At 31.5% G+C, this 140,325-nt stretch overlaps 7 protein-coding genes and 1 non-coding gene across 9 annotated transcripts; 4 read left to right on the top strand and 4 right to left on the bottom strand.

Moving 5' to 3' along the window:
- Window positions 1–3,551: 3,551 nt before the first annotated feature.
- LOC129909603 (uncharacterized) lies at window positions 3,552–12,238 on the bottom strand. The gene is made up of 3 exons (XM_055986677.1): window positions 12,216–12,238; window positions 4,617–5,145; window positions 3,552–4,561 (listed from the first exon to the last, which is right to left on the bottom strand). Exons 1-3 carry the CDS (start codon window positions 12,236–12,238, stop codon window positions 3,554–3,556), a joined length of 1,560 nt encoding a protein of 519 aa, XP_055842652.1. The 3' UTR covers window positions 3,552–3,553.
- Window positions 12,239–21,317: 9,079 nt separating this feature from the next.
- Window positions 21,318–23,358, bottom strand: LOC129912471 (uncharacterized). The gene is made up of 3 exons (XM_055990730.1): window positions 23,024–23,358; window positions 22,433–22,961; window positions 21,318–22,377 (listed from the first exon to the last, which is right to left on the bottom strand). The coding sequence occupies exons 1-3, from the start codon at window positions 23,338–23,340 to the stop codon at window positions 21,367–21,369; spliced, it is 1,857 nt and encodes a 618-aa protein (XP_055846705.1). The 5' UTR covers window positions 23,341–23,358; the 3' UTR covers window positions 21,318–21,366.
- Window positions 23,359–28,885: 5,527 nt separating this feature from the next.
- LOC129909602 (uncharacterized) lies at window positions 28,886–39,487 on the top strand. The gene is made up of 9 exons (XM_055986676.1): window positions 28,886–29,202; window positions 29,577–29,790; window positions 29,848–30,358; window positions 34,340–34,631; window positions 34,694–35,222; window positions 35,282–36,177; window positions 37,574–37,834; window positions 37,888–38,422; window positions 38,480–39,487. The coding sequence occupies exons 1-9, from the start codon at window positions 28,886–28,888 to the stop codon at window positions 39,485–39,487; spliced, it is 4,563 nt and encodes a 1,520-aa protein (XP_055842651.1).
- Window positions 39,488–52,943: 13,456 nt separating this feature from the next.
- On the bottom strand, window positions 52,944–124,170 carry LOC129909601 (uncharacterized). Its single transcript, XM_055986675.1, has 4 exons — window positions 124,010–124,170; window positions 54,597–54,873; window positions 54,001–54,532; window positions 52,944–53,945 (listed from the first exon to the last, which is right to left on the bottom strand). Exons 1-4 carry the CDS (start codon window positions 124,050–124,052, stop codon window positions 52,944–52,946), a joined length of 1,854 nt encoding a protein of 617 aa, XP_055842650.1. The 5' UTR covers window positions 124,053–124,170.
- On the top strand, window positions 56,438–58,615 carry LOC129912472 (uncharacterized). Of its 2 annotated transcripts, XM_055990732.1 has the most exons (4): window positions 56,438–56,546; window positions 56,624–56,926; window positions 56,986–57,514; window positions 57,578–58,615. In XM_055990732.1, the coding sequence occupies exons 2-4, from the start codon at window positions 56,661–56,663 to the stop codon at window positions 58,571–58,573; spliced, it is 1,791 nt and encodes a 596-aa protein (XP_055846707.1). In that variant the 5' UTR covers window positions 56,438–56,546; window positions 56,624–56,660; the 3' UTR covers window positions 58,574–58,615. The 2 variants fall into 2 exon arrangements, with proteins under 2 accessions (XP_055846707.1, XP_055846706.1); XM_055990731.1 differs by having other exon boundaries at window positions 56,455–56,926.
- On the top strand, window positions 76,031–111,544 carry LOC129912470 (protein sevenless). The gene is made up of 13 exons (XM_055990729.1): window positions 76,031–77,053; window positions 90,706–90,759; window positions 101,555–101,614; window positions 101,718–102,056; window positions 102,314–102,559; window positions 102,622–102,941; window positions 103,003–103,141; window positions 103,198–107,566; window positions 109,876–110,168; window positions 110,232–110,857; window positions 110,919–111,046; window positions 111,104–111,163; window positions 111,228–111,544. Exons 1-13 carry the CDS (start codon window positions 76,724–76,726, stop codon window positions 111,428–111,430), a joined length of 7,167 nt encoding a protein of 2,388 aa, XP_055846704.1. The 5' UTR covers window positions 76,031–76,723; the 3' UTR covers window positions 111,431–111,544.
- On the top strand, window positions 90,343–90,415 carry Trnar-ucg (transfer RNA arginine (anticodon UCG)). The gene has a single exon. It is a non-coding gene; the product is annotated as a tRNA-Arg (tRNA).
- A 32-nt stretch (window positions 124,171–124,202) lies between the features above and the next one.
- On the bottom strand, window positions 124,203–134,934 carry LOC129912473 (smad nuclear interacting protein 1). Its single transcript, XM_055990733.1, has 2 exons — window positions 133,617–134,934; window positions 124,203–125,043 (listed from the first exon to the last, which is right to left on the bottom strand). Exons 1-2 carry the CDS (start codon window positions 134,561–134,563, stop codon window positions 124,371–124,373), a joined length of 1,620 nt encoding a protein of 539 aa, XP_055846708.1. The 5' UTR covers window positions 134,564–134,934; the 3' UTR covers window positions 124,203–124,370.
- Between the last annotated feature and the right edge of the window lie 5,391 nt (window positions 134,935–140,325).

The raw sequence follows: 140,325 nt of genomic DNA, 5'->3' as shown, positions 1-140,325 counted from the left end.
TCAAAGATGCCTACAAGAGAAGTAAGAATTTTTTAAAGTCAACCATGTCGAATTTCCAGGCTGAGATTACGGTACTTCCCACACTGGTGGCTGTTCGGGGGGCAACAGATCTGGTGTTTTGAGGTTTTTCGCAAGTTTCTTGATTTAACATTGTGTAGCTTGTAGTTAGTCTATTGTTATGTGTGATATACCAAATGAAAAATTGTATCAGGATGCTCATAAAAGTTTAATAAATCTATCTGCTCTTGGTAAAAAGTTATAACCTGTTGAATTCTAAAATTTAACCTTTATCTCAAAATTGTGTTTACGAAAATTATTGAAACTTCGCACACATAGTCGTGGTTATGGTCTATCATTACTCCATATACTTTATTCCTGTATCTATTAAAGAAAAAAAGATAAAAATAAAAAACGATGAAAATTGGTTAAAAACGGTCGAAAAACGTGTTTTTTTAAAAACTTGTTTCTTCCGTTATTTAGTCAAAACTTTTATGTATGCATAAGACCAAAACCTACATGTCCTATATGTTTGAGATTTTTTGAACGCTCCAAAAAAAGCTAAAAATCAAAAATTACCCAAAAATACCCAAAAAAAAAACAAGGTGTTTTTCAAAAATTCATATTTCGAAACACAGAGTGTTGGAAAAAAATCCGTATCAGACGCCTAATTTTTTTCCCCAAATCTTTCACCTGGCACCTTTAGAATTGTCAAAACAAATTTTCCCTACCAAAAATCATCATTTTGTCATAGCCCCAACACGTGTTTAACGTTCAAAGAAAACGTTATAGATTAGTTTCAAAATTTTTAGAATTTTTTCTTAAATGCAATTATTCTTAAATTAATCTCATCTATCTATAGCAAAAAAAATCAATTCTCTATGACTTCGCGTTTAGATTTTAGCCCAAATTTCATCTTTCCGTTTTACCCCTGTTTACCCTATTAAATGACGGAATTTTTAAAAATCCTTCATATGGATTAAGCCTTAGGTTATTATCTTTCAAATAAGCTATAGAAGATTTTTGTAGGTATCTCTAATAGTTTATTTTTAATTTTTAGTTGAAATTTTTTGCCGCACTGCGAAAGTGTGAAAATGCGTTATAAAATTTCGTCATTTTTTTGTGGTGGCTGCCATGGTTCATCGATTTATAAGACGTTATCACATCAAAAAAAATTGTGTTGACTTAACACTTAAGTCTTCAAAAATAAACTTGGTCCAAAGGTGTTAAGTCAAGAAAAATCTTTGTTTACATTGATAACAAAGTTTAATTTATAAAAGAAAATTGGAAATATCAATGTGATTAATTACCAAATGTGAGAATTCTTTTTGAAACAATATAATACTGTAGAAAAATAGCTTTTCATTTTCTGTCTTTTTCTTGACTTAACGCCTTAGGATCAGTTTTTGTAGTTAAAAGTTAAAAATTAATGCAAAAACAAAGAAGTTAAGTCAACTTACGACTTTTTTAATGTTGAGATTTGGAAATACAGAATTTCGAAAAGCAAAATAATGGATTTGCAGAATTTGTAAAACAAAATTTTGAAATACAGAATAACGACCCGTTCCCGTTAGAAATCCATTCTAATTTAAAATAATTTTTCAAATAAAGATTTTTTTGAGACTCGGTATTCATGAAAGTAGTGCTACAATTCATTTACAGTTGAATTTTGAGAAAATTATGATGGCGGATTAGCTGTGGATCAAGTTTGATTTAAGCATGACTTTTTTTTACATAAATGAACCTTGAACCAGTGCTAAACTGCACCTTTAACACCGATTTCAGAAGATAAAAGTTGCTGAACCACGGATTAAATATTTGTAAAACTGGCCCTAAGCCTCCAATTAGTACTTCAATAAATTTTAATCCTCATGGAGATTATTTCATAAGGATTCATTTTTCAAGCAGAAATGTTTTTTAAGCCATGGAGTTTTAAAACCTCATAAGCTTTTATTTCACAAATGGTCTTTTTCCAAAATATGACGTACCTACTTTTTTACAGTGAAGTCCTCGTGCTTCATTAAAACTTTTGATATCATAAGATCTCATCATAAAAGAATTCTTTTTTAATCAAAAAATCATGAAGTTCTAATACTTAATGAAGACTTAAGCAGCACAAATCTCTCCCAACAGTCACAACTTATAAGAGTCATAGAAACTCTCAAAGTTGTTATCTCCTATCGAGCAGGTAACAATTCACAAAAACTCAACAAAGAATAAATGCTTTTTGTGACTCTGAAAATTTGAGACTGTGGGGGAGAATCGTGGTATAAATTTTATAAGCCTCAGCCTCTTAGAGCTATTTATATGCAAATATTTGACCTTTTCACTTCGTGAACTCATAAAAAATGTTGAAGTTTTTACTTCGTGATGTCCTCATTTTTGATTCGTATTTTTATTTCATAAAGTCTAATCTTTCAAGAGGTCTATTTTTTTTTTTTTTCAAAAAGATGGAATTTGTACTTCCTGAGGTCCTAATTTCTTATAAAGATTTTTAATATCACAAGGTCTAATCTTTAAAGAGGTCTTTTTTTTTAAGTTTGAATTTTTAGTTCGTAGGGTCATACTTTTTCGTGAAGATTTTAAATTTTATAAGGTCTCATCTTTCAAAAGGTCATTTTTATTTAGAAAAATTGGAATTTTTACTTTGCGAAGTCTTAATTTTATATGAAAATTTTTAATGTCATAAGGTCGCTTCAAGAGATCGTTTGTATTCAAAAAGTTGGAATTTTTAGTTCGTGAGATCCTAATTTCATCATTTAGATTTTAAATTTCACTAGGTCTCACCTTTCAAAAGATCGTTTTTATTAACAAAGATGTAATTTTTAGTTCGTAAAGTCCTAATTTTCCATGAAGTTTTTTTAATTTTGTAGGGTCTCATCTCTTAAGAGTATTTTTTTCATTAAAAATTTGGAATTTTTAGTTTGGGAAATCTTCCATGAAAATATTAAATTTCATTAGATCTCATCTTCCAAGAGGCTTTTTTTCAAAAATTTGGAAAATTAATCGTGAAATCTTAATTTTTAAATTTAAAATTTTTAATTTCATTAAGGTCTCTCTTTTTAAAAGATCGTTTTTATTGGAAATGTTGGAATTTTTTTGTTCGTGGAATCCTCATGACGTCGTTTTTCAACAAAAATCTAGAATTTTTACTTCGTTAAGTCCGCCTTTTTCATGAGCATTTTTAAATTTTATAAGGTCTCATTTTTCCAGACGTCTTTTTACCAGAAAAACTTCGAATTTTTACTACGTGACAACCTCTTATTTCGTAAGGTCTCATCTTTTGAGAAAATTTTTTTCTTCAAAATGTTGAAATTTTTTACTTCGTGAGGTCCTAATTTTTCAATTTCATTAAGTCTCATCATTAAATAGTTCATTTTTATTCAAAAAGTTTGAATTTTCAGTTCGAAAATCCTAATTTTTCATGGAGATTTTTAATTTCATAAGGTCTCATCTTTCAAGAGGTCGTTTTCCTTAAAAACAATAAACTTTTTACAAAAAAAAAAAATGCCTTTTTTTAATTTAAAACCATTAATGTATTTTTGAAACTCCTTTTCTACCCAATCCATTCAAAAATACTTTGCAACCTTTTATAACGCATCGAAATCTTTTCCAAACAAAAAACAGTAATTGCTAAAATTTTCATGCATAAATAAATATCATACATCGCTCTCAAACGTTTTATGCCTAATGCTTGTTTTGATGGTTCTCTCTTAGCTATTTGTCTCAAAGCAGCTTCTGATGTTAAATTATATTTCAGCTTATTTGTTATTCCTGCAAATGCAAATGCTCGCAATTTCTTATTAAATGTTGCCAAATAAATTGAATTCTTTGGAAAGAACATTACAAAATGATACATTATTATTACTTCATTGTTAATTAACAATCCATTAGGTTTCCAATTACTTTTTTCCATGTAATCAATGAAGCTTTCTCGTAGAATTGCAGAGGCATATCTTCCTTCGATAGTTTCTAATATTTTGATTCTCTCCAAATATCCACCCACTGGAACGGTTATTGTTAGATTTTTTGGGTAGGCATTGAGATCACTTATTTCTGGAGAAATAAGGATCTTATAATTCCATTCAACAATTTCTTTATATCCCGATGGAATTCTGACAAATCCATCTCTCCTAATTGCATCGTATAAAGATCCTTGATACGCACTGCGGATAACTAAGGTTAGAAGAAGCAAAAGTAATAGAGTGTATCGAGCAAAGTTTCGACTTGGTGATGGTGTTTGATTCATGGAATAGCCAAGAAGTATTGCAAAAAAATTTAGTGTTGGATTGTTATCATCTCCCAAAATATATTGACGAATTTCAATCTTCAATAATCGAAGGATTAGAAGGAATACAAGTCCGATGATAAGAAATCCTGCAAGCAACATCCAAAGTTGATGGCTAAAAGGCTTGGCTAAACGATCCAAAGGGCTTAGTTCGCGGGTACGAACCACATAGACAAATGGAGAAGAATGATAAACATGCGATTGAGAAAAAAGCCATCGACCAGGATCAGAACCACTAAATCCTCCAATTGCAATATCTGCTTTTCCATTTTTTATCTAGAAAGAAAAAATATTTCAAAAAAGGCCGATACTTATTTTGGCCTTAAATTACCTCTAAAAATGATCCGTAACAAGTTGTATTCTCAATATAACTTCTGCTTTCTGGAAATGGCAGTAACTCCAATTTAAAATTCAAGGTTGACGAAAGCTCTCTTATTAACAATCCTTCAACTCCGGAAAGATTTTCCCATGATCCAACAGGCTGGGGATTAGTTTTATCTCCGACAAGATCTAAAAATGGTCCTAATTTTCTACCCGAAACAATAAGTGGACATCCGAAGAAATTATTTAGTTTTTCCGGAAATATTGTTTTCAGATTTTCCAATTTTTTGTTGAGTTTAAGATAGAGAATAGGTTGTACTGTGCGACAAGCATGCTTCGAGTATAGAATGTAAGTGTATAAACAAACGCCATCTGTTGGGTGTTTAACGATGATAACAACATCGATAACGTGGAATTGATAGCAGAGTGTAAATATTTGTTTGATGCTTTCGTCAAAGTTAAAGATGTATTTTGTTAAGAAAATGAGGAAGTAAAAGTGACGCTCGTGAAAGGTTTTTGGAAATTGGGCGTAGATTATTCTGGAAATATAAGAAACTTTGAACTTTAAGAATGTATGAAAATTACAAATTTTTTGGTTTTCGGTTATTACATTTTTGTTTTTCTCATGTAATATCATTTCCAAAAACGAGTCAATTTGCACAGAGGGTTTATTGAAATTAAGCGTTTTTCTAATACATAAGTGATAAAACCGCAACAATTTGAATAGACAATTGAAATTAATATTTACATCTGACCCTAGTTATGCATCATTTGTATTTGAATCACAACAAAAACATTACTGTTAAAAAAGAACCAAGTTCTCCTATGTTGAAGTTATGCTAGCACAAAAAGTACTGAAATGTAAAAGTGTACCAAGTTCTAAAGCTTGGCTTTAAATTTGTATAAATAAAATGTTGATTGTTCTCTTGACAATTTTTCTTTAAATTACCGATTTTTAAAGCTACAGTTACGGTTTTTGCGATTTTTAAAGCCCTATATCTCAGAAACTACTCATCGTAAGAGGCTGAAATTTTGCGAGGTGTTTGGTTTTGACCAGCTCAACAAATCTATCCACATTTATCTATCCACATTTATCTATCCACATTTATCTATCGACATCTATCTATCCACATTTATCTATCGACATTTATCTATCCACATTTATCTATCGACATTTATCTATCCACATTTATCTATCGACATTTATCTGTCAACATTTATCTATCCACATTTATCTATCGACATTTATCTATCCACATTTATCTATCGACATTTATCTATCGACATTTATCTATCCACATTTATCTATCGACATTTATCTATCGACATTTATCTATCCACATTTATCTATCCACATTTATCTATCGACATTTATCTATCCACATTTATCTATCGACATTTATCTATCGACATTTATCTATCGACATTTATCTATCCACATTTATCTGTCGACATTTATCTATCCACATTTATCTATCCACATTTATCTATCCACATCTATCTATCCACATTTATCTATCTAGAGACATTTATCTATCGACATTTATCTATCGACATTTATCTGTCGACATTTATCTATCGACATTTATCTATCGACATTTATCTATCGACATTTATCTATCCACATTTATCTATCGACATTTATCTATCGACATTTATCTATCGACATTTATCTATCCACATATTACTATCCACATTTATCTATCCACATTTATCTATCGACATTTATCTATCCACATTTATCTATCGACATTTATCTGTCGACATTTATCTGTCGACATTTATCTTGAGACATTTGTCTAGAGACATTTATCTATCGACATTTATCTTTCCACATTTATCTATCGACATTTATCTATCCACATTTATCTATCCACATTTATCTATCGATATTTATCTATCGACATTTATCTATCCACATTTATCTATCGACATTTATCTATCGACATTTATCTATCCACATTTATCTATCCACATTTATCTATCGACATTTATCTATCCACATTTATCTATCGACATTTATCTATCGACATTTATCTATCCACATTTATCTATCGACATTTATCTATCGACATTTATCTATCGACATTTATCTATCCACATATTACTATCCACATTTATCTATCCACATTTATCTATCGACATTTATCTATCCACATTTATCTATCGACATTTATCTGTCGACATTTATCTGTCGACATTTATCTTGAGACATTTGTCTAGAGACATTTATCTATCGACATTTATCTTTCCACATTTATCTATCGACATTTATCTATCCACATTTATCTATCCACATTTATCTATCGACATTTATCTATCCACATTTATCTATCCACATTTATCTATCGACATTTATCTATCAACATTTATCTATCCACATTTATCTATCGACATTTATCTATCCACATTTATCGATCCACATTTATCTATCGACTTTTATCTATCGACATTTACCTATCGACATTTATCTATCCACATTTATCTATCCACATTTATCTATCGACTTTTATCTATCGACATTTATCTATCAACATTTATCTATCGAGATTTATCTTGAGACATTTATCTAGACATTTATCTATCGACATTTATCTATCGACATTTATCTATCCACATTTATCTATCGACATTTATCTATCCACATTTATCTATCGACATTTATCTATCGACATTTATCTGTCGACATTTATCTGTCGACATTTATCTTGAGACATTTATCTATCGACATTTATCTATCCACATTTATCTATCCACATTTATCTATCCACATTTATCTATCCACATTTATCTATCTAGAGACATTTATCTAGAGACATTTATCTAGAGACATTTATCTAGAGATATTTATCTATCCACATTTATCTATCCACATTTATCTATCGACATTTATCGACATTTATCTATCCACATTTATCTGTCGACATTTATCTGTCGACATTTATCTGTCGACATTTGTCTAGAGACATTTTATAGAGACACATTTATCTATCCACATTTATCGATCCACATTTATCTATCCACATTTATCTATCCACATTTATCTATCCACATTTAACTATCGACTTTTATCTATCGACATTTATCTATCAACATTTATCTTTCGAGATTTATCTTGAGACATTTATCTATCGACATTTATCTATCGACATTTATCTATCGACATTTATCTATCGACATTTATCTATCGACATTTATCTATCCACATTTATCTATCCACATTTATCTGTCCACATTTATCTATCCACATTTATCTGTCCACATTTATCGATCCACATTTATCTGTCCACATTTATCTATCCACATTTATCTATCTAGAGACATTTATCTAGAGACATTTATCTAGAGACATTTATCTATCCACATTTTTCTATCCAAATTTATATATCGACATTTATCTATCCACATTTATCTATCCACATTTATCTATCCACATTTATCTATCGACATTTATCGACATTTATCTATCCACATTTATCTGTCGACATTTATCTGTCGACATTTATCTGTCGACATTTGTCTAGAGACATTTATCTATCGACATTTATCTATTCACATTTATCTATCCACATTTATCGATCCACATTTATCTATCCACATTTATCTATCCACATTTATCTATCGACTTTTATCTATCGACATTTATCTATCAACATTTATCTTTCGAGATTTATATTGAGACATTTATCTATTCACATTTATCTATCCACATTTATCTATCCACATTTTTCTATCCAAATTTATATATCGACATTTATCTATCCACATTTATCTATCCACATTTATCTATCCACATTTATCTATCCACATTTATCTATCGACATTTATCGACATTTATCTATCCACATTTATCTGTCGACATTTATCTGTCGACATTTATCTGTCGACATTTGTCTAGAGACATTTATCTATCGACATTTATCTATTCACATTTATCTATCCACATTTATCGATCCACATTTATCTATCCACATTTATCTATCCACATTTATCTATCGACTTTTATCTATCCACATTTATCTATCGACATTTATCTATCCACATTTATCTATCCACATTTATCTATCCACATTTATCTGTCCACATTTATCTATCCACATTTATCTGTCCACATTTATCTATCCACATTTATCTATCCACATTTATCTATCTAGAGACATTTATCTAGAGACATTTATCTAGAGACATTTATCTATCCACATTTATCTATCCACATTTATCTGTCGACATTTATCTATCCACATTTATCTATCCACATTTATCTATCCACATTTATCTATCGACTTTTATCTATTGACATTTATCTATCCACATTTATCTATCCACATTTATCTATCCACATATTACTATCCACATTTATCTATCCACATTTATCTATCTAGAGACATTTATCTATCCACATTTATCTATCCACATTTATCTATCCACATTTATCTATCCACATTTATCTATCTAGAGACATTTATCTAGAGACATTTATCTAGAGATATTTATCTATCCACACTTATCTATCCACATTTATCTATCGACATTTATCGACATTTATCTATCGACATTTATCTGTCGACATTTATCTGTCGACATTTATCTGTCGACATTTGTCTAGAGACATTTATCTATCGACATTTATCTATTCACATTTATCTATCCACATTTATCTATCCACATTTATCTATCGACTTTTATCTATCGACATTTATCTATCCACATTTATCTATCCACATTTATCTATCCACATTTATCTATCCACATTTATCTATCTAGAGACATTTATCTAGAGACATTTATCTAGAGACATTTATCTATCCACATTTATCTATCCACATTTATCTATCCACATTTATCTATCTAGAGACATTTATCTAGAGACATTTATCTAGAGATATTTATCTATCCACACTTATCTATCCACATTTATCTATCGACATTTATCGACATTTATCTATCGACTTTTATCTATCGACATTTATCTGTCGACATTTATCTGTCGACATTTGTCTAGAGACATTTATCTATCGACATTTATCTATTCACATTTATCTATCCACATTTATCTATCCACATTTATCTATCGACTTTTATCTATCGACATTTATCTATCCACATTTATCTATCCACATATTACTATCCACATTTATCTATCCACATTTATCTATCTAGAGACATTTATCTAGAGACATTTATCTAGAGACATTTATCTATCCACATTTATCTATCCACATTTATCTATCCACATTTATCTATCCACATTTATCTATCTAGAGACATTTATCTAGAGACATTTATCTAGAGATATTTATCTATCCACACTTATCTATCCACATTTATCTATCGACATTTATCGACATTTATCTATCGACTTTTATCTATCGACATTTATCTATCAACATTTATCTATCGAGATTTATCTTGAGACATTTATCTAGACATTTATCTAGACATTTATCTATCGACATTTATCTATCAACATTTATCTATCCACATTTATCTATCCACATTTATCTAACCACATTTATCTATCCACATTTATCTATCTAGAGACATTTATCTAAAGACATTTATCTAGAGACATTTATCTAGAGACATTTATCTAGGGATATTTATCTATCCACATTTATCTATCCACATTTATCTATCGACATTTATCGACATTTATCTTGAGACATTTATCTATCGACATTTATCTGTCGACATTTATCTATCGACATTTATCTATCCACATTTATCTATCCACATTTATCTATCCACATTTATCTATCGACATTTATCTATCGACATTCTACCAAATTTCAAGGTTCTACGATAATCAGAAGTGCTCTATAATATTTTATGAAAATTCAGCGGAAATGGGCGGATGCCATGCCCCCTGAATTGAAAATCTCAAGTTTTCGATTTTTTCCTTTGTATACCCCATAAGTCCTATTAGGGCTGTAAAAGTAACGACAAAATGAGTACCCGCATGTATACGTTACTTTTGATACTAGTACCCGCATCAATAATATCGTTACTCGTTACTTTCGTATGTTTCGCATATTTCGTATGTTTCGCATGTTTCGTTACTTTCGTTACTTTCGCATGCTCCGTGTGTTTCGTACATTTCGTATATTTCAAGTATTTGATACGTTTCGTATGTTTGGTATTTTAAGTATGTTTCGTTCATTGGTATATGGGTGTAAAAATTTTTTTTTTTGAAAAAAAAAACCAATAACAATTTCTATAGTCTAAGCTACATTTTAAGGTCATAAACATTAAAATTAGTTGCGGCATTCTCATGTAATAAGAGTTTAAAGGTAGCTATATTGAATTTTTTTCGTTTTTTTTTTTATCAAACGTGGAAACTTTTTTGATTTTTTTCCAAATTTTTAGACAAAACTTTGGTAATTTTTTGTTTATATTCTTTCAGTAATCTTATCACAATTCTTAAGAGACCTTTATTTCAAAAGTGCAACGCTCAGATCTCGAAATATTAACACTTTAATACAAACATGTCGAACAATTTTTCATTTATTTTTTCTATTGAGAGTGATTTTCATACCTAGTTTTCTCTGCTTCTTTTTGTGTTGAAAATTTTGCACAGAAAATTAACTAATTTTTTGAAAAACCAAAAAATGTTTGTACATTCTTAAGCTAATATCAATACCATTAACACCAAGGCCATAAACAGATTGGTTGCGTCGTGGATATACATATTTCTGCCAAATAGAGAAAATACAAAAACGTCTCTTTTGATATTTCTGTATAAATTATCGATAACACAATGATTATTGAACCTTGGCAGTACTGTTTTAATCGAGACAAAAGTTAACTCCAGATAATTATCTGCAGTTAGCATTCTGACTATGGTTACGATACCGACACGAGATGCGAAATGCGACAAATTGAGTGTATCACTTCATTTCGTATCTCTTACATCGGATTTAGTATTGAAACTGGAATCGCGTCGTTACTCGTATGTTTCGTATCTCGTACGTTTCGTATGTTTCGTTACTTCAGTACCCAGTAACGAAACATACGAGTAACGATACTGTTTAGAAAGTAACGTTTCGTTACTCGTTACTGAAGTGAATACCCGCATTTTAGTAACGAATACATACGATTTGCTACAGCTCTAGTCCTATCACCGTGTAAAATTTCAAGTTTCTACGATATCGGGAAGTTTTCCATAATTTTGATGATCTGTCAGTGAGTCAGTGAATCAGTGAGTCAGTGAGTCAGTTACGGTTTTTGCGATTTTTAAAGCCCTATATCTCAGAAACTACTCATCGTAGGAGGCTGAAATTGTGCGAGGTGTTTGGTTTTGACCAGTTCAACAAATGTAGCGAGTTTGAAATTTCTAGCATCTTTGGTGTGGAAGTTAGAGGGGGTCGAAAATGGCCTGAGTTGTTTCCTGTAAATAAGGGTGTAGTGCCAAAGTTGCTAGAGAACTTGGCTGGGCACTACCGTGCCCCTTGATTTCCATCTTCTCTTTAGTGTCGATCTTTTTCATTTTGCTGTATATCTTCTATTTATTAACAATTTTTCTGAAGACTCATACTTTTTTCTTTTTTAAAGGTACTTAACATCCTTTAAAACGGGATTTAATAAAACTTCTTTATTAACTCTAACTTACCTTTCGAAATGTCTCTTATACATTTTTCTATACCAATATATTTGATTGCCTCATCTTAAGTGTCCTTTACTTAGCGACCTCTCCTCCTTGGTACACCAAGGAATTGCGAAGTCTATACGAAATCCTAGGAATAGATTACGAAAAAACAACTTGTAACAAACTACTGCGTTAGTAGGTCTGCAATCTGCATGAAGCTACAGACTTAAATTTTTAGTCGATTAGTTTTTAACTTTTGTGTGTGTTTTTGGAAATTGTGCGGAGGGGTTTTTGTATTTAATTTTTAGGACCAAAAATAATGGTATCTGGCTTTTACCAATAATTTTAGAATAATATAATTTTCTCAAAAACAAAAATTTTTTTTTGTTTTCGTGACATTTTTTGAGGTTACCTCAAAAACCTGACGTGATGGGGCAAAACGGACTTCGGATTCGGTTTCAGTGATCCAAAAACTATATGAAAAACTTAGTCGCTTACCTACCAAAAATACCTTTTACATAATTAACAAAACTTTCTTGCATTTTATTATATTTTTGCATCTGAAGTAAAAAAAAAAAAATTAGGTAAGAAAAATCGACTCGAAAACGTTTCCAAAACATATTCTTTGATGTGATTTTTGGGGCCCTACTAATAATAAAATTGAAAGCTCACTTTAATATTAAACTTAATTCTACATAAATTCACGACACCAATAATTACACTGTGATAGTTCAAAAAACCGACAGAGGGCTCTTATGTCTACTAAAGATAATTCGAGTATGCTGAACACGATGGCGTTCTTAGTTTTTCTGGATTAGGTCAAATAAGAAAGATTTTTGCGTTTGAAATTTTGTTTGCACATGCCAAAACTGAGGGTATAAAACACCATATATTTTCCAATTTTTGATTTTTATCGATAAAAAAATGATGGAAAATCTATTTTTTTGGAAGTATTATTCGTAAAAGAAGTTATTTGAAAAAAAATCTGTCGAATAACTATTTAAATCATTATTTTTTGGCAAAAAAATGTCGATTTTTCTTCAATTTTTCTTACATTTTTTAAATATAAAGGTACAAATGTATGCAAAAACTCAACATTTTTTTGTACACATCTTGTATGTGTTAGTACTCTGGAATATTATACATATGTAGATGTAGATATTTAATTAAAAAATCAGGCATGGTATCAATATTTTTATTTAATTTTTGTTTAAGTTCAAAAAATCATTTTTCTTTCAATTTGTTTTAAAATTAAAACATATTTACTATTACTTCCATCTGCATTATATGAGCTTACATACACAACACATAATATATTTGTCACAGTCCCCGTTTAACTGAAGAAAATATTTAAAGATCAGAAACGTGTTTCAGATAAGCGGGTTTTTCTCTTAAGAGGGTTTCTCTTAAGCGGGTTTTTATGCTACTTGAGCCCATGGGCGTTTTGCCCATACATCCCCTACATATGTATTGCATTTAAACTTTTTGTAATTTTTTTATTTTATAAACTTAAAAATTAAAAAAAAAAAGAGTGTGTGTACACATGTACACGCGACTGAAGTTATACTTCTCATTCAGTATATGTAAATGAATTTCATTTGATATTTTTAATTTCTATTATGAAGTAATTAATCCACACTTAGTTTTTTTACATTTTTATCAAGTGAACAATAAATTAATTCTTTCATCCTCCTTGAGTCCATGTACTTTTCAATTTATTCTGTGAAATTAACTCATGTTGTGCGGTTCAGACCGTACGGTATATGGTTAACGAAAGTAAATGAATTGCGCATAAAATGTACAATATGGTAATTTTATGAGAATTGTGTGTGCTTCAGCACTAGTAGTAGCAATATGGAACTGGCAGGGTTGCTACAAAGCTCAAAAGTTAGCTGAGCTCAGTTCACAGCCCAGCTCAAATTTTGAGCTAGCTCACTTTTGAGCTATGTGCCATAGCTCAGCTCATTTGAGCTGAGCTGAAAGTGAGCTGAGCTGATGGTTGAGCTGAGCTGTTGGGTAAGCTGAGCTGTCGGTGAGCTGAGCTGTTGGGTGAGCTAAGGTAAAGTGAGCTGAGCTGAGCTGTGATGGGTAAGGGGATAAATTGATTTTTATTTGGAAAGTATAATGAAATATGAAGATATTTTAAACTTTTATAAAACACCATAGCTTAAGATGTTTGGTTCTAGTTATTAATGGAATTATTTTAACACATGGATATTTTTATAAATAAAACAGATAATTTTTCGTGATCTTTTTTCTTGGTTTTTTAATAGTAAATGTATTTCTATTTTTTTAGTAAAATATTTCTTTTTTTATCATGAAAAAAAATTGCGGTACAATCCGGTTTTTCGACTTTTTTCAAAATTCAGTTTGAAAGGTCGGGTACATTTTTTTTTTTCGAAAAATCCCCGAATCTTTGAACGCTCCTGGAAGCTAAACCGTTTGAGAGCAATTTTTGGGAGTGATGCCAAATGATAGCTTGTGTCATGGGCCTACGCTTTGCACATTATCAGATTTTTAAAAAATCGCCTTCCATGTTAAACCACCACATCATGCCTTTTTTTTTCAGAATCGTGCCTATTTTTTTTTTTTACTTTTAAGTTCTCCCGGATTGAGAACGCGTGCACCTACAGGGATGGGAGTTGTACCCAAATGTAGGTTAGAGTCCCCGCTACCTTTTGGCATCAAAAATTTTATCTCATTTTCTTCAAAATTCCGCGATATAGGCGTTGGAAGTTGGGGGCTCGAAAAAACTTCTGGGAGCTGAACGCTTATATTCTCAGCTACCCAATAGTCACAATATCACAATGTTGGTGGATTACGAACAAAAATGAGTGATATTCTTCTCTTCTCATCTTCACAACAATTTGACATTTTCGCTTTAACTGAAACCTGGCTCTCTGAGAACCATTTCAACTCAGAAATGTTTGACAATCAGTTGTTTAATGTTTATAGAAATGATCGCTGCTATCATACAACTGGACTGTCTCGTGGAGGTGGTGTATTGATTGCAGTTCGATCATCTGTGTTAAGCATGCAAATAGAGTTGCCGTCTTCTTCAAATTCTTCAATCAACATTGATCAATTAATTATTCGTTTAGATGTTGATAATTTTCATGTAGTTTTTCTTATTATTAGTTATATACCACCGAAAAGTTCATTTGATGTTTACAAAACTCATATTGATAACTGTTTATTTATTTTAAATAATTTAAAAGAAAATCAACATATTATAATCTTAGGCGATTTTAATTTACCGTTTTTAAATTGGGTTTTTGATAACGATGACAAATGCTTAATTCCTTACAACGTTAGCAGTGACTGTGAGAGTGTGGTTGTTGATACTCTAACTGAATTCGGACTAAAGCAGATCAATTGTTTTCAAAATCATCTTAATCGGTATCTTGATTTAGTATTTACTGATAATGAATTAGGTGTGTGTATCGACAGTCCCACTCCACCCCCATTGCCTAACACTGATAATCATGTAGTACTTTGTATGAGCTTTGAATTCTTTGATTATATAAAGCAAGCATCGGATATTGGCCATATACTAAACTATGACAAATGTAATTTTAATAATGTTTCTAATTTCTTGAATAGGGTGAATTGGTTTTCTATTTTTGATAATATTGATATTGAGGAAACTTTTACAATATTAACGAATTTAATAAATGAGGCAATTGATTTGAATACCCCAAAAACTCAAAAGAAATCTCAATCCAAGCCTTGCTGGTTTAATAAAAAGCTAGTTAATCTAAATAATCGGAAAAACAAAGCTTTTAAACTCTACCGTGATTCCAGGGATAATAATGCTTTATATATGAATTACCTCCGAATTAACCGCGAATTTAATTTTCTTAATAAATTCCTTTATAAAAATTATTTATTAAGTATGGAAAGTAAATTAAAAAAAAATAGTAAATCATTTTGGAAATTTATTAATAATAAAAAAAGTTCCACTGGAATTCCAAATTCAGTCCGATATATGGGACAAACTTCTAGTGACCTGTCTAGTATCTGTAATTTCTTTGCTGACTTCTTTCGTTCTGTCTTTAAACCAACATGCCAGCAAACAAGACCCCTGTTTATGTGTTCTTCCGATTCTTTCAATGTTAGTCAACTATATGTAGAGAAAAATGATATACTCAATGAACTATTAAAATTAAAAGATGAAAAGCAATCGGGATTTGATGGTATTGCACCAATAATTATAAAAAATTGTGCTTTAGCTTTGACAACCCCTCTCGAAATTATCTTTAATCGCTCTCTCCATGAAGGTTACTTCTTAAAACAATGGAAAAGCTCTTACGTCTACCCAATCTTTAAATCTGGATCAAAAAATGAAGTCGTTAATTATCGTCCTATCTGTAAGTTATCTGTTATCCCAAAAGTATTTGAAAAAATTGTTTACAATAAGCTTATTTTTTCATTGAAAGAAATAATCTCGCCTCTGCAACATGGTTTCGTTGGTGGAAGATCTACCTCCACTAATCTCGCGATTTTTAGTAATTATGTATTGAGTGTTCTTGAACAGGGATATCAATGTGATGTCATATACACTGATTTCTCAAAAGCCTTTGACAGGGTCGATCACTCAATATTAATTGCTAAACTTCATAAGTTAGGCTTTCGCTCTAACTTACTAAATTGGTTCGATTCATATCTTACTGGTAGAGTTCAATACGTTCGTATTAACAACGTCACCTCGAACCCAATTGTTGTAACTTCCGGTGTTCCCCAAGGGAGTCACTTAGGACCCCTTCTCTTTCTCTTATTTATAAATGATATTCCAAATGTTTTGAGTAATAGTCTTTGTTTAATGTACGCAGACGACCTTAAGCTGTTCTTACGTGTTAAATCTATAGCGGATTGTATAAAACTTCAAAACGATCTTAATAATTTAGTTGCTTGGTGTACCAATAACGATCTACATTTGAACGTTTCTAAATGTCATAGTATGATGTTTTACCGTGGTATGTCTCCAATATTGTTTTCCTACGAAATAAATAGATTTGCTCTGTCCAAGGTTTCAGAAAAAAAAGATTTGGGTGTGATCTTTGATTTAAAACTCACGTTTTGTAACCATATCGACTACATCATTTCTAGGGCCAGTTCAATGCTCGGTTTTATTTCAAGGAATGCTAAAGACTTCTCAGATCCTTTTACTTTAAGATCTCTATATTTTTGTTATGTACGATCAATATTAGAATACTGCTCTCCTATATGGAATCCTTTGTATGCTGCTCATGCTATTAGAATTGAAAGAATACAGAAACGCTTCACTAGAACAGCAATCCGGATTTTACGATGGAATGTCGACATGCCATCATATAAAACGAGGTGTCTGTTATTAGGCATTCAATCCTTGGAAACACGCCGTAAATATTTTGATGTCATGTTTGTAAGCGATTTAATTAATTATAAAATCAATTGCCCTGATTTACTTTCGTTAGTGGGTTTTCACGTTCCAAATCGTACCTTACGAAATAATCGTTTATTTTATGTTCCTTTTCATAGGGTTAACTATGGAACCAATGAACCCTTAACTCGCTGTTTAAGACAAGCTAACTCTTTATGTAATGTCATTGATTTTAATTTATATATGAGTAGAGATTGTTTTAAAAAAAGGTTGTTACTAAGTCTCAATTTCGGTGGTTAGTATTTATGTATTTATTTTGTTATATTTTTACCTATATTGTCTCTGCTTGATGAATAATAAATAAATAAATAAATAAATAAAAAAATAGTGGTATAATCCGGTTTTTCGATTTTTTTCAAAATTCCGAGAAAATCGTGTTTGAAAGTAAGGGTAAAATTTTTTTTCGAAAAATCCCCGAATCTTTGAACGCTACTGGAAGCTAAACCGTTTGAGAGCAATTTTTGGGAGTGATGCCAAATGATAGCTTGTGTCATGGGCCTACGCTTTGCACATTGTCAGATTTTTAAAAAATCGCCTTCCATGTTAAACCGCCACATCATGCCTATTTTTTCAGAATCGTGCCTATTTTTTTTTTTACTTTTAAGTTCTCCCGGTTTGAGAACGCGTGGACCTACATGGATGAGAGTTGTACCCAAATGTAGGTTAGAGTCCCTGCTACCTTTTGGCATCAAAAATTTTATTTTCATTTTCTTCAAAATTCCGAGATATAGGCGTTGGAAGTTGGGGGCGCGAAAAAACTTCTGGGAGTTGAACGCTTTGATCTAGAGACAGGGAAGTGGTGCCATATGAAAGCTTATATTCTCAGCTACCCAATAGTTGTGTAATCTGGTTTTTCGATTTTTTCAAAAACCCGAGAAAATCGCCTTTGAAAGTTGGGGTAAAATTTTTTTTCGAAAAATCCCCGAATCTTTGAACGCTCCTAGAAGCTAAACAGCTTGAGAGCAATTTTTGGGAGTGGTGCCAAATGATAGCTTGTGTCATGGGCCTACGCTTTGCACATTGTCAGATTTTTAAAAAATCGCCTTCCATGTTAAACCGCCACATCATGCCTATTTTTTCAGAATCGTGCCTATTTTTTTTTTTACTTTTAAGTTCTCCCGGTTTGAGAACGCGTGGACCTACATGGATGAGAGTTGTACCCAAATGTAGGTTAGAGTCCCTGCTACCTTTTGGCATCAAAAATTTTTTTTTCATTTTCTTCAAAACTCCGCGATATAGGCGTTCGAACGCTTTGATCTAGAAACAGGGGAGTGGTGCCATATGAAAGCTTATATTCTCAGCTACCCGATAGTGGTATAATCCGGTTCTTCGATTTTTTTCAAAAACCCGAGAAAATCGCCTTTGAAAGTTGGGGTAAAATTTTTTTTCGAAAAATCCCCGAATCTTTGAACGCTCCTAAAAGCTAAACCGCTTGAGAGCAATTTTTGGGAGTGATGCCAAATGATAGCTTGTGTCATGGGCCTACGCTTTGCACATTGTCAGATTTTTAAAAAATCGCCTTCCATGTTAAACCGCCACATCATGCCTATTTTTTCAGAATCGTGCCTATTTTTTTTTTACTTTTAAGTTCTCCCGGTTTGAGAACGCGTGGACCTACAGGGATGGGAGTTGTACCCAAATGTAGGTTAGAGTCCCTGCTACCTTTTGGCATCAAAAATTTTTTTTTCATTTTCTTCAAAATTCCGAGATATAGGCGTTGGAAGTTGGGGGCGCTCACTTTCAGCTCAGCTCACTTTCAGCTCAGCTCAAATGAGCTGAGCTATGGTACCTACCTCAAAAGTGAGCTAGCTCAAATTTGAGCTGTGCTGTGAGCTGAGCTGAAATGTGAGCTTTTTGCAACCCTGGCAGCTTGCCACATGCAACTTACCACACGCAACTTGCCACATGCAGCCTGCCACATGCAACTTGCCACATGCAACTTGCCACACGCAACTTGCCACATACAACTTGCCACATGCAACTTGCCACATGCAACTTGCCACATACAACTTGCCACATGCAACTTGCCACATGAAACATGTAACTTGCAACGTGTTGTGTGTTTTATGTTTGCCGTACTGCGGCGTACTGCATTTTTAAATACTAAAGTATTGACTACTCTAAAGGTGAAACGACAGCCCTGCTACCCAGGGTGATCGCGTCATAATCCCTTTGACATTCTTGTCAAAAAGTAAATTTTCATACTCACCCTCCCATAAGAAGTATAACTTCAAAAAACAGTGTTTTACTGCTACTTTTTCACTCTTAAGCTTAACCAATATTGTAGATAGGTAGGAACTGCCTATTCGTATTTGTAAACAAAGCCATATTCTATCCTGAAATACAACATCAAATCGTTGCCACCGAGTGCTGCATTTAAATTTAAGTAATACGAAAAATATTAGAAAAATTGAAGAAAAATCGACGTTTTTTTGCCATAAAATAATGATTTAAAATGTCATTCGGCAGATTTTTTTTTTCAAATAACTTCTTTTACGAATAATACTCGCGAAAAAATAGATTTTCCATCATTTTTCATCGAAAAAAAATCAAAAATTGGAAAATATATGGTGTTTTATACCCTCAGTTTTGGCATGTGCAAACAAAATTTCAAACGCAAAAATCTTTCTTATTTGACCTAATCCAGAAAAACTAAGAACGCCATCGTGTTCAGCATACTCGAATTATCTTTAGTAGATATGAGAGCCCTCTGTCGGAAAAAAAAAGTTCAATTTTCGAACACAGTGTTATTATTTATTAGCCAGTTTAAGGGCTAAATTGGTTTTTGGTATGGCGAAATAGGTATTATGTAGAACTCAGATAAATATTAACGTCAGCTTTAAATTTTTTTTTATTGGTAGGGCCCATTGAGTTTAACGAGCTGAAATCTAGATAAACATTTAAAAAAAAAAAATTGTATCCTTACCTGAAAGCATCAACTGAATCTACAATAAAAATATAATATTCCCATGGTTGTATGTTTTCAGTATGAATTTGTGAATAAATTCCAATAGCTTCTTTTGTATTTCGTACGATATTTTCCAATAGATCTAAATTTTTATTTTTTGAATCTGGATCAGTACTTTTTTCCACTACAACTAAAGTTGATGTTGCATTTTTTATAAACTTTTGAATAATATGTAAAGTAAGTTCAGATAGTTCAAGATTTTCATTATCAACAACAGATGTTGGCCAATATGTTTTCGTTGTTGCTAATGGCCAAGAAATTAAATATAACAAAATAGTTCTTCTAACATTTACCATTGTAATCCAGCAGTAAACTAAGAAAGGTTTTTATATTAAAAAAAAAAAAAAAAACTCTTCGAAACACAACAAATAAGTTCTTCAAATTAATTAATAAAGATTTTATTGATGATTGAATGTGTTTTTAATTAAATTAGAAGGTGCTCATCTATAAATAATTTCTATAATAATGACAACAGGAGATAGCTTTACTTTCAATTAAGTAAATTGTTTCAATTTAATTGAAACATGTTAAAATAACTGCTTCAATTTTAGCTCTTGACTTTTTCTTTAGCTCACTTAATGGTGGAGTTCTGGATGTTTTACATGTTAAATGGCCACTAATTTTTTGAGCAACTCATCAGCTAAAAATAATCATGAATTTTTCCGTATCCTTTTAAATTTATTTCAATACTTTTTTAAGCTGAAATAAATTTTTTTAGAAAAAACCTTACTTTTCAGTTAAATAATAAAATATCTTTAATTCATGAAACTTAGTACCATAAAAATTCAAGCAAATATTCTTATTAATCTTCTATCATAAACTGAAAGGATCTCCAAACAAAATATTACCAACGAAATTCCTAGCAATATTCCACAAATAGCATACAAAGCATATAACCGCTTATTACGCAGCGGAATCATCTCTCGTTGTTGTTGTTCTATATATTTGAAAATTAATGGATCCCACCTTGTAAACTCAGCACCCAATTTAGCCATTAATCCTACAGCAAATAACCTCTTTATCTTTCTATTGATAATCGACTGATAAATTGAATGCTTTGGCAAAAGCATAACAAATTGATAATTGTTAATAACTTCGGGTACAACTACAATTTCAGTTCCGTTTCTCAAATTATTTTGCAAATAATAAACTAAGACGTCTTCTAAAGCAACAGTTGCAAATCTGCCTTCCATTTCTTCCAACATCTTAAGCCTTGTCTCGTAGCCAATAGTTTCAATTTTAATAATTCGATCATTTGGAAAAGCCCACCAAAAATGCTGTGAAAACTCTGGAGGAACTAAAATTGTATAATTCCATTTATAAAGGTCTTGATATCCTAATGGAGTCCAAACGAATTTATCCATACGAAATGCGTCATACATTGATCCTTGATAAGCATTGCGCAAGACAAGAGTGAGAAGAAGGAATTGTAAGAAGATGTATCTGGCGAAATTGCGACGAGGTGTTTGACGAATTGGATAGCCTAGAAAAATAGCAATAAAATTTGTAACTGGATTTTGATCCTGTTCTCCAAAGACAAATTGATGAACTTTTTGTTTGACTAATTTCAAGACTGATAGAAAGAGTATAATGAGGATGAAAAAACTCGCCACAAGAATCCAAACATCAGTGGAAAATGGTTTGCCAAGACGACCCAGTGAATCAATCATATTTTTGCCTCGAACTGCAAACAAATACGAAGATCTATGATATGAGCCAGTTGGAGAAAAAAGCCATCTTTCATTATTTGAATCAACAAATCCACCAACTGCAATATCTGCTTCACCTCTTTCCAACTGCAAAAGAATTTATTTTTTTTAACAACCGGTTTATTTTGAGTAACAAAATTACCATTTGCAAACATCCATAAGATTGGTTGTCTTTAACATAGCTTCGTTCATTTCGAAACGGTTGCAAGTCAATCGTAAAGTTCAATGTTTCGGCTAGAGACTTTAACAAATGTCCTTCAATACCAGAAATATTTTCCCAATCTCCTATCGCCTTTGGATGACTTGTATTGCCAACAAATGTGAAATATGGAGGATAACTACGGGCTGCAACCTTAAATGGACATCCGTGAAAATTTGTCAGTTTCCTTGGAAAAATAGGTCCTAAATTGTCAAAGCCTTCATTGAAATTGTACAAAAGTATTGGTACACAACGACGACACATTTCTTCAGAGAACAAATAATAAGTGAACATATGGACACCTTTTGTTGGGTGAGCTGTTAAAATGTTTGCATCGATGACGTCAAAGTTATAGCAAATTACAAAAATTTCTTCCATGGCTTTGTAAAAGTCTGATTTTTGATTTGTTAAAATTATTAAGAAACGAAAGTGTCGTTCATAGGGAGTGTCCTTGAATAGTATAAAGAGATCCCTAAAACAAAGAAAAAACAGAATTAAACCACGGAATACTAAACATCTCCACTACTTTCTCACTTAAAAGCCTCTAGAGAATCCACAATGAACACGAAGTACTCCAAAGGCTGACCAGAGTAGCCGTTCAGGTAAAATTCAATAGCAGTTTTTCCTTGAAGATTTTGAAGAATAAAATTCAATAGATCAGTATTTGTGTCTGCTGTTTCAGGCGTTTTACTATGTTCAGATAATAAAATAGTTGATGTCAAGTTGCTAATGTGTTCTCGAATTATATAAAGTGCTACCTCCGATAAGGATTTATTATCTAAACCAAGAGGCGAACTCCGAGTTATAATAACGATACACCACACAACGAGTAGACAATTTGCCTTAGCCATTACAAGTTAACTGAAGAACTTAATACCTTATTTCCAATTGAGAACCTTTTTCTTAATTGATTAGGTTACTGTTAGTTTTCATTGACAATATTTTACGATGAGCTTATTATCATAATCGATAAATTTTGACATGACATGAGTCTTTTTAACGAATTGTATAGTCATCGGTTTTGTTTAATTTTATTAGTCTTTAAATTTCTGTCAGTTATAATTACTATAATTATATCCAACTTTACTTTCCCTTGATAGGACAGAAGGACTTTTCCAGCAGACTTTTCTTAATTGAAGCTATGTACATCACATTCTTCAAAAATTCTGAATCAGAATACAGAAAACTTGCTTGCAAATGAAAAAGAATTTTTATATATTTGCATTTTAATTTGCAATTTTTTTATGGGTTAATATATTACCGTAGGTAAGGTTATTTTTATTTCAGCCAGGGTTGCAAAAATATCAATTAAAAAAAAATGCAATTGAAATTTAAAAAAAAAAATATTAATTGCAATTCTTCGTTAAAAATTATTTCATTTTCAATGCATTTGCTCTCCATTACAAATTAAAAAAATAATATTTATGCAAATAAAAAAAAAATTTGCATTAAAAATAAAATTTTTATTGCAAATAAAAATATTTTGCATTGAAAAAAAAAAAAAAAAATTTGTTGCAACTAAAAATATTTTGCATTAAAAAAAATTTGAAAAAAAAATTGAAAATAAAATTTTGCATTGAAAAAAAAAATTATTGCAAATAAAAAATTTTCTGGAGTGAAAAAAAAATTCAATGCAAAGTGTGTGCATTAAATATTTTTTTAAAATATTCGTCGATTTTCCTACAATTTTGAATATTTGACCATACATTAGGTTCAATGTTATAGTTGAAATAGCTAATATATGGTAAAATAGTCAAAATTGTAAGAAATTCGACGAATATTAAAAAAAAAATATTTAATGCACATTTGCAATAAATTTTCAATGCAAAATATTTTTATTTGCAATAAAAATTTTATTTTCAATGCAAATTTTTTTTCATTTGCAATACAATTTTTTTTAATGCAAAATATTTTTAGTTGCAATAAATATTTTTTTTTTCAATGGAAATTTTTTTTAATTGGATAAATATTATTTTTACTTGCTCTATAGGGCAAGTATTGGTTTCGTGTCAAAAAAATAATTCGAGGTTTTAATCAAAACTAACATTACGATAATGGAGAAGTCTGAAAAAGTGGTTTTCGTCATGACGTCCGTCGGTCTGTGCGTCGGTGCGTCTGTGCGTCGTCAAAAAAAGGTGTACAAGAAGCTGCAGCCTAAACAGGTGGACGAATTTTCTTGAAATTTGGTACAGATGATTATTTCATAATTTCCAAGGTTGGTTTTTTTTTTTGTTTTTTAATATCTCGCCTAGAACGTATACCTTCCATACAAACTTTTCGAGGTATTGCAATTTTCTCGAAAACGGCTCTAACGATTTTGATTAAATTTGACACAAGTAATGCTGTACGTATATCTTATATAACTGCGTTTTTAGTTTTTCTCAAAAAATACGGATAGTGGAAATATGACAATTTCTTTTTTTTAATCGCTAATGTCGGCTCTTCCCGTGTATCGTTAATGAAAAAAAAACTGCGTTTTTAGTTTTTCACAAAAATTTCCTAGAACGGTATGGCGTTGCCGTTTTCTGCCAAATTGATGCATTTTTTAGTTAATGTCGTATATTTCATCAAAGGCTAAGCCAATTTTATTCAAAATTTGCAGACAGATATTTCTTGTCATTTAGAAGTGTAAAATGTAAAAAAAATCTAAAATGTTTTGAAAAAAAAAGTTTAAATGGAATTTTTTTACTTTTATTTTTTTTTTTTTCAAAATTTAACGAAAATCTTTAATTTCCAATAGTTATCTAAGATATAGTTACTTTGAACTACAAGAGCAAGTACGTGCGGCCCCAGTCGTGCATTTTATTTTAATTTGTAATGGAGCGCAAATGCATTATAAATAAAATAATTTTTAACGAAGAAAAATAAGAAAAATAATAAAAAAAAATTGAATTAAAATCATTTTTTACAATCAGCAATATTTCAGCAATATTTGGTTAAAAACTTCTTTAACTGAGATAAACGTTTTTCTTTTATTTTTGTCAATTTTTTACTTGCGATATAAATTAGGTACTGAAGGGCGTAAAAAAAATATCCAAGATTCAACTTGAGATAACATTCAGTGAGTCACGCAATTCTGTCTCTCAGTCTGTCGTATATTCCTTGAGCTACAACTTTTAATACTGGAGCTGTTTCTATTTTTGATTTCAATGAAAATTCTTATAAAGAAGCGTTGAAGTAATTGTGATGTTAAAATTTTAAGAAATTTTCAAAAAATACATTTTTTGATTTGTAAAACATATTCAAAATATTTGTTTTTAAAACGGGTTGATGGTCTTTTTCGAAATTTCGGTTTTTTTTTTTTAATGTTAATGTTAAAAAAAATTTGTAAGGTTTTAAAAATTTTTTTTTTGGGTTGAGGTCAAAATTCTGCCGGGGTCAAAATTCTGCTTTTCGAAATTCTCCTTTCAAAAAATCGTTTTTTTTTTTCAAAGTCTGCTTTCTATAATTATTCTGTTTTACAAAATTCTGCCAAAAATTAAAACAGGGTTTGGAAAATGTTAAAAAGCGCGCGCTTTTAAACATTTTTAGACCCTTTTTTAATTTTTGGCAGAATTGTATCAATTAATTAAGATTTATCAATGTTACATTAAATCTTATGGTTTTTAAGTAATTAAAGTGTAAATTTTAATAAATAGGCCAAAATTGTAAACAATGATAAAAAAAAATTTCGAATTCAAGCTTTTTTCTTTTTTTGCATTTTACGAGAACATGAGCTACTACGTCAAAATAGACTTGGGATTCGGTTTCAGCGACCCAAAAACTATATGAAAAACTTAGTCGCAACCCCAGATAAGAACTTTTGTTTTTTTTTGGTTTTGACATTTTTTTGAGGATATCTCAGAAACCTGACGTGATAGGGCGAAATTGACTTCGAATCTGGATTCAGCGATCCAAAAACTATATGATTAACATATTCGCACACCCAGATCAGAGAAAAATTTTTTTGTTTTCGTTACATTTTATGAGGTTATCTCGAAAACCTGACGTGATGGAGCAAAACAGACTTCGGATTCGGTTTTAGCGACCCAAAAACTGTATGAAAAACTTAGTCGCAACCCCAGGTCAGAACTTTTATATTTTTTTGTGTGGCTGTGTTATCGGCCCTGGTCTAGTTAAACAGCAAGCAGTTTAGAAAATACCAACCTAAAACAACATGAATCAGGTGTATTTTGGTATAGTAAACGCATGTGCTATGAAAAAAGCAGAATTAACAGAATTTTTTTTTTAATAAAAATACTGGCAGAATTTTGAAAGACAGAATAGAAAAAAAAGCAGAATTTTGAAAAAAACAGAATTTTCTTGAAAAAAGCAAAATTTTGTAAATCAGAATTTTGAAGTCAGAATATTGACCCGCTCCCTTTTTTTTCATACAAAAAAAAAAAAAAATGGCAAATAAGGTCGTATTTTAAAAATAATTTTTATTTTGTCATTTATTGTAGCTTGAATTAATATCAAAGAAAAAACTTGAATTAATATCAAAGAAAAAAAAATAATACGTTATAAATAAAAAATAAATAAATAATTATAATTGCATAAGTTGATAAAAAAATGCCGTCAAAATTTAGTTCGAAGATTTTATTACGTTATTGTTAGTTAGTTTGTCAGTTACAAGTGCAGCTAATAAAGGCGTAATAAAAAATATCTTACTGGAGATAACATTCAATGGGTCACGCAATTCTATCTTTCAGTCTATCGTATATTCCTTGAGCTACAGCCTACACTACTGGAGCACTTTTCTCCAAATGATATTAATAGTTTTTGGATGTTCTGTAGAGGTAAAATTGAATTTTTTTCTGGCCCCAAACTAACGATATCTGCCAGGCCTATAACAAAAAGTGAAAACTTAATTTTTTTTTCCCGAAATGGCTCTTAATATTTTGATTCAAATTTTTGTGTATGCATAATAGTCAAATTTTGAAATAAAAAAAAAATTACTTTTTGCACCGTTTTTAATAACGATACCTGCCATAGAACGACTTTTTTTATTTATGAATTTCACTCAAACGACACAGCCGATTTCAACCCAAAATTTTTATACAGAAATGTTAATAATGGTTAGGTTTATTAAAAAATATTTAAGTAGTTACAATCTTACAAAATTTTCAAAAAACTTATTTTTCAATAAAAAAAAATATTTAATTTTTTTTTGAAATATCAATTTTTTGAAAACGGGTTGATAAATTTTATTGAAATTTATATGTGAATAATATTTGCTTCAAAATGGCGTACCAACTCTTTTTTTTGAAAATGTTAGAACATTTTTTTATATAAAAATTTATTTAAAAAAAAAAACGATTTTTCATTTCATTTTTTTTTTTTTTGTTCTAAAAATTCCTTTTTATACAAGAATTCAAATGGCATACTTGTTCGATAAAAAGCTTAAACATTAGAGTTACTTTTACAACAAGAGCAAGTACGTGCTCTTGTGAAACTTTGTTTTTATGTGAAAACGCATACCAAATTTTTATTTTGAAAAAAAAAAAAATAAATTGAGCAAAAAACTATTCTTTTAAAAAAGACTCCAACAATGTGTAAATTATATTATAATTATATTAATATCTCAGCTATTTTTAAATTTTTTTTTAACATTTCTTTTACGAATTTTTAAAAAGCTTAAATATTCCAAGCAACTTTTAACATAAAAGAAATTGTTTTTAATTTTTTTTTCCAAAAATATCTAGGTACTAAACTAAAATTTGTATTTCTTCAAAAAAGCAACAACGATTTCGTTTAAATTAACTGTCCTTAGTGAATCAAGGCAAATAATAATTATTTATTTTATAAGTTCAAAACAGTGCCATCTATTTCAAATTTTTGAGAACAAAAACGTTAATAATTAGCCTTCTTAATATCAATCAAAGCTTCCACATTTTTAATTCAATACAATTACAAAACCTATAGACAAACAAAAAAGTTAAAAATTAATAACTTGACTTGACAAAACACTTCCCAGTTTCAGATTTTATAGTTTAAATACTTAAAAAGAGACATCGTCTCATATCCTTTTTTAGGTATTTAAATATATTCTTTTATTAGAATGACCTTAAATACTATTTAGCTTACTGAAAATAACCCAAATGTATTTTTGAAAGGATAAGCTAAATTATTTATGACTCATTGTGCAATATAGCAAAGTAATTTAAGTAATTGAAATCCTTAGCAAAATAGCAAACCAGATGATATAATTGTGTTATAAGACTTCGGAATTGTCAACATTATTTGTTGATTATGAAAATAAGTTCATCCTACCTACTTTAAGTGAAAACTATTCAAACATGACGAGTATCTCGTTGTAATAAGCAAATGTTTTATCACAAAGAAATAGACACCTTATTGGGTATTAAGTGTTAAACTTGTAACTTACACGGTGTAAGGTTCTTTAGTTAACTTCTAATGGCTAAGGTGAATTGTCTTTTCGTTCTATGGATTTTGGTCTCAATAACACAAAGTGCGGCTTCAATGTTAAATAATAATGCCATAGCCCAGGTGGTTCTTTATATTATCCGAGAACATCTAAGCAATTTGACATCAACTATTGCGTTAGCCGAACATAGTAAAACACCTGAAACAGAAAACACAAATACCCATTTATTGGACTTCATACTTCAGAATCTTAAAGGAAAAACTGCAGTTCAGTTTTCCCCACCTGATTACTATAGTCAACCGTTAAAGTACTACGTCTTCATTGTGGACTCTCCAGATGCATTTAGGTAAGAAAATACTGAACGTGTACTGTACAGTATTTTGATAGTTCTTTTCATAGGGAACTCTATCAATTTTTTAAGAACACTACCTTCGAGCGACACTTTCGTTTTCTGATAATTTTAACAAACCCAAAATCAGATTTTTACAACGTGATGGAAGAAATATTCAAACTATGCTATAACTTTGACGTAATCGATGTTAATATAATAATTGATCATCCAACCGAAAAAAGTGTCCAAATGTTCACCTACTATCTATTTTGGGAGTCCAATTGTCATGGTTTTCGTCCAAGGCTTTTGTACAATTTCAATGAAGGCTTTGACAAGCTTGAAAAAGTTTTCCCGAAGAAGCTCAAAAACTTTCACAATTGTCCAATTAGGATTGCAGCTCGTTCTTATCCTCCATATTTCGTGTTTGCTGGAAACACAAGTCATCCTGAGCCGAAGGGAGACTGGGAAAACATATCCGGTTTGGAAGGATATTTGTTGAAAATTCTAGCCTTAACAATGAACTTCACAATTGATTTGTTACCTTTCTCAGAACAACGAAGTTATGCTTTTAGAGCGAATCAAACATATGGATGTTTTAAACAGGTTATTTTATAACTTTCCGTATGATTGATTTAAAAATAAAACTTTTTGATTTTGCAGTTGCATGATCTTGAAGCCGATATTGCTGTTGGGGCCTTTTGGAGTTCAAATGGTCTCCGACATATTTTTTCGCCAACTGTTGGATATCATTCGTCTACGTTTATATTTGTTGCTCGGGGAAAAAGTGTATTAAGTTCATTGGGTCGTCTTGCCAAGCCTTTTACAATTCAATTGTGGATTCTTGTGCTGGGGTTTCTTTTACTTATCATGTTCTTAGCATCAGTTTTAAAAATGCTAAGGCTAAAAGTTTATCAATTTATCTTCGGAAAAGAAAATCACAATCCAGTGACGAATATGTTGGCAGTTTTTCTAGGACAAGGAGTTAGCCAAACACCACGTCGCAATTTCGCCAGATATATTTTATTTCAAATGCTTCTTCTTAGTCTCGTCTTGAGGAGTGCTTATGAAGGATCTCTATATGACGCTTTTCGAAAGGATAATTTTGATCGGACTCCCTCAGGAATTGATGATCTTATTAAATTGAACTACACGCTTTTACTTACTCCAGAGGGTTCTAAAGTATATAAAGATAAACACTATCCGAAAGAGCTGACAAATATGGTTGAAACAAGGAACTATGAGAACAGACTTAATATGTTGGAAAGATCGGAAAAAAGATATACAACACTAGTTTTACAAGATGGCTTCATTTTTTATTTACTGAAAAATTTAAGAAACCCCGGAACTGAGCTACTTGCTGTGCCAAAGGTTTTTAACAATTTTCATTTAGTTATGTTTATGCCAAAAAATTCGATTTATTTATCAGTTTTCAATAAAAAACTAAAGGAACTTTCTGCTGCAGGAATATTAGCAAAATTAAGCGATGAAGCTACAAGCTACACTGCTTACAAAAAATTAACTAAAGCATATTTAATGCTAGAAAAGTTAAGGGTGCCACTGCACAATACACGGCTATCGGCTTTATATTGTATTTGTGGTATATTGATTGGACTTTCTTTAGTGGTGTTTTGTTTAGAATTGCTGTCAGTTAATAATAGAATGTTACAGAAAATATTTGATTGACAAAAATTCATAAAATATTAGAAAAAAAAAATTAAATTAAAATATTTACTATTTTAACTTTAACTTTACTCAGGCACCAAAAAATAACTCCAAATAAAATTTCAATTAAAATCTTCGCATTGGGTTGGTTATTAAAAATGCAAAGAACATATTTTTAATAAATTGATGGTACAAAAATCACCAATCAATATAATCATTGATTTTTTGTGACTTATCGTGGATTTTTTATGCACCCTTTCGCCTAAAATATTCTTATAGACTTCATAGATTCTTGGCTTCTGTAGTAAATGAAACGAGATTGATCTCAGATGTCATAAAACCTTTCTCACACATGCGTAATCTAAACCTTAAAAAATCAACACTCTTCCACCTAAATTTTTCTTATAGACTTTTTATCCTTCTAAATTATTGCAATAATTTAGAAGTAATTTATTAAGTGAAAATTATATTGATTCTGCCATGCTTCATGTGTCCATATTGTTTCTATTCAATTAAAAGAAATTTACACATGCCGGCCGTGCAATTCAGAGCGCACGAAAGTTGAACGAAACTCGCATATATGTAATGTATGTATGTTAGGGTTTTTTTATAATTTTTTTTTAACTTTGACCTCGAATATCTTTAGAATTGTTAGATTAATGAAACAAGTTAACAAAACCTTTTTTGTGGAGCAATCAATTTCCAACGGGAATATGTCTTGCGCGTTTGATTATTATAATTTTTCAATTTGTTGCAAAATTAAGAACAAAAAACTAATTTTGAAAGATTTTCTCGATTTTTGGACCTCAAATATCTATTCAACCAACGGTTAGATAAACGAAAAAAGTGTACAGGGCCTTTTTTGTAGAGCGTTCAATTTCCTACAAGAATATGAAAAGAAATTTGCTAAAAAGTCAATTAATAAAAAAATTATTTTTTTTTAGTAGAAGCTTGATGTAAAAATGGAAAATTGCAAAGCGGAGGACCTTCCCATTAATAAAAAGAGCTCATATTTGGTGTGTATATTCTAGAGGTATCTAGCAATCGATTTTCGAGACTCTTCAGAGGGGTTCTTGGAATTAATTTTTTTGGAAACAAAATAACGGTACCTGTCATATATCGATTTTAGTAAAGTTGAATTTGCTCGAAAATGGCTCCAACCATTTTGTTAAAAAAAAACTCTAGTGTTGTGTAAGTTTTAAGACAAGGTATTTTTTTTTTTGAAAATCATTAAATCTTATTTACTCCGAAATTACTTATTCGATTTCAACGAAACTTTTTTTAAAAAAGCACTTATATAATTTTTATATAAGCCAAAAGTTATTTTGAAGAAAAAATTAATTTTTTGATTTAAAAAAAAAATGTTGAAAATTTTTTTCAATAATCAAATTTTCGAAAACGGGTTATTGAATTTTTTTTTGAAATATTGGTTGATTAGTGATATTTACAAAATGGCATACCAATTTTATTTTAAAACTTTTTTTCCAAAATATCATTTATAAAAAATTATTTTTGTTTAAAAACGGCTCTAACTATTTTGAATACTTTTTTTTTTCTAAAAATGTGTACGTCTTAATAAAACAAATGAAATTGGATACTTTTTTTGGGCAATTCAATTTCAGATGCTGTTTTATTATTTTGATTTTTATGTTTTTTTTTTCTTTTATTTTTTTGTTTTTATATACATACATGTTTTTATAATAATATTTACTAAATTTCTATATGAAAAGTTCTAAAAATTTTAGCAACTTCAATCCTAAGAGCAAGTTCGTGCTACCCAGTCGTGCATTTTATTTAATTTTAGGTTGATAGTGAAAATTTAACTTTGACATATTTAAATAATTTTAAATTTCAGTTTATTATGATATTTCTTTTTTTTTTTTATGATTTGAGTAGAAAGTGAATATTCTTTATAAATGTAATAATGGTGATGTTATTTTCCCTATTACCTAGAATCTTTAGGACCGTTTCATTTTTTTCTGACTTACTTACCTACTTGTAAACCATTCAAACCGATTTCAATGAAATTGTATAATATGCAAATGCGTTAAGCATCCTCAAAACCAGTAATAAGTACATTTTTCAAAAACTTTAGGCACACATTGTTTTATTTTTTTTTTTTTTGAAAAACCTGTTTTTTTACCGAATGGGAATTCCCATCTAAATTTTCAAAAGAAAGAAAGAAAGAATAAGTAACCCGGTTGATCATATTATTTTTTTTTTAATTCAGCTATGAGTTAAAATCTTTTCAGAAAATCTGCTTAAAAAAAAAATAATTGCTATTCACAATAAATTCTGCTCTTTTTATTTAATTTTTCTTCTACAAAACTTTTTAAAAGTATACAAAAATTAATCCTGTCTCTTCAGAGCTCTTCCACCTTACTCCAATCGAGTCCTTTTAAAGCAATACAAAATGTTAAAAAGTGATGGTTTTTTTCTTAGAAAAGTGATGCAGAAAACATAGAGATTTTGGTTTAAAGATCAATTTGCATACTCTTTTTCATAAACCAATTGCTCTAGCGAGCAAAAAAATTTGACTACTGTGCTTTGGCTATTAAAACAGCAACCTAAATGTTTTTTTTTCTGCTGATTACAACAATTTGTAGCAGAAATTTTTACGGTGGAATTTCGACTTCTGGGATATGGGTAATGTCATGATATTTTTTAATAAAATTTTTGACATTTTAGAAATTCAGACTAGTGCAATTAGCAATGGTAGAAAATGTTAAGTATAACTGAAAACAAACCGCCATAACTTTCATTTTTTTTTTCTGAGTCATATGTAGGTACTAACTAGTAATAATAACACTGGTTAACAAAATTAAACTTTTTTTTTTGTTGCCGGAACAAAAAAATACTTTTCTGAAGGTTTTCAGTGTGCTGAACTCGAATCCGTAGTCAGAAAAAATTAATCAGCTCCCGTTTTTGAAATAATTACCGTTAGAAAATGCAGTGCTTCGGGCCTTATTCTTTTATAGAACGTAAATTGTTTGAGCATATTTAGTAACGGTTTTTATAAGAACTATTTTCCACCTTTTTAAATCTGTTTAAATCTTTCCGATATCTTTTTTACTTTACCTTCAGAAAAGTATATTTTTGTTTCGGCAACAGAACCCTTGTTAACCAGTGTAATGCAAGACTCCTCTTAGAAGAGGTTTGCTTTCTTTCCTTATTAATTCCCTTACCTAAACAAAGGCTATTAATAGCTTCAATGGTATTTACAAATTAAAGGAAAGTAATTATAATAATTGAAATTGACAAAAATTTAAAGCCTAAGCAAATTAAATGAAATCGATGATAACATTCGTTAAAAAGATGCCTGTCATATGTCAACTTTTATCGATTATGATAATAAGCATATCTAGTTCCGTAATTGAAGAACTGTCTATTAGCTAATCAATTAAGAAAAATTTCTCCAGTTCTTTAAATTTGTTACGTAGCGTTTTTTTCTTCAGTTAACTTGTAATGGCTAACGTGAATTGTCCACTAGTTTTGTTATTTATCGTCCTTATAGCCCAGAGTTCGGTTTTAAGTTTGGATAATAAATCATTATCGGAAGTGGCACTCTATATAATCCGTGAACGTCTAAGCAATTTGACATCAACTATTGTATTGGCTGAGAAAAGTAAAACTTCTGAAACTGCAGACACAAATACTCGTCTGCTGAACTTCATTCTTCAGAACCTTCAAGGAAAAACTTCTGTTCAATTTTACCTAGGCGGCTATTCAAATCAACCTTTGGAATACTACGTCTTCATTATAGACTCTCTAGAGGCATTCAAGTGAGAAAGTTTTCAACATGTATGGCATTCACTGATCTTACTATGTTTTTTTTTTTTCGCAGGGATCTCTATCAATTATTTGCGGACACTCCCTATGAACGACACTTTCGTTTCTTAATAATACTAACAAATCCAAAATCAGATTTTTACACTGTGATGGAAGAAATTTTTATACTTTGCTATAATTTTGACGTCATTGATGCAAACATCTTAACAGCTCACCCAACAAAAGGTGTCCATATGTTCACTTATTATTTGTTCTCTGAAGAAATGTGTCGTCGTTGTGTACCAATACTTATGTACAATTTCAATGAAGGCTTTGAGAATTTCGGAACTATTTTTCCAAGAAAGCTCACAAATTTTCACGGATGTCCATTTAAGGTTGCAGCCCGTAGTTATCCTCCATATTTCACATTTGTTGGGAACACAAGTCATCCAGAATCGATAGGAGATTGGGAAAATATGTCTGGTATTGAAGGAACTTTGTTAAAGTTTCTAGCCGAAACATTAAACTTTACGATTGATTTGCAACCGTTTCAATATGAACGGAGCTATGTTAAAGACAACCAATCTTATGGTTGTTTGCAAGAGGTAATTTTATAACTCAAAATAACTTGAATCCATTTTGAATGAAACTAATGCTTTTGCAGTTGGAAAAAGGCGTAGCAGATATTGCTGTTGGCGGTTTTATTGATTCAAATGATGAAAGATGGCTTTTTTCTCCAACCTACTCATATCATACATCATCGCTTTTGTTTGTGGTTCGAGGAAAATACATGATCAACTCACTTCGTCGTCTTGCCAAACCATTTTCCACTGAAGTTTGGTGTCTTGTATCAAGTTTTTTCGTCCTTACCATACTCTTTCTGATAGTTTTGAAAATGGTCAAACGAAACGTTCATAAATTTGTCTTTGGAGAACAGGATCAAAATCCAGTGACAAATTTTATTGCAATTTTCCTTGGCTATCCAATACGTCAAACACCTCGTCGCAATTTCGCCAGATATATTTTCTTACAATTCCTTCTTCTCACTCTTGTCTTGCGCAATGCTTATCAAGGATCTTTGTACGACGCTTTTCGTAAGGATAGATTTGCTCAAGCTCCATCAGGATTTAGAGATCTTCTTAAATGGAATTACACACTTTTACTTCCTCCAGGGGCCTCGCAGCTTTTTTATTTGGATTTTCCAAATGACCGAATTATTGTCGTTGAAAGTACTTCGTACGATTCAAAGCTTAAAATTTTGGAAGAATTAGAAGGCAAATTTGCAACAGTCGGTATGGCAGACACTTTGCTTTATTATTTCCAAACAAGCTTGAGAAACGGAACTGAGATTACAGTTATACCTGAAAACATTAACAATTATCAATTTGTTATGTTTTTACCGAAACATTCGATTTATTTGTCGGGTTTTAATAAAAAAATAAAAGAGTTAGCTGCTATTGGAATGATGGCAAAATTGGGTACTCAGTTTACAAGTTGGGATCCATTATTGGGTAAATATTTAATGCAACAACGAGACAAGGTTCCTCTTCGTAATAAGCGGTTAATCGCTTTGTACGCTATTTGCGGTATATTGATAGGTATTTCGATGTTCATATTTTGTTTGGAAATGCTTTCAGTTTATGACAGAAGATTGCATAGAATATTTCGTTGAATTATGTAAGGATTTTGTATTATATAACGCAAAAGTAATGATTTCTTAAAAAATATTTTCAGAACAAGAAATATAATTCAATAAATAATTTGAAAACAAAGACTGAATTATAATTTTAATTATTTATTAACATATTTATGACTTTAAAAGGAAAGCAATACGACCTGCAAAAAGCTTTTAAATCAATCTTTAACTTTGCTCGAACGGTCACAGTATAACTTCTTAAAACAAAACACACGCAATCTATTTCAAAACTACTTCCAAATCAATCCTAAAACAACATCAGCACAACCTCCGAAGGTCCGGTAAAAATCGGATCAGAACTCAATTCTTTATCGACTTCATTGGATCCCTTTTAAATATTTTTGTTATAACTAGATGTGAATTATATTTTTATAGAAACAGCATAGCTATTGTCTACTTTTTTAATGCCACCGCGCCCGTTGTCGCCTCTGCCTTAGATGTCGCTACGATGTCAACTTAAAGAATCTGAATGTGTGAAGATCTGAAATATTTCTATAGTTTGTGAAAACGTAAAAGCCACCGGAACACCGAACCTGACCTAACCTTACCTAACCTAACCTAACCTAACCTAACCTAAGCTAACCTAACCTAACCTAACCTAACCTAACCTAACCTAACCTAACCTAACCTAACCTAACCTAACCTAACCTAACCTAACCTAACCTAACCTAACCTAACCTAACCTAACCTAACCTAACCTAACCTAACCTAACCTAACCTAACCTAACCTAACCTAACCTAACCTAACCTAACCTAACCTAACCTAACCTAACCTAACCTAACCTAACCTAACCTAACCTAACCTAACCTAACCTAACCTAACCTAACCTAACCTAACCTAACCTAACCTAACCTAACCTAACCTAACCTAACCTAATCTAACCTAACCTAACCTAACCTAACCTAACCTAACCCTATTTTTTTAGTTTCAGTAACTCAAAGGCCGACTTTCCGACTTTCCGACTAATACTTCCAACTTGAAAAGTAATTAATGTAATGGAAATCCTAAGCAAAAGATTTAATTTGGTTATAATACTACCAATACCATGTCAACATTTGTTGATTTTATAAAAATAAGCTCATCATACGTTAAGTGAAAACTATTCAAACAAACGAGTAAGCTTATTTATTATTGTATGGATAATGATACCTTATTGGGTATTAACTGTTAAACGTGTAAAGTTCTTCAGAGTTAACTTAACTAATGGCTAAGGTGAAGTTCTTAGTTCTTCTATGGATTTTTGCCTCAATAAAACAAAGTGCTGCTTCAATGTCAAATAATAATGCCATAGCCGAGGTGGTTCTTTATATTATCCGAGAACATCTAAGCAATTTGACATCAACTATTGCATTGGCCGAACATAGTAAAACACCTGAAACAGAAAACACAAATACTCATTTATTGGACTTCATACTTCAGAATCTTAAAGGAAAAACTGCAGTTCAGTTTTCCCCACCTGATTACTATAGTCAACCGTTAAAGTACTACGTCTTCATTGTGGACTCTCCAGATGCATTTAGGTAAGAAAATACTGAACGTGTACTGTACAGTATTTTGATAGTTCTTTTCATAGGGAACTCTATCAATTTTTTAAGAACACTACCTTCGAGCGACACTTTCGTTTTCTGATAATTTTAACAAACCCAAAATCAGATTTTTACAAAGTGATGGAAGAAATATTCAAACTATGCTATAACTTTGACGTAATCGATGTTAACATAATAATTGATCATCCAACCGAAAAAAGTGTCCAAATGTTCACCTACTACCTATTTTGGGAGTCCAATTGTCATGGTTTTCGTCCAAGGCTTTTGTACAATTTCAATGAAGGCTTTGACAAGCTTGAAAAAGTTTTCCCAAAGAAGCTGAAAAACTTTCACAAATGTCCAATTAGGATTGCAGCTCGTTCTTATCCTCCATATTTCGTGTTTGCTGGAAACACAAGTCATCCTGAGCCGAAGGGAGACTGGGAAAACATATCCGGTTTGGAAGGATATTTGTTGAAAATTCTAGCCTTAACAATGAACTTCACAATTGATTTGTTACCTTTCTCAGAACAACGAAGTTATGCTTTTAGAGCGAATCAAACATATGGATGTTTTAAACAGGTTATTTTATAACTTTCCGCATGATTGATTTAAAAATAAAACTTTTTGATTTTTCAGTTGCATGATCTTGAAGCCGATATTGCTGTTGGGGCCTTTTGGAGTTCAAATGGTCTCCGACATATTTTTTCGCCAACTGTTGGATATCATTCGTCTACGTTTATATTTGTTGCTCGGGGAAAAAGTGTATTAAGTTCATTGGGTCGTCTTGCCAAGCCTTTTACAATTCAATTGTGGATTCTTGTGCTGGGGTTTCTTTTACTTATCATGTTCTTAGCATCAGTTTTAAAAATGCTAAGGCTAAAAGTTTATCAATTTATCTTCGGAAAAGAAAATCACAATCCAGTGACGAATTTGTTGGCAGTTTTTCTTGGATATGCAGTTAATCGAATACCACGTAGAAATTTCGCCAGATACATTTTGTTTCAATTACTTCTTCTTACCCTCATCTTGAGGAGTGCTTATCAAGGATTTCTATATGATGCTTTTCGTAAGGATAAATTTGATCGGACTCCTTCAGGAATTGATGATCTCATTAAATTGAACTACACGCTTTTACTTACGCCAGAGGGTTCTAAAGTGTATAAACACTATCCCAAAGAGCTTATAAATATCCAAACAAAAGAATATAAAAATTTACTTAAAATGTTGGAAAGATCGGAAAAAAGATATACAACATTAGTTTTACAAGATAGATTCTTTTATCATTTAAAGAAAAACGTTAGAAACCGCCAATCTGAACTTCTTGTTGTGCCAGAAATTTTTAACAATTTTCATTTAGTTATGGTTATGCGAAAACATTCGATTTACTTGTCAGCTTTTAATAAAAAGTTGAAAGATTTTGCTGCAGCAGGAATATTATCACAATTAAGCATTCGAGCTACAAAAAGTGAAAAAGAAATAATTAAAACATTTTTAATGAGAGAAAGTGCGAAGGTGCCACTGCATAATGCACGGTTATCGGCTTTATATAGTATTTGTGGTTTATTGATTGGTGTTTCTTTGGTGGTGTTTTGTTTAGAAATACTATCAGTTTATAATAGAATGTTACAGAAAATATTTGATTGATATTATATTCTTATTAAAAAAAATTAAGATTCATTGATATAATACACTTATTTTAAATAAAATAAATTTGTTTTTTTTTACTTTTGCTTTATTCAGGCACTAAAATTACCTTCAAAGTAAATTTCATCTTAACATCTTTGTATAACCCTTTTTCATCTAATTTCCAATATACCTAATTCCAATAAGAAAGGTACCTACTTGCCTATACTTTTCTGTACAACAAGTTGTTCCGAGATATTGGATCGTATGGAAAAAACATTTTCTTGAGATACCAGAAGATCGATTTCAAGAAAATGTTCTATAAAGTTAGAAAAGAGCTAAAGCTTTTTCTTTTGCATACGACCCCTTGAGATTACGACCCGCAAATCCGAAAAATATGCAAGATGATTTCAGTTTCACACTCCATGTTGATTGAGTTCCTCTTCCTTTTACTTGCATGTGCCACCTTTTACCACGTCGTCGCTTCGTCTTCTACTGCACTGTCACCTGGGTTGCTGCACCTTTACTTGTTTGGCTAGGTTAATTTCCTTGAACAACCCGTTTTTATCTTCTTCTCCAAATTACCATCAATTCAAACGGGGTCCGAAGGATTTTTCTTCAAAGTCCATGCTTGTATAAAAATAAAATGCACTGGGGCTGGGTTGCACTTACTTGCTCTTAGAATTCAAAGTACTCAAATTTTTAAAACTCTTATACAAATTTCATATTTTTATTTGAAAATAAAAAAAAAAAAACAAAAACAAAAAAATAAAATTCTTTCTTCGACTGAAATAAAAAACTCTTAAGATGAAATTGAGCTGCAAAAAAATATGCAGATGCATTTTCAAAAAAAAAATCAAAAAAATTAACTTTTTATAAATAATTTTTTGAAAAAAAGTTTTAAGATAAAGTCGGTTTGCCATTTTGTAGAACTGCGATAGTTTTAAGAACTTTTTTTTTTGTATCAGAGCAGAGACACATCGATTCAGGTTAATTCGTGTGTGTATGAATTCAGTGGTAGCAATCGAGATATTTCGAAAATAAATTCTTGGGTCAAAATACAAATAATTTCCAATAATTTTCGTCGTTTTTAACAGTTTTTAGTTTAGATGGAAGCTATTTCTGTATGTTCCTGTATTATTATGTTGCGGTCGCTTGCGAATTACGAAGCATTTTTTAAACAAAAATTACACTTTTTCATGTTTATTTTTTGCTTTTTTTGTATTTTTTTCCTTTCAAAGCCCTTCAAATGGATGTAATCTAAGTTTAACATTGATTCAACACTTAAAATTTAGGTACAAATTTCAGTGCAATAAAAATTAAAAACTTAAAAAAAAAAAATAATATTGACACAGCATCTTATTCCAAATATGAATAATATACTGCAAACCTCAAACAGTTCAATTGTGAAAATCAGAATACTAAGCGACGGAAATGTATAGGTATTCGAATTAACAATAACACAGGTCGACAAAAATAAAAATATTTTTTGTGCTTGGGTTTAATTTGCACTTTTTTGGTTCATGGTAAACCAAAACAATAAAACATCACCCTTTCCCCTCCTAAAATTTGCTTTTGTAGTGTTGGGAACAAAAATACAATTTTCATACCCTGTGAGCCTAACTCGAGTCTAATGAGCTATAGTGCAAGAATTGTACAAAAAAAACTGTTAAGGTATAAAATGTAGATAATTTAAAGCTCTACATTTTTGCCAAAGCTCTTTGTTCGACTTAAATTATAAGAGAAAAGTTATGATGAATACAAGGGTTTTTTGCTCCGAAACTTTAAAAAAAATAAACCAGAGTCACACAATACAAATTTTTTTGATCTTGTTGCTCTGAAATAAAAGTAAGAAATTGAGTTTTTATGAAATTCGGAACTGTTAATTAATTTGCAAAAAAATGGCGTATGAAATAAAAAATATTTTTATTAGTTAATTGTTTCTTATTGTTAGGCAATGTTTTAGTGAAAGAATTGTAAAAAACAAAAACGTTATGAAAATTAAAAAATTTTAAATTATTTAATTTTTTTTATTATTACTGAAACACCCTTTATCCAGTATAATCTTTTTTTTATTCCTTGGTAGTTTTCTTTTTTAATTTTTCAAATTACTTAGTTCTGTTTTTCTCTTAGTCTAAATTTTGGATTTGAACACCCTGTATTTCTGTTATAACTATTTTTAAATGAATTCACTAGCCTATTGTTTTTTAAACACCCTGTGAAATAAAAAAAAAAGTTCTTAAATTTATAACATAGCTAACCAAATCCTAAGAAATTATTCAATTTTGACGGTAGGTCATCTTTTTTTTTGTTGAATAGTCACTCAGAAAAATCAAAAAAAATATATTATTACATAATTGGGGTGCCAAATTTTAGTGATTCTTGATAGATAAAATAAATCAAGCTTTGCAATGAATATTGTCTCTTAACGGAATAACGCGGAATAACTAAAGTTTTGCTCTAACAAAGGTACAAAAATCAAAAAAAAAAAAACACATTTTTTTAACTTCAATCACCAAAACAAAAATATGAAACACCCTGTGAAATAAAAAATTACTTACATAATTATACCTTGATATTAAGGAAATATAAAAATATATATGGGCAGCCCCATATAGTGTGGTGATATAAGATGAGCATATTTGTTTTGTTCAAAGTCTTTGATTTTTGTTTATTCTCATGCGGTTGAAGTTGAGAGTTTTAGAGCAAAAATTCAGTTTTTAATAAGTAATAAAAAAGGTGTTCTTTTGTTTATTTGTTTAAACTCAAAATTATTTGAGAAAAAAAATTAAATACCTATTTCTCGCATAGATAAAAGTATGTTAATTACTATTCTTCTGAAAAAAAAAATTTATTATACTTAAAAATTGAATGAGAAAATAATGAATTTTTTGAAACGCACCTTAAAGTTTTTTCTCAAAATCTTCTGTTAAGGCAAATATTTAGCAAGTCTAAAAATGGAGAAAGCATGATAAGCAATTACTCTATAAGCCCATATAAACACTTTTGCTAAATGTTTGCCTAAAATTTTTTTAATGAAATTTTGAACATCAAAAAAACGGTTTTTTTTTTTTAAAGAAAGTGCTTTTTTGATTTTATTAAAATAAATTACAAAAATCATTCTTTTTTGACAATCATGCACTGATTATAAACAATGTTTTTTTTTTTTCTTTTTAAAAGTTGTTTTTTTTTTATTTTATTATAAGAACTTTCGTGAAACAGGGCGATTTGTTATATAAAGTTAGTGCTTTTGTTTTTTACGCTTTTTTTTATTAAAATATTTTTTAATTTAATTTATTATTAATTTTTTTCGAATTAGAATTAATGCGACTATAAGGTGTTTTTAAAAAAAGTCCCACGTCACTAAGCAAATTTGAAAAAAAAAAAATAACTTGAACATCAAATTTGACAATTTTTTTCAAAGTTTTGACTTTGAAATTTTATTTCACAAAAAGTATTCGCGAAAACTACTTAAATCGAAAAGCATTTGAAAGAATACAAAAAAGCTATTGCACAGTATTCTATGTCTTTTTCTTGATTTTATTTTTTTTTTTTTTATTTAGATTTAAATTTTCAGAAAATTGCCCCTCCCACCGGAACGAGGTGTGATACAGCCCCCTTCCCATACAATTTTTTTCCTAGGTTTAACTGAAGAACTATTTCTTAAAATAAAGTTCACTTTTTAAACAAAAAAAAACATAATTCAAAATTATAGGTTTTTTCAAATGTATTAATATTTTGTCCCCTTACTTAATTTCCTGGAGAAAAATAAAAATTTCAATGGAAAAAAGTTCATAAAATTCAAGAAGTCTGTTAACTTTAGTTACAAAACCAAATAAAGTGACAAAAAATGTCTTATTATTAGTAGAAGTAATTAATATCACAAATCAACCTTTTCTGCCCCACTGTGCGCCGCCGTCCTGCTTATATGGTAAGGTGGTCAACTTCCATGGAATTACCCCTGAGTCCAATAAAGATCAAAAATAAACAAATTTCTTTTAACTTATTTATTTTTATTTAAAATCAGTATTAAATATATGAATTTCCATCAATCAAATATTTTCTGTAACATTCTTTTATAAACTGATAGCAATTCCAAACAAAAAACAACTAAAGAAACTCCAATCAATATACCACAAATACCATACAAAGCCGTTAGCCGTGCATTGCGCAGTGGCAACTTCTCTTTTTCTCGCATTAAATATATTCTATTTAATTCTCTTTTAGTGCTTGTAGTTAATTTTCTAAATTTTGCAAATATTCCTGCAGCAGCCAATTCTTTTAGTTTTTTATTGAAAACTGACAAATAAATCGAATGTTTTCACATAAACATAACTATAGGAAAATTAATTAAAACTTCTGGCACAACAAGAAGTTCAGTTCCGTGGTTTCTTATGTTTTTTCTGTAAATAATAATACAAGCCATCTTGTAAAATTAATGTTGTATATCTATTTTCTGATCTTTCCAACATATGAATTCTTTTCTCTTAATTTTTTGTTTTAACTATAATTATAAGGTCTTTCGGATAAATTTTCTTTTTATATACTTCATAACCCTCTGGGGTAAGTAAAAGCGTGTAGTTCAATTTTATGAGATCATTAATTCCTGAAGGAGTCCGATCAAATTTATCATTACGAAAAGCATCATAAAGAGATCCTTCATAAGCACTCCTCAAGACGAGACTAAGAAGAAGCATTTGAAATAAAATATATCTGGCGAAATTGCGACGTGGTATTCGATTAACTGCATATCCAAGAAAAACTGCCAACAAATTCGTCACTGGATTGTGATTCTCTTTTCCGAAGATAAATTGATAAACTTTTGGCTTTATCACTTTCAGTACTGATGCTAGGAGTATTATAATAAAAAAAAACCCCAAGACAAAAATCCACAACTGAATTTTAAAAGGCTTGACAAGACGACCTAATGAGCTTAATACACTTTTTCCCCGAACCACAAAGAAGTACGTAGACGAATGATATCCAATGGTTGGAGAAAAAAAAAATGTCGGATACCATCGGAACTCCAAAAGGCAACAATAGCAATATCGGCTTCAAGATCCTGCAACTGCAAAAGCAATTTATGTTTGAATTTTAAATCAATCATAATGAAAGTTATAAAATAACCTGTTTAAAACATCCAAACGATTTATTGTTTTTAAAAGCATAACTTTGTTGTTCTGAGAATGGTAACAAATCAATCGTAAAGTTCATCGTCAAGGCTAGAATTCTCAACAAATATCCTTCGAAACCGGAAATATTTTCCCAATTTCCAACCGGTTTTGGGTGACTTGTGTTCCCAGCAAACATGAAATATGGAGGATAAGAACGAGCTGCAATCCTAATTGGACATTTGTGAAAGTTTTTTATCTTCTTCGGAAAAACATTTTTAAGTTTTGCAAAGCCTTCGTTGAAATTGTACAAGAGCCTTGGCCGAAAAACATGACAAATGGACTCCCAAAACAGATAGTAAGTGTACATTTGGAAACCTTTTTCGGTTGGATGATCAATTATGATGTTCACATCGATGATGTTAAAATTATAGAAAAGTTTAAATATTTCTTCCATCACGTTGTAAAAATCTGATTTTGGATTTGTTAGTATTATCAGAAAACGAAAATGTCCCTCATAGCGAATGTCCTTAAATTGTTTATAGAGTTCCCTTAAAAAGAAAACCGTCAAACCATTCCATTCTTACTTGAAGGCCTCTAGAGAGTCCACAATGAATATGTAGTAGGTACTCCAAAGGTTGATCGGAATTGTTCCCAAGAAAAAATTGAATTGTAGCTTTTTCTTGCAAGTTTCTGAAGAATTAAGTTCAATATTTGTATATTTGTGTCTGCTGTTTCAGGTGTTTTACTATGTTCGCCCAATGCAATAGTTGATGTCAATTTGCTTAGATGATCTCGTATAATAAAAAGGGTCACCTCGGGTATGGTAGTATTATTAACACTAGCCGACCCAGCCCTCGAAATTCGAGTGCCAATTTCTTTATTTTTTTTTTTTATTTGCAACAATTTTGAACACAATAATACCAAAATAGTTTCTTTATTTTTTATAGTATTTGTTGTTGTTTTCTTACGATTAACTACACTTTTTACACAGGAATATATAATATACCTACTTTTTGATATATTTTAAGCCTGATTTAGATATTGTTGAACTACGTTTTAACTACGCTCAACTACGTAAAAAAAGTATCGAAAAAGAAAATGAAAAGTGTAATCTCCTTAAGGGCATTGTGTTTGCACCTTGCATTTCAATTCAATTCAACCTGTTTCATGTTCCATTCGTTCAAATTCCATCCGTCAATCATTCAACCTCCACCAACTTCACTCAAATTTGTCATTCACACCATTTTTTTTTTTCATTAAGCTTGTAGGAACATGAAAACAGACAACAATTTTAACACGTACGTCAATCTGAAATCAAAACAACTTCTGTAAAATAAAACCAGAGATTCCTTTGATCAATAATTTTGTTTATTTTCTTCGGTAATATAAATTCAATTAAATCAAAATCAATAGGAAATTGCAGATATTATTAAGATCTGAGTGAAGATGAAAGAAAGTTAATTATTTTGGCCGTATGCTGTCGTTTTACAGAGACAAAATATCCTGAAGACAATCACGGGAAGAAAAGTCACAGTAATTTGACTTTTTCACAATAACTATGCCAGGAAAAAATATATTTTGATCGCAAATGGTTTTTTTTTATTTATTTTATATTTTTCCGCAATAAAAAAACGATATTCAATTAGAATTTACTCTTTATTTGAAGTTGGTGTTCTCAAATTAACAATACGAAGAAAACTTTCAGCTTGACGTTTGAGAAATGTCAAATCTTCCAGGAAAATTTAAATGAATGCGTTCAGACACTTAATAATGATTAAAGATATGTTCACATTTATTAAAGGTGCGTTCAGGTGTAGATCTTCATAATATACAGTAGTAAAAAGGTAATCCGTGGTGAGAAGCGACATTTTTTAATCAAACAAATGAATTCTTAAGGCATTACCACGACAACTGCGTCGCACAACAACGTTTTTTTTTATGTTAAAACCATAACTACAATGACCTAAAAAGTGAAAAAGTGGGAAATTTACAAAATTAAATTTTTTTTTTATTTCTTTCTAGCAATATTTGTTTTTTTTTTTTAATTTTTGGAAAAAACTACCAAACATTTTTTTTGAAACCAAAAAATAAGCTTTTTGCATCATTATTTTTTATTTTGTCGTCGTAAAAACTGTCATAAAATGAGTTTGAATCTATCACTTTTTGACTTTTTGCAAAAAGTTGCCGTTGTAGTTATACTTTTAAAGCCTTGAGGCTTAACTACAATGACCTAAAAAGTGAAAAAGTGGGAAATTTACAAAAGTAAAAAAAAATTTATTTCTTTTCAAGCTCCATTTGTTTTTGGAAAAAAACTACAAAAATTGTTTTTCAAACCAAAAATAATGATGCAAAAAGCTTATTTTTTGCTTTAATAAACAAAAACAAATAGCGCTAGAAAGAAATAAAAAAAATTTAATTTTGTAAATTTCCCTTTTTTTTCACTTTTTAGGTTATTGTAGATAAGGAACAAAAAAGACGTTTTTGTTAGTTTTCCCTGAACCTCATAAGAAAAACGCTTTGCCATGCGTCGGTAAAATATTAGTGCCTTTTATGCAAAAATGTAAACGTCTAAAAGTGAAAACTTGGTAAAATGGTAAAGGAACTGTCAAAGTCAGCTATTACATGAAGCCTCAAGAGGCTTGACTCTTTTTTCGAAATTTCTTTTGATAACACACCCACAAAAAAAAAGTTCTGACCTGGGGTTGCGACTAAGTTTTTCATATAGTTTTTGGGTCGCTGAAACCGAATCTGGAGTCCGTTTTGCCCCATCACGTCAGGTTTCTAGATAACCTAAAAAAATGTCACAAAAACAAAAAAATTTTTTCTCTGATCTGGATATGCGAATATGTAAATCATATAGTTTTTGGATCACAGAATCCAGATTCGAAGTCAATTTTGCCCTATCACGTCAGGTTTCTGAGATATCCTCAAAAAATGTCAAAACCAAAAAAACTAAATTTCTTATTTGGGGTTGCGTCTAAGTTTTTCATATAGTTTTTGGGTTGCTAAAACCGAATTCGAACTCTATTTTTCCGTATCATGTCAGGTTTTTGAGATATCCTCAAAAAATGTCAGATAAGAACTTTTTTTTGAGTTTAGACATTTTTTGAGGATATTTCAAAAACCTGACGTGATACGCCAAAATAGACTTCGAATTCGGTTTCAGCGACCCAAAAACTATATGAAAAATTTAGTCGCAACCCCAGGTAAAAACTTTTGTTTTTTTGGTTTTGACATTTTTTTTAGGATATCCCAGAAACCTGACGTGATAGGGCGAAATTGACTTTGAATCTGGATTCAGTGATCCAAAAACTATATGATTAACACATTCGCACATCCAGATCAGAGAAACAAATTTTTTGTTTTCGTGACATTTTATGAGGTTATCTCGAAAACCTAACGTGATGGAGCAAAACGGACTTCGGATTCGGTTTCAGCGACCCAAAAACTATATGAAAAATTTAGTCGCAATCCCAGGTCAGAACTTTTATATTTTTTTGTGTGGCTGCCCTACTAACAATTTTGCTTCTATAATGCTTTAAAGAAGCAACAATTGCATCTGTAAAGCTTTATAGAACCAAAATTGTTTGTCGGGTGTGTAATCATTCTATGAGGCGCGTACTATTACACGATGCCTCTTGAGTCAAGGACTCAAATTTGACATTTATCTTTTGAATTAAAATTTGTTGTTGTTGTATTGCACCAAGAAGCAAAAAGAAATGTGAGGGAATGTTGAAAAAAGAAAAAGTGGAAAAAGAAACGTCAAAAAAGAGTCTCGGACTCACGACCCACGACTCTCCGGTCGGATAATTTTTTCTTTCATCTTTTTTCTCTTTTGCACTCATTATGTTTAAAAAGAGTCGCGCCTCTTGAGGCTTCATGTAATTGCTGACAAATTCTTATGTTCTTTCAAGAGAGAAAAGGACGAAAATAGATTTCATTGATATCAAAAGTGTTTACAAAAGTAATAGACTTGATTTTAATAGAATTCGATTTTAACAAAAAAATTCATGGTAATAAAACAAACATCTTACTTTCTAAACTTAGATAACTAAAACAATGAAAGTTAACCATAGTTTACGTGCGATCTTAAAACAACGCACCAATGTGAACCCACCTTAATGTTTTTTGATTTTCGCTGAATGCTTTCATTCATTCATTCATTCAGTCATGAATGACATTTCATTCCAGTGGATTGGAAATTTTCCAATAGAATTCCAGTTGTTTTTGTTTTGTTTTTGTTTTTTTTTTTTATTTTGTATCGAATTTTAATTTGTTTAATTTCGTTATTTCGGTTAATAAAAAGTAAAAAAAATGTGATTCTGCACATCTACGCGTCATTCTCTTTCGTTCCGTGTATAATTTATGCCCCTTCGGTTTTTGGTGGCCCGGTAATTTGTACCACAAAAACTATGCTCGCCGTTTAATTATATGATTGTCACTATAGCCGTGCCTTGTTTTATTAAACCAAAATTAATAAGACGAATAGAAAATTCACCTTTGCCATTAGAAGTTAACTAAAGTTAGCTAAATAGTATTTAAGGTGATTCTATTTATAGAATATATTTAAATAATCGTATATGACTAAAAAAGGATATGAGACGATGTATCTTTTTAAGTATTTAAACTACAAAATCTGAAACTGGGAGGTGTTTTGTCAAGTCAAGTTATTAATTTTTAACTTTTTTGTTTGTCTATAGGTTTTGTAATTGTATTGAATAAAAAATGTGAAAGCTTTGATTGATTTTAAGAAGGCTAATTTTTAAGGTTTTTGCTTTCAAAAATTTGCAATAGATGGCACTGTTTTGAACTTATAAAATAAATAATTATTATTTGCCTTTATTCACTAAGGACATTTAATTTAAACGAAATCGTTGTAGATTTTTTGAAGAAATACAAATTTTAGTTTAGTAGATATTTTTGGAAAAATAAAACAAATAAAAACAAATTCTTTTATGTTAAAAGTTGCTTGGAATAATAGCTTTTTAAAAATTCGTAAAAGAAATGTTAAACAAAATTAAAAATAGCTGAGATAATAATATAATATTTTGTTTAATGTTACAAAAACTCCTCCCTTTACAAATTGTTGGAGTCTTTTTTAACCCTTTCGGACCCAGCGTTTCTCTCATGTAACATATTTTTAAAAATTCGTAAAAATATTAAATTAAATAATTTTTTAGGTTTTGGTGGCTTATTTGAAAGATAATAATGCCTAGTTACTGGATTATTACAAAAAGTTAGTCAAATATCATACCTTTAATTTTTTTTTATCGAAAAAGGGACTGAAATTCACATTTTTTTCATTTTTTTTTTGTAAAAAAAATTTTTTTATATGTGGACATAATTTTGAAAAAAAAGATTTAAAAAATGTGTTAAGTTTTTTGGCTTAGAAGAAGTAGCATACATTATAGTTTCATAAAAAGTTATTTTCTCAGTTGTCCGATTTTTTTTATTGGTCATAGGCAGTGCATGTTACTTACATGTAAAATGAGAGTGACACATTAGTTTTGCTATTTATTATTTTGGAAAATAATTTTTTGTTATTCATATTTCTTAGTTGTGATGTCTTCGACACGATAATACTGAAAAAACATTTTTTAATATTGATTTTCATAGCTTGGGTTCGAAAGGGTTTAAAGGATTATTCTTACTTGCTCTTGTTGTAAAAGTAACTCTAATGTTTAAGCTTTTTATCGAATCAAAAAAAAAGTTGGTATGCCATTTTGAAGAAAATATTATTCAACACATACAAATTTTAATAAAATTCATCAACCCGTTTTCGAAAAAATTGATACATATTTAAAAAAAAAAAAAAAATAAATATTTTTTTTTTTAGTTTTTTGAAAATTTTGTAAGATTGTAACTATTTAAATATTTTTTAATACACTCGTACCTAACTATTATTAACGTTTCTGTATAAAAATTTTGGGTTGAAATCGGCTGTGCCGTTTGAGTGAAATTCATAAATAAAAAAATTCGTTCTATGGCAGTAATCGTTAAAAACGGTACAAAAAGTATTTTTTTTTTTTTATTTAAAAATTTGGCTATTATGCGTACACAAAAATTTGAATGAAAATATTAAGAGCCCTTTCGAAAAAAAAAAAATAAAGTTCTCACTTTTTGTTATAGGCCTAGCAGATATCGTGCTCGAGTAGTGTAGGCTGTAGCTCAAGGAATATACGACAAACTGAAAGATAGAATTGCGTGACCCATTGAATGTTATCTCCAGTAAGATATTTTTTATTACGCTTAACTGTTAAACTAACTAACAATAACGTAATAAAATCTTCGAACTAAATTTTGACGGCATTTTTTATCAACTTATGCAATTATAATTATTTATTAATTTTTTTTTTATGACGTACTATTTTTTTTTTTCTTTGATATTAATTCAAGTTTTTTCTTTGATATTAATTCAAGCTACAATAAATGACAAAATAAAAGTTGTTGTCTGTAAAATCGGTTAACGGACGATAATTTTGGGTTGGGGTCAAAATTCTGCCGGGGTCAAAATTCTTTTGTCAAAATTCTGCTTTCAAAATTCTGCTTTACAAAATTCTGCTTTCCAAATTCTGCTTTTCAAAATTCTGTTTTTCAAAATTCTGTTTTTCAAAATTCTGCTTTTCATAATTCTGCTTTTCAAAATTCTGCAAAAAATTAAAAAAGGGTTTGGAAAATGTTAAAAAGCGCGCGCTTTTTAACATTTTCCAAACCCTTTTTTAATTTTTTGCAGAATTCTGTAAAATCATCTTCTTGAAAAATTATCTGCTTATTTGATTACCTACTTACCTACATAATTTGTCATTTTTTTAAATGCGAATTCATTTTTCTTTTATAAATGAATAAATTTGAAAATATTAAGAAAAGGTTTTTAATATTAAACATTTCCGAAAATAACTAAAAATTTATTAGTTTATCAAATAAAGATGAACATATTCAAAAATTTGAATAGGAAAAGGAATATACAACATCGGTTCCAATTAGTATATGTACATATTTTATTTGAAAGAAAGTCAGTATATGCATTTCGAAAAATATTTGCGACACTTAAATGAAAAAATTTAGAAAAGTACCAATGTTGAATTACATTAATGAGGTGTATTTTTCTTTGCCAGCGCATATGCTATAAAAAAAAAAAAAAAAACAGAATTAGCAGAATTTTTTTGTTCAAATATAATGCTGGCAGAATTTTGAAAAGCAGAATTTTAAAAAGCAGAATTTTGAAAAACAGAATAGAAAAAAGCAGAATTTTGAAAAACAGAATTTTCGCTGAAAAAGCAGAATTTTGAAAAGCAGAATTTTGAAGCCAGAATTTTGACCCGATCCCGATAATTTTACGTGATAGCTAGTGATGGGAACTATCGAATGATTTGAACTATCGATAGTTAATTGTATGATTTGAACTATCGAACTGTTCATTCATTTATTCATTCGAATAAAAACTATCGAATACCTAAACTATCGAATAAAAAAAAAAAACTATTCGAATGAGAAAACTATCGTATAAAAAAACTATATGAATGAAAAAACTATCGTTTAAGAAAACTATTCGAATGAAAAAACTATCGAATGAAAAACTATCGAATGAAAAAACTATTCAAATGAAAATAGTAACTAAATGAATGATTTAAAACTATCGAATGAATGAATATTTTACAACTATCGATAGTATGGTAGTTTTTATTCGATAGTTCCCATCACAAGTGATAACTTCATAATATATAATTTTTGAAGCTCAATACATATATTATAAAAAAAAACGAAAGAAAAAACTAAAAACTTTTTTTTTGTATACAAAAATTGACATATACAGTCAATTTTTGTATACATATGTAAAAGTATACAAATAAAATTATAACCTCAATAAGCCTTATATTTCTTCTAATGAATTAAGACATAACTAAAGCGATTAAGACAACAATAAACAAGGTTTTTGATCAAATTTTCCAAATTTAAACAGTTGTATACAACGTTTATGAATAGGGTTGTATATGTTTTGTATGATTTCTTGAAATCACAAATTTTACATCAAAAAAGCGAAAAAAATTAACTTATTTTTCTTTACACATCATGCTGTTAATATTTTTAAAAGACTATCTGTAATTAATTTTATATCATCTGAAAGCTTATTATTTTAGCTTTCAATATTTACTTAATCAATTTTTATCAAAAAAAAAAAAAAAAAGAATAATTTTGGGATTAAGAAAAATTCAAAATTGTGTTTTTTTTATGACGATTAATATTTTATTTTGTCTGAAAGATTGAACCAAAGAACTTAAGGAATAAGGATATCGTTATAATATTAAACGCAGTATTTTTGAAGTGCAAATAAATATTTTTAATTCTCAAAAGTTATATCAAATTCAACTAAAAAATCTTTGCCATCTTGTATATTGCACTGAAAATATTTCCAAACAAAATACAACAATAGAAATTAATATCAATAAACCACAAATACTATAAAGAGCATATAAACGCTTATTCTGCAATGGTTCTTTCTTTTGTTGTTGCATTAAATTTGCTAAAATAAATTCATTAATTTTTGTATATTTCGATCTAAGTCTTGACAACATTCCTGCAGCAGCTAATTCTCTCAATTTCTTATTAAAAACCGACAAGTAAATCGAATGTTTTGGCAAATACATAACAAATTGATAATTATAAATGACTTCTTTGATAATAAGTAGTTGACTGCCGCTTCTTATGTTTCTCTGGACATAATTAATGAAACCATCTTGAACAGCTACTGTTGCATATTTTCCTTGCAATTTGTCTAATATTTTAAGTCTAGGTTCATATCCATCATTTTTAGATTTAATTAAAAGCTTATTAGGAAAATTCAATATTTCGGAGGCCTCTGGAGGAAGTACAATTGTGTAGTTCCATTTGACTAGATCTTCAAATCCTGATGGAATCTTTGCAAATCTATTCATGCAGAAAGCATCATAAAGTGAGCCTTGATATGCGTTACGGAGAACAAGAGTGAGTGAAAGTAGTAGTGAAAATGTATATCTGGCGAAATTACGACGAGGAGTTCGTGCAACTGAATAGCCAAGGAAAACTGCCAAGAAATTCGTCGCTGGATTGTAATTTTCTTCACCAAAGATAAACTGATGAATTTTGGGTTGCATCAATTTCAGAGCTGATGTAAGAATTATGACAAAGACAAAAAACACTGCCACAATAATCCAGACTTGCTTAGTAAATGGCATCGCAAGGCGACCCAATGAGCTCAAATTTTGTTTCCCTCGAACTATAAATCTTAATGGAGAAGTATGATATGGACCAGTTGGAGAAAAATTCAATCGGCCATCATTTGAGTCGACAAAGCCTCCAACAGCAATGTCAACTTTCCGATCTTTTAACTGCAAATACATTAGTTTCATTTAAAAAATCGTTCTTTAAAAGTATTAAAATAACCTGTTTCAAACATCCATCCGATTGGTTACTATGAATATAACATCGTTCCTTTGGAAATGGTTGCAAATCAATTCTGAAATTCATTATCATAGCAAGAAATTTCAGCAAATTTCCTTCGATTCCGGAAATATTATCCCAATTCCCAACCGGCTCTGGATTGCTTTTGTTGCCAACAAAACTAAAATATGGATGGTAAATACGGGCCGATACTTTCAAAGGACATCCATGAAAATTGCCTAACTTTGGTGGAAAAATTTCTTTCAAAGTTCCAGGCAGTATTGTGAAACTATGGATAAGGTTTGCAATATTACTGCGGCAGGGAGCGTAATACGTAAAGGGATAGTAGCAGAATAAAGATACACCAATATCGAGACTATCGATTATGACACCAACATCAATGACGTCAAAGAAATTGCAAAGAAATATAAATTCGTAAACATTCTGAGCATACATTTCTGTTCTTTTAGTTAAAAAGATTAAGAAACGATAGTGTCTTTCATTTGGAGTGTCGACAAAGTAGCGAAAGATGTACCTTGAAAAAAAAAAAAAAAACATCATTCAAAATATGTATTTTTTGTTTAAGGTTATTTTCTTACCTAAAAGCTTCTACAGTGTCAACAATGAATACATAATATTCCAAAGGTTGGTGGGAGAATCCACGTAAATGAAATTGAACTGAAATACTTTCGTTAAGGTTTTGAAGTAGGAAATCCAAGAATTGGGCATTTGTTTTGGCTGATTCAGGAGTTATACTATGTTCAGCTATTACAATAGTTGATGTCAAGTTGCTTATGTGTTCTTGAATTATATAAAGTGCTACCTCAGCCATTGTTGCATTATTTAAACCAAGAGTTGAGCTCTGAGTTATAAGCACTGTAAGCAATAAAACAAGTAGACAATTCGGATTAGCCATTACAAGTTAACTGAAAAATTTTGCAATTCCAACATTGGATATAGGATATAAATCAAATGAAATATGTACATAGATATGAATATGAAATTAATTTGTAAAAATTGATCAGAGATAGTGTGTTTGAAAAATGGAGCTTATTTGATGGCTAGTTGATAGTTTTCAATTATCAGCGAGACATAATAAGTTTTATTTTTTTAATTGGAAAATGTTAATCTGACATGGAGACCTATGACCATATCGTTTCGATGAATGTATGAATGCTTTTAATTTGTTTTTTATTAACTATCTCTTATTACGAATATATCACACTTTGGAATCAATCAATTTGTTAATTTACACATAGGAATACAGATGAATTGGAGATGGCAAGTCACGACGCAAAGGTGACGCATCCCAAACGTGTTAGAAACGCGTCCAAAACGCGTCCGCAACTTGTCAAAAACGCGTCCGAAACGCGCCCAAAACGCGTCCTAAATGCGTCCAAAAAAAGTCCAAAACGCGCCAAAACTCGTCTGAAACGCATTCTAAACGCGACTGAAACGCGTCCAAAACGCGTCCAAAACTCGTCTGAAACGCATCCTAAACGCGCCTGAAACGCGTCCAAAACGCGTCCAAAACGCTTCCAAAACGCGTCCAAAACGCGCCCAAAACACGTCCAAAACTCGTCTGAAACGCATCCTAAACGCGCCTGAAACGCGTCCAAAACGCTTCCAAAACGCGTCTTAAACGCGCCCAAAACGCGTCCAAAACTCGTCTGAAACGCATCCTAAACGCGCCTGAAACGCGTCCAAAACGCGTTCAAAACGCTTCCAAAACGCGTCCAAAACGCGTCCAAAAAAGCGTCCGAAACGCATCTGAAACGCGTCCAAAACTCGTCCGAAACGCGTTTATAATTATTATAAAGTTATAGACGTTTTTAATATTTATTATAAAAAAACATTTTGTCTTTTTCGGAAAAATAATTTTGTTTTTTTTGTGAAATTATCTCTAATAAATGAAGTGCTTGAACAATTTGAAAGTTTTGGGAGCATTTCAACTTGTTTCAAAACAAAAAATCGTTTCTTTTTTTTTTTGGAAAACTCGGAAAATGATTCAGAAGCTTTCAATTAGTCAGGCACTTAATTTATTAGAGATAATTTCACAAAAAAAAACATTAGTTTTGAAAAAATTTTCTACAAAATTTTTGGGTAAATTCTCTGCTTATTTTAAATGTCCAAAAATAGTGGAGCACTTAATTTAATTTTGGAGCACAATTAGCAATGCAATAACAAAACGTATATGTTCTGCTCACTTAAGTTTGCTAACTAGAAGGACATAAAAGTACAAGTCACTCCATTGAAGTGCAAGTTCCTTCCTAAAGTATGTAATTTAATTTACTTAATGGATTATAACATATATTATTTTGATGGTCGATATATTTCGATTTACCTCAAAAAGTTTTTTTGTAATTAAAATTTCCGGAAATAAAGTTCAAGTTGATTTAGTCTTTACGTCAACCTACAAAAAAAAAACTATTCATTATCCAATTGAGTAATCGAAATTTACCGAGTAAAAAAAAACTATCGAAATAATTAATTATCGAAATCAATCAAAAAATATTGACTAGCTATCTCAATCACTTATCGAAATTGAGGTAGGTCTTCACAAGCTCTTAATAAACTTTTTCACAAATTAACAAATTCATTCGGTTTAAATGGCTAACTTGAATAGTTCTCTTTTACTGTGGATTATAATTGCAATAAGAATTATGACCTTGAATCTTAATTCGGCAAATATTTCCTTAGCTGAAGTGACATTGGTCCTAGCTCGTGAATATTTAAGTTCTATGACATCAACCTTGGTAATAGCTGAACACAGTATAATGCCTGAATTGGGAATTAAAAATATTCTTCTAATGGAATATGTTCTTCAGCATTTGAATGAAAAAGTTGCAGTTCAACTTTATATGCATGATTACTCAGATCAACCATTGGAATACTATATATTTGTGGTAGATTCTCTTGAGGCCTTCAAGTAAGTTTATGTCCTTAAAAAGCTTTAAGATTTTTAAATTTTTTTCTTTTATTTTCCAGAGAAGTCTATCATAGTTTCATGTACAATTTTTATGAGCGGCACTATCGTTTTCTAATCGTTTTGACCAAATACACACCAGGTTTTCGAAAAGTCATGGAAGAAATCTTTATCCTGTGTTACCATTATGATGTGATTGATGCAAATATTATTACCGATCATCCAAAACGAGGTGTCGCTATGTATACTTACTTTCTGTATTCGGAAAATGTTTGTCGGGGTTGCCTACCTGAGCTTTTATACAGTTTCAATGATGGTTTTGGAAATTTAAAGAAATTATTCCCAGAAAAACTAAATAACTTTCACAGATGTCCCATTAAAGTAACGAGTCGATATTTGCCACCATTTTTCACATTAATTGGAAATACGAGTGACCCTCAGCCAATTGGAAATTGGGAAAATCTTTCTGGAATTGAAGGGACTTTATTGAAATTCCTAGCAGAGGCATTAAATTTTACAATTGACTTGAGACCTTTACCAGCAGAAAGAAGTTATGTTAAAAATAACCAGTCATATGGTTGTTTTAAACAGGTAAGTGTTTAATTTAACATTGTTATCTGTTTGTTTTAACTATTTTTTTTTTCTTTATTGCAGTTAGAAGGTTTTAAAGTAGATATTGCAATTGGGTGTTTCATAGCTTCTGATACAGCTCGATCACTTTACTCACCCACCAGTCCACATCATCATTCTCCATATATGTATCTAGTTAAGGGGAAGAGAAATCTGAGCGCCTTTGGTCGACTTGGTCAGCCATTTAGCAATCAATTGTGGATTCTTGTGGCAGTATTTTTCATCATGGGCATTGTTTTCATATTAAGTTTGAAGCATAAAGTTCGTCAATTTGTATTTGGAGAAGAAAACGAAAATCCAGTGACAAACTTTGTGGCAATATTTCTCGGCTATTCAGTTATAAAAACACCTCGTCGTAATTTTGCCCGTTTTATTTTCTACAAAATGCTTTCACTCACTCTAGTGTTGCGTAACGCATATCAAGGTTCACTTTATGATGCATTTCGCATGGATAGATTTGCCAGATGTCCAACAGGATATGATGATCTCATAAAATGGAACTACACACTAATACTTCCTCCTGAAACGGCAGCTTTAAATTTATTTTCAAAACAGCAAATTATAGTCGAAAGTGATGGATATGAACCAAGACTTAAATTATTGGAATCATTGGAAGGAAATTATGCAACAGTTGTTGTACCAGATGGTTATAGTTATTATTTGGAAAAATCCTTAAGAAATGGAAGTGATTTGTTTTTAATTCCTGAAGCTATTTATAATTATCAATTTGTAATGTTTTTGCCAAAACATTCAATTTATTTGAATGTTTTTAATAAGAAGTTGAAAGAATTTGCTTGCGCAGGGATAACGTCGAAATTAAGTTCGAATTTTACTTTAAATCCATTGGTGTTGCAGAAGCTGATGGAAAAGCCTAGGAATGTACCATTGAGTAATAATCGTTTGTTGGCTATGTATGAGATTTATGGGAGTATGATAGTTATATCGGGGATTGTGTTTGGATTGGAATTATTGTCAGTGAAGTATAGGAGACTGGAGAGATTTATTTTGCGAATAATCTGAATGTATTATAAGAACGTTTTGAATAAAAAATTGTTTGATAAATTTCAAAAGACTTTTACTTAAAATGTAAGGAGGGTTTGTAGGTGATTACACTGGTTTCGTTTGTAAATTGCCTGATTATTTAAAAAGGAAAACGTTGGGAAAAAGTCCCAACGTCTCGTCTCCCAAACCTGTAAGGCGATTTTGTTCCAAATTGGTAGTTTTTAGTGATTTTCTATAATAGTGGAAGTTGAATTTTTTTAACGGTCCCAGCCATGTGATAAATATGAAAAATTGAAAACCTACTTTCTTCGGAAACGGATCCAATTTCGAAATAGGTAGCAATTAAAAGTTTTGAACCATTGCACCATTGCACACTAAAAAAAAATACTCCGGTGGAGACTTATCACATTTTATAAGGCTTGTCCCACCGATTACGAAATGTTATAGACAAATTCTGTACGTAGCGGCAAAAATATTTTTTTTTTAAATATTTTTTGAGCGTCGTCAATTTGTTTTTGTGGTTTAAGGTACCAGTTCTTTCTCTGTCGATTCTCAACCGATTTTCATAAGAAGTAATTTGTTGAATTTATTTACGAATAATATAAATTAAAAATATCATGTTTTAGTGCAACTATACCTATGTAAAAAATCGATATGAAAGTGGAAAAAAATATTTAAAAAAACCGTAGGTATTTCGAATATTATTGAGCTATGAATTCTAGTTTTTTTTTTTGGCTCCGCGAAATTAGGCCGAAATAAAACCCCAAAAAACTAAAAATCTGATGAAAAAGCATACAATACAACAAACAACCAAAATTTTTCCAATTTTGGGATGTTGTTTCATTTTTTAGGACCATATTTCTTGTTTTTGAAGTGAAAACTTCTTAAGTATCGTAGTGATTTGAAACAAGATGAAACGAAAACGCGACACGAACATTCAACTTGTTATAACTTTTTTGTTTTAATAGATAGATGAATGAAATTTGTTCTGTAGATAGGTAATTAAATAATAATTATAATTGTACAATTTCAATTAATTTCATATTCAAAATTCTGAGATAAAAAGATGTTCTTTTTCTACACAAGTTATATCTTTTGATCAAGTGCACATACAAATTTGATTTAACTTTAATACGCATGCTGATAACATAACCTTTTATTTGATATATCATACATAATGGTACGTGCTCTACAAGTTACACAACCTTAAATTGAAAAATACCTCAAAACACCTGTGGAGATCTGTTGCCGATGACCAGCCACCAGTGTAGGAAGTACCGTAATCTCAGTTTCAAGTTTCGACATATGTAGTTGCCTTTAAAAAATTCTTACTTTTTTTGTAGGCATGGTAGAAATGTGATTGATACATCATATAAAAAGTGAAATAAGCTTTCAGCTTTATCATAGGTCGTCATTTCAAAAAATAGATTTAATGAGAGAAAAAAGATTGATTTTTGAACTTTTTTGATGAAAAAATTGATTGAAAAGCAGAATTTTAAAAAGCAGAATTTTGAAAAACAGAATTTTCGTTAAAAAAAAGCAGAATTTTGAAAAGCAGAATTTTGAAGCCAGAATTTTGACCCGATCCCGAATCAATCATCTAAAAATATTTCTCATAAATCCTGCTTATTTTTAAAATATTACAAAAATAAACAAATACAAACCTAACAAAAAACGAAACCATAATACAAATAATAAATTGCACGACTGGGGTCGCACGTACTTGCTCTTATGCTTAAAGTAACTATAATGTTAAAACTTTTCATTCAAGAAATTTAAAATTTGATATTTTGAAGAAATTTCATAAGTAGTATAAAAAAATTAAATCTGTTTTTATAATTAATTAAACTCCGTTTTAAATTATCTTAAAAAAAATAAAAAATATGCCATTTTATTTCTTGTATAAAAAGGTATTTTTAGAAAAAAATTTTCGAAAATTGTAGGAGCTGTTTTTTTTAAAAAATAATTTTTTATATATAAAAATTTTTTAACATTTTTCAAAAAAAAAGTTGGTATGCCATTTTGAAGAAATAATTAATTTGCACATAAAAACTAAATTTCAAAATTTTTCATTGATTCGTTTTCAAAAAATTGATTTTTCAAAAAAAAATTTTGAAATATTTTTAAAAAAACCAAAAATGCGTTTTTTGAAAATTTTCTAAAATTTTAATATTATCTTTACTTACACACTTTTGTATAAAAATTTTCATTTAAATCGGGTTAATGTTGTACGAGATATTCAGAAACGAAAAAAACCGTTCTATGACAGGTACCGTTAACAACGGTACAAAAAATATTTTTTTTATTTAAAAAGTTGGCTATTATGTGTAGTACTACACACAAAAATTTTAATCAAAATCGTTAGAGCCGTTTTTGAAAAAAATTAACTTTTCTATTTCCGTTATATGACAGGTACCGTTAGTTTTGGTCATAAAAAAAAAATTTCAATTTCCCCTCTAGGGAATCACCAAAAACTTCTAACCACCAAGTTTGAAGAAAATCACTTCACTCGTTTAGGCTGCACCTCCAGATAGAGACAGACAGACAGACAGACAGAATTGCCGGACCCACTTTTTTGGCATTCTCCATCATCGTAATGTCATGTAAAATTGTTATCTCGAGTTCGATTTTTTTTACGAATCCTAAACTTGCCCTATAGTACCTATATCGCAAGTAAAAATAAACAATTATGTACTATAGTTTTGGTATATTAGTAACCAAAAAGTCCTTGGCTCTGAATGCACAATAGGGTGGGTCGAAAAAGCGTTTTTTTACGAATTTCAAATTCTAATAGAGTGAAAAATTTGCGAATGGTGAAGACTAAGAAAGGTTAAATAAATAATCGAAGTAAGCTTAAACAAATTGTTTTAATTGTATTTTTAGAAAAAAAAATTTTACCATCCTAACATCTTATTTTTTAATATAATTATAATCTTAATAATAAATAGAAAAAAATTGATCAAATTGGACAAAGACTTGTCCAAATATGGCAAAATACCTATTTTAACAGTATTTTTTCATTTTTGTAGACAAGATATTTGGTAAATTATTATTTTTTACCAAACAAGGAGTACAAATGAAGTTGACACAATCAATTAAAATCATGAACTCGCTTAAAATTTAAAAAATGGTTTTGACATTCTTCTCACCGCACAGTGGTGCATTTAATGATTTGTTTGATATTGCATGGCCATTTCTAGACAAAGAGTCGTGAAATTGAGGACACTATGAAGCATATTAGTATGAGAAATACGAAAAATGTTCGAACTTTTATTTATGCAAAATGGTTCCAAAATGGCAGATAGAATGTAAAAAATTATCAACTCATCTTTCATTCGACATTAAATTTATACTATAACCTTATGAATTAACTAACTCGACGGTCGCCGCTTAAACTATAAGGGAAAATAATAATAATTATAATAATTGAAACAGATGGAAATCATAAGTCTCCAATATTCATCTTTTGTCAACAATGCATGAAAACACCCTAATCGTTTATTGTAATCGAATACCTATTTGTCATAAAAATTAATCAAATAAAAGACATTTTTCAAACACACTATCATTGATCAATAAAACCTAAATATACACAAACTAAATACTTTAACAAAAAATAATTGTTAAATGCGTAAGTTTCTTCAGTTTACTTATAATGGCGAACCCAAATTGTATACTCCTTTTGTGGCTAACGGTCTTTATAGCCCAGATCTCAGCTCATAGTCTTCTAAAGAATGCAACACTGTCGGAGGTGGCACTTTATATTATTCGAGAACATATAAGCAACTTGACATCAACAGTTGTAATAGCTGAACAAAGTACAACTCCTGAATCAGCTAAAACAAATGCTCAACTTTTGGATTACGTTCTTCAAAACCTCAACGGAAGTATTACTGTTCAATTTTACCTACGCGGGTATTCTCATCAACCTTTGGAGTATTATGTATTCATTGTAGACAATATAGAAGCTTTTAGGTAAGACGCTAACCTGATAAAGTTTACAAAGTTTTTAGTAGAGTAACTAAAGCAAATTATTAGGGAACCCGGCCGAACAGCTCTGATTTTGACGATTTTTTTTTTCAAAAGTAGGTAATTAAAAATACTTTAAAGTCTATAGATTAAAAATTGCCGGTGTTGCCGTATTGTTTTTTAAAATTAAAATTAATTTTTTTTTTAACAAAACCATTTTTTTTTGCTTAAATTTCATAAAACAAATGATAGCAAAAGATTCTCTAGGTAATTTAAGGAAAATATACATATAAAAGGCAGTAAGGGACAATCTTTCATCGTTTAAGCGATAAATACAATTTTCTAACATTCTGACCTCAAACACAAAAAAAATATTTTGAAAACAACGGCAACACCTACAATATTTTAAAATACATTTTTAAAAAGCCAGAAGCTCATTCTTATCCCTTAAATTTAAATCCACTAAATTTAATAAAGACTTTTTGAAAAAATGGTCCTCAAACTCAGAATTTAAAAAAAAAATGTTATTAGAAAAATTTAAAATGACTTTTTTCCAAACTTTTTCTAATAAAATAAAAATTTATTTAAAAAAAATTTTTGGCCATACATATTATCAGTTGAATTTCGAAGCAAAAAAGGTAAAATATATCACACTTTTGAAAAAAAAAATGAAAAATTACTTCAATTTCAATGTTTTTTTTTATTAAAACTGAATTTTTGCATTGAAATAATTAATTTTCTCAAGGACTGTGGTAAATAGGAACTTTAAATTTTTGCTATTTAACTTTCAACATTAAGAGTTATTAAATGAATAAAAAATAATTTTTTGTTTAGATGTTGAACTTTAAAAAAAAAATAAGTTACATTTTTTTTCAAAACTTTTATTAAAAAAAGTTCTTCGAAAATGAAATACTTTTTAATTTTTTTCATAAACCGTAATACATATTGACATTTCCTTTTATAATTTGAAATCATAATAAATGCGACCAAAAAAAATTGAAAATAAATGCATTTTATATTACGACCAAGTTTAAAAAACGACATGTTAAAATTTTTTCAATAATTTTTTTTTTCAAAAATCTGAGTTCAATTACCATTCTTTCAAAAGCCGTTCATTCAATTAACTTAATTTTAATTTTACATATATAACTAAGCTTCTAGCTTTTAAAAAATGTTTATTTGAATATTGTAGGTGTTGCCGTTGTGTTCAAATATTTTTTTTTGTGTTTGAAGTCAATTAATAAGAAAATTGCATCTATCGCTTGAACTATGGAAGATTGTCCCTCACTCCCGTATATGTTTTTTCCTTGAATTTCCTAGACAATCTTTTGGCATCAATTAATTTATGAAATTTAAGAAAAATTTTTGAAAAAAATTTGTTTTTGTTCACAAAAATCTTCAATTAAATTTAAAAAATCAAAACGGCAACACCGGCAATTTTTAATCTATAGACTTTAAAGTATTTTTAATAACCGACGTTTGAAAAAAAAGATCATCAAAATCTAAGCTGTTCGGCCGGGTTCCCTAATATTGCCAATTTTTGAGCTTTAGTTACTCCACTATTTAACATGATTGTTTTTGTTTAAGGATCCTCTTTCGTTTCTTTGTCGACACTCCCTTCGAGAGACACTATCGTTTTCTGATCATTTTCACAAAAAAAGACGATACATATCTGGCAAGCCTATACGATCTTTTTTCAATTTGCACTTTATTTGACGTCATTGATATGGGTGTCATTGTAGATAGCCCAGGACTCGGTGTTTCTTTGTTTTGTTATTTTCCATTTTCCTACCACAAAGGATGTCGCAGCAATACTGGAAGTCTAATCCACAGTTTCAAATTGAACTTTGAAACTCCTTTGAAAGAAGTTTTTCCTAGAAAACTAAGCAATTTTCATGGATGCCCCATCAAAGTAGCAGCTCGTATTTATCAGCCATATTTTAGTTTCGTTGGTGACACAGACAATCCACAGCCGGTGGGGAATTGGGATAATATTTCCGGAATTGAAGGAAGTTTGTTGAAACTTCTTGCTGAGAAAATGAATTTCAGAATTGATTTGCACCCATTTCCAAATGAACGAAGCTATGTTAAAAGTAACAAATCTTACGGATGTTTGAAACTGGTAATTTTATCAAGAATAAAGAATGATAATTTGATATGAAACTTATATTCTTGCAGCTAAAAGATCGGAGAGTAGACATTGCTATTGGAGGCTTTGTTGACTCAATTGATGGTCGATTGGTTTATTCTCCAACCGGATCCTATCACAATTCTCCGTTTAGATATATAGTTCGAGGGAAGAAAAATATGAGCTCCTTGGGTCGTCTGCTGAAGCCATTTACCAAGCAAGTCTGGATTTTTGTTGCAGTGTTTTTTGTCTTTGTCATAGTTCTAACATCAGCTCTTAAATTAATGCAACCCCAAATTCATCAATTTATCTTTGGTGAAGAAAATTACAATCCAGCGACGAATTTCCTGGCAGTTTTCCTTGGCTATTCAGTTGCACGAACTCCTCGTCGTAATTTCGCCAGGTATACATTTTCACTACTACTTTCACTCACTCTCGTTCTCCGTAACGCATATCAAGGCTCACTTTATGATGCATTTCGCATGGATGGATTTGCAAAGATTCCATTGGGCTATGATGATCTAGTCAAATGGAACTACACCATTCTCCTACCTCCAGAGGCTACCGGCGAAATGTTGGATTTTTCTAACCAACATACAATAAGAATTGAAAATGATGGATATGAGCCAAGACTTAAGATATTGGAACAATTAGAAGGCAGATATGCAACAGTTGCCATTCAGGATGGATTTATTTATTATGTGCAAAAGAACCTGAGAAGCGGCAGTCAGCTTCTGTCTATCAATGAAATCATTTACAATTATCAGTTTGTTATGTTTCTGCCAAAACATTCGATTTACCAGACGATTTTCAATAAAAAGTTGAGGGAATTAGCTGCTGCCGGAATGATGGCAAAATTAAGATCAAAATTTACAAAGAGCAGTCAATTTATTTTCAAAAATTCAATGCAAAGACAGAAGAAATTGCCATTGCACAATAAACGTCTTTATGCTTTGTATAATATTTGTGGTATATTGATGGGAATTTCGATTATGGTATTTTGTTTGGAATTAGTTTCAGTACAATATCCTTTATTGCAAAGGATTTTTAATTCGTTACTTTTAATATAAATAATGTAAAATTTTGTAAAATTTTTAAGAAAAAAAAAAAGATTAAAGAATTAATTAACTCAATTTCTTGTCATGCTTAATTATTGTCTGTCTGATATCCTTGACTGGAAATTTCGGATGAGATTGAAAATTTAATAATTAATGAAATTAATTAATAATAATTTGAAAAAAAAAACGTTGTTGTGAAAAAACATTGTTCTTATAGATATACTTAAAAACCTCATCCGAAAAAGTGGGTTTGGTAATTCAGTCTTTCCTTCTGTACACATTTCCACAACATAAACATTTCCAGGACAGTTTTTCTTCAAATTTGGTACAGATGATTTGTATTGAATTCTGAAAATTTGTTTTGTTTGTTTTATTTTTTTTTTTATATCTCGCTTAGAACTTATACTTACCATACAAAATTTTCATGTTCATATTACATTTACAATTTTTGGGGCTTAGTACAGAATTTACTCAACAGTAAAATCTGTAATTGGTCCCAAAAAGCAAATGATTCATGTAAAACTTCTTAAGTATAAACGTTTAATTTGTCATCAAAACCAAAAATAAAATGAATCATTGGCTTTTTGGGACCAATTACAGATTTTACTGTCTCTTCGAAAAAAAACACCCTTTCACCTAAATTTTTTTTTATCTCTATTCTTGCTTTTTATCCCAAATTCAATGTTTTTGCCAAATTTCATTAGGGTGACCCATCATTTTTGTTTGCACTCAAAAAAACACCTTTTGACCATGATTTTTTTATAGACCCTTTAGATTCTTGTTTTTTATATTAAAAGTAACATAATTACTGCATTTCAATAGGATACACCTAATATTACTCTAGTCTTACACACTTTTTCAAATATACCCATATTTTCTCTACACCTAAAAAAACACCCACTCACATGGAAAAAATTTATAGATTTGTTTTATTCGTAATTCATATGGGAAAGAGAACATATTTAATGAACTTCGTGTAGGTAGGTACCTTTTATACCAATGATTTTATGGGACTTATCGCGGATTTTCCCTATTTCCAAAAAAAAAAAACACCCTTTAACCTAAACGATTTGTATAGAGTGCTTAAATTCTTGGTTTCTATTATAAATGAAACATTTTTACCAATTTTCATTAGTGTAACAATTTTTTTCCAGTTTTTTTGGTAGTAATCCCGAATTTCGTCATTTCTTTAAAAAAAACACAATTTCACTCAAGATAATTTTGTACGCTTTAAAGATTCTTAAATCTTATACCAACCAAAACTTTTTCAACAAGTTTTAAAAATTAATAAAATGTAAGTCAGCTGTTATGATACCTTTCTCACACACAACTAAGGCCATCAAAAGAACACCCTTTCACAAAAAATAATTTTAAGAACTTTATGAATCCTTTGTCCCTGCTTTATCTAAAACCTTCATCCAGAATTTTATCAGTGTATCATATGTTTTTCACATGGGTTTCAGTTTTATTTTGCTTGTTGAAGTCAGAAAACAAGCACCCTTGTTTTTAATCGGCAATAACTTTTCTTAGAGCAATTGTATTGACTTTATTTGAAAACATGTGTCATATGATGATATTCGACTAACAATTTTATTCAGTATATTTTTGACCTTCACCCCCTCCCTCCCTCCCTCTTGTCCGCGAAAAAACACCCTTCTACCCAACTTTTTTTTATAGACTTTTTTGTCCTTGGTTCTTATCCCAAAAGCAAACTTTTTGCCAAGTTTCTAAGTGTAACAATTTTTTTTTAAATGCCTATTTTACCTGTATTATTAATCAAGTTTTATTTTAGGTTTATAGATTTTAGTACCAAATCCATCCATATATTTAGACTCCAGCTCGATGTACCTACAAATTTACGCATTGACGCCAGACGTACCTACAGGGTACAGACGCACAGAGCGACGGATGGCATGACGAAAACTCCTTTTTTGGACTTCTTCATCACCGTAATGTTGGTTTTGATTAAAAGCTTAACCCTTTCTGACCCAGCGTTACTCTCATGTAACATATTTTTAAAAATTCGTAAAAAATATTAAACTAAACAATTTTTTAGGTTTCGATGGCTTAATTGAAAGATAATAATGCCTAGTTATTGGATTATTACAAAAAGTTAGTCAAAAATCATACCTTTATTTTTTTTTTTATCGAAAAAGGGACTGAAATTCACATTTTTTATTTTTTTTTGCAAACAAAATTTTTTTTATATATGGTCATAATTTTGAAAAAAAGATTAAAACAATGTTAACGCAGAAAGTGTTTTGTTTTTTTTGCTTAGAAGAAGTAGCATACATTATAGTTTCATAAAAAGTTATTTTCTCACTTGTCCGAATTGTTTTGGTGGTCATAGGCAGTGCATGTTACTTACATGAAACATGAGAATAACACATTATTTTTGCTATTTATTAATTTGGATAAAAACTTTTTGCTATTCATATTTCTTAGTTGTGATATTTGTGACACGATAATACCGAAAAAACATTTTTTAATATTGATTTTCATAGCTTGGGTTCGAAAGGGTTAAACACTTTTTTTTAAACGGATCTAAGGATTTTAAAATTTTTATTTTTCTTAAAACAAATCTTTATATACCTACTTGGTACAAAATAATCAAATGGCATACTTCGTTCTTTCGTCAAAATCATTTCAATCGGTTTTAAAGTATATTTTTTTAATTCCGTTAATATACGAGTATGTAATTTGGTTATAATTTGTATTCCTTAAAATATTTTATAAAAAGTTTCTTATGTCAATCGAACAACTTTAACCATAAGAAAAAGTAAATGCGACCCAGCCGTGAATTTAATTTTCATAGTACCTTACCATCTTATGTCAAACTCTTGCGAAGTTGAAAATTCACCCATAAAATAGACACAAGGCACCTTTTCCAAAATTTAATTCTTTCATCTTTTTACAAAATTTTACATTTCATATTAAAAGTAACGAATTGAAAATCCTTTGCAATAAAGGATATTGTACTGAAACTAATTCCAAACAAAATACCATAATCGAAATTCCCATCAATATACCACAAATATTATACAAAGCATAAAGACGTTTATTGTGCAGTGGCAATTTCTTTTGACGTTGCTTTGAATTAGTTAAAATAAATTGACTGCTCTTTGTAAATTTTGATCTTAATTTTGCCATCATTCCGGCAGCAGCTAATTCCCTCAACTTTTTATTGAAAATCGTCTGGTAAATCGAATGTTTTGGCAGAAACATAACAAACTGATAATTGTAAATGATTTCATTGATAGACAGAAGCTGACTGCCGCTTCTCAGGTTCTTTTGCACATAATAAATAAATCCATCCTGAATGGCAACTGTTGCATATCTGCCTTCTAATTGTTCCAATATCTTAAGTCTTGGCTCATATCCATCATTTTCAATTCTTATTGTATGTTGGTTAGAAAAATCCAACATTTCGCCGGTAGCCTCTGGAGGTAGGAGAATGGTGTAGTTCCATTTGACTAGATCATCATAGCCCAATGGAATCTTTGCAAATCCATCCATGCGAAATGCATCATAAAGTGAGCCTTGATATGCGTTACGGAGAACGAGAGTGAGTGAAAGTAGTAGTGAAAATGTATACCTGGCGAAATTACGACGAGGAGTTCGTGCAACTGAATAGCCAAGGAAAACTGCCAAGAAATTCGTCGCTGGATTGTAATTTTCTTCACCAAAGATAAATTGATGAATTTGGGGTTGCATTAATTTAAGAGCTGATGTTAGAACTATGACAAAGACAAAAAACACTGCAACAAAAATCCAGACTTGCTTGGTAAATGGCTTCAGCAGACGACCCAAGGAGCTCATATTTTTCTTCCCTCGAACTATATATCTAAACGGAGAATTGTGATAGGATCCGGTTGGAGAATAAACCAATCGACCATCAATTGAGTCAACAAAGCCTCCAATAGCAATGTCTACTCTCCGATCTTTTAGCTGCAAGAATATAAGTTTCATATCAAATTATCATTCTTTATTCTTGATAAAATTACCAGTTTCAAACATCCGTAAGATTTGTTACTTTTAACATAGCTTCGTTCATTTGGAAATGGGTGCAAATCAATTCTGAAATTCATTTTCTCAGCAAGAAGTTTTAACAAACTTCCTTCAATTCCAGAAATATTGTCCCAATTCCCCACCGGCTCTGGATTGCTTTTGTTCCCAACAAAACTAAAATATGGCTGATAAATACGAGCCGCTACTTTCATGGGACATCCAAGGAAGTTACGCATTCTTGGAAACATTTCTTTCAAAGTAGTTACAGTGTTTAACTTGAAACTATGGATAAGTTGTGTCATTTTAATGCCGCAATTAAGTGGATAGTGTCGGAATAAAGAGATACCAAGTCCTGGCATATTAATTATGACACCAATGTCCATCATATCAAAGACAGTTGAAGCAGAAATATATTAGAAAATACTATGCATATCAGTTTCTGTATTTTTTGTAAAAATGATAAGAAAACGATAGTGTCTCTCGTTGGGAGTGTCGACAAAGAAAGTGAAGAGATTCCCAAAAGCTTCTTTAGTATCTACAATGAATACATAATACTCCAAAGGTTGATGAGAATACCCTCGTAGGTAAAATTGAACAGAAATTCTTCCATTCAGGTTCTGAAGAACGTAATCCAAGAGCTGAGCATTTGTTTTTGCTGATTCAGGAGTTGTACTATGCTCAGCAATTATAATTGTTGATGTAAAGTTGCTTATATGTTCTCGAATTATATAAAGTGCAACCTTCGACATTGTTGCATTTTCAAAACTATGAGCCGAGATATGGGCTATAAGAACAGTAAGCCACAAAAGGAATAGATTATTCGTGTAAGCCATTACAAGTAAACTGAGGGACCTTACACACAGTGAACATTTTATTTCTTACAAAGTATTGGCTCGTTTATTGATCATAGATAGTGCGGCTTGAAAAATGTAATTTATTTGATTAAAAACACACTCGATTACAATAGGTAGCCTAGGCTCTGTTTATAGATTTCACCTGTTTGTTTTAATTATTATAATTGCTTTCGATTTTTTACTACCGTAAACCTACCTAATGTGTGAATTTCCTAAGTCTTATAGGTTCAAATAATTCAACTAAAATATTGTCTGAATTCAAATTAATAATTTTGCACAACATAGTTTTCTGCATTTGCTTAATCACTTTCAAGGAAATTTAATTCAAAAACTCTTCCACCGAAATCATGCTATTTCATGACCATTTGATTTACCCCCTGAATACAATGGTGTAGCTGTGGCTGTAGCTTGTAGCGCAAATTGAAGAATTCTCAACTTTTTGCTCAGCTGCCACCAACTTTTGTTGTTGTTTCCCTCAGAAAAATTTTTACAGTACTTCAAGCTACAGCCACAGTTACACCATTGTATTCAGCCAGTTAAGTTTGATTATTTCTTGTGGCCAACAATAAAATTAGGTACCTACACATTTTTAAATGAAAGATTTATGTTGGCAGAAAGAATAAAAAAAAAAATAAGAATAAATATTCTGCCCTCTTTATGGCTAACGCAACTGATCGTGTCTCCGGTTACTCTCAGAAGTGTAATGGTCACTCATGGGAAACTCTTTAGACATTAAGTCACCAATGGAAGGACTTGTTCTTACGTGCAAGGTGCATAAGACCCTTTGGCATGAAATGATTAAATTTATAAACATATATCTTGTATGTTATTCAATATAACAGTGTTGTCGTTTTGTTTTTTTTTTTTTTTAAATTGAGCGCGCACTAAAGGGGTTTTGGGTACCCTTAATATGTATTGTATGTATACACAGTACGAGCTTTAGGAAAAGAGGAAGGGATGTAAAAGGAGATACCGATGCACATTGGTTTTAAAGTTCTGAACATTAAAATGGGAGGGAAAAACTGAGGCGGGTAATGCATTCCACATTCTAGTAGTGCGACTAAAGAAAGAATCTCTGTATTTGACGGTACGTCCGAAATTGGGCTCAAGTGTAAACTGATGGGCATTCCTTGAAGTACGAGTATTACGGTTGAATTGTTTAAGGGGAGGAATGCAGCTAGCTATTTCATTAGAACATTTTTTAAAAAAGTACCTATAAAATAAGGACAGGCATGATACATTCCGGCGGTGCTCAAGAGGTGGTATTGTATCAGTAATGGACCTATCACCTATCATTTTAAAAGCTCTATTTTGAATTCTATCCAAATAACTCAAGTGGGTCTTAGGAGCACCTGCCCAGATATGGAAATTATACTCGAGCTTTGGACGAATATATGCTTTATAAATTATAGCCAGATCAGAAGGGGTGAAATATTTCTTACATCTTCGGAGAAAACCTAAGCATTTCGCAGAGTTTTTGGCTACATCGAATATGTGCTCATTCCACAAAAGGTGGTTTGTAATAGACATACCTAGAATCGAAAGCTGATCAGTTTCCTCAATGCAAGTACCACTCATGGATAGTGACAAAGGGGGAAGGTTTCGCTTTAATGATAGTAAGCAGCATTGTGTTTTATAAGCATTAAATTCTACGCGGTTTCTTATTCCCCATTGAACAATGCATTCGAGATCAGAATTTAATGAGCTTATCATATTTTGCTGTTGGAGTTCCACATCCGAAGGACATGGGTGTGAATCTTCAAACGAATATGAAAAGCTGAGGGTACTATCATCTGCGAAACAATTTAATGGATTAGAAGTTTCAGAGAGCAAATCATTAATGAAAATGAGAAAGAGAGTCGGAGACAAAACGGAGCCCTGGGGCACACCAGCGTTTATTTTGTGGGTTTCAGACTTGAAACCATCCAAAACGACTTGAATTGAACGGTTCGAAAGGTAATTTCTAATCCAACGAAGAAGAGATTCATCAATACCGAATGCAAGCATTTTCGATAAGAGAGCTTGATGCCAAACTCTATCAAATGCCTTTGAAATATCAAGCGCAACAATCTTACTTTCTCCAAAACGATGTAAAGATTTGTTTCACTGATTGGTGAGATAAACCATCAAATCACCAGTGGATCTATTGCTACGAAAGCCATACTGCCGGTCATTAAGAAGCTTCCGTTCTTCAAGATATTTCTTAAGCTGGAATTTAATCAGCGTTTCCATGACCTTGGAAAGAAGGGACGTAAGTGCAATCGGACGATATAGTTAGAGGGTGAAGAAGATTCGCCTTTTTTGGGGACAGGCTGGACAAATGCTGTTCTCCATCCACTTGGAAAGAGACCTGTAGAGTAGGACAGATGGAAAAGCTTACGCAGTGGTTTTGCCAGCGTAGAAGAACACCTCTTCAGAACAATGGGAGGGATACTATCCGGGCCAGCGGATTTGTGTATGTCAAGGTCTTTAAGAACTCTTGCCACTGCACGAGTACGAAAAAAGATAGGTCCCATAAAACTATTTACTCGCTCAAGTGAAGGGGGAGTCATGACACTTTCTGTTAACGTTGAATTGGCAGCGAATTGTCTGACGAGAAGGTTGGCTTTCTCAAGAGAACTAACAAAAGGAGTGTCATTGTAAACGAGCGTTGGAACCGAAGATGTTGTAGAGCTTCTAATATTTTTCACAAATGACCAAAAATTTTTACTACCTGTGGGACACTGTAGTATTTTTTGTCTTAATTTTTGCTCATGCAAAAATTTGATTCGTCGAATATGGGCGTTGCTGGCCTTTCTAGCTTGCTTAAATCTTATCCGATTTTCCTCAGTGGGGTTGGCTTTATAATAACGGAACATTACCTCTTTTTCCCTGATAACCTCTTTAGAGCTCGAATCAAACCACGAATTCTCTTTCGGTTTGATTGTTTTAGCCCTATTCGGGATAAAATTTCTCATTCCGGAGAGAATTAAGTTTGTGATCATATCTGTACTGGAATCAACGTCACTATTGAGGAAACATAGCGACCAGTTAAAGTTTTTGAAAAAAGCATTGAGACCCTCCCAGTTGGCTTTCTCATATTGCCAAACAGTTCTCTTAGGAGTTTTTTCTTTAACTGGATTTTTTTGACAAGAGAAATTCGCAGATATGACACAATGATCTGATGTGCCTAGAGGCGATAATACACTTACAGTGTATTTATCAGGGTCAGAGGTAAGAAACAAGTCTAGAGTATTTTCAGCCCGGCCAGCGACGTCCGAAATTCGAGTCGGCTCGTTAACTAGTTGTTACAAAAGAAGTGATTCTTCGATTTTTTTTTTAAGTTTCAGACCTTTTTTAGTATCAAAATTAATAAAGCAAAAAAGTTTTTAAATCGATTCAGGGCTTCACCAAGGAAACACTAAGACCTTCAGACCTCTTTCAGGATCCGAATTTATGAAGCAAAAAAGTCTTCATAACGAATCAGGGCTTCACCAAGCAAACACTAAGATCTTCCGACCACTTTCAGAATGCGATTTTATGCAGCAAAAATGTCTTCATAACGAATCAGGGCTTCACCAAGCAAACACTAAGATCTTCCGACCACTTTCAGAATGCGATTTTATGCAGCAAAAATGTCTTCATAACGAATCAGGGCTTCACCAAGCAAACACTAAGACATTCAGACCTCTTTCAGGATGCGAATTTATGAAGCAAAAAAGTCTTCATAACGAATCACGGCTTCACCAAGCAAACACTAAGATCTTCCGACCACTTTCAGAATGCGAATTTATGAAGCAAAAATGTCTTCATAACGAATCAGGGTTTCACCAAGTAAACACTAAGACCTTCAGACCTCTTTCAGGATGCGAATTTATAAAGCAAAAAAGTTTTCATAACGAATCAGGGCTTCACCAAGGAAACACTAAGACCTTCAGACCTCTTTCAGGATGCGAATTTATAAAGCAAAAAAGTTTTCATAACGAATCAGGGCTTCACCAAGGAAACACTAAGACCTTCAGACCTCTTTCAGGATCCGAATTTATGAAGCAAGAAAGTCTTCATAACGAATCAGGGCTTCACCAAGCAAACACTAAGATCTTCCGACCACTTTCAGAATGCGAATTTATGAAGCACAAATGTCTTCATAACGAATCAGGGCTTCACCAAGTAAACACTAAGACATTCAGACCTCTTTCAGGATGCGAATTTATGAAGCAAAAAAGTCTTCATAACGAATCAGGGCTTCACCGAGCAAACACTAACACCTTCAGACCACTTTCAGAATGCGAATTTATGAAGCAAAAATGTCTTCATAACGAATCAGGGTTTCACCAAGTAAACACTAAGACCTTCAGACCTCTTTCAGGATGCGAATTTATAAAGCAAAAAAGTTTTCATAACGAATCAGGGCTTCACCAAGGAAACACTAAGACCTTCAGACCTCTTTCAGGATCCGAATTTATGGAGCAAAAAAGTCTTCATAACGAATCAGGGCTTCACCAAGCAAACACTAAGACCTTCCGACCACTTTCAGAATGCGATTTTATGAAGCAAAAAAGTCTTCATAACGAATCAGGGCTTCACCAAGCAAACACTAAGACCTTCCGACCACTTTCAGAATGCGATTTTATGAAGCAAAAAAGTCTTCATAACGAATCAGGGCTTCACTATGCAAACACTAACACCTTCAGACCACTTTCAGAATGCGAATTTATGAAGCAAAAATGTCTTCATAACGAATCAGGGCTACACCAAGCAAACACTAAGATCTTCCGACCACTTTCAGAATGCGAATTTATGAAGCAAAAATGTCTTCATAACGAATCAGGGCTTCACCAAGCAAACACTAAGATCTTCCGACCACTTTCAGAATGAGAATTTATGAAGCAAAAAAGTCTTCTCTGCTTCGCGAAGCAAAATTTAACAAAAAATACATTTTTTTTTTTAACTTTCTTTAAAAATTACACTTTTATTTTACTTCTATGAATTTTTATAAACAAAAAACAAAGAAAAATAATAAATTGGTCTTCACTAGGCTTATAGTTAATAATATTGCTCAAAATACGCTAACATATAGTCAATCTATATACCTATCCCCTTCTCCAAATTCTATATTTTCAATACAAAATGCATCGTTTTTCATTTATTCAAACTTAAACGACAGCTCTGTTTTCTTCAGACGATCTTCTTCATCCCCCTTATAGTACAATAACTGTTACTCATCCATAACCAAGTGTTTGTTGTCCCCAACCACTCGACCGATATATCAATACCATACCAACAACATTCAAGACAATACTAACAATAAAACTATGTACAACAACAATTCCCTCTTCTCCAGAGCTTAGCTCAGAAGATACTAACTAAAGTGACAAAAAAAAATTCTTTTCAAAAACTTGACTTCTTCAATTACCATACACAACATCTATACAACAAAATACAGGGGAAGTAGTTGTCCCAAGCAAATTAAAATCAGTTGCGATCCGACCGCGTAAGACTCTAGACACGCTTTAGAGACCTCACCGATCAGCACTTTTTTGTATCTTTTTTTCAATTTTTTTTTTTTTTGCAAATTGAATCTAATTGAATTGCAAAAGTTGCATTGAGACCAATCAATTAATTGATTCGTGTTGAATATAATTTTTCTAATCACAGCAATTTGAAAAGAAAAAAAAACCGGTTTACGGTCTTTAAATTAACAAGAGTATCATAAAATAAAAAATATATAAACAAATTACATAGATGACACAGGTGTTCAATAAAAAACAACAAAAAAAAAAAAATAGATGAATAAAAATTTGAATTGTTAAATAGAACCCTAAAACAAAATCGTGCCAATTTTTATCAATTATGTGATTAATTAAAAGAAATAAAAGAACATACACTGTCTGACGCGTATGATGACAATAATTGACGGAAAAAACAAATACAAACAAAACAAAAATATGGCCCAAAATATCTTTTGATTAAAATATCTGTATCTTTTTTTTTTTTTTGAAGATGAGGACCAATCAGTAGTTTTGTCGTTAAGAGCTAATTTGGATGAAAACAGGCCGAGGTCGCAAGGGATTCAAGTCGAGTTGAGTCTAGCCGAAGCCGGCTTTTAAAATAAATTTAAACAAAACAAAAAAACATAATAAATTAACAAAAAAAAAAAAAAATTATAAACATGCGTTGTTTGTCATCGTCATCGTCGACAACGACGACGACAATGAAGATCGGCTTTATGATGGCAAAGCCGATCTTTAAAAGCGGGTCAGTGTTTTCATTGAGTAATTTCTTCGCAATTTTATTGATTGTAATTAATTTGTGGACGCGCACAGTGTCGTCAGAGATAGAGACTGTTGTGGGGGTGGAAGCGGTTACCGCCGCTTCCACCGTTAACGTATCTGCAGGTCAAAACATCACATCTTTTTTAGCTTTCGATTCTTGGTTAAATGATACTGAAAGTGGATTTGATGATATCATCAACAAGTGTTTGGATAAATGTGCAAAGGAGGTAAGGTTAAAGGTTGCCGTTATTATCCATATATATGTACAAACAAAAAAATATCTATGTTAATCTTCTCTATACACTAGGTATACCCAGACTTTAAAAGGTCATTTTTGTCAACATTTATCATGTTTGTTTTAAATGGCAGAGACAATTATTATTATTGTTATTTTGTGCTGGCTGCTTGAATAAAAAAAATGTTGTTGCTAAATATATTCTTACATCCAGTTTAAATGATTGTGTTGGAATAATTTTGCATTTTTAATGTCTTCACCTACAATTACGGTTTTATGGTATATGTAGGGGTTTTAAAGAAAAAAAAAAAAAATATCTTTAGGTAGATATTGTGTTAAAAATATGTTGACTTCAAAAAAGGTACATTGAACCCAAAATCGATGTGATACCTACCTACCCACGCAAAAAACTAGATCGGTTTGTTTATATTTGCAGATTTAACATATATTTAGTTTTTTTTTTTTTTTTGTGGTACAGAACAGACCTTTGTCTGAAATGAAAAGTAAATAAGGTATTTTTCTGTAGTTATTAAGATAGTTTGTATGAAATGAAGAAGGTTTTACTAGTTGTCATTTGGAATTAAAATAATTTTTCCCTAAATTAAAATTATTTCTTAACCAACTTCAAATAGATCTTCAATAGAATGTTCCTTTGTTAATTTTATCAAATTTAAATAAATTTAAAAAAAAATTAAAAGAAGGTAAAAATAAAAGCAAAAAATAGTGAAAGCCTCTGAATAAAATGTTGAAAGACAATTTTTTTTTGTTTTTTTCTAATAAATAAAATAAATTAAGAAATAAATTAAATTAAGGCTTATGAAAAATGTCATATAGTTTTTTTTTCACCAACCGATTTGGTTTTCTGATACTGACAAAAAAAGTTAATTGTACAAATCACAAATCAGAAATAATTTTATTTTTGAGTTTTAGCTTACTTTTACTTTATTAGCTTACTTTTCCTGATATTTAGCTTAATTTTACTTAAAAATGTTATTTTATTTAAAATAATGTGTCGACTGACTAAGTTTTATAGCTTCGAACTGCTGTCGTCGTTCGCTCCTTCCCTACTCTTGAGCATGGTTAAAAAAAAAAAAAACACCAATAAATAAGTTCAAAATAGAGTACGTATACGCCACAGTGTTCGTCGACAACAACTTGTAAACAAGGTGAGTTACAACTTTTACCTAGGTGCTAACACCCAAATTGAAATAAAATGAAATAAAATGAAATTAAATAGCAAATAAAATGCGCGACTGGGGTCGCACGTACTTGCTCTTATGCTTAAAGTTACCCTAATTTAAAATTTGATATTTTCAAGAAAATAAAAAAAATAAAATCTGTTTTTATAATTAATTAAATACCGTTTTAAATGATCTTTCACAAAAAAAAAAGTATGCCAGCTTACTTCTTGTATAAAAAGGAATTTTTAGAAAAAATTTTTCGAAAATCGTTAGAGCCGTTTTTTTAAAAAAATAATTTTTTATATATAAACATTTTTCAAAAAAAAAGTTGGTATGCCATTTTGAATAAATGATTTATTTACGCATAAAAACGAAATTTCAAATTTTTTCATAAACCCATTTTCAAAAAATTGATTTTTCAAAAAAAAATTTTGAAATATTTTTTAAAAATCCAAAAATGAGTTTTTTGAAAACTTTCTAAAATTTTAATATCATCTTTACCTAAACGCTTTTGTATAAAAATTTTTGTTGAAATCGGGGTGGTCTTGAACGAGATATTCATAAATAAAAAAAAACCATTCTTTGACAGGTACCGTTAATAACGGTAAAAAAAATATTTTTTTTATTTCGAAAGTTGGCTCTTATGTGTAATTTACTATTAACATAGTCTCACCTCCAAGTACGAACTTATTTTGTATGCGTTCCCAAAAAATAAAGGTCAAGTCAGACCTCTGACATAATTTTTTCTTTCGAGCAATAGGAATTTTAATAAATATACTTAGAAAATTGCGGAGAGGGGGGAATTGAGGATAAGCTTTGGGCGAGAAAATATTAATTTGTATGTCTTGGGATTCAAAAACTATAAAATAAAAAAAAAAAAAGAATGTGTGCAATTCACACGTGTTAGAAGTGAAACCTTCAAAAATTGTTATTGTTACCTAAAACATTAAAATCATTCAAGTACCAAGGAAACTGTGATACTTTAAATAAAATGCTGTATTTTCAACATACGAAATAAAGTTAAATCAAAAGATATAAACGTGTTAAAAAAAAGAACATCTTTTTAACATTACCACTGGATTGTGAATATGAAATAAAAATATAGTCCAAATTATAACCTATATACGGTTTAAATTTCTTTTATCTTCTTCTTCCTTTTTCTCGGCGCTGTTATGATCTCGATGTCGAGGGGATCATAACTATCCCACGTAACTGCTTCACACTAGTGATCCGCCTGTGGGGTTCGCCGGGTTGACCTCAGAAATCGGCGGCAAGCCTCCCGGTTTTGTATTGTTCCATTTCTAAGGCCAACTGAATGCTGGTGGTTTTGCATTTGCTTGTACCAGGAGTTTTTAGGCCTACCTTTCTTTCTATTTCGTGTTGGAACGTTGTATGATATTGCTTTTTTGACGGGGTTCTCAGGATCTCTCCTTTGAACATGGCAATACCAACTGAGTCGGTCGTGTTCAATTTTTTGGGAGATGGTGTTTTAAACATGAAGGCTTCCTCGGATCTTCGTACTTCTAATTCTATCAAGCTTTGTTACTCCTGCTGTCATACGAAGCATCTTCATCTCAGCTGCCGTTAACTTACTCTCATACTTTTTGTACATTGTCCAACATTGTGAACCGTATGTGAGTGCTGGACGCACAACTGCGGTGTAGAGCCTTCCTTTCAGCTTAGGGGGCATTTTTCGATCACAGAAGATAGCAGAATTTTCCCGCCACTTCATCCACCCTACGCTTACGCGATGATTGATATCGTCATCACAAGTACCTTCGTTATTTATCATAGACCCCAGATATTTAAACTTTTCACACTTGGGAAGCACTACACCATTCAAATAAATGTCAGGAATAGGCCTGTGTGGATCAGAAAATGGGCAGCATAGGTATTCTGTCTTTTTCGCGCTTATGCGGTACCCACTACCTTCTAGAACATCCACCCATACATCAAGTGCTCGTTGCAGGGATATCGGGTCTTCACTTATGATGGCTCCATCGTCAGCAAAGAATAACTGATGCACTTTTGGGTCCGTCACTTTGCCTTGAAGCAGGTAATCAAGAACGGTAATAAAGAGCAGAGGACTCAAGACGCTTCCCTGGTGTACACCTACTGTGATTTCGAATTCTTCGGTGACTCCAGCTGCACATCTTACTTTAGTAACTGCTCCATCATACATGTCCATAATTATCCGCACATAGGTTTCCGGAACTCCTCGTTGTCTGAGGGCCACCCATATCAGATCTCGTGGTTGTCGATCGAATGCTTTTTCAAAATCAACCAATACCACATGCAAATCCTCCAAGGAATCTCGATGTTTTTCCATAATGATTCTGATACTCTGGATTGCATCTGTGGTTGATTTACCCGCAACAAACCCGCACTGGTCATCAGATAGCCTTATTATTTTTCGCAGTCGGCTACCCAAGACTCGCTCAACGATCTTCATGGTGTGTGACATCAGCTTAATCGAACGGTAATTATCACAGCTTCGAGTATCACCCTTCCCTTTGTATATTGGAAGAAGATAACTTTCCCTCCATTGATTAGGCATTCGATCACCTCGTATAAGCTTGGAAACAAGAACCATGAGCCATCTAGACCCGATGTCTCCCATCTTTTTCCAAAACTCTGAGGGTATTTCGTCTGGCCCAACAGCTTTTCCCTTTTTGGAGTATTTTACAGCCTCACTAACTTCTTCGACTGTGACATCGGATACTTCGCTTAAGTTAGGTGAAGCTATTGGAAAGTGTAGCCTTGGAAATTGTTCATTTAGAAGTTCGTCACAGTACTGTCGCCACCTGTGGAGGATTTCGTCGTTTTCCACAAGTAGTTGGCCTTGAGTATTGTTAATAAACTTCGGCGAACAGATCTCCTGAGCATTTCTTCTTCTTTGAGCGGCTATTTTGAAAATGGTTGCGCCCTTATTCACGTTTTGTCGTAGCTCTTGAATAGCACCAGCAGTCGGGGTAGAAATTTCATCTAGCTCCCGATATAGGTCTTCCGTATTCTTGGCTTGAATTTGGGCACATATCTTCTTCGCTTCTTTCTTGCAGTTTCTGTATTCCACTTCGAGGCGTGACTTTTGCTCTGCATTATTAGAGGGGCACTTTGACCAAGCTTTGAAAGCCATTTTCTTTTTACTTACAACTGCTTTAGCTTCATCATTCCACCACCATGTTTCTTTGCCTTGTTGGTTGTGTCCTTTTGAAACCCCTAACAATGTTTTGGCTTTTTCTATGCAAGTTCGCTGTAGGAGGTCCCACATACTTTGTGCTGTACTCTCTTCATTTCGAAAAATGTTGGTGTTGTTATACAGATAGTTTTGCATATTCAAAATAAAAGCTTCGCCTTTTTCCTTATCCAGATTATACCATTTGATCTTCCCAAAAGTCTTTGTCTGTTTGTTGTCGTTCACTGTCTCCATAAAAAATTCTGTCAGTAGGAGACGGTGTTGGTGGGCGATCGCTTCTCCCAGTATCACTTTACAATCCTTGACCCGAGGTTTCATGAAACTAGATACCAAATGGTAATCAATCTGGGTCTCATTTCCACCACTGCTGTAAGTGACCAGGTGTCGGCTTTGTTTGATGAACATGGTATTTAGTACGATAAGACCATATGTTTTGCACGAGCTCAGGATGTCTTCACCAGGAGAGTTCCTAGTGCCGTATCCGAGGCCTCCATGGCAATCTTCATAGTCTTCGTTTGTTTTCCCGACATGTCCATTTAAATCTCCGCCCACGAACAAAAACTCTTCCTTTGGGATGTCCTTAAGTAGGTTGTGAAAATCAAGCCAAAATGCATCTTTTTCCACCTGCTCACATCCAATTTGGGGAGCATATGCAGTGACAATATTCCACAACTTTCCTTTAATCACCAATTTAAGGGACATCAAACGGTCACTGGATTTCGAAATGGATAATATGCTGCCTAAGAGGTCTTTTGTAAGGATGATTCCGATTCCGTTCTTACCCTTTTCCGTTCCATAGTAGAACATCTTGTAATTTTTTGTCCTTGTATCCAAGAAACGAGCCCTATTTCCCGTGTTACGCCATTTCGTTTCTTGGACACACAAGATGTCTACTCGCCTTCTTATCATCATCTCTTCCAGCTCGAAGCTTCGACCTGTCATACTCCCAACGTTCCAACTCGCAATTCTCAGATTCTGTCTAATCTGCGGCATTACTTTGCTAGCCCCCGGAATCCGTCTAGCTCTGACCCGAGCATTGCTGCTCGGTCCAGGATCAGTACCATTAGTAATGGTAGTGCCTGGCGGGGTAGTGTCATTTCCTTGGACGAGTACTTCCATAATGCTTCAGTTCACAAAATCTTGCGAAATGTTGTTGTTGTTGTTTTGTTTCGACGCGTGCATGCTCCAGTTTTGTATTTGATCTATCTTTAACAGCACCAGTGATCTCCAGTCGTGCCAACCCAGGGACTGGCATGCACACTTTTGGGAAAGTTTACAGGTGTTAAGTGTCGCTAGGTTCACCTTGGTGTTTGTGGCCTAGTTAAATTTACTCCTTTAGTCGCCTTTTACGACAAGCGGTTAGGCGCTGCAGGAATATTCTAACCCGTCCCTGCACAGGGATTTAAATTTCATTTATCTATCTAATGAAATAAAAAAGATAGTTATAAAAACGTTAAAAAGGTTCAACAAAATTGGGGGAAAAAAACTTTTTTTTCCCGTTATTTGATCAAACATCATTTTCGAAATTTAATTTTCGGACATGCATGTGCATTAGGGTGTGTCACTTTTGTATGGGAAAAAAAAAGTACCTACTCTAATTTTCAAATGTAATAGTGATCAAAAGTTGTAATAGGGTCTGAGATTTAATAATATTAAAAAAAAAAATTATAATATCGTTCGTCTTTGGCTCGCTCAAATCGATAGAAGTTGTTAAGAAAAAAAACGATTTTATATGAAAAAATTATGATTTTTTTCCTTCACTTATTATTTCGCTGCTTCTTTACTAAGTGTTCAATTCCAACAAATATAAGCTTAAAAGTTTTTTTTTTTAATTATCTTTCACGTGAAGGCCTAAAAATATTTAATATATTTTTTTTTTTTATGTTTCAAAAACTTCTAAAAATCCAATTTCTTCGATTTCTTCTTATATTTTGAGCGAGCCAAAGATATTAATTAAAATGAAAATTGTAAATGCAGGATTTAATTTTGATAAGAAAAAATCCGTATTAGACCCTTAATTTTTACTTGCGATATAGGTACTATATATCAAGTTATGCCTTCGTACAAAAAAAAAAAAATTGAGATAACATTTTTCCATGACATTACGATGGTAGACAATGCCAAAACAGTGGGTTCCGGAAGTCCGTCTGTCTGTCTGTCTGTCTGTCTGTCTGTCTGTCTATCTGTCTGTCTGTCTGTCTGTCTGTATAAGGAGGTACAGCCTAAACGGATGGACCGATTAATGTCAAACTTGGTATGTAGCGTTATTTGGCGACTCTACAGAGGGGTTTTTGGAATTAATTTTTTTGGACCAAAAATAACGGTACTTGTCATATACCGATTTTAGTAAAATTGAAATATCTCGAAAACGGCTCTAACGATTTTGTTTAAAAAATTTAAATGTTAGTTTTAAGCTAAGGTCTATCTTCCAATGAAAATTTTTTTTTTGAAAATCATTATTAACGGTACCTGCCATAGAACCGTTTTTTTTCAAATCCGATTATCTCCGAAACTGCTTATTCGATTTCAACGAAACTTTTTGTGAAGAAGCATTTATATGATTTAAATATAAGCCAAAAATAAAATTTTGAAAAAGATAATTTTTTTTTTTCAAAAATCAAATTTTCGAATTTTGAATTTGAAAATTGAATTTTTTTGAAATTTTGGTTTAGATGTTGATTAGTGATTTCTACAGAATGGCATACCAATTTTATTTCAAAACTTTTTTTCCAAAAAATTATTTATAAAAAATTAGTTTTTTTTTTTAAAAAACGGCTCAAACGATTTTGAAAATTTTTTTTCTAAAAATGCATCTTAATATATCAATCAAAAGTGCATACTTGTTTTGGAGGGCAATTTAATTTCAGATTTTATTTTATTTATTTTTAAAACGAATTTTATTTTTTTTTCCAAATTTATATATAAAAAGTCTTAAAAATTTAAGCAACTTTAACTCTAAGAGCAAGTTCGTGCAACCCAGTCGTGCATTTTGTTTTGTATTAAATTTCAAATGGAGTTTGTAAAATTGTCAATCGTCCTAAAATAATCAATTTGTGAAAGGTTTACTATACATGTTTTTATTTTATAAAACCCTTCATAATTTGGTTTTAAAATTTTTAAGAATTTTTTCAGTACCTTTGTAAACCTTCCAATAAAATTATCTATATTGACTCAAAATAATCAAGTCTCTGAAAAATTACCGTTTAGAAAATAGATAATTTTTTGCCATCTCGTTTTAGCCCTCTCTTTGTCCATTAAATTTTTGAATGTCGAAAAATCCCTTCACTGAAACAATATGTTTTATGTTTAATTTTAAACGTTGAAATACATTCTATCCAAAATAAGCACCAGCATGTTGAAAATCGCATTTTGGTCCCTAAATTCAGAAAAAAAAGGCTCTGAGAAAAGTTTTTTGTGGTTCACCATAACTCGAATAGAGCTTATATGAAGAATTTTTGAGTGATGCTTCTGTTAAGGTATACTTATTAGACTGATTCAAAAAAAAAAATTTTTTTTTTGTTCAAAGCATTGTTGAAAATATTATTGGAAATGACGAAAAAAAAATACTGTAAAAGTTTCAGCCCTTAATGTTAACATTTAGTACCGCCGCATCGCAAATTTCTATTTCCCATACGATTTGTATGGGAAAGATTGTGTATTTGTGTTTAGAATTTTTTATCTTTTTAATGGTTCATCTAAAAGGCTTGGCAAAATCATTTTCTTTTATAAAATTGTCCGCTCTACAAAAAAGCTCTTAATAATTTTTTCGATTAACCCCCGCGTTTCGAAGTTATTCAAATTTAAAATATAAAATGTAATTTTTTCTCATTTTTTTCCGATTTTTTGACGAAATTATTAGGTTTTTCAAAAAAATTGGCAAAATTTTCGAATATTTGTATTCTATGTTGTGTTTTGGTTTCACAGATCCTTTTATATAACTCTCAAACCCCTAATACTAGCATTTTAGATTTCTTCAATAAATTCGAATTATTCATTTTTTCAACTAAAAATTATTTTAATTAATTTTTCGCGTCCGTTTTTTTTTAAATTTCATAAATGCAATTTTGTAGAGCGTTCAATTTTATACAAGAAAATGATTAAATCTAGCCTTTTTGATGACCCATTAAAAAGATAAAAAATTCTAAACACAAATACACAATCTTTCCCATACAAATCGTATGGGAAATAGAAATTTGCGATGCGGCGGTACTAAATGTTAACATTAAGGGCTGAAACTTTTACAGTATTTTTTTTTCGTCATTTCCAACAATATTTTCAACAATGCTTTGAACAAAAGAAAAAAAAATTTTTTTGAATCAGTCTAATACTTATAGTAGTTCAAACACTCACTACTTTTTGTACCTGTAAAATTTGCGTTCAAACATAAAACTGTGAGCAAGATAATGCAACTATAAACCTAATGCAGGTATACGCTCAGCTGTGCTGTGGCTCGTGAGCTGGTTTTATTGTAACCACTTGTAGTAGAATTCCAACAACGTAGGTTGGTACCTATCTAACCTAGCCACTTACAAATCATTGCTATTATTACTTAGATATTTCTCTCTCTCCATTCAATGTGTTGCAATTAAATAATTGGCTGAGACACAGATCGTTCAAAAGCTATTTGGAGCAAAATGGACGAACAAACGTATACAACTGTGATGGCGACGAAAGTCTGACGACATTTGGTTCTAGAAAGAGTCTTAGAAAAAATTCTGTCAGATATTGTTGTGTTGTTCACTGTTGTATTTCATGTTTGTGTGCGGATTTATTTTTTTTTTTTTTTTGTTAAAGAAACTTTAATTGAATCAGATTTTCGGACAAAAGTTTGGGTATCACAGAAAATCCGCGCCCCGCAGCGATGGCAAAAAAAGCAATAATGTACAACTACACCACTGCTAACTGCTTCTGTCATTTTGCGTGTATTTTGAATTATATTCAAATGGCGGGAAAATTAATGTGGTACAAAGTAGCATGCTTTTTGTTCAAATTGTATTGTGATCAAGCTCATCTTGTGATATATTTTTTTTGTTTGTCATTTGCACTTGAATGATATACAACAACGAAACATATAAATCGAATTGAAATTAGTTTTGGGGAAATTACTTTTTTTTCCATTTATAATTTTTTTTTGAATAAGTATTATTTTTAGAATGATAAATGAAGCACAGAAGCTCATACAAAGAAAAAAGATGGGTGTGTAGTTAATATTCATAAAAAGTGTGTTAAGAATTTTAAAAAGTAATTTTTGTCAATTAAAATGACTTGAGTCAAATTTAAATAAAAATAATGCTGAAATATTGTCGAAGTAAGCAATACTCTTACGAAGTGTTAATGTTGTACAGGTACATTATGTTTAAACACACACATGCTCACAAAATTGTCTTACTTGTTTTAAGAAGAAAAAAATCTTTGGACAGGATGGACAATTTTCCATCTCCATCAGGTTTGAAAAAAATGTCAAACTTTTGATCCTAGTTTTTATGCTAGAATCATATAACGGCCACGTCCTGAGCATTTGAGCGGCAATTCTGAGCGCCAAAACCAAATTAAAACACATGAAAATGTATGGAAGTGAGTGGCCACATAGACCCTGAGTGGCTAAGTTCAGCTCTGTTCTATTTGTATTGAAATCCTGAGCGGCGAACTACATTATGTTCTAAATTAAAACGAACACTAAAGTTTTTGACGTGATAACGTCTTATAAATCGATGAACCATGGCAGCCACCACAAAAAAGTGACGCCATTTTCTAACGTTACACTCTCGCACTTTCGCAGTGCGACAAAAAATTTCAATTAAAAATAAACTATTAGAGATACAAAAATCTTCTATAGCTTATTTGAAAGATAATAACCTAAAGCTTAATCCAAATGAAGGATTTTTAAAAATTATGTCATTTAATAGGGTAAACAGGGGTAAAACGGAAAGATGAAATTTGGGCTATAATCTAAACGCGAAGTCGTAGAGAATTGATTTTTTTTTTTGCTATAGATAGATGAGACTAATTTAAGAATAACTGCATTTAAGAAAAAATTCTAAAAAAATTTGAAACTAAGCTACAACGTGTTGGGGCTATGAGAAAATGATGATTTTTGGTAAAGGAAATTTTTTTTGACAATTCTAAAGATGCCAGGTGAAAGATGAGGGAAAAAAAATTAGGCTTCTGATACGGATTTTTTTCCAACACTCTGCGTTTCGAAATATGAATTTTTGAAAAACACCTTATTTTTTAGGGGTATTTTCGGGTTATTTTTGATTTTTAGTTTTTTTTTTGAACGTTCAAAAAATCTCAAACTTATAGGACATGTAGGTCCTGGCTTTATGCATACGTGTGCAAAAAATAAAAGTGATTGATTGGTTTTTGACTGAATAACGGAAGAAAAAAATAAACAGGTTTTTTGACCGCTTTTAACCGATTTTCATCGTTTTTGATTTTTATCTTTTTTTCTTCAACAGTTAGAGAAATAAAGTTTATGGAGCAATGATAGATCATAACCAGGACTATATTGTACAAAATGTCAATCATTTTTGTAAACACAATTTTGAAATAACGGTAAAATAAAATTTTCAAATTCAACAGGTTATAAATTTTGATCTAGAGTAGATAGAAATTTGATTAAACTTTTATGAGCATCCCAATACAATTACCTTTCATTTGGTATATCACACACTTGCGAAAAACCTCAAAACACCAGTGGAGATCTGTTGATCATGAACAGCCACCAGTGTGAGAATAAGTACCGTAATCTCAGTGTGGAATTTCGACATGGTTGACTTTAAAAAACTCTTACTCCTCTTGTAGGCATCTCAGGAATATGATTGAAGCGTCATATGAAAGGTGAAACAATAAGCTTTCACATGGTATAACCTTTTTTATAGGTTGTCATTGAAAAAAATTGATTCCATAGCGTGAGGACATAAAAATAAATGTTTTTTTTTGCTTTTTTTAATGAAATTTGATCGAGTTCAAAAAATTCTAGCTCTTTTTGTAGATGTCATAGACCTGACCGATATATATGTTTTGAGCTAAGACAATAAGCTTTCAGATGGTATAAAATTTTGTATATTTTGTTAGGGAAAAAATGGAATTAGTGACGTGAGAAGATAAAAATTCATGTTTTTTTTTTGCTTTTTTTGATGAAAATGATTGTTTTCCATAAATTATTTTTATACTTTTTGCGCATTGTAAAAATTTAAAAATGGTTTTATTCTTAAGAATAATTTTTTTTTGTAAGCTTTTAAAATAATGAGAAAATAAAAAAGGTATTTTCTTTTTTAGCTTTTTCTTGTAAATTATGATTGTTTTAAACAAAAGCACACAACCTGTTTTCTGACGACGTTATCACCTAAAATCATCGTCCGTAAATCGGCTTTACAGACAACCTCTTTTTTTACTCTGAATTTCTTTCAAATGAATCCTTCAAAAATCCTGGATTTCAATTTTTTTTTTTTTTTAATCTTTATTTCAAAACTCAGCTATTTTAGCTTCTGTCTTTCAGACACTAAGCTACAAATTTTTATAAATACATACATATACATAAATGAGAGAGTTATTTTACAAAATTCTGCAAAATTCTGAACCGGGCAAAATGCTTAAAATTATTGAAAAAAAACTTACGAAACGAATTTTGTTCGAAGTCGTACCGATAAATCGAAAAACTAATGATGCCAATGCCAATCGATTTCTCAGGTCCGAAATAGGGGAGAACTGTCAACGGCGCACTTGTCTCAAAATTTTTTTTCAAAAAACTTGCACAGTGTTATAACTTATAAATGACTCAAAAGAATTTTTTCGAAAAGAAAATTGTGTATGTCAACTGACGTAAGTTTTCCTGATCGTTATAAACGAGCATCAGGATTCAATTCAATTTCATACTGTTTCTTTTTTCTTGATGCATTTTCCTGATCGCTATAACCGGCGCCTAAGCTAGAATCGCTTTTAATATAAAAACTTTTCATATAAAAAAAAATATATTCTTAGCCCTGATTTTTCAATCGTCAGTTAGACTATCAGATGAATAAATGTCAATATAAAAAAAAACTTTTATTCCTAGGAATAAGCTCTAACTGAGGTTTATCTGACTATTGAAAAATTGGCCCTTAGATGTATACCAATTATTACTATCGATAAAATAAGAAGACAATTCTAATTTAATGTTGTTTTAATTAAAAAAAATGCCTGGACATCAAATTTTCCACCTCCATGATTTTGAACTATACCCACATTTTAGTACTTTTTAAGTCATGAAATAAAAAAAAATTATTCATTTATTTTAGTTTTGTATCTATAGTAAACTATGCTCCATAACTATTTATCTAATTCGTTGGAAAATCAAATGAAGCATTGTTATTTGGTTTTCCTCTCATTACGTATATCAATTTCTTTTGAATTCATTTAATTTGTTTATTTTCAAAACTAGTAGGTAGTTATTGAAGCATGTGACTTAAAATTTTATATAGCAGTTTATCGCTACTAAAGATTAAAATTTAATTACTAATTAAAATCATACACCACCACACCGCATCATGGTGTCATGTTTTTATTTAATTAATAAAATATACGGAATTTAATGGCAGTGAGTTGTTTTTTTTTTTTTTTAATATCATCATGACATTTTTTACAACCAGCATTTATAATTTGTTTATGTCATTGAATTAATTTATATTATAACATTATCAATGTGAACATTTATTAATTACAAAATGTGCTCCCTGAGGATTAATCAAATTTTCTCAATAAAAATTCATACTACTGTTGTACAATATACTGGAGCATCATCATAGGGGATGAAAATCGCACAGTAGTTTTTCTCTCATATCCTTGATGTGATGTTAGAAATTATTGATTTTTCAAAGGATGGCTGAATGATTTTTAAAGAATAAAACAGGGATGCTGTATAAGGACCGTGTGGCCTAATGGATAAGGCGTCGGACTTCGAATCCGAAGATTGCAGGTTCGAGTCCTGTCACGGTCGAATGAAAATTCTTTTTTTTTTTTCTTTTTCACAAAATAAAATGATTTTATATTTATTATCCTTCGGAAGTATTTTTCAGAACTGCAATTATTTTGAAATTGATTTTCTCGTTTGGGGATGAATGAATGTCGAAGGGTCTGTGGCAATGACCACGGGACACTTTGTATACAAAAATATTCCTTTAAATACCTACATTATATTAATAAACTTTTGTTCAACCTGTTCCCCTAATAAATTGTTACTTAAAATGATTTCTCAAACATTCACATCGTTTTCTTTTTTATTTGCAGGACCAGTTTTATGGGAACCTACAAGCAGTAGGATGTCGAAGTTATAATGAATTGGTAAGTGTTTTGCGGTTTAAAAGGAGTAGGCACCTACTTTAAAGTTAAGCAATTTACTTGTGCCTGTCCGGCCCTTCAAGTGAAAAAAAAAAGCATCCAGGATCAAATTACTCTGGGTTAACCTTTGCTTTTGATTGAAAAATTTAAAACAATAAAAGGATTGACGTAAAAATTTTGTATTTTTCTCACGATATCCGACACTAAAACATTGAATAATCTTTTCGGTTTTGTTATTGTAACCCAATATCGTCGTTGACTTTGACTCTTAAAAGGATGGACGTCATTCGGGTTTTGATTTTAAATTAAATTATTTTGCTTGATGGATATGCAACAATGCATTTGAATGAATTTAAATTCAGAAAGTGATATGGGTATAAAATAAAAAAAAGAAGATATTTTTAACGTGGATTTAATTGATGCATAAGCACATTATTTGTTCATGCAAATATTTTATTCACATTATGTCCACTGTAAAGAAACAATATTAAAATCCAAAATAAAGAAAAAATTTAACATTGAAACCATGCGACGCAGATAGAATTATAAAAGTTTTAAAATTAGAATAAATACAAACATGTAGATTTGTACATACCTACATAGTTACGAGTATGTTAAATACAGGATAATTTTTAATAAGGATTTTAAAAAAGGAAAAATAGTAGGTACAAAAAATTAGCAAATACCTTCATGCTATTTATTCTTCCTTTCTATCCGAAATGCAAATGTATTAAAAAAAAAAAACAGAGACCAGAAATAAAAGTCAACCTTTATTTTCAATCGGTTTCTCTCTGAAGGCTTAACTACATACACCACTTTTTGAAAAAGTACAAAAGTGAAAATATTTTTTTTCTGGCTAGAGCATTTTTTTTGTAAGAAAAAGTATACAAATTGTTTTTTAGACCACAAAATAAGCTTTCTGCATCATTTGTTTTAATTTTCCATCCCGAAAAACTATACAAAAATGCGTTTGAAAATTTTCACTTTTGTACTTTTTCACTTTTTAAGCCAATGTAGTTAAGCCTTGAGAGTTACCACCTTACTTTAAATAGTTTCTGTTAAGGTTTGAGATTTATTTTTAAAAATCAAAAATAAAGGTTATCGGTTGAGATTTATTTTTTATTTTTTTAAATATCTCTCAATGGTTGAGATTTTTACAAAAAAAAAATAAATGGAAAAGGTCAACCTTTAACCGTTTTCGCTGAAAATAAATCAAAAATGGTCAAATCTTTATATTGCAAAAATAAATATGAAAAGGATGTTTTTTCTAAGTTTATGTATTAAATAATGTATTAATTAAATAGACTCTCAAAGTTCTTTAGACCCAAGATTATATCTCTTTTCGTTTAAAGTAAAATCTAAAGACGAAAATGTGTTTTCCACTGTTCTAATATCTAGGTTCAGCTTCTAGAAGCGTTTTCGCCCGCCCAACTTCAAACGGCTATATCTCGGAACTTTGAAAAAAAATTTTTGATGCCAAAAGGTAGCGGGGAGTCTAACCTACATGTGGGTACTACTCCAGTCCCTGTAGGTGCACGCGTTCTCAAACCGGGAGAAAAAAATTAAAAAAAATTGGCACCAAATTTTTTTTAAGGAAGGAGATTTTTTAAAAATCTGACAATGTGCAAAGCGTACACTGAGGGAAAAAATAAATTGACGTTGAACTACTTTGATTTATGTGACTTTAAGATGCGAAACCATCAAAAATTAACCTATTTTCCACGTTGATTTTAAAATGTTCATCTTCAACGCAAAATCATTCCGAATTATAGTTAAAAAATGTGGTTTTCATTGATTTCACGTTGTTTTATGGTGGCTTTTCCCTCAGTGTAGGCCCATGACACAAGCTATCATTTGGCACCACTCCCAAAATTTTATCTCAAGCGGTTTAGCTTCCAGGAGCGTTCTTATGATGAGGGGATTTTTCGAAAAAAAATTGTACGCCAACATATAAACGCGATTTTCTCGGAATTTTGAAAAAAATCGAAAAACCGGATTACCACTACCACTATCGGGTAGCTGAGAGTTTTAGCTTTCATATGTCTCTAGGAATTGATACATTTTGGAGTACCTTAGCCTAAAAATCATATCCTTTTTTTCTAGAAGCTTCATTTTTTAAATATTTTCGTTTTTCACATTTCGGGGGTTTTTTTCTTAGTTCTTCTTTGTACATGCGTTTTTAAAAGTTTACTGGAAAAATTTATTAAGAATGTTGTGTTTCAATTTATTAAGTAAAAAAAAATCCAAACAATTTTTTTAAATTAAAAACGTTTGACAAAAAAAAGTACGAATTTGTTTGCCTTTTTATGTACATACTATGTATGAATAGTTTAAAGACTAGAGCTGCTAGAAAAAAAGAATGCTGTTTTCGGAATCAGCACCCTCAATTTAATGAGAAATGATTAACAACGCACGTTCTGGAAAATGTTTGTGTGTTGGGCAGTGCAATGTGAATCCTTTAAGATTATAAGCACTGTCTTTACAACCATAGAATTTTGAAAAAAAAAAAAATAAATGTATGTAAAAAAAATTAAAGAAAACTCCTTTGCTAGTTAAAGCTTCAGCTTTATGTACAGGTGGATACGAACCCATGAAGATACCATGTTTTTGGATGCCTCTTCCATCGAATGTTCATTTCGATTAAAACCTCGATTTTTTGTTTTTGACACAAAACCAATATGTTCTTGTCCTATAGTCCTATAGAGAAAGTAATAACATGTGAATGCGAAAAAAGTGGATCCTGGAACTTTGTCGTTATTAGGGTGCTTGAAAAAAAAATAGTTTTGTTGATTTTTTTTTTTTTTAGTATTTAAAAAAAAATTAAATTGGAATTAAGGTATACTATTAAAAAATACCATCCCCGTTTTCGAAAAACTGAAGTTTTTTTTTTTTCTTAATCCAAACTTATTTTTTTTTTTTTTTTGAAATTTTCTTTTTCGTTAAAGCTACGAGTATATTTGAGTTTTGTTTTTGTGTTTTTTTTAATAGAACTATGCGTTTGTGAGAAGGTAAAAAATATTGTAATATTATAGGTATTATAGGATTTATTTTTTTTTTAAACAAGGATTCGTGATCGCCCACAAATTTTGTTGAGTGTTTATTGTTCGATTTTTTTTTTTTTTTTTTAATAATTTGAAAACTCGAAACCCTGTTTCTTTTTGAAAGAGGTGCACTTTTTGAAAATTTGCATATTTTCTTAAAATACTTTTTTTTTAAACGACTCAAAAAAAAAATTCCTAAAAATTGGGAACGGGTCGTTATTCTGTATTCCAAAATTCTGTATGACCAAAATTCTGTATCTGAAGAAAAAATTCTGTATGAACATAATTCTGTATTCCATTATTCTGCTTTTCTATTATTCTGTATTTCAAAATTCTGTAAATCCAAAATGCTGTTTTTCAAAATTCTGCAAATCCATTATTCTGCTTTTAAAAATTCTGTAATTCTAAATCTCTACATTAAAACATGTCCCTCAATTAAGCAGAGCAAGGTCAGCAGACCATAAGTTTTGTTATTGGACCTTTTAGTGCTAATTAAGTACCCCAAAATTAAATCAAGTGCTCCCCTACTTTTGGAAAAACATAATGTTCTGCTAACTTGATTTAAAGTTAGCAGAGCAATTACCAGAAAATGCCTTAAACTGTTAGTAAAAAATTTGGGTTGGGTATAATATTTAGGTGCTAATTAAGTGATCTACGAATCCCAACAAAAATTCCAAAAAAAAAAAATTTTACAAAAATAATTTTTTTTTCTGTGATTTTTGAAAAAGAAAAAATTCGTGTTCTGCTGGCTTGAGTTAAATTTTTTTATAAAATTTAATATTTTCCATTTTTTACGAATTCACTTTATATCACGATTAACTCATAACACTTAACTTAAACTGTCGAACGCAAGCTGCTTCAAGGTTCTGCATAGAAAATATCAAAAATCTGTACTCCAAAATTCTGTAAATGATAAAAGAAAAATTGTATTGATAATGAAAAAAGTGCGCACTTTTTTCATTATCAAAACAATTTTTCTTTTATCATTTACAGAATTTTGGAGTACAGAATTTTGGAATACAGAATTTTGAAATCCAGAATTTTGTGTTTACAGAATTTTGAATATACAGAATTTTAAAATACAGAATTTTGAATTAACAGAATTTTAAAATACAGAATTTTGGAATACAGAATTTTGGAATCCGAATTTTGGCCCATACAGAATTTCGACCCCAACCCCTAAAAATTCTTTGTTATTTTTTTGGCATACTTCTTTTGAAGGGCAAAAGTACTTTTGAAATTTTAAAATTTTATATTTTTTTTAAGTTCTGATTAAATCTTATATATAAAAATGAGTTCGTTAAGTGTGTGTGGCCGATAAACTCGCGTTTGGCTGGTCCGATTTTGGCAATTTTTTTTTTGTTTGAAAGGTATTAATATGTAGATGGTTTGTATCAAAAAAAAAATAATATCTTTTCTTCCATCTCTACATAGCTGTCAATTTGTACGAGTAAAGAAACACTCTCGCTTTAAAAAAAAAAATACTTAGCTTAATGTGTAAACAAATTTCAAAATAATTATTAATTATTATCGTTTAAAGCCTGACTTTGGCATTTTTATTAAGAAAACATTATAGTCTAAGAGCCGGGAGCAGATTTTTTGCGTGAGAGGTAACCGATTCATATTAATATTAGAATAAGTCCCAGTCATGGTGATGACGAAAACGAACGTCTGCCAGCATGTGTCTGCGCCTTTGCTGAGAAAAAGTGCATCAAAAGTACATTTTTTCTGAAAATTGATTTAGTGAGGGTAACCACCTGGAAACAATTGGAACCTGACGCCCTCGTCGCCCTGATTACAAAAACACCCATGACAGACGTTTTAACCGCGCCCAAATACCCGACAGACGAGTCCGAAAACGCGTTTTTTTACACGTTTTTAGGGATTGGGGTAACCACCTAAAAACAATTGGAACCTGACGCCCTCGTCGCGCTGATTACAAAAATACCCATGACAGACATTTTAACCGCGCCCAAACACCCGACAGACGAGCCTAAAAACGCGATTAAACTTAATTGAAGATTTTTGTGAACAAAAAATTTTTTTTCAAAAATTTTGCTTAAGTTTCATACATTTACTAATGCCAAAAGATTGGCTAGGCAATTAAAGGAAAACAACTATTTGAGAGTCATGGACAATCTTCCATCGTTTAGGCGATAAATGTAATTTTCTCACAAATTGACTTCAAACACAAAATATTTTGAACACAATGGTCAGCACCTACAATATTTGCATACACGTTTTTAAAAAGCCAGAATCTCATTTCTACATATTGCATTTATCGCCTAAAGCCCAGTACGCAGATCGCGCTAAACTAAATTTTATCTCGACAATTTTTATCTCTACACACGTTCGCTAAAAGCCAAGATAAATTTAAATTTAAAAAAAACGGCTGAATCACAGTTTCATTTACTTATACCTGCTTACATTCAATATTACATACATATTTTCTTTTACCTGCAGAATACCTTTTTTACGCTCTCATTTTGTTTTGTTCCTCTTCTTTTATATATTCCAAGGTTTTTTTTTGCCTCTTATTCCTTGCAGCAACAACAACGACCACAAAAATGTCAAAATTTATCTGTGAAAAAATGCGCTCAGCATTATTTCGCGAGCTAAATTGTGTGGAGACTTTTTGCAAAAGTAGTAGATGACAATTCGAATTTAGCGCGTGAACTGCGTACTACCTGGCTAAAAATCCTCGCTAAAATTTATCTTTGGAGGAAATTTGTATGAAAGATAAATTTTAGCGTGATCTGCGTACTAGACTTAAGCCATGGAAGATTGTCCTTCACTCATATAGTTGTTTTCCTTTAATTGCCTAGCCAATCTTTTGGCATTAGTAAATGTATGAAACTTAAGCAAAATTTTTGAAAATAAAATTTTTGTTCACAAAAATCTTCAATTAAGTTTAATCGCGTTTTTGGGTTCGTCTGTCGGGTGTTTGGGCGCGGATAAAACGTCTGTCATGGGTATTTTTGCAATCAGGGAGTCAAGGGCTACAGGATGAGACTAATTTCAAGTGGTTACCCCAAGTCCTTGCTTTTTTATTTCGCGAAAAAGATCGCGATTTATGACTCGTCTGTTGGGGGTTTGGGTGGAGGTTAAACGTCTGTCATGGGTATTTTTGCAATCAGGGAGTCAAGGGCTACAGGATGAGACTAATTTCAAGTGGTGACCTCAAGTCCTTGGTTTCTTATTTCGCGAAAAGATCGTGAAATAAGGGCACAGCTAAAACGTCTGTCATGGGTATTTTTGAAGCCAGAGAGTCAAGACCAACAGAATGAGACTAATTTCAAATGGTTGCCCCAAGCCCTTGCGTTCGCGTAAAAGATCGCGTTTTCAAGTTCGTCTGTCGGGTGTTTGGGCGCGGATAAAATGTCTGTCGTGGGTATTTTTGCATTCAGGGAGTTAAGGGCTACAGGATCCAATTGTTTTTAGGTGGTTACCCTAATCCCTAAAAACACCTTAAAAATGCGCGTTTTTAGGCTCGTCTGTCGGGTGTTTGGGCGCGGTTAAAATGTCTGTCATGGGTATTTTTGTAATCAGCGCGACGAGGGCGTCAGGTTCCAATTGTTTTTAGGTGGTTACTCCAATCCCTAAAAACGTGTAAAAAAAACGCGTTTTCGGACTCGTCTGTCGGGTATTTGGGCGCGGTTAAAACGTCTGTCATGGGTGTTTTTGTAATCAGGGCGACGAGGGCGTCAGGTTCCAATTGTTTCCAGGTGGTTACCCTGACTAAATCAATTTTCAGAAAAAATGTACTTTTGATGCACTTTTTCTCAGCAAAGGCGCAGACACATGCTGGCAGACCTTCGTTTTCGTCATCACCATGACTGGGACTTATTCTAATATTAATATGAATCGGTTACCTCTCACGCAAAAAATATGCTCCCAGCTCTCGGTCTATTACTCAGGATAGCAAATCGAAAGCGTGTCGTGTGACATTACATGTAATGTAAGCTGATGGTGGAATAAACCTAATCAGGAAAATAATTTACCTTATTTAAGTGTTTTTGTTTGGTCAGCAAAACATACTTTAAGTATCAGTGTGACCATTTCTACATACATATTTCCATATTCTATTCTTAATTTTTTGTGGATTATATAGTAAAATGGAAAACTTTAAACGGTAAACTATATAATTTGTATGCGATTTGACAGATTTTTAACTTTTTTTAATTGCGATTTTAATATAATGGAGAGGGAATAAATTGAGGTTTTTAGAGATCTAAAAGTTGTTTAATAAAATAATAAAAGCTGGGGAATTTCTGATCAGCAAAGGAAAATTTCTTTACACGTTGTTGCAGCTTGAAAATCTCAAGATCAGACTACAATGCGACAGGGGTGCGAATTTGGCTGCACACACATGAAATGTATAATGAGGTTCTGATCTTCGGTCTTATTTTTACGAATAAAACACGGGCACAATTTGGAATGTTTACTCCAAATCGTGTAGAGCACGATTCTTGATCAAGTGGAAGGACGATTGCATTGAATTAAAAATGTTTGCGAAAACTAATGTGTCGAAGTTAAATGATCAACAAAAGTATGTGTACGAAACAATTAAACAAGGTGTGATCATTCAGAGTTTGGGTTTGTTTTTTCAAATGTTCCTGATGGTACGGGGAAAATATTTTCGCTATTATGTGGATGAGACCACAATTGTGCACTCAAAATTAGTTGAAGCTTTAGATTTCACCTTGATAGATTTGCGATAAAGTCAAAAAATATTGGAACAATGTTAGTGTATAAATACCCCCATGTAGGGGCAAGAACTTTTTTTGTTAGATGTTTTTTCAAAACGTATTATTTTGTTCAGTATTTTTAATTTTTTTTTTAACTATGTAGTTAATTACCCGACGGAGTTATAGAATTCTTTCGATTAACCAGGAACTCCGCAATAGGATCGCCAATTATATTGCTTCAGAATATCAATCAACCTAAGCTTTGTAATTGTACCAGACTTGCCGTAAAGAAAATTCAAAGACAAAGATGTTTTGATTCATCGAATTTAAATGGGTTGGGGTCGAAATTCTGTATGTTGCAAAATTCTGTATTCAAAATACTGTATGCCAAAATACTGTATGTCAAAATTCTGTATGTGCAAAATGCTGTAGGAACAAAATTCTGAAAGTCAAAATTCTGTATAGCAAAATTCTGGTTGGTCAAAATACTGTATATCAAAATTCTGTACATCAAAATTCTGTAAATCAAAATTCTGTAAAAATGCTGTAAAAAAATATCGTTTTGATAATGTAAAAAAGTGCGCGTTTTTTACAGCATTTTTACAGAATTTTGATATACAGTATTTTGCCGTACAGAATTTTACAAAACAGAATTTTGCATGTCAGTATTTTGTTGATACAGTATTTTGACGTACAGAATTTTGTATTTACAGTATAATGACGTACAGAATTATGGTATTACAGTATTTTGATTCCACAGAATTTTGTCGTACAGAATTTTGACAAGCAGAATTATGACCCGCTCCCAATTTAAATGATTCCATTAGACTTGCTTTTTGATTTTAAACATTCGCTTTAACCATTCATAAAACGCAAAGTCTATTGTTGAAAATATGAGGTATTGATCTAACCAAAAAACATAAGATTAAATTGAGAAAAATATAAATTCACTTTTTCGGTTTTAAATTGGGTTGGGGTCGAAATTCTGTATGGGCCAAAATTCGGATTCCAAAATTCTGTATTCCAAAATTCTGTATTTTAAAATTCTGTTAATTCAAAATTCTGTATTTTAAAATTCTGTATATTCAAAATTCTGTAAACACAAAATTCTGGATTTCAAAATTCTGTATTCCAAAATTCTGTACTCCAAAATTCTGTAAATGATAAAAGAAAAATTGTTTTGATAATGAAAAAAGTGCGCACTTTTTTCATTATCAATACAATTTTTCTTTTATCATTTACAGAATTTTGGAGTACAGATTTTTGATATTTTCTATGCAGAACCTTGAAGCAGCTTGCGTTCGACAGTTTAAGTTAAGTGTTATGAGTTAATCGTGATATAAAGTGAATTCGTAAAAAATGGAAAATATTAAATTTTATAAAAAAATTTAACTCAAGCCAGCAGAACACGAATTTTTTCTTTTTCAAAAATCACAGAAAAAAAATTATTTTTGTAAAATTTTTTTTTTTTGGAATTTTTGTTGGGATTCGTAGATCACTTAATTAGCACCTAAATATTATACCGAACCCAAATTTTTTACTAACAGTTTAAGGCATTTTCTGGTAATTGCTCTGCTAACTTTAAATCAAGTTAGCAGAACATTATGTTTTTCCAAAAGTAGGGGAGCACTTGATTTAATTTTGGGGTACTTAATTAGCACTAAAAGGTCCAATAACAAAACTTATGGTCTGCTGACCTTGCTCTGCTTAATTGAGGGACATGTTTTAATGTAGAGATTTAGAATTACAGAATTTTTAAAAGCAGAATAATGGATTTGCAGAATTTTGAAAAACAGCATTTTGGATTTACAGAATTTTGAAATACAGAATAATAGAAAAGCAGAATAATGGAATACAGAATTATGTTCATACAGAATTTTTTCTTCAGATACAGAATTTTGGTCATACAGAATTTTGGAATACAGAATAACGACCCGTTCCCTTTTAAATTATTTTCACACAGGTTCAATTTTTTTCATAAATGCACTCAGCGAAGCGGGTGGGGTTAGCTAGTTTCTTATAAAAATAAATGTAAAGAATATTCTTTTATGAACTTTTAAAAATCTTTAGTATTTAAAGCAGCTTTTAACATAAGGACAGGTTCGTGCAACCCAATCGTGCATTATATTTTCAATATCTCCTGAGGTATTACCTAATATCGTTTAAGAAAACGACCCCCGAACCAGTGTTGCCAGAATATTTTAAAAGGCAAGGAGCCGATTTTGAGAAATCTTGGAGACAAAAATAGCCGCTTTTAAAAAAGGTCCAAAACACGAAAACAATTTTTTGTGGTATGAGATTTTAGATTTTTTTTTTAATTTTCAGATAACTTTTGCTTAGTAAAATAATAATTTGATTTTAATTTTGCTCATAATTCTGGTTTTCAAGCTCATTCACAAGGGTTAAATTAAATTTTTAATACTAAAAAGGAGAAGTGTATGCAAATAATTGATTGTCTCTGTTCACATCTTTGGTAGATTTTTGTTGTAAAAAGCTTTGATTTCGAAGGAGCCTTAAATCGCCATGTTCAAAGTTAAAAGAGCCAAATTCCTATAAATCGGAAATTAAAATTTTAAGGAGCGAGTGAAATGTTCTAGGAGCCTGTTTGGCGATAAATAGCCGGCTCTGGCAACACTGCCCCGAACTCTTATTTGATAGTCTCTCGCAATAACCTACACTGAAAAAATATTACAGATAAAAAATTACGATGAACATTGAAATCGTAAACCTTACTTTCACTAGAATTAAAATAATGATGTTACGTCGTAATAATGATCCAGAATTAGATCATTAAATTTGATGACTTGTTGTTAAAAATACGCTGGTATTACAAGCTACAAGTACCCGTTTTTTAATGCAAGTCAGATTAAATCTATTGGCCTCGTAAAGGCTCTTACAAGATAGATACACAGAAAGTATTAAAGATTGACGGAAGATAATGATGAAAACAATTTTATTTTATTTACTGTTAGTATAGCTTCAAACCTAGCAATTCCTGTTTATAAATCACCTAGTATTTTTATATACACTTTTTCTTCAAATCTCATCTTAATTTTTTTCTATTTTTAGTGCACTGAAGGTTGTAATAAATGGAAACAATCAACATTCTCCACCTGCAAACAAGTCTGCGTATGTATACAAAATCTCTAATTAACATTTTATTTTTTTATTTTTTAAACAAAAAAAAAAAAAAAACAACAAAAAATAGTTCTAATCATAAAAAGACATTTAGCGTGATGACACATTTCACAATAATTTATCGCCATGCGACTTGGCCTGTATATCCGGTTGTAATCAAGCGATTTATGGCATTGTTGAACATCTCAGTAAATTAGATGATTTTAATAATACACGTCCCGTACTGGTGAATGATGATAATGATACAATTAATGGAACTTCTTTAAAATTATCTTGGCCAGTTGATGAAAGAAAATATTCAACTAAAAGACTTGTAATACAATGGGCTTATGATAATGAATATCCTTTAAGATGGAAATTTTCATCAAATTTTCAATGGTTTGAAAATTATACATGTGAAATTGAAAAACTTCAACCATATACAAAATACAGGGTGAGTGATGTCCTGACTATTAATTTTGCTTCTATAAAGCTTTATAAATGGTAATGTAGCTTCTGTAAAGCTTAATAGAAGTAAAACTAACAATTTTGCATCTGTAAAGCTTTACAGAAGTTACTGTAGCTCCTGTAAGGCTTCATAGAAGCAAAATTGTTTTACTTCTATAAAGCTTTACTGAAGCTTTATAGAAGCAAAATTTATGTAGGATTACAAAAAAAAACTGTTGAATATTTTGTTTTTACAATTTTTAGTTTAGAATTGCCATGATGGTAACCACAGATCATTCCGACTTCATATATTCTACTGAATCCGAAGTTTTCGAAACTTTGCCAATGGGAGTTCCTTCATCAAAACCGGAAATTACCGACATTTTGACACTAGATTATGACAAGATCGCTATATTTTGGAAGCAGGGACGATATACTAATGGCAAACTAGAAGGGTATAACCTCACAGCCAGGATTGCCAACATGGATTCAAATTCTACTATCGAAGTGGTATGTATCATAACTTCGAATTTTTTCGAATAACAGAAATTCTTACCGAAATTCTTCCATAGATCTCAACAGCAACTGATAACTACACAATTCTCCATCATCTCGAATCAGATCAAACTTACGACATTGAATTATCAATGCAAAATGAATTCGGTACGGGTCCTTCGACATTAGCAAGTATTTCAACTGGAAAACTACCAAAACAAAGTCCAAGCCCTTCGTTCATTGTTGTTGGAGAATTCAAAGTTACTTTGTTGAATACTTCAAGTGATAGTTCAACAGCTACAGAAATCTATGATAGTGATCAGATGATTGTTGGTTATGACGTCATAGTTGATCAAAGGATTTTCTTTGTTTCTGATATTAGTGGACATGTTTTTAGGTAAGGGAACTTTTCTTCTTCCGCAGAAACAAAAGTTTGTTTTTAACTTGAAATACTTTAGAATCGATATGAGGAACTCAGTTGCACGTGATGCAATCTTTTCTCCACAATCTTTTGGAGACTTTAAGCCATCAAAAATTTCTGTCGAACAAAAATCGGTCAATTCGAATTTGTACATTCTTGGAGAGCCTCGAAATGAGGTAAAACATTTAATCTTCCTTTCCTAGAAAACTTTAAAAAGGTTTTATTTTTTAAGGGTTCCAAAAAGATCTGGGTAATCTTTCAATCTTCATCTAACGGTGACGATCTGAGACCTATCGTCGAAGACTTGTCCGAAAAACCTCTTGAACTTCATGTTGATCCATTAAATGGATTTCTATTCTGGATAACACAAGAATCTGGAATCTATCGATATGAACTTGCCGCAGGAAGTTGGTCAATTATTTTCAAAGCTGAAAACCTTACCGCCTTTTCTATCGAACCAACGAAATATCTTCTAACTGCATTTTTCAAAAACGACAAACAATTTCAAAGAATTTCTTACGACGGAAAATTCGCCTTCGAAGCTGATATTGATGTTTCAACGGAAATCGTTCTTGATCTTGTTGATTATGGATCAAAGATTTATTGGACCGACGGAAATCAAATCTACAACAACGATTCAATAACGGTTCTTTTTGAATCTTGTAGGTTTCTTAAACTTTTTCACCCATCGGATCAAGAAAGCTCTTCAGTTAATGGTCCACCGATAGAATTTCAAGCCCTTCTAACAGCTGATAAGGCTAAATTGTCTTGGAAACCACCTAGAAAACCATATTTTCAAAGTCAATCTCTACTAATAGCTTATCAATATGATCTTGAAGTCAAAGAAGATGAAGTTAGTGTAGCAATTCGGAATATCAAAAGTGAGTTCTTCACTGTGGAGAAGCTTAAACCTAGTACAGAATATTGGTTTCGAGTTAGGGCTAATCTTGTAAACCCTGGAAATGTCAATAATGGACCTTGGAGTGAATGGTTTAAGTCAAAAACATGGATGCCTTCAGAAGAACGTCATCTTCTTTGGGCTACTGTAAATGGTCTACTACGTTCCGATGAAGTTGGTGATGATGTGAAACTTCTGATGAATGGATCAATAACTTCGGTAACTTGGGCAAACGGAACCTTATTCGTTGTCAAAAACTCCCATCTTTATAATTGGGACATGACCAATCTAACCGGGTTTGAAGTTGATAATTCAGCTGGAAATGTTGCCTTTGATTGGAAAGGTAACCAATTATACTTAACCGACACTTCGAAAGGTCTTGTAGTTCGCTCCCATGTCGATGGTACAAGCCGAGAACTTTTGCCAATTTTAGATGCAAAACATATTGAACTTGATTCTGAAAATGGTTACATATATTTTTCCACTGGTTTACGGATTAAAGCTTGTAGATTAAATGGTAAAGCTTGCATGACTTACTACCGAACTTCTCTATTCTCTGAGGAAGAACTTATTGGACCAGCTTTAGATTTAAAAAATGGTCGGGTATTATGGACTATCCAATCCGATCATGATGGATATTTGTTTAGTTCAGCTCTAGCTCATATTCCAAAGACTGCTGAATCACCTTTAATGATACCTTTGGATAGATTTCCAGTAAAAAATTGGTTGTCCTATTTATCCGCCGAGCGGTTAATATGGCCCACTTCTAGCAACTCAGTTATAATGACAAATGCAAGTGGTGGAAATGAAGCTCGTATACATTTTGAAGAAACCTTGAATGGTGTTTATGTTGTGGAACCAAAATTAAGACTTCAAGCTTCTTATGATATAATTCCTGATGAAGTAAATAATTCTACTGTGAAAATTATAGGGTTATGGGATGATTTCAACATAACCTGGCAACCGGTTTTCATTGATAGTGTCTATTTCAATGTCAGCTATTCAATTCAAATCGGTGATAATGTATTTCTAGACAGTTCTGAACCTTCTGTACATTATCCACGAACCGATCTTCTGCCATATTCTCCACTCAGAGTTTGGATAAGGAGTAATTCTCCATGGAAAAGTTCACCAGTAACTGTAGTTGATGTCTTTTCACCAACTGCAGCTCCATCGGAACCTCAAAGATTAAGGGTCTTTATAAATCGTGTGGCAAATCCATCTCGGGGAGCTCAAAATATCTCCGCTATTGTTCGTTGGGAATCACCGGAAGAACCAAACGGTCCAATAATTCAATATACAACTGTTTGCAAAAGGGGGGAAGAATATATAGACTCGGTCAATTCTACCGGTCTTGAGGCAATATTTTGGGACCTTGAAAATAATTCAACCTATTCCTTCCAAGTGCAAGCCTTCACTTCAGGTGCTGGAGGTCAGTTAACAAAATCAGTCGAAATAACAGTAAATTCAGAATATCAATCGATTCCGAAGCTTCTAACAGCTGGTGATGGACTTATAGAGCTTTTGGACATCGACTTGAATTCCACAAAAATCTTAGCCAAGTCAGAAGGAGCTATTCAACATCTTACAATGATTAACGAAGAAAAAAACTATGTAGTTTGGATTGATGATGCCGCCCAAATGATGTCATATTACAAAGGAAATGTCAGTATTCTAACACATTTAGATTCAACAGCTCAAAGCTTAACAATCGATTGGGTATCACGACTGGTTTATTGGTCACAATCGGATCATGGAGGGGGTAGTACAATACATTCTTTAGATTTAAATCGTTTCGAAGGAGAAGCTTTACAAGGCAAACTTGTAATCTCAAATCCAAAACCTATTAAGAATCTTGTTATGTTTCCTTTAAGCCAAACTTTGTTATGGCTTGAGCTTGATGGAAACTTAAGTGGATGGAATTTTATGAATTCTACAGAAATTAAATTATTTTCTGGCTCAAATAACACCTATAAGACCTTATATCGTGGTTCATTTGAAGAAAATCAAGAATCTGTGATTTTAGTCGATGAATATGATGATATTTGCATACTTGACATTCAAGAAGATACTTGTCAAGCTTTGAAGATTGGTATTGATTCAAATAATTTGTATATTGCCCAGGATAATGGTTATTTCTTTGTTTTGAAAAATCATTCAATACGAGCTTATAATCGTTCCTCGCCAGAATCACTAGAATACATGGTCCACACAGATCGAATTGATATGATTACAGCTTTAAATTTTCAGCCTTATCCCGAAAGAAGATGTTTATTACCAGATTTTGATGAAGAACCTTTAGTTGAAACGAATTTACTCGTTCCACAGCTGATTAATTCAACTACATTCAGCTTTGAGTTGAAATTTCCAAAGATTTCGACACCTTCCGAGTGTGGAATTGAAGTTCCAGGGCTTAAGTACACTCTATTTCTGACCGAAGCTGAAAATGAAAATACTGACGCAAAAATCTTGCACGTATTTGAGCCTCAAATGAACGTTACCGAACTTAAACCTTTTACCAGATATAACCTTCAGCTTCATATTAGCAATTATTACAGTGAAAAATTTGAGCTTCCCGGAGTAGCGGGACCAAATGTGACCATTGGAACAGCACCTGGGACACCATGGGCTCCAGATAATATGACAGCTTCAGCAGTTAGTCCGAGAGATGGTCTTGTGGAATGGATGGAACCAAAAATTCTAAACAATGAAAGGGTTTGGTATGAAGTTCATTGGCAGACGGAAAATCCTACAAGTGGGGTAGTACATCGACATCAAAAGATTATTCCAGAAACCGATGATAAATGGAATTCGTTCCTACTTTCCGGCTTAAAACCAGATCATTCCTATACCGTTTGGATTGTAGTCTTTTCAACTTCCACTCTCTTTAATGAAAGTTCAATTTATACCTTCGATACATTCCCTGAACCGGAAGGTTTAATTTTCCTAAATTCGACTTCGAGCACTTTGACTTTAAATTGGAATGCTTCAGTAAATGTAACTTCAGCATTTCTTCTTTATTCTCCTCTTAATATTGACGATTATATAAGTGTGAATATAACAGGTGATTCTCAGAAACGGCTTATAGAATCACTTGAGCCGAAGACAAAGTATACTTTCCAAATGAAGCTTTTCTATGCGAATTCTGTGCATTCTTATGTTTGGCCACCAGATAATCGATTTGTTTTTGAAACACTTGGTGATCGTCCAGGAGCTCCAGGGCAACCTCTAATCGAACATATTAAAGGAGAAGTTTTTAAAATATTTTGGGAACCAGCACGAAATAATGGAGCACCAATATTAGAGTATTCCCTCGAAGCTCTACAATCAAGTCAAGTTAAACGAGTTCGAAGATCACATTATTTCCCACAAAATGATGATCGTCAAGTGAATAATAAGACTTTAGCTAGATTAGGGCAGTTACCGTGGGCTGAAGAAATTCAACCGATTCAAGACAAATGGATACCATATTGCAATGGAACTGATACAAATTGCATTATAAAAGAACTTCATACAATGAGATTGTTAATGTTTCGTGGTAGAGCAAGGAATTCTTTTGGATGGGGACCATATAGTGCGGATAGTGAAATGATTGCTGAGCCATTTGTATCGCCAAGAAAGCGAGATACGTTAGTTTTTGCAATTGTTGCACCAATAACTATTGTTTCGACTTGTGTCAGTATGGCTTTTCTTATTAAATATGGTAAGTTTAAACAAAATGAAAATTTGTTGAAATAAAAATGAACTTTTTTTTTTTAACATAAACGACTTTTTTAAAACAGACTAATAGGTGAAAATAAATGGACGAAAAACGTTGCAAATTAGTTTCAAGTTGATTGCAAAATAGTTGCAAACTGATAAACACCGAACGAATCTTTCATTCTTGTTTTGATTTGAAGTTTCTAGCTTATAAGGCAGTTATAAGCTCTACCAATAAAAATTTCAAATTAGTTTCAAATCGATTGCATATTACCTAGTTTAATAAAAAATGCAATCAAAATAAGATATCACTATCAACTTCTTTAGAGCTATTTCAATTAATACTTTGGGGCTCAAACTCAACGCTCAGCTCCTAAGATCTAATGAAACTGGTTGCAAGGAAGTTTAAAATTGGTTACAAATTTGTTGCAAATCGGCAACCAAAAAAGAAACTCATTGGTTTCAAATTGATCGCAAAGTAGTTCACAAATTCCAACACAGGTTACATATATATAATTTCCTTCCAGTTCTAAGCTGCTCCCAACCAAAAATTGGAGAAGAGGAAAGAATTCAAAATCAAAATTTTTAAGTAATAAATCGAGTAATGGATAACTGTTAAAAACTAATTTTTAACACAAAACTTATGAAAACTCTACCAGATATAGCGAAAAAGTCACAAAAGCGGCAACACTGGATAGCGACGAAAGTAATTTTTCATGCCTTTTTTTATTCTATCGCTATTTTTACGAACAATGTTCTTATGAAATAGCTAAAAGCATCTCTCTGCAAAACAATTCAATCGTACTTATACTCGTGCTCCCGCCATTTTAGAAACCCTCAAATTCCAATATCTTGGGATCCACTTGCCGCACAGAAAATATGCTAGACTTTTGTGATAGAAAATCTTTCTTTTTCTCTATATTATTTTCTTCTAGGAGTTAGACTTTTAGAGTTAACCCACCACAAAGTATGCTATTTTATGTTTTTTTTTCACATAATAATGATGTTAGCTATTAGCAGCAAAAACTATTGAAATATACATACTTTTCGGAGCTTAGTCTGAAAGTATAACTCCAATAAGATAATTAATTTTCCATCTAAAAGAGGTTTTTGCAAATTATCTTGTAGTATTGGGAGTAACCCGTTTTTATAAATGGCCCCCACAAGACCAAACATGGCGCAAATGAGATTTATGTTGAGAAGTTTAAAATAAATTTTCATTTAAATTTGTAATTTTCAACTTATTTTCTTATATTCTCCTCAGACAATTCAACAGTACACTCGGCCAAATTTCTCACTTACTGTTAAATGCAGAATTCAAAGGTTTTGAAACTAAAAAGTTAAGTTTCTTGTCCCTGATTGGTTTTCCAATTTAGGCAATTTTTTGTAAAGTTAAAGTCAAGAAAATTCCTCTAAACTCATTTTACTCGTCTAAATAAATTTCCGTTCAGAAAATGCCGTTGACTAAAAACCTAGTTCCTACTGTTTCCTGAACGTACTCATTCGTTCATGAATGTAAAATGCGTTACTTGCCTCTGCTTTTCCCTTCCGTTTTGAAACTCCGAACTTCATCTCCTTATAATAGTATCTCACCAATTGTATGTAACCTTGCATTAAATGCATTGCGAGACTCCACCTGAAAAAAATTGTTAATTACTTCAGAAGTTCTAAGAGTATCAAACTTATTAGATGGCTAGCTAAAATTCATTAATTTTTTAGAATAATTTTTGAATTTGTAATTGCAAGCTGGACATAGAATAAAAAACGACTACACCAAGTTCATTCGAGCAAATTTTAATTTAGATTGAAAGCTATTGGGTATTTATATCAAATCTGTAGACTAGTAAAGATATAGTAAATTGAGAAAGAGTTTTGAATATTATTTCAAGTTCCCATTCTCTTTATTTTCGATTGCGAAATTCTATACCTTCAAATATTATTAGCAATCACAAAATACAAGTTTCAAAACTCCAGACAATCGGGAAATTAGTTTAAAATATTAAAGTGTTTAGTTTAATTATGTTGCAAATGTTTCTGAATATTAGTTTGAAATTCAAGTAACATTAGTTTAGTGAAATCGATTTCAATATTGTTTCCGATCTAATTGCAATCTCGTTTCAGAGAGATTGCCTATTATTTACTTTCAAATTTTCAAACCAGTATTGGATGTTTTAATATTTAAAATATTTGTTTGTAAAAATTTATAATTTAATTTGAAATCGATTTTACATTAGTTTCAGACACACAATGAACAGACTGACTTTATTATAAAATACTTTTAAGAAATACTTAAAATTATGTTAATTTTTCTAGTTCATGGCCGACGAAAGCATGCAAAGAAACTTGTCGACGACTTAAAACCCAGTATTTGGGGTCTTGACATCGCCACTGTTCAACAAGTAGCAAGGAGTCGAAATTTCTCTCAAACCAGTAGCATGTTGTACACTGGCAAGCCTTTGACAGATGGTGATATAGCTTTGCTCCCGCAAATAAGTCGCAACCAGATAAATATGCAACGATTTTTGGGTAGTGGAGCTTTTGGTGAGGTCTATGAAGGATTGGTGACATATTCCAGTGACGGATCACAAGATAGAGTTGCAATAAAGGTAAGGTATTTTCACCTCCCCACACCAATGAAATAGCTATATAATATTTCCTTTTTTAAATAGACTCTTCGAAAGGGCGCAAATGATCAGGAGAAAACTGAACTTTTACAAGAAGCTCATTTAATGAGTCACTTCAAGCATGAGAACATTGTCAAACTTATTGGAGTATGTTTTGATCTGGAATCAATGTGCATTATAATGGAACTGATGGAAGGTGGAGATTTACAGACCTACCTTCGAGAATCACGACCATCCATGGGCAAACCGGGAACACTTACACTTCTAGAATTAGTTGGTATGTGCCTAGATGTATGCACTGGTTGTCGCTATCTCGAGGATCTACAATTCCTTCATCGTGATCTTGCTTGTCGCAACTGTCTGGTGTCATCTGTTGATCCACAATATCGTGTTGTGAAAATTGGTGACTTTGGTCTAGCTCGAGACATATACAAATGCGACTATTATCGTAAAGAAGGCGAAGGTTTGTTGCCAGTACGTTGGATGGCTCCAGAGTGTCTTGTCGATGGAGTATTTACTTCACAATCGGATATATGGTCATTTGGGATATTACTTTGGGAAATTTTGAGTCTTGGTCAGCAGCCTTATCCTGCTCAGAGTAATTTGGAAGTATTGAATTTTGTTAAAGAGGGCGGACGATTGGAAAAACCTCAAGACTGTCCGGAGAAATTGTAAGAATTATAAATGAAACCAAGTTTTGACAAGTTGGTGATTTGTAATTTTTCGTTTCAGGTATAATCTTATGATAGAATGTTGGAGTCATGATCCACAAGATAGACCAACTTTCCAAAAATGTCTAACTGAATTGATGTCAGTGAAAGTGGAAGCTTTAAATAAGCTTCATACAAAAGCTTATGACGGTAAGATAGTAATTCTTTTGATAAAGGATCCATATTAAAATTGTTTTTATTTACAAGGTGGAATTACAAACATGTCTTATACGGAATCAGAATCTGATGGAGAAAGTATTTCTAAAGGTCTGTATTAAGTCAGTTTTTAACTTAACTTTCTTTTTTATAAGACATTTCTTTCTCCTACCAGCTTATTTATCCAACATTTCCGATAAGCAATCCAGTTTAAATGAAAGCTTTAATGAAAAATCAAACCAAAGAAATCAATCTGATGAAAGTCCCAGGGAACTTACCTCATTTAAGGTGTCCATGCCAACTGATGCAGATGTTAATATAAATCAGCCAAAGCTAAAGTCAGTTCATTACGTTAATGAAGGACTGTCCAGGTTTTAGAAATAAGTTTTTATTTTTTTAGAAAAGCATGTGTGTAATTTTTAGTATTATATATAAACATATACTCGTACTCGTATACCAACCATGATATTTCTTTTGTGATGTTATAATGAAAATACATTTTTTTTTTATTTTTAATTCATTATTATTTAAATAAATCAAATATTAAAATTATTTAAGGATTATGATTATTTAATATTCTTAAAATGAGTTTTTTTGATTCTTGTTTACCACCAGAAATTTTGGTCGTACCCTGGTAAAAAATCGAAATATTTTGGTTTTGCTATAATATGCTATATCTATATAATGATAAAATTGGTCTTCATTAACGTGATTAAAGTTATTTTAACATAATATCAATATTTCGAAGAAAATCAGAAAAAATCAGAAACCAAAAAACAGTTCTATGAATATAGAATAAATCCTAGAAAATCTTTCTCAAATTATTTTCTTTTTATTACCATTAAGGATACGAAGCTGAATGTTCAACAGCGAAATAACGAGTCTTAAGTTACTAAAGCTTAATGTCGAAATAATCGATTTTCGCATAATAACTTTCAAGTATTACATATAAAACTTCTCTACAAGAAGTGCTGTAACACTTTTTTTAATCGGAATGATAGCTGAGAAGATAAAGTTACTTTAAAAAATCTCAATTGTCTTAAAATAAAGTGTTTTGAGTATTGCTCATTATACCGTCAATTTTACTGAAAATACATATTTTGTTTTGATTGTAGATTGTATAGTAGCTTTTAATAAAAATTAAAAGATAGAGCGGACAAAATAAGGGGTTTTCGGATAAAATAGGAAGCTAAATTTGATTGAAAAGATTTGTAAGGAATTTGTTTATTATTTTTCATTCTATAAAAAAAAACATCAAGATTTTTACTCTAGCAGGTTGAAATTTATAAATAAAATTATTTTTAAGAATTCTTTAAAAGTAAAAAAAGTAGGTACTTCTTTGCTCTTAATCACATTTTAGAATGTTACGTTATGCCTCGATACAACAAATTTATGTATTGAACCGGTCTGGTAATATTGCGGGCATAAATTCTATAGAAATCGTCTTTTCGAACTCATTCCCATTTGTACGTTACTTTTTATCAAAATGTATGAATGTTTACTTTTTTTTAAATTAATCGATATCAAATTATTCCTTCGTAACCTTTGTTGAATTAAATATTTAATCCTATGTGGGCTTGAGGTCTTTTACTTAGCTATTTAATTAATCCATATCTACATGATAAGTATGTATAAGTAAATGAGAAGAAATAATTAAAAGATACGGCGACAAAAACTTTAAAAATTAAGCAAAATAAACCAGAAAAAATGTATTTTTTCTACTTGGGCTTAAAAATATGGCAAGTTACTGTACATTGATAAACTATTCTCCAAGAGTCCTAAAAATTGCTGTTGATTGAATCTATTAGGGGTATGTAGTAATCTTATCAATATTTACAAACGTGGTTCAGCCTCTGGTCAGGAATTTAACGCGCCGATTTCGGCGGATTAGCAGTGGATCAACTCTGGTTCAAGGATGGATTTAGCTATTTCAACTTACATGGACCTAGAACCAGTGATAAACCTCAATATTTTCATCGAATTCAGAAGATAAAAGTTGCTGAACCACTGATTAAATATTTGTACAACTGGCCCTAAGAGTTCTTAAGTGCAGAAGCAGACTGGGTGTGCGAAAGCAACAAGTAAAAATATTTGGTTTTGTGAAAGATCTTTCGTTATTTTTTGTATAGTTATTCCCACTTATTCCCAAATAATCAGATTAAAAATGAGGCCAAAAGAAAAAAAAAAATTGGAAAAAAAAAACTCCTAAGCTCGCTCAGGCATGTCAAAATTATTATATATTATATTATTACTTGATAATTACAAGTGCTACCTGCAGATTCTGCAATAAACAGGAATAGGCACCAAAACACATACTGGCCATGGCCAACTACGAAGAACTGATATACCAACGACACAGATATTTGGGCCAACAAAACGTTTCTTGCGTTCGTGGTTAGAGATCTACCGTCTCTTGAAATACTCCGATAAGTGCTATATTAGGCCAAGAGCATAGTTAAATCCATGGGAATCGAATTAAAATAAAGCTTAGGCTTTCTAAAAGTCCTTTTCGGGTACTAGATAACAGATTTTAATTATATATATTTATAGTCTAAGAGGAGACCGTTGAGTGACTAAGCTCATGGTAAAAGGTTAAAATTGGTGTTATATGAAATTTATGTTGATACTTAAAATGAATAAATAGGGTAGTCACTTTAAAAAATTAGAAATTGTACCTAATGTAGCAACTTTGTTTAAGCTAAAACATAAGAAAAATCATTATAGTCCAAGATCCCAGGGCCGCCAGACATTACTTATTTTCTCAAGAAAAAAATGTATGGAATTACGTAGTGCTAGGACATACTATTAGTGTATGGATACTGGCTATCTTGTGCCGACGGCCATTTTACCACTAACAGGTGCTAAAGGTACGAAAAATACGTAGTTACTTTTCTTATTTTCTCAAGGCTGATTTTTATATATGATACTCAGGGAACTAATACATTAATTTTTGTAAGCTGCCAGACCCGTCCGATGGGCCTAACACCTTGCCAGACACGCATTTTAGTATACGGGAAAGTTAGATTTTGTTATATGGAGGTCTGGGAAAAAATTTATAACACATTTTGACTTCAGGACTCGAAAGAGTATCAAGACACGAGTCGAAAACCACATTTTGAACAATCGCATCTAGAGTCATTTGGCCGCCATTTTGTTTTTTTAATAAAAATTTCAATTTTTCACATAACTCATGTATTTTTGAATCTACAGAAACCCTGTACCCTGTACTAGAATATTTTTCCTATATAAAAAAATTGCAACCTTTTTGAAGTTTTTTTCCTACAGATCAAAAACGGACTGTCAAATCGAAAAACCGTTAATGTAATAATTGAAGGTAATAAAAAGATCTACAACTTTTACTTCAAGTTAATTTTCAAAAAAGCTCAAATAAAAGAGATATGACGAAAATATGGTTTCAAAAAAAAACCACCCTAACTCTTAAACCGAAGGTATAATCGAAAAAAGTAATTTAACATATATTGTAGTAAATTAAATTATCTTCAAGTTTGCAATACATTTTTTTTTCTGTAGATTCAAAAATACATGAGTTATGTGAAAAATTGAAATTTTTATTAAAAAAAACAAAATGGCGGCCAAATGACTCTAGATGCGATTGTTCAAAATGTGGTTTTCGACTCGTGTCTTGATACTCTTTCGAGTCCTGAAGTCAAAATGTGTTATAAATTTTTTCCCAGACCTCCATATAACAAAATCTAACTTTCCCGTATACTAAAATGCGTGTCTGGCAAGGTGTTAGGCCCATCGGACGGGTCTGGCAGCTTACAAAAATTAATGTATTAGTTCCCTGAGTATCATATATAAAAATCAGCCTTGAGAAAATAAGAAAAGTAACTACGTATTTTTCGTACCTTTAGCACCTGTTAGTGGTAAAATGGCCGTCGGCACAAGATAGCCAGTATCCATACAAGTTATCACAGTATAAGTTGTCGTCGCTAACAACACGCGCGACACAACTTAGCTGACACAACATGTTGTCGACCCCAGTCAACACGAGCCGTTGACCAGACTGCAGCGAGGGTTCCCACAGGTGGGAATTCCAAGAATACGAAGTCAGCAGTAACACTAACAACATAGCAATAAATTAGGTTTCTTTCGGGCCAACAAAATGTATCTAATTGAGTTTATTTCTATCAATAAAAGAGCTCACATCATTGAGCGAAAAGTACAAAAACTGTTTTTTTTAGTTCAAATAATTAACAAATCCATAACTGGCGCCCGAACAGATTATCGCGGAATAAATAACCGTTTACTGAAAACCCGTGCAAACTTAAATAAAATAAGCTAAACCCGGTTAAAGTTAAAAAAAAAGAAAAAAGTGAATTAAAACACTAAATTCAAAAAGTGAACTAAGACACTAAAAGCAAATAAAAAAAGAAAAAAGTGAATTAAAACACTAAATGCAAAAAGTGAACTAAGACACTAAAAGCAAATAAAAAAAAAAAAGTGGATAAAAAGTGGATTAAAACACACAAAAAGTGAACTAAGACAGTGCGTAACTCCCCTGAGGAAAAGAGGCCCCCCAGTAGCAACCAGCAAAAAGGAGGTGAAATTATTTACCAGCCGCCCAGGACATAAGGAAGATGATAATTACAATCATAATAGCGTAAGGAAGTTTATTATTTAAAAAAAAAATTTTTTTTCTAAAGAAAATTATTTTTAATTTAATTAATTCAAAATATATTAAAATAATACGACAAAATATATAAATAAATTTATATAAGAATTTACAAAAAAAATGTGACAAAAATTAAATAAGAAATAATTACGCAGTATTTCAAAATAAATTAAAATAATACGACAAAATATATAAATAAATTTATATAAGAATTTATTACAAAATAAGTGACACAAATTAAATAAGAAATAATTACGCAACAAGCGAAAAAAAAGAAACAAATTTTTATATTACAAAAAATCCAAGAATAAATATTTTTTATATTTCAAAAATATTATCTTCACAAAAGTGTAGAAAAATTTAAATCAAGAATAAATAGTTTTAAGAAAAATATATAAACATAAAAAGTGCAACATGGCAAACCAAAACAATAATTTAGTTCCCCCACCTATTAACCCCCCAAATTTGAATATACCCCCTCCAAATCCACAACCACAAGGGAATCGACCACCACCACCTATTCAACCTGCCTTTATCGCTTCTCCGGAATTAATAAATATTATCGCTGAAGTAGTTAATTCAATAGTTAGGCCAGACTTTGATGCTGTCCCTACACGGGACCAAGCCATTCGCCCCGAATTATTGAACAATTTGGAAGAACTTGATAAGATACCCGATGTCGTAAGATCCTTGCGGGATTTTTCGGGTAAGTCAGGAGAATTCAGCTCCTGGCGTAAAAGTGTAGAACGTATCTTAAAAATTTATGAACCTCTCCAAGGTACACCCAAGTTCTACGGTATCTTGAGTATAATTCGTAATAAAATTATTGGTGATGCAGACGCCGTATTGGAGTCGTATAATACTCCACTAGACTGGAGAGCAATCTCCAAATGTCTAACCTTACACTATGCGGATAAAAGAGATTTGGGTACTTTAGAGTACCAAATGACATCTCTTGTTCAAGGATATTCTTCAGTGCAAGAGTTCTACCAATCGGTATATAAACACTTGTCACTCCTCCTAAATAAGATTTCCTGCATGGACGTTGGTCAAGAGGCCATCTCTCTGTTGACTAGCAACTACAGGGACAAGGCATTGGATACTTTCATTAGAGGCCTAAACGGAGATCTTCCAAGACTCCTAGGCATGAAAGAGCCGTCGGACCTCCCAGAAGCCTTAAACTTATGCCAAAAACTGGAAAATCAAAAATTTCGCTCCCAATATGCGAGCAACCATCAAAATCAGCAACATTTAGGAAACTATCAAAAATTCCAAAATAGACGACAACAACCAACATTGTCCACCGGATATGCACAGAATAGGAGAACACCACAACAAAATGCTTTCTATCCAGAAATTGCCTACTTGCCACAACCTAACAACAGTATCCCTAATCTTGCTTACCAAAATAAGCAAAGAAATTATCCCAACTACCCCAACTACACGCACCCTAATTATAACTACCCCAATCCTAATTACCCTAACTATACACAAACACAACCTAACTATAATTTTCCCAATTTTGCTCCTCCACGCCAACCCAAACCCCAACCAAAACCGGAACCAATGGAGACATCAACTATCCACTCTGGTGCCGTAAACCGCAGCCAACTGGATATATCTCTCCTAACGATGCTTATGCCTTCTACCAACAACCAAACGTACAAGAAGCAGAAAACGATCCCGATCTTTATAATTATATGCAAGAACAGATTGAAGATCAGGAACCCGAAGCCGATGAATGTGACATTCATTTTTTAGGTTAAATGACTCTTCGCTGCCATATTTTCAATGCAGAACGAAGAGTGGACAACTACTAAATTTTCTAATTGATACAGGCTCGAGTAAAAATTACATCCAACCATGTTTAGTAGAGAAACCTCTTCCAAACGAACAAACATTTTTGGCAAAATCAATTGCAGGTAACATTGAAATAACGAAACACACGTTCGTTAACCTATTTAATCTAAATGACGTCAAACTGAAATTCTACCTTCTCCCAACCCTTAAATCTTTTCATGGGATCTTGGGAAATGATAGTCTTAAAAATTTACATGCAGTTATTCATACAAAAGATAATTTTATGTCAATTTTAGGCAAAACTAAAATTCGAATTAAACAACTTAAGTCACAATACGTAAACCCCATAGGTATAAAAATTGACCATATGTCAGAATCGCAGAAAAAAACTATAGCCACTATCTCTCAAAAATTCAAACCTCTATTCGCTAATCCAAATGAAAAACTTACATACACAACAAGAGTCATAGGAGAAATACGCACCAACACAGATTCCCCAGTATACTCAAAATATTACCCTTACCCCGCCTCATTAAAAGATGAAGTGGAAAAACAGATAAATGAGCTTTTGGAAAACAATATAATTAAACCTTCTCGATCCCCATACAATTCACCTGTGTGGATTGTACCAAAAAAACCCGACTCATCAGGAAAAAAGAACTTCAGACTTGTAATTGATTACAGAAAATTAAACGAGGTCACTATCTCTGATCGTTACCCCATCCCAGAAATTAACGAAAAATTATCCCATTTAGGTCAAAGCAAATTCTTTTCAGTTCTCGATTTAAAAAGTGGTTTCCACCAAATTCCCCTAAAACGTTCCGATACGGAGAAAACAGCTTTTTCCATTAACGGAGGCAAATACGAATTCACCCGACTTCCCTTCGGACTTAAGAATGCGCCATCCATTTTCCAACGTGCAGTTGACGACATTCTGCGCGCTTACATCGGTAAAATATGTTATGTCTACATCGATGACATAATTATATTTAGTCAAAACGAAAAAGACCATGCATGTCACATAGAAAAAGTACTACACACACTATGCGAGGCAAACATGAAGGTACAACTAGACAAATGCCACTTCTTCAAAGAAGAAGTAGAATTTTTGGGCTTCATTGTATCGTCAAAAGGTCTAACGACAAACCCTTCCAAAGTCCAAGCAATAGCAAATTTCCCAATTCCAAAAAACCTAAAAGAATTACGATCATTCTTAGGATTGGCCGGATATTACAGACGGTTCATTCACGATTATGCTAAATTAGCAAAACCATTAACGAGAATGTTACGCGGCAAAGAGGGCCACATTTCAAAATTTAAATGGAGCAAAGTTTTAATTTCACTATCCACCGAAGCAATAGAAGCTTTTAACAAACTTAGAAAATCCCTTACTTCTAAAGATGTAATCCTCGCCTACCCTGACTTTAAAAAAAGTTTCGAACTCACAACCGATGCATCAGAGTACGCAATCGGTGCAGTTCTCTCGCAAGATGACAGACCAATAATGTTCATTTCAAGGTCATTAGACAAGACAGAAGAACATTATGCTGTCAACGAAAAAGAAATGCTTGCCATCATTTGGGCATTGGACAGCTTCAGAAATTATTTATACGGAACAGCTCATGTTAAAATTTATACAGACCACCAGCCGCTTACATACGCTATGAGTAACAAGAATAACAATTCGAAAATGAAACGCTGGAAAGAAATCCTTGAAGAATACGACCACAAAATTATATACAAACCAGGGAAAAGCAACGTAGTCGCAGATGCACTATCGCGTGCTCCACAAAACTCCGAAGTATTCTCACTTACCGCATCTCAACATAGTGACCAAAGCTCGTCGCATAATTTAATCCCTAGTGTTGAAAGCCCAGTTAACGTTTTTAAAAACCAAATCTATCTTCTCATTGGCAAAGAAACAAAATACGAATTTAAAATCCCTTTCCCAACCTACCATAGACATATATTCACACAACCAGATTATACCATAGACCAGTTAATTTCAATATTTAAAAGAGTTTTAAACCCAAGTGTTATTAATGGTCTTTATACCAACGAATCAATTATGGGAAGAGTTCAAGAAATGTATCCGCTTCACTATCAAACTTTTAGAATTCGTTTCACTCAAACACAGGTTACCGACCTCACAAATGTAATTGATCAGAATGAAGAAATCTTAAAAGAACACAATAGAGCCCATAGGAACGCTAAAGAAAACAAAATTCAACTCCTTTTCAAATATTATTTCCCAAAGATGAACGCTCGAATTTCCGAAATTATTAAACAGTGTAGAATATGCAAAGAACAAAAATATGAACGACATCCTAATAAACCAAAAATTCAAGAAACCCCAATTCCACAATTTCCAGGCGATATAGTTCATATTGACATTTACTCAACAGATTCAAAACAGATACTCACTGCAATAGACAAATTTTCAAAATATGTGCAAGTAAAAATTATTAAATCAAAAGCTATATTCGATATAATTGAACCTTTAAGGCAGCTCATATTTTCCTTCGGCGTACCGAAAAAAATAATTTTCGACAACGAAAAATCATTCAATTCAGCAACAATATCCTTCATGCTTCAAGATCAGTTAATAATCCAAATTTATACCACCCCTCCTTACAGCAGTTCGGTAAACGGTCAAATAGAAAGATTCCATTCGACACTCTCTGAGATAATGCGTTGTTTAAAAGCTGAACGACCTCGAATGCCATTTGATCAACTTCTTGATTGCTCTGTATACGAATATAATTACTCTTTTCATTCTGTTACAAATAAAAGACCAATCGAAGTATTCTTCGGTAGGACTGTTACAACAGATCCGAAGAAATTCGAATCAGCAAGACAGGAAAATATTGAAAACCTCCGATTGAAGCAGAGTAAAGATTTGCAAACCCATAATAAATCAAGACAAGAATTAAAAACATATTCACCTGGTGAAACCATTTATATCAAAATTAATAAAAGGCTAGGAACAAAATTAACCCCCAGATTTAGAAAAGAGATTGTTAAAGAAGACAAATCAACCACAGTTCTAACAAATTCAGGCAAAATAGTCCACAAAAATAACATTAGGAATTAACTTTTTCAGATTTTTCCTTTGCGGTGTGCTAAGCGAAATACAAATTTTGGATTATTCCAATTCAAAAATTGTAGCCACGAACATGGGCCCAGCAAAATTACAAATCGGCGCGTTAAGAATTATCCACGTCATCGACCTAGGCCAATACGAGGAGATCTTAACGAATATCCAAGCCGACATAGACCATCAAGTCAATAAATCCGATCCCAGTCTTCCCTACCTGTCCCACCAAATATCCGAAGTCCTCAAATCCCTAAATAATTTAAAACCCAATAGAAATCCGAGATCAATGAACTTCTTAGGAAGTGCATGGAAATGGTTGGCCGGTACTCCGGACCACGAGGATTTCCGAATTATAAAAGCACACACACAAAAATTATTACAAAATAATGAGAAACAAATCATTATTAATAATGTATTAACAAAAAAAATAAATAAAATAAGCAATATAACAAACAATTTAGTAGAAATTACCAAACTTAATGCAATCCAAAAAAACGAATTTCTGTTAGACGTTAAGTTCAAAATACAAATCATAAAAGAAGAAATAATCAATATAGAATACGCTCTACTTTGGGCAAAAAATAACATAATAAATTCATTTATTTTATCTAATTCCGAAATCGAAATTGTCAAAGAAAAATTTAATAAGCAAAATGTACCATTCATTAACTTAGAAGAGGCACTAGAATTTTCGAATGTAAAAATAGCCTCCAATAATACAAATTTACTTTATATAATAACTATTCCCACAACGGGAACAGAGATTTGTACAAAAATTCTAATCAAACCTATTAAACAAAATAAAAATGTAATTAAAATAAATTATGAGAACATATTAAATTGTAACAATAAAATATATGGTGTAAAAAGTAAATGCAATACTTGCAACAATCTAACTATCTGTAAAAGAAACGAAATTATAAATTTAGAAAACGACAATTGTACAAGAAACCTAATCCAAAGTAAACAACTAAACTGCGACGAAATCAACAACCAGCATATCCCGACTGTAGAGGAAATACACCCCGGAACAATACTACTCAACCAATTCAACGGCTCCATTCTGGTGGAAAATAAGAAAGTAAATCTAACTGGCTCCTTCATTGTACAATACAGCAACATATCAATAGTTATAGATGGGCAGGAATACCTATCAAAAGAGACTCCAGCAGGAAAGCCATTACCTGCAATCTTGCATGAGAACTTTTCAACAAAAACCTACAAGGAGATTCTCACAATGGAAATGCTCAAAGAACTGCACATCAACAACACGGTGCATCTAAAGAAAATCCAAAGCGATGCAAACATCCATAAAATCGCCAACTATAGCCTTTCGACCATCCTAATACTTTCCATACTAGCAATAATCGTCAAAATAATCATTCCAACCAAGAAAGTCATACAAATCAAAGAAGAACCAAAGAAAGATCATATGGACCAAAACAAAATACCAGTGCTCTATTTGTCGACTGAGGACAGTCGAATTTAAGAAGGGAGGAGTTATCACAGTATAAGTTGTCGTCGCTAACAACACGCGCGACACAACTTAGCTGACACAACATGTTGTCGACCCCAGTCAACACGAGCCGTTGACCAGACTGCAGCGAGGGTTCCCACAGTTGGGAATTCCAAGAATACGAAGTCAGCAGTAACACTAACAACATAGCAATAAATTAGGTTTCTTTCGGGCCAACAAAATGTATCTAATTGAGTTTATTTCTATCAATAAAAGAGCTCACATCATTGAGCGAAAAGTACAAAAACTGCTTTTTTTAGTTCAAATAATTAACAAATCCATAACTTACACTAATAGTATGTCCTAGCACTACGTAATTCCATACATTTTTTTCTTGAGAAAATAAGTAATGTCTGGCGGCCCTGGGATCTTGCTCTATTATATTCTTTTTCACTTCGTGATTGTTTGAATAAACACACTTTTTTTAAATGCTAAGCGAAAAGTCAAAGCGATGAACAAAATGTAAATGTAAAATTTCATCAATAAAATAAAATGCACGACTGGGTCGCACGAACTTGCTCTTAGAGTTAAAGTTGCTTAAATTTTTAAGACTTTTTATATAGAAATTTGGAAAAAAATAAAATAAAATTCCTTCTTTAAAAAAACAAAATAAAATCTGAAATCAAATTGCCCTCCAAAACAAGTATGCAGTTTTGATTGATATATTAACATGCATTTTTAGAAAAAAAAATTTTCAAAATCGTTAGAGCCGTTTTTTAAAAAACTAATTTTTTATAAATAATTTTTTGGAAAAAAAGTTTTAAAATAAAATTGGTATGCCATTTTGTAGAAATCACTAATCAACATCTAAAAACAAAATTTCAAAAAAATTCAATGTCCCGTTTTCGAAAATTTGATTTTTCAAAAACAAATTTTCAAAATTTTTTTAAAAATCCAAAAATTAATTTTTTTTTTAAAGTTTCGATGAAATCGAATAAGCAGTTTCGGAGATAATCGGATTTAAAAAAAAAAAACGGTTCTATGGCAGGTACCGTTAATAATGATTTTCAAACAAAAATTTTTTCATTAGAAGATAGACTTTAGCTTAAAACTAACATTTAAATTTTTTAAACAAAATCGTTGGAGCCGTTTTCGAGATATTTCAATTTTACTAAAATCGGTATATGACAAGTACTGTTAATTTTGTTCCAAAAAAATTAATTCAAAAACCCCTCTGGAGAGTCGCCAAATAACGCTACATACCAAATTTGACAGACAGACAGACAGACGGACTTCCGGAACCTATTTTTTTGGCATTGTCTACCATCGTAATGTCATGGAAAAATGTTATCTTAACTTATTTTTTGTACGAATGCATAACTTGATATATAGTACCTATATCGCAAGTAAAAATACCTTTTTAGACATAAAAAAGCTAAAATATTCATCAAGTTTTTACTTAAACTCTCATTTAACTTAACGGGTGATATTAAAATACGAAAACTACTCGATAACCCTGCCTGAATGCTAAAACCAATACCCGTTTTATAAATGACACCTGGAATGAGGTTTAAATCGCAGTCGATATTAAATATAATAAACAAATAGTTTCTCTGGAGAATTCCTAAAGAAAAGAGTGGTTATCGTTTCTACTCAACAGATAGACAATTTTCAAACAAATTTTTAATTGAAAATTAAATACGTTAATTGATTAAACGAATATCAGAATAGGACTAAATATTTCGGAAAAAAAAGTAGGGAAGTAGTGGAACTCCATCTGCAAAATGAAAAACAAATCAAAATTGTTGATGTTTCTAATTTCATTGCACATCAAAAACAGATGTAAGCATAGATAAAGTGTCAATCATTCTACAGACATGAAGTTGCACTAACCCAAAAATTTAATGAATTCGTATTAAATTCAACCAACAAAAATCATTTTTCAGATTAAAATCAATTTCAATTTACCATTGATTGTGATTAGACTTGACTTTTCTTCTTCTTGAATCATCCAGTTCTGTGTTTTATAAAAACTGTATACAATTTAGAGTTTGCTGAAGGTGTGAATGTGACGATGAAAAGTTTAAGTTCTTGATCATACTTATCCCAGACTTAAAATCTTGACTTGTAGTTTCTAATAAAATTAAAAAGAAAAAAAAAGTAAAGTTTAAATACCATTTTTCTTTAAAATCGAAACAAATGGGAATTGATTTTTTATTTATTTTCAAGTGTAGATTGGGGAGTGGGAAAGTTTATATAGTTAAAAGTATTTTGTTTTGACATACACTCTCTTTTCTCTAAGACAAAAAAAAAAACGTCCAGCGCTCCTCTACTCGGGCTCTTCTTTAACTGGTACAAGACCTTCATCTTCCTGCTTAACATCATCATCATCTTCATCCTCTTTGCTATTCTCATGCAACAGAACATACTCCCTCGAACTGAAGCCAAATTTAAGAACATCCTTCTCTATCAACTCCACATATCTCCTCGCATCGATTTTCTTACTATTCAAGAATGTACCATTCGCCGACTCCAAATCAATAACGTACGGTCGAACGCGACGTCCAGTGGTGCCGTCTTCTCGTTCAAACGGTACCAATCGATACTGAAGGGCTGCATGTTGTTTGGAACACGAAGGATGATCAACCGCCAGGTCGCACACTTTGCGATCCCTGCCGATTAGGAAACAACTTTGACGATGAATGTGCAAAGTGGGAAGGGCTTTTTCGCCCTTGAATGGGTACAATCGCCAACGGCGTTTGGGTTTGCGAGCTTCTGGCGGTTCGGCGTATTTGACAACAACACCATTGACAGTGTTGGTGTCCTCTGTCAGTTTGCCACTGAGAGCAAAATTTGGTTTTTCCTTCTCAGCTGGACTTTGGTCTTCTTCTTTTTTGACCCGATTCTCATCCTTCCGACCACCCCACTCGAATTCTTTGTCATCGTCGGCGTTTTGGTCTCGCCGAGGGAAGTTTCTTGGTCTTCTTGGACTGCGGCTTCGACTGGAAGGAAAGGAACAGTAAAAAATTAACAATAAAGTTAGAAGGAGAAAGCAAACTTTTGAAGTGCTAAATTAAATTCAATAATTTGAAAAAAAAAAATATAATGCAATTATAGAAACTGAAATATATATGTTCTAAGAAATAACTATTGACATGGATAAAACATGCCTTAACATTAGATGAAACAAGTGCTTTAAAACCCTTAGTTTTGGGACACACGGTAGTGCAAGTGAATTTTATTAAACTTAATGGGAACAAAATGACAATGACATCAAAAGAACAATAGATTACAAACTTATAAAGCGAATTCCATCTGCAATAGCTACCGTACTCAATCTTCTACTTAAACGAGTTTATAGTACTATCCCACGTTTCCCTCCATGGTTCATCAACCCTGAGTCTATTATACTGACCCTAGCAACATAATGCAAACAAAATACCAACTTTACAACATATCGCCAACTGTTTGCCAGTATCTCATCAGACTTAAAATCAGAAGGGTGGATCTTCATATTCATATATGGATCAAAAACAACACAAAATACTTTGTTTGCTGTTTGTTTAGAAAACCAAACTATTGCTTCAAATTTTAACCTTTTTGATATCGCATCAATATTCACTGCAGAAGCCTTTGCAATTCTCCAAGCCATACGAATTGTTATGAACCAGTTAGGCAAACATGTAATATGTTCCGATAGTATATCGATACAAAAGGCTATTAAAAATCCGAACAACAACACTGAGCTTATATATGTGAAAGAATTTATAATAAATAATAAATATAAGAGATTATGAGGGTATAGTGTATACTGAGTAATCAATTAATTTCTAGTAGCTGCGTTCCTATGGGAAAATTAATCTACTGCTTAAAACTTAAAGCTGCTTTGAACTACTTTTTTAATAGAGTTAAAATAGATCAAAGTAGTTTTAAGTACTAAGTTAAGCAGTAGATAAATGTGCCCAAAGGAAGGCTGGATACACCTATTTCCAAACAGCTCCAGTAGCCGAACACTTTTCACTTAAATATGTAAAAAAAAAAACTGTTTTGTCCCGTTATTCGATCACTCCTTGCGATATCTCGCTTATAAATCTATGTTATCTTGTTCAAATAGCTTTAAGTTTGTCAGAAGGATCAGATGCGTAAAATTATCGTATTTTTTTTTTGTAATAAAAATAGTGAGAGTGGTGACATGAAACAGTGTCGATTTGAATTAAAATATAGTTTAAGCTTAATTTTATAATTTTATTAGTTTAGACAATAAGAAATTAATTTTTATTGAATTTCTAAAAATTGTTTTTTTTTTTTTATTCTTATTTTAAACTTTTCGGTAACAGGAAGCCAATTTTTATGAGTTTCCTTTTCCCGAACACTACTGGGCGGAACTAGGCAACTGCTATAAATTTCCTTCATATACAACAGTCGGAAAAAGTATTTTGACAAAATGAACATTTTTCTAACTGATGAGAATAATCTGTAACGGTTAAACATAAAATGAGGAAATTGACGGTTATTTATTAAGTATATTATGGTGAATCTCATGATGGTCAATGTCAGTCATATAGTTGGTATTATGCTTTGAGGCTGCATTTTTTGTATAAAAAGAATTAATTTTTGAGGGAAAAAAATATTTTGACAAACGTTCTTTTTCAACGTTGGTAAGGTAAAGTAATGCATTTTACGTGTTTCAAGCACGTATAAAACTGACAGTCTTGTTATGGCCCCGATTTGTAAAAAATTGGGCAAAACGGCGGAACTTAACATTGAAATTAGTGCATCTTCTGTTGCAAGTCATAATTTCGGTGTGTCTGTTAAAAAAATCTGTGGAGAACTGAATAATGTCACGGGAAACTAAAAATTACCAAATATGAAAACATAAAAATATAATTATACAATTATACCATTCAAAATTTCCCATAAATGGACAAAAAATGAAAAAAATGCACTAAAAAAATAAACGCATTTTGAAGAATTCACTTTAAATCGGGGATTGACTCCAAAAAGTCTGAATTTGGAAATGCCATTCTTTCATCAGAAACTTTGTTAGCAAAAGTACCCTTTGCATTGAGCTCGAAGAAGACAATTTTACCATGTTTATGGGAAGATAACACAGTATTTATCTCATAAAACAAAAATCGAAAAAAAATTGAATTGAAAAAGAAATCAGGTTAAATCAGAATACTCGCTTTTCAATTAACTTCAAGAAATCACAGCACTTATAGGCCGAGAGCCCATAGGAAATTTTAAGAGTGGAGTGATAACCAAAATGTGAGTATGCAGTTTTATAGCGTTATGCGTTCTAACAACGAATTCAAAAGTCTGTCAGCTTTAAATGGCAGCCTTATATGATTTTCGGGAGGTTAAAATGGACACTAATTCATATCTGAATATAAGCACTGATGCTCTGTCATTTCCCCTAAGTGTGAAGATATCAATTTTGATGATGCGATCAATGGAACTTAAGATATAAGCTTTTTTTGCTGACCATATCGGCTCTATTCTTGGAGAGTTAAAAAAAAAAAGAAAAACAAACAAAAAATAAAACAGAAAAGTCTCCAAAACAAAGCCGCTTTAACAGCTTATATCTTGAGTTTTAGAGATCATATCATCAGGTTAAAGATTGATGTCGTCAAGCTTAGGGGAAATGGCAGAGCATCAGTCTTAATATTTGGATTATGAATTTGTGTTAATTTAGCCTATTCACAATAATTGGAAAACTCGCGTTATTTAACCCCCTAAAAACCATTTAAGGCCGCGATTTAAAGCTGCCAGACTTTTGAATTCGTTTTAAGAATGCATAAGCCTATAAAACTGCATACTCACATTTTGTTTATACCTCCACTCCCAAAATTTGCCGTGGGCTCTAGACTATGAGGGGATATTGTAAACTAAGTTATCAATTAATTTATAATATCGAAATGTATAAATTCTTTCTTAATTTTATTTTAAGCTGTTGTTCTAATATCATGTATGTGGGTTTTATTTCAATCAGCACTGATTTTCAATCGTCAATTACACTATCAGAAGAATAATGTCAACACCTGCGCTCCTTTGACCGCATTTATCTATTGCTTAGTACTTAAAAAGCTATTTTGAACTACTTTTACGGCCGATTTCTTCAAAGAGTCTTAGCGCTAATACCGGTCCTAGTTCTAAAGTTAGTACTCAAATCGGTTTCAACTCATTTCTTCACACAGGTACTAAGTCCTAGAACTGTCAATTTAGGACCGAGTACCGAGTACTAGTTAGGACTCGGTACTAGCTAGCTCCTCAAAATTAGGTTATTATACCAATCGTTAGTACTCAAATCGGTACCAAGTGATTTCTTCACACAAGTACTAAGCTATAGGACTGTCAAATTGGTACCGAGTATTAGTTAAGACTCGGTAATATTTAGGACCACAAAATCGGTAGTCTAGTGGCAGTAATACTGAAATCAAAGCAATGAATTTAATTTTTTAAGAGGTGTTGCAGTTTTTTTTTTCAATTTTTTGAGTGTTGTTTCGCTTGATAAGTGCATTTTGGGAGATTTTAATGATTTGGATTTTTTTTTAATATGTACCAAAAATGGCAAATGCTATGCCAGAACGGAAAGAATAAACAAATGTACACTGCTTGATAAAGAAGTATTTCTACATTTTTCAATCTTTCGAAAAGTGACAATTAAGTCAAGAAAGACTCTATTTACGTAGCACAAAATATGCTTGCCAGCACAAAATATGCTTCCAGCACAAAATATGCTTGCTAGAAGAATTCTGTTTATGGACATTGCGGAAAGCCATTAACAATTAAATTTACACTAACATTTAGAAACGTGTGGTTAGAAAACCTACGGCTGTCTCGAGCTCGCCAAAATGTCATGATAAGACAATGCTAGTCGCATTATAATAAAAAAAGACATAATCACAGGACTGCGTTTTTTTTTTAAACTTGTCTTTGTATTTTATTTTTATTAAAATACATTTATGTTCCAAACGTCTTAACAAAACTCTCTTTAACTTAAGATGGATCTGCTGCATTAAAGTCGGCGATCCGCTTTTCTTAGCCTCGTCTACATTTACCAGATCAAAGCATTCAGCATTCATGAATGTATTCTTGAATGTATTCTTGACTGAAAATTCTTGACAAGCCTCATCGAATTTTTTTTTTTTTTGGTTTCTTGTTAGTTTCATCACATTATTTTTTTCGTTTTTATTATTTTATACTTTTTTCTATTTTTAATTTTGTAAATTCCCTCAAAAATATCAAAATAAAATTTTTCATTTATCAACGTACTAGTTCTTAGTACTCCCTTGTGAACTTAGATTGGGTCCTATATATGTGAAGAAATGCTCGGGTCCTAACTTTTCATTAGTACCGAGTACTAGCTAGTACCTGGGCCCTATTGCACCAACCACTTTGCATTTTGCAACTTTGCAAAACAATCCTTTTTTGCAAAGTAAAAGTGCAAAGCGTTGCACCAAAAATTAAAAGTTCCCCACTTTGCACTTTGCAATTTTTGATTTTTTTTTGCAAAGCAAAAAGTGCGGGCGTTGCACCAACTTAAAATGGAACTTTGCGTAATTTGAAAATTTGCAAAGTAAAGCAATAGGTAAATAGTTTCAACTTCTTTTCGTTGTTAAAAAAAGTTGAAATCTTCCTTTTTTACTTAAACAACGATATCTTTTGAAATTTTGTTGTACTTTACTCTAACATTTGTTATTTTGTTGGTTATAGTTACTTAGACTGATGCTTTGCTGTAATTTGTTTAAAGAAGAAAATAATAAAATTTTTAATATCAATATAATATCATTATTTTAACTTTAAATTGCAATCATTCTTTGAATGACGGATAATTTTTAATAAGGTGGGTGGCAATTCTAGAGGAGGCTATGTGGCCATGAAGCAGAGGGCAGAGGTGCGTTCTTTATTTTACCATAGTTTACTTATATTATCAAACTAAATGGTCTGTTGTTTAGTTACAATTTCTAACTATTTGACATCGTTCCTAGAATCCTTTGTCAAATAGTGTCAAATAGTCACGATTCTTAACTATTTCCAACTCACTTCCATGATACGAGTTTAGTGAGTTGTTGATCTAAGAAATAAGATGTTTGGTTTTCAAGACAATACAAACATTTTTATTACTTTTATTAATCAGCGGAAAACTTAAATTAAAATGAAATTTTTGAAATGATGCGAAAAAATGTATTTTGAATAAAAACATGATTTTTGGTTATAATAAAGGAATTGGAATTATTCTAAAAAAAAATTGGTCGTTTGACAGTTTAACATTATCTACCAACAAATCGTTCCTAAATGATTTTTAAAAAGAACACAACAAATTCTAATAATGCCAGTTCAACTTCTTTTCACATACCTACTTACCATAGTTAAATATTCCCAATATTTAATTATTCCTAATTTCATTCTTAATTTTACTTCAATCACGTACCTATTACTATACTCTTCATCTTTAAAAAGTCGTTTAATATACCCGAACTTTACAAGAGAAATGGCCATCCGCAAATGAAATTTTGTCTTTGCATATTATTGCAAAACTTTGCAGAATTTAATATGGAAAGTGCAAAGTTTTTTTGGTTGGTGCAACGAAATCGAAGAATTCTTTGCAAATTGGCAAAACTTTGCACTTTTCAGAAAAGTACTTTGTGCTTTGCAAATTTGTGGTTGGTGCAGCAAAATTTGCAAAGAAGGAATTTTTGTTTTACTTTTCAAAAAAATAATTTCCTCTTTGCAAATTGGAGTTTGGTGCAACACAATTTGCAAAGTTAAACTACAAATTTGCAAAATGCAAAGTGCAAAGTGGTTGGTGCAATAGGGCCCTGGTCTAGCTAGGTCGGGTACCTACTAAGCTGACTTAGGACTTTTGTGAAGAAATTGGCCGTTACTCTATTAAAAAATTTTAAGTACTAAGCAGTAGATAAATGTGCGCAAAGGAACGCAGCTAATATAAACAAAAACGTTTATACGTAGGAATATATTTTAACTGGGGTTTATAAATATCGTGAGAACAAAGCCAAAACAGCGAATCTGCAAAATTATAGTTTTGAGAAAAAAGGCTTCAAATTAAAAATTAAATTAGTCACCTTAATTTGATTTTACAAAAATTATTAACGAAAATAAAAAAACTAAATTAAATTTTTTTTGTTTCATCATTAGCATTGCACTACTGAAGCTGTGGCTGCGGCTGTTGATTGAAGCGCGAGATAAGCATCGATGGGCAAAAATCAAACACAAAACAAATGGCAACGGTTAAATACAACAAACATGAAATTAAAACGAGTGTGTTGTTAAATCTTCGCAAATAGACAAGACTCGATATTGCCGTTGTCTTGATTTAGAAGGTTATTGCCCTTTTGGATGTAAAAACTTTCGTATGCATCCAATTGCATCTCGTTACGCACATTGTCTACACTAACATTATGGGTTTCATTTATGACGTGTGCTGCGACCGCCGATCGCGAGGGTTGGTTTAAACGAATACAGGCTAAATGGTCATTGAATCTCTTTTTAATGCTTCTTTTCGTTTGTCCAAAGTATTCTTTATTTATCTAAATCGTTGGTTTTGTCTTTTGTCGAACCAAGGTAGTTACATAGTTTGTTGTTGTTTTTATAAACAATGTCAAAACCATGTTCATTGAATTTTTTCTTTAATTTGTTCGTTATTTCTGGTACAAAACTCATGGATACTCGCTGATTTTTAACTTTTTCTTGTTGCGAGTATAAAGTTGTTAGGTTTGAGTTTCTCGCTTTATGCGAATGGTAAAATATTAACTCATCTATCATCTTTTCACTATAACCGTTTACACTAGCTACGTTTTTAATGTATTCATATTCATTTTTAAAGTTTACTAATGAAAGAGGTAAATTACAAAGTCTGTGTATTAGTGAATGATATGCTGCTTTTTTATGTTGGATTGGAGTGTGTGAATCCATGGTTATCGTTCTCATAGTACTACTTGGTTTATGGTAAACTCCAATTTCTATTTTTTCTCCGAAACGTTGTAGTTCTAAGTCTAGAAAAGGAAGCTTACCATTTTGTTCTTCTTCACAAGTAAATTGTATGGAACTATTTTGTGAATTTAGTAATTCCAGTGTTTTTGAGATATCTTCTCTTCTAATTATAGCGAACACATCGCACATGTACTACAAAAGTGTCACAACTCAAAAATCTTCATTTTTCAATAGAGACGATAAACCAATTTAAGGAGAATAGAACGAGTATATTTATTATTTACTTAATTTTTAGAATAGGAAACACACTTTTAACCAATTTTAGACAACCACCATCATTTTAACTATCTTAAACCTTGGAAATTCACGTTTTTAGAGTTGTGACAATTTTCGTGATCTTTGGACTAAAAATGTGTCATTTTTGTCAAAGTAGTTTTTATTTCAAATGAAACATCTAAAACGAAATTTTACCTTCTGGAATAAAAACTATTCAAATTATATCAATGGCAACTAGATAGATTTGTCCGGGAAAATTTCAAATATTTTTTTTTGTCAATAACTAAAAAAATCTGTTTTTTGAGTTGTGACACTTTTGTAGTACATGTGCGACATCATCAACATATCTCCACCACACTCTCGGTAATAAACTTTGATTACTTATATTTACTTCAAAGGAGGATATAATTAACTCAGCAATTAATGGGCTTAAAGGGTTGCCCATGTTGGTACCTTTCGTAACTTTAAAAATCTCACCATCGAATTGGAAAAAACTCTGGTCCATACAGAGTTGAGCTGTTTGTTGATAAATAATTTTTTTGTCTGTAGAAACTTCTGTTTTGTCTAGGTGTTTTTTAAACTCAATTAACGCTAAGTCAACCGGAATACTCGGAAACAATGAACAAACGTCAAAAGAGATCATTATTTCGTTTTCATTTATTTTTACATTTTTAATTTTTTGCACAAACTCAAAAGAGTTTTTAACGGAATAACTTTTTAACGGGGGTAGTTTCTTTATTTCTTGTACTAACCATTTAGCCTGTTTATAACATGGGGTATTTATATTGTCCACAATGGGTCGCATTTGTTTACCACTTTTGTGTATTTTTGGTAAGGCATATAAATAAGCTAATTTTGGGTTTGACACTATCAAGGATCTACTCAATCGCGAACCAAAATTCTTCAACTTCAGTAGTGCAATGCTGATGATGAAACAAAAGGGTTTCGAAATGCATTCGAGGTTTGTTAACGTTTAATTTAATTTAGTTTTTTTATTTTCGTTAATAATTTTTGTAAAATCAAATTAAGGTGACTAATTTAATTTTTAATTGTTATCGGATTTTACGCGGTTCAACAACAAATTTTGATGTATAAGGCTTCAAAGTTTTGGAAACTCATGTAATCTTTTGATAACTTGTGCAAAGAATATTGATGTTTTAGACAACAGATGGAGATTGGAATCGAAGCAGTGAATAAAGGGACCGATAACAAATTAAATGACTCATTAAAGTGAAAATGTCCAAAAATGCAGATTCGCGGTTTTGGCGTTGTGCCGACGATATGGCTATTGTAAAATTTGCCCTTAAATAAATATAAATAAGCAATCAACTTTTCTACAACTTACCGTCTTCCGGAATCTCTTTCCCGGTCATTCTGACGATCTCTGTCATTTCTGTCTTTGTCCCTGTTGTCATCCTGGCGTCTGTCTCTTTGGTCATTTCGCCCCCGGTCATCATTCCTTCCTCTGTCATCATTCCGCCCTCTGTCATCATTTCGTCGATCTTCATGACGAGAACTTCTATCCTCGCCACGTTCTCGATCATCATCTTGATTGCGTCCTCTCGACGATTGCCCATCATCTCTTCGATCTCTTCCCCAATCTCGATTCCCACTAAACCCATCTCTTCCCCGATAACCCCCATTATCACGATTATCACGCCAATCATTATTGTTCCACCCACGAATCCATTGATTCCCACCTCGTCGATCGTCGTAACGATTGTTTTGATACCCTCCTCGACCTCTTCCACTCCTTCGACCTTCTCTGCCGGGACTATCCCATTTGGAACAGTTTCCACCATCGCTATGACGTTCATTCGATCTTGACCGTCTTCCCGAAGGCTCTGCAGAACTCCGTCTGCCTTCGGCAGGAGGATTTCGTCGTGATTCTTCGCCATCCGAATTTTTTCTTCTTCTCGTTTTCGATTTTGTTGTGTCATCTTTTTCTGGGTGCTTCCTCTTTTTTACACGTCGCTCATCATCATTCGATGATGACGATGAGGATGAAGAAGAATCAGATGAATCTGATTCCGATTCAGAACTTTGATGATGTTTTCTTTTTTTGGTCGACGTTTTTTTGTTTTTTGATGATTTTTTTGATTTCGCTGATTTTTTTGAGCGAGTTTTCTTTTCATCGTCTTCAGAAGATGAAGACGACGAAGATGATGATGATGAGGATTGTGACTCTGAAGAATCCTCATCTGAATTTATTGAATTATTAAGAGCATTTTTGTGTTCTTCTTTTTCGGAATTTGTGTCGGGTTCACGTTGTTTCTTTTTGGATTTGGACATGTTTTTGTTTTTTTTTTCTATTGAGTTTGTTTTTGGGTAGATAGTTCAGATATTGTTCTATTATACAATTGTTATATTATGGATACATAATTAATTAATAAAATTGATTATATTAATAAGAAATTTTTAATAAATCTTTCAGCGGCAAAGAAGACTATTTGGGGCTTTCAGCACACAACTCTTTTTTTTTTTTTTTTTTTTTGTGGAAAAAAGTGAAATTTCAAGTGAGCTGTCAAATTATAAAAAAAAAGTAATGCCAAGTTGATGATTCTTTGTGGCGAATTGGTGGTATGACATCTGGTGGTGAATAGAAGTAAAATGGCATAATTTGCTGCAAAAACGATACTAGCTGCAAGTTTTTGAAAGATTTGATTTGATTTGATTTATTTGAAAGAAGTTTTGTGAAATTACTTGCTTTGAGATCCACATATGCTACTTGAATTATTACAAGTAGTAAATAAAACCTTGCAAATGTTAGTAAATAATACGTTCAAGTGAATGCTACAGCTCTTGCTTGCTGCTGAAACTTGCACATTTGTGTTGCGGGGATCAAATCACGAAGAAGATCAAATTAGGTGTGTTTTTTTTTTTTAATTCAACCCGTCTTAACTGGATTAAAAAAAAAAACGCAGTCTGAGCTAAGCAATTTACATGTTAAATGCAACAACACTTAAGCCCCTTGGGTTTAGTTGTTATTCAGCTCGGAGATTTCTCTGGGCTTAACTTTTTGAACAGTTTTAAATCTGTGCTACCAAACCAATTTTTTCATAAATTGTTTAGAATTTGCTTACAAACGTGAAAACTGACGTTTAGAATGACAAAATGTATTTATTTAACTTATTTGCTAACATAAGTTTTTGTATCTCTTTGTTAAACATACTAACAAAACCCAAAAGGGAAAACTCTAAATTTTTGTTGTGTCTTGTGTTTTCGGAACATTCAATATACAGTGCTGCCAAGATCTTAGGTTAAGCCCCGAGGCGTTTTTTTTTTTGTCCAGTTAAGACCGGTGGTAATAAAAAACACACCTAATGAATCAAGTCATCTAAAGAATGTTGTAAGGTATATCAAAAGAAAGCCCTTGAAGTGTTCGACAATTATAATCGTGAAGTCTGGCAGCATTTTGGTGTGACCAACATGGTTTAAATTCGACCCAAAGTGTAAAAAAATGAAAAAAGTCAACCTGGTTGGGTAATTTTATAAGTTTAATTCCTAACCGAAAGTAATTTGCATAATATTTTTTTTGATGCCATTTGTCACATAATATTCCCAAAAGTGTCAGCGCAAAAAGTCAGACCAAATTTCTTTGACAAACACCCTGGCAGACAACAACTTTAAATGTCGAAATTTTCGAAAAAAAATTCTGTTTTTGTTTCTTGGTTAAGAAAACCAGTCATTTAAAAACTGTTGTAACGCATATCAAAAGAAAGGTCTTGATGTGTAGCATAAGAAAAAATTTGTCTGACAGCCTTTAAGTGTGACCAACATGGGTTAAATTCAACCCTAAGCGTAAGTTTAATTCCTAACCGAAAGCACTTTGTTCAATTTATTTTTTGACGCCATTTGTTACACAATACTCCCAAAAGTATGTGCGCAAAAAGTCAGCCGAAAATTCTTTTATAAACATCCTGGCAGACAACTTTAAATGTTGAAAAATTCGAAATTTTCGAGAAAATTCTGTTTTTTTCCTGTTTTTTTTTTTTTTTAAACTTAATTCATCTAAAGAATATAGTGAGGCACATAAATAGAAAGGTCTTGAGGAGTTACACAAGAATAAATTGATCTGGCAGCATTTTGGTGTGACCAACATTGGTTAAATACGGCCTGAAAGTGTGCCAAAAGTAACACAAAATATATTTTTATTCATTATACAGTGTGATTCAGGAGAAATGTGCCAAAACGCTAGAGCGTGTAGGTTGGGCCAAGAGAAGAAAAAAATCGTATGGGAGGATGGGATCTATTCCCCCCGTTTAGCCAGGAGGGGCAATTTTCTAAAAAACTTGACTCTATTTGGAAAAAAAATATTTAAAATCAACGGTTATACCTACAATAACTTGTTATACCGTTTTATAAAGCCAAAGATATTGTCGTTTATCCTGTTTTTAAATAAAGCTATTTATGGAATAGTTTATGAAAAATTAGTTTTCAAAGTAAAAATTTTGAACAATTTTTTTTTTTATTTTAACTAATATTTTCAAAATTTTTTGTTCTTAAGTTTAAATTGGAATAAGAAGTAATAAATGAGTTTAGTACTTAAGAACATAAAATTTTGAAAAAATGTTTCTAACATAAGTATTAACAGAGAAAATATAAAGCTTACGTGGGTCAAGGTATACGAAAGTAAGAGTTTTCTTATAAGATCGAGAAATGATAATTTCATTCTTAAAATATACTCAAAAACCACGATTTAAATTTTCCTTACCTTATTACGGGACATCTTGTATAATTAAAGGCTTGGCCACACCGAAGGGTACATGCGGTAGCGGTATGCGTAATTGTATGAAAAAAACTCCACATCTGAACGTTGATGTCCCGACAAACAATTTTGGTCCTTTAACGCTTTACAGATGCAAAGCATTATAGAAGCAAAATTGTTAGTAGGGGTGTCAGTTTGGAATTTTTTTCATACAAGTACCCGTACCGCTACCGCATGTACCCTTCGGTGTGGCCAAGAAGCCTTACAAATAGTAAATTGCTTTCTTTGAAAAAAGTAGTTTTGGTTTTTTTTTTTTATTTCTCGCGAACCCGGTTAGACATTTTTACATGCTGTTTTTTGATTTTTACCGACTTCCAAAAAGGAGTTATTTTGTTAACTCATAACTTTGGACTGAGTGAACCAATTTTGATAATTCTTTTTGTATTGGATAGCTGGTGGCTGCAATTTTCGTTCAGTTCTGGCCATAGGAATTATTAGAAAAACCATAAAACCCAGTTTTAGCCATGGAAGTCGGTTTTGTTTTTTTGATAAAAATGATTATTGATGAAAATGATTAGGTATTATTTATTGATTAAAAACAAATAAGAGAACTAAAATTTGAAAACTAGCTAATTCAGTACTTTAGTGCGAAACTACATATCTCATTTGGCACTTTAGTGAAAAAAACAGGCTATAAAATCGTTAACTGCTTTCAGTCTTGTCATCACCGCAGAAGTAGGTATGCGGTAGTGTTGTACGGGTAATTGTATTAACAAAATTCCACACCTGAACGTTATCGTTCCAGTTTGGAATTTTTTTTGCATACAACTACAATATTTCAATTTTGTTGTTGTTGGATGTGACTAATATAATGTAAATTTTAAAATATATTTTGTAAATATTTTTATTCTCTGTTCAAAAATAGTTTAGGCTTAACTCCATTGGCCACTTTTTGCAAAGTACAAATGTGAAAATATTTTTTTATCTCGCAATTTGATTGTAAAAAAGAGTACATAATATAAATCGTTTTTTTTTTTTTCACCAAAAAATGGAAATCATTACACAGTCAAGTTGAAAATTTTCAATTTTCTACTTTTTCACTGTACTTTTGTTGAGTGTAGTTAAGCCTTTATTCGCAAAATTTCAATGAATTATATCAAGTGACTATTGCAAATAGTATACTCAGAGAAAAGTATAGTTTTTTTTGTAACTATTTGCATAGTCACTTTATAGAAATCAATGAAATTTCGCGAATAAGTATTTTTGAACAGACAATAGTTAGGGGAAGGTGGCCTAAAATGGCCCCCTAAGGAAAAAGTAACGTTCCAACTTTAATGCTATACACTTTTCAAAGTTTAATATATTACTCTTTTAGTTTTTTTTTTTTGCTTTGCGAGTTAAAAAAATTCCAAAAAGTATTTAATTTTAAACGTCTTCAAATTTCACTGATCAAATTCACGCTGGTAAAATGGCCCACCACCGCCAACTATACGTGATTTTAAATGCAAAATATAGTCAAAGCGCTCCTTTTCCATTTTCTTGCAACAAGTGGTACTAAATCCCCCAGATCTTTCTACGAGTCATTCAAACATCCGGTAATGTTGGTTGCCCGTCTCCTTACTATATTTTTTGCAATTTCGAATGTTTTGGAGGCTTCTTTCCAGATTTTGGATGGGCTTACCTCAGTTCAGGACTGCCTCTCTGTATATCGTATATGTTTAGCAACCATTCTCACTATAAACAAATGAAAATGTGAAAGTAAGTATAAAATGGCACGTGAAAGTAAGTATGCCATTTTACCCGAGTACTAAGTAGGCCATTTTGCCCACTTAGGGTTTTTTTAATTTAAGTTTTATACCGATAAATCTAAAATCGTTCTAAGCCAACTTATTTCGTTAAATTTTTGGTGTTTTTGTACAAAAAAAAAAATGTATTGTACTATATAGCCCCTCCCTCCATCCACAAATAACTAGTTTAATAGTTAATTTGACTATTTTAATAGTTAATTTGGAAAATACTTTGATTGACTATTAAAATAGTCACAAATAACTATTTTTAAAATAGTTATCCCGTATTTAACTATGAAAATAGTTAGAATATAGTTAAAAAGTAACTGCTTTTTTTCTCTGTGTGTAGAAATTCAGATACTTCATCAACATTTATTTTAAAGATTAATTTTTTATTCTGAATTTGACCTTATAGACCTTACACACACATCAAGTTGCAACAAAATAAATACAAAATAACTTTATTTTAAGAATACCTATTAGTTATTATTATTACCTATCTGGTAGGTATAAATAATGCTGCATAGTGTACTTTTTTATCAGTTAAAGCTCAGTACAATAGAAATACTCATAGTTAACCTGCAGAAGACCTAACCACTTGTTATTTAAGACAAAAATGATTCTAAAAGTTATTTGTATCTTTGCATTAATTGGAATTGCCTCAGTCTATGGAGATGAAGAATCGGAGAAACTACCTGAACCCGAAGAAATTATTCAGGCTTTAAAAGAGAAATTAACAGATCATGAAAATAATCTAAGAGAATTGGAATTGCAAAATCGTGGTCATTTTGGAAATGTCTATTATGGGGTTGGTATTCTTGAAAAAAAAACCTTTTTTTGGTATTCATGTCACTTTATTCATGTCATTCTATAGGTTCCTAGTTCAGAGCGTTTTACAAATCCAAAGCCAAACCCTTATGAAGATGGTGAACCAATAATTGTAGAGGAAAACAGTCGATCAAGTTGGATCTAAATCCGGAAAGTCAACTTTTTCTTAAGACATAGACATGAAACTATAATAAAAATTTTGGTGTTTTTTGAAAAATGTTTGCGACTTTTCTTTTATTAAAATGTTCTAATTGAAACTTTTTGTGTTCATTAATTTTTCCATACTTTGCTTGTGAGATATTTCCCCAAATCACGCTACTTTTTTGAACATTAAAAACATTCCACGTGGACTGAGACAATATACAAATTGTCGTTGGACCTACTTAACTTTTTTTACGAACCCTTTTTTTAAGTTACGGTTTTTACGTTTTTTTTTTCAAAAGTGAAATACTGCCAAATTTTTAAAGTTGACCTCTTAGATGACATTAAGCCGCTTTTAAGAAAACCCGAATTTTATTATTTGTTGTTAACATTAAAAAAAAAAATGAAAAATACCTACTTTTACCTACTTTTAATGGCTTCTTTGGAAGTGGTAGTTTAATAATGAGTACGGTACTACCAAATTTTTAAAGAGCTGGGATGAAATCCTTTAAGGGAAAAAATAATTGTACAAAAGTACTCAAACGCTTTGTAGACAAAATGGCTTCTTTTTCAATTAATCATTTAATTTT

Source organism: Episyrphus balteatus, chromosome 2 (genome assembly GCF_945859705.1).
Source record: "Episyrphus balteatus chromosome 2, idEpiBalt1.1, whole genome shotgun sequence".
Classification (NCBI taxonomy): domain Eukaryota; kingdom Metazoa; phylum Arthropoda; class Insecta; order Diptera; family Syrphidae; genus Episyrphus; species Episyrphus balteatus.
This window is presented reverse-complemented; position numbering and strand designations above follow the sequence as displayed.

Coding starts and splice junctions, on each gene's coding strand:
- LOC129909603 (XM_055986677.1), bottom strand. CDS start 12,238: ATGTATAAGAGACATTTCGAAAG. Junction 5,146..12,215: donor TATAAGAGACATTTCGAAAG/GTAAGTTAGAGT, acceptor TTATATTTCCAG/AATAATCTACGCCCAATTTC. Junction 4,562..4,616: donor GTTACGGATCATTTTTAGAG/GTAATTTAAGGC, acceptor TTTTCTTTCTAG/ATAAAAAATGGAAAAGCAGA.
- LOC129912471 (XM_055990730.1), bottom strand. CDS start 23,340: ATGGCTAAGGCAAATTGTCTACTCGTTGTGTGGTGTATCGTTATTATA. Junction 22,962..23,023: donor GATTCTCTAGAGGCTTTTAA/GTGAGAAAGTAG, acceptor TCTTTGTTTTAG/GGATCTCTTTATACTATTCA. Junction 22,378..22,432: donor CTTATGGATGTTTGCAAATG/GTAATTTTGTTA, acceptor ATTCTTTTGCAG/TTGGAAAGAGGTGAAGCAGA.
- LOC129909602 (XM_055986676.1), top strand. CDS start 28,886: ATGGCTAAGGTGAATTGTCTTTTCGTTCTATGGATTTTGGTCTCAATA. Junction 29,791..29,847: donor CATATGGATGTTTTAAACAG/GTTATTTTATAA, acceptor TTGATTTTGCAG/TTGCATGATCTTGAAGCCGA. Junction 30,359..34,339: donor GCTTTTACTTACTCCAGAGG/GTTCTAAAGTAT, acceptor ATTGTCCACTAG/TTTTGTTATTTATCGTCCTT.
- LOC129912472 (XM_055990731.1), top strand. CDS start 56,607: ATGGCTAACTTGAATAGTTCTCTTTTACTGTGGATTATAATTGCAATA. Junction 56,927..56,985: donor GATTCTCTTGAGGCCTTCAA/GTAAGTTTATGT, acceptor TTTATTTTCCAG/AGAAGTCTATCATAGTTTCA. Junction 57,515..57,577: donor CATATGGTTGTTTTAAACAG/GTAAGTGTTTAA, acceptor TCTTTATTGCAG/TTAGAAGGTTTTAAAGTAGA.
- LOC129912470 (XM_055990729.1), top strand. CDS start 76,724: ATGCGTTGTTTGTCATCGTCATCGTCGACAACGACGACGACAATGAAG. Junction 101,615..101,717: donor CCACCTGCAAACAAGTCTGC/GTATGTATACAA, acceptor AAAGACATTTAG/CGTGATGACACATTTCACAA. Junction 103,142..103,197: donor TTGGAGAGCCTCGAAATGAG/GTAAAACATTTA, acceptor TTATTTTTTAAG/GGTTCCAAAAAGATCTGGGT.
- LOC129909601 (XM_055986675.1), bottom strand. CDS start 124,052: ATGATTCAAGAAGAAGAAAAGTCAAGTCTAATCACAATCAATG. Junction 54,874..124,009: donor AAGTCTAATCACAATCAATG/GTAAATTGAAAT, acceptor TATTGCTTACAG/TGCTTATAACTCAGAGCTCA. Junction 53,946..54,000: donor CGGATGGATGTTTGAAACAG/GTTATTTTAATA, acceptor ATGTATTTGCAG/TTAAAAGATCGGAAAGTTGA.
- LOC129912473 (XM_055990733.1), bottom strand. CDS start 134,563: ATGTCCAAATCCAAAAAGAAACAACGTGAACCCGACACAAATTCCGAA. Junction 125,044..133,616: donor GAAAGAGATTCCGGAAGACG/GTAAGTTGTAGA, acceptor CTTTCCTTCCAG/TCGAAGCCGCAGTCCAAGAA.